The sequence below is a fragment of the Melopsittacus undulatus genome, chromosome 1, assembly GCF_012275295.1.
Source record: "Melopsittacus undulatus isolate bMelUnd1 chromosome 1, bMelUnd1.mat.Z, whole genome shotgun sequence".
In the NCBI taxonomy this organism is placed as follows: Eukaryota; Metazoa; Chordata; class Aves; order Psittaciformes; family Psittaculidae; genus Melopsittacus; species Melopsittacus undulatus.
In genome coordinates, this window is record NC_047527.1 from 136,519,235 (window position 1) to 136,663,413 (window position 144,179).

The following is a 144,179-nucleotide window of genomic DNA, read 5'->3' on the forward strand; positions in this document are numbered from 1 at the left end:
GGCCCCACCTCCTTCCTTTGCCTTTTTGACATCCTGCTCCCCAAATCTGAGTGACAACAAAGGTTAGTGCCGTAGCTCTTGGGCTGCCTAGGACACCCACAGGCAGCCTGTCAGGTCCTGCATGGATGCCAGGGCTCGGCTGGGAGCAGATCCTCCACAGCATAAACAGCTCTGGAGACTCAAAAACACTCACTTTCACTTCCAGCCACCGGCAGCATCACCCTGGGTTACCTGAATTACTTCGGGGTTCAAAGCTTCCTTCTTACTGTGCCATCCTTCTCTTGCACGACATATTCCCTATGGGTACTGGCCAGACCTCACCTGTCAGAGGGGTAGGAAGGAGGGAAAAATGAAACAGACGTTAAGAAGGCTCACACAAAGCAGAAAGATAATGACTGCTCTAGCCAGTGCTGGCAATTGCTGGACAAACTTCCCCACACAGCACTGCCAATGGAGCTCACTCCTGACTGTGGCACACCTGCTTACTGAGAGCTCTGCTTCTCCGTGCCAGGGCTGCCCACTGCACTGACTGCCTGTGACTGTACTGTGCCACGCTCCGAAACAATGCATGAGGCAGAGGGGAATTGAACAACCCCGTTCACTCCACTTCCACGTGCAAAGAGTCAGATTTAGACCTACAGCTCTCAGTCCTAGTGCAGTAACCCACCCTTCATGTCCTTACCGCATATACATGTGCTATGCACCAAAGCAGGAAGTCACGCTTTCCTATCTGTAGAATCCTCTCCGTGATTTGCAGAACATCAGTGAGCTCATTTTAGGAGAATTCATTGCTGGAAAATGATTTTCAGTGCATGTTTTATTAATCAACACATGCCAAATCATGTCGGCAGGGGAAAAAAAAATAAAAATACTGAAAGAAACCCAAACAAAAAAAAAATAGAACAATTATCACTTGAAGATTCTGATTGTCTATAAATTAGAACTCTATTCAGCTCCATGACAATTTGTGTTTTCATTTATGGAACCATTCTTGTTATTAACTTTCAGTCTTGTTTACTGGGGGAAGTAGGAATACACCAAACAGGCAAATAATTTTAAACCATGTCTTGAAACCCTAGGGTTATGGCACACAGGATATGTTTATTACCACTGCTTTAGAGCACATGATAAGTTTACAATGGGGCCTTATTTCAAAACGGAGGGGTTGGTTAGGACAGGTCAACTTACCATGACTGCAGTTTCTAATGTAAAAGTGTCAGTGTGCTCAGTATATTCATAATGTGTTTATTCTCATTACAGTTTTCAATTTGTCAGTGTTTTACTGGCAAGCAACCACAGAGCATAGACTGCTATTGCTGGTTAACCATGTTATTGCAGACAAATTACAAGTCCTGACAAGAGTTTGATAACTGTGCCTACTTATTTTAAGCCATATATGAGGAAAGGGTAGGAGGTTCAAAGTAAGTTATGCTTTCCTGTGTGAGTCCCCATATGATCACTCAAAGTTACAGTAAATATAAAAGCAGAATTGCTGGATTGCTATTTTGTCACTATGACACTAGACAAGAAGGTAACCAAAAACCAGAATCAAACATAAGGCTAAAGGTACAAAAGCCTCAGTTCTCTAAAGCAAATATATGGATTTAGTCACCTGTACAGGCGATTGCAGGATGGAGGAGTCATTCACTTGCATATAGTCTTTCCTGGAATCTGTGTCCCAGGAGAAACAACGATGAAACAGGTAAAGAGTGGAAAAAAAATACTCTTTTCTTTTCCTCCTCCTCCTCTTCCTCCTGACATGTTTACTGCCTATTCGTCTGCCTTAGCCCCTTGTTCCATCCTGTTGTAGACTTTGATTATAAACTTGCTAGGTAAGAATAATCCTTTTCCTACTAATTTAACAAGAACAAAACAGCTCGCAGAATAACATCATTCAGCCCTAATCTTTGACTTAGTCCAAGTATCACTACTAGAATGTAAATACAATCTTACTATTTGACCAAATACTCCACAGCAGCTAAGTAATAACAATACAATGATGGATAAAAAAAAATAAAATAGAAGTTTAGGCAGTTCCTGGATGCAATTTCACAGACCATGGTAAATCAGATAACACTTTTATAGCTTCCCAAAAAACAGACACCTAAATAAAATCATTTTGATATTCGGAGGCATTGGCCATGTGCTGCTCTTCAAAAGTGAGGATCATGGATGTGCAACCCTACAGTTAAGGGTATCATTTCCTGTTTACATTTTGTCACCTGAATTAGTAAATTAGAAAGCCACCAAAGACTTCCCCCCTCAAAAAAATAAAGAAAGAAAATAATTAGAAAAGGAAAAGCCATTTATCTTTAACAAGCATCTGCCAGTGGCCATTTGCACATCAATTCCAATTGTTGTCCTGCTGTGAAGTTGTGCTGCCCTGTGTACACCTTTGGTTTGAGCAGAACTTGCCTATCATTAAGGTCCATTAGAGTTCATTAGTGTCCTACAACATAGCAGCTGACATATGGGAGGCAGAGCAGAGAGGTAAGATTCTGTTCCCAAACAGCATCTGACATAGCTTGGAAATCCTGTTTCTTCAGTCTAGGAGCACACTGCCCTGAAAAAGACAGTATCTCACACATTGCTTTATATCAATAGAGATCCATTTTACCAGAAAGCAAAAAAACCCCAGCAGCTCAACTCAGCTGAAGAGCTGCTGTAAAATTAAGAAAATGCTTTTCTCATTCATCTTTTAATGTTCCCTCAAATTAGATGGAGAAGAAAGATAGTTGCTGGCTTCACCCTCACCTTCTCCACCCTGTCATTTAACCACAGAAAAGACTGATTTATAACAACAGTAACTTCTGTACTATCAGACATCTACAAGTTTTTCAGTCTGCAATTTTACCTCACATGAATAGATACTGCAGACTTAACATGCTTCAAAAAGTTAGAACCATTTTAATGAACTACTTCTAATGTGACTACACTTCTGAGAACACAGCTCTTTCAAATGCATTTCCAAGTGAAATAAAGCTTCTGAGATTTATTAGAACACATATATTTTTTTCCTGAAAACACAGGGGAATTATGCTTTAATTATTCTTAAGTATTTGAAAGCTGGTTATTTTCCTCTTTGAAATCTTTGACCCAAGCTTGGTTTAAAAAAATAAAAAAAACCCAAAACTTCAACGCAAAATTATCCATTTGTGCATTTTTTGTTTGCAGCTATGTGTATGTCCTGCATTAGGATACTACACCTCAGAGTAGAAATTTCTTACATCATTTCACAAAACTTCAAGATGGAGCACCTATTCTTCTGCTAAAATGTTTGCTTAGAAAAACCTCCTCTTTTAAGTGCAAGCTCCCTGGTGCCAATTTTGCCACCTTGGTAAATATTTACAGATGAGTCACTATCCTCTGAACAAAAGCTTCAGACTGAGAGCCTGACTGAAGCATTGATAGTAATACACACAGAATCACAGAATGGTTTGTGTTTGGAGGGACCTTAAAGATCATCCAGTTCCAACCCCTGCCATGGCAGGGACACCTTCCACTAGATCAGATTGCTCCAAGCCCTGTCCAGCCTGGCCTTGAGCACTGCCAAGGATGGGGCAGCCACAGCTTCTCTGGGCAACCTGTGCCAGTGTTTCATCACCCTCACAAGAAACAATTTCTTCCTATTATCTCATCTAAATCTCCCTCTGTCCATTTATAGTCATTCCCACTTGTTCTGTCATTACAGGCCCTTGTCAAAAGCCCCTCTCCAGCTTTCTTGTAGCCTCTTTTTAGGCACTGGAAGCTGCTCTAAGATCTATTCATGTTTCACTTGCTGACCTTGTATCTGCTACTTTTATGTAAAAATCAAATGCTTTTCACTATTACATTAAATTTCTGTCCTATATTTCAAGCCATGTCTAAATTCAGTAGAGACTCATGCTGATGTGTAAACAGAATGTTTCTTTATGAATCATACAGAGATGTCAGCACTATGGGTCTTGGGTAAAGTTCACACACTTGATCAACCTGAATCTTAAGGGACTTTTTGTTGGGTCTGTGCGAGCGAAATGGCACATCTAAGTTGATTCTGTTTATAGAAAATGCACACAAAAGACATGTTTTTATCCTCTGATACAACTCAGAATCAGGAGGTGAAACATCAAGTGTAATAAGGAATAAAGGGGGTTGTGGACATTTTACCAAAACATACATACTTTATTGTACACAAGATGGCATGCCAGGATCAATTCCATTTTTAGTTCCATCTCTGACAATCCATAGGGACTGTAGCATCTCCACACAGCTATGCTACATAAGTGGCCTGTACAGCTCTCATTGGTCCCTTGGATTTACATTCCAACACATTGTTTTGGTGAAACATTGGAGTTTAATGAAGGTTGATTGGAGGGGGTTTCTAAGTGAAGTGACAAGGAGAACTCAAGAACTCACATGAATAGTGTGAGGCCCACCACCATGAGATTCCAGGCCACCTGTTTCACTCCAGTCATTCCCCACTTTGAAAATGCAGGCTAAATTTTCATCACCTGTTTCATCTCAACATCAAAACAATATTCAGACCAACAAGGTATCCTTATGTTGCTCTTCAGGAGGCCAAGATCATTCCATATACACTAAACTCAATCCCTTTGATTGCACTGGAGAGCCAGAGATGTCAAGCTGATTGCTTTGCACATCTCTGCAAATGAATGCTGGGGACATAAATCCCAACAGAAGTTGCATTCACAAAATGAGCCACCTACAGAAACGCAGGAAATATGCTGGATGGAAAAGACCTTTCTCTCAGTCATGCAAGGTGCAACTATAACAAGTATTGTCTTGCAGATCTGTGCACTACCTGGACTTTTCAGGTGTCAGAATGATTTACTTCCCTTACCTATAGCAGAACAAAAAACAACAAGCTTTAAAAGAAAGAAAAGCATTTATTGTTTTCTTTTTCCCCAGGTTTTACAGTTTGAAAGACGTGGCAGAGAAACCATAAAGTTAAGGGAAAACAAGACAAGAGAAATCATGGCCAAATAGTTAGCATTCTTACTATTACAGTTACAATGGTTGACGGACCAAAAGCAGGCTCCATGTAATATGGTGAGGTATATAGGACATGACAAAGAGGGTTTGACTGGACAGTAATACAAGTGTTACAGAGTAGAAAGATAAGTTGTACTCCCATGAGCATGCAACCTGCTGACATGGTTTCAAACAGCACTACTCTTACTTGAAATGTGTTAAAACATGGTAATTAGCCTGGATTGTAGCGTAGCTCATTTTCTTAGTGTTAACAACCAGGACTGCTGGAAGAAAAGGTACAAAAAAACATTAACTAAGTGCAAGCCAGTATGAGAATACCTCTGCAGTTTGTGGACAGACTGCCCCACTTATTGCAAAGGCATACACAGTGACATCCTCTCATGGTGTTTGGAAGGGTAACAAGATTACCCTTAGCAGTATCACAGTTAAGAAAGTGTGCAAGAGCAGGCTGATTATCAGAATCAGCACAATTATTTTCCTGACTGAAAACAGTTGAAAGCAACACAAACTAGTATCTGGTGCCAAAAAAAGACAGGAATAATATCACTCCAGCATGGGATTCATCAGCCAGCTCTCAAATTCGAGCCCAAACATTACTGACAATCCTTTTAAAACGAAAGTTCAGTAACATGTTTTTTGAAATTTGAATGCTTCTGCAATTACTGTTTGCATTCAGATCACAAAGAAGTATTAGAACGTGAAGGGAAAGGTCTGGCAGTCCTGCTGAGCAAGATGAAAACACAAGAGCTAGAAGACACAAACAACCCCTCCCAACCCTGTTTTTTTGGGGGGGCGGTGGGTGGTTTTTTTCCACATTTTCCTAGACAAGAAAATAGAAAGAATGTTCACATATTGAGGAAATTGTCCCTACAGGCTTTGAGAGCTTCTTCTCAGTAATTAGAATATTGTTCATTCCTGCTTGCTGGGGGTGTCCTCTCAAATTGGCTGAAATCAAAGGCACATGAGGGCAAACTTCCCTCCTGTTTTCTGGGGCAGCTGTTAGAGCTTGTGGTGGTAGGAGACAAGCCATCTCTTTCTGGTACCTGCACCCACTGTGTGGCTGCGGAGGCAAGCAAGGGTCCCAGGAGGTGCCTTCACCATCTTGATACAGGGACCATGGGGATCCACATCCTGACTGTGTGTGTTGCTGAGCCTTGGGCTATCTGGGGTGCACAGGCAGCATCTCCTCACTGCTGTCTGCAGAGAGGAGAGACAAGAGGGATTGTGCCTGTGATGTTCCCAGGGCGAGATCTGAGAGAGAAGCCTGGTCTGGGGCTCTGGAGGCAGGCAAAAGCACAGGTGTCCACAGCCGGAGTGCCGGAGGGAGGGTCACCTCGCCAGCGTGGGCCCAGATGGCACCGCACATGGCTCTCCCCTTGCCGAAGCCGTGCCCACTGAGGCAGCACCTAAGGTCACAGCAAGGCTTGGCAGAGACCTTACAGAGCTTCCTCTCCCCCTGCAGTTGCTGGGATTTGAAAGGCTGGTGGGTTTGCAAATGACAAGCTGCTCTCCCCCAGTCTGAGGAAGGATACCTGGTGACCTTCCAGAAGACAGTGCCCACCAGGCTTTGCTCTGGGGTGGGTGACCTACCTGCTCCAGGCATAAAAGGAAAAAGCAAAACAAGACACAGTGGTGTTCCTCTGCCTATCCCAAGAATTACATGTGGAGGGTTGGTTGTTCCTTGCCTGGGAGGCCACCCCAGCATTGTCTGGCTTGTGATACATACCCGCAGCAGCCGAGAAACATCAAACCTGGGCTTGGAGGTGGCAGCTCTCACCAGCCAGGTGCTGCACACCCAGCACAGAGTTAACACTGGTGTTCACCAGGGGGCCTTGGGCAGTAAATATGGCAGCTGGCTGGCCTGTTTAGATGCTCTCAACAGAGCTAGCACTTTCTACATCATGCTTGAACATTGTGTTTCTCTTCCCCACCTTCTCCATCCACACAAATGGCCACATACCGCAACACGTGTGCATACTGGAGGCACCCATGTATGGAACCAAGTGTCAGAAGGGCTTTGGCAGGGATACCACAGTGACTGTGGGAGTGGCAAGAAGTATTATGGCATGTCACACAGTATGCCCCAGGAATGAGACTAGGAAACTCCAGGGATACTGTAAGGGTACCTCTCTCACCAGGATATGCCAGGAGTCAGAAATTATGACCCTGTCTGGATCACCCATAGTTAAGGAAGGTTTGAGAGTGACATAGAGTGGCAGGATAGTCAAACTCCTGCCCAGCACCACGAACTCCAGGAGTCTTTTGACTTAGTTCTCGTGCTTTCTTTTGACAAGTTTTGAGAGCTGGAAAATATGACCTAAATATAATAAATACAGTTATTTCACTCTGCCAGAAGCAAGAGAGAGGGTGGACTGCAGTATGCATCTCAGTAAAGTATTACTATATAGTAGGAGGTTTACCAGCTCAGCTACTAAAAGCATTCTTCATTCTTGCCCTTGAATTTAATTTGTTGTTGAGACACACTCCAAAGGTTGAGCATTTCAGCTCATTTAAGGAGTTATGACCCAGCACCGTACTGGGGTTCCCATATTCCTAAAGACTGAACATTCCTGTTAATCACGGCTTCCCAGCAGATCCAGAGAAGGAATACTATGAAATTGGTTACTAAACAGTGCATCTGCATTGAATACAGATAAAAGCTCAATCTGAAATATTGGGAAGTAACGTTTAAATGAAAAGGCATTAATTCTTACTACACATTTCCACAAAAGCCTTTTCTGCTCCTATTATGGTGTACCTTCCTGGGATAAACGTGTAGTTTACAGCATCTGCATTACGATGTATAACTTTTAGCACTCACACTTTATGCTGTAACACATGCGCAGACACTTTTTTTTCCCTCCACGATCTTTTCTTGGATGTGATTTCTTAAGGCTTGTCTACACGGGGGAAGTTCAGCAGCACAGCAATTCTGGGATAACTACTCCGTGATAGCTCCCTGTGGACACTTCATTGCAATAAAAAAAAGACTTTATTTGGGAATAATTACTCTGCATTGTGAGTGGAATAATTATTCTAGAATAAAACCCAGCCTAATTCCAAGATAAAGTGTATGCACCCATGCAGGGGGTTTTGTCTGTTTGTTTGGGGTTTTCACCCCAGGATATGAATACTGTACGAGAATAGCTGGAACTGTTTTCCCCTAGAATAGGTATGTTAGGCCATTTTTCCTTATAGGTAAAGTTATTGTATCAAGTTAAATAAAATGTCTTTCAGCTGGATTCTTGTTAGTTTGAAGTGCAGATTTTCATAGTCCAAAATATTTGTGTTGGCAGCCAGTAACAGGCTGATGGGCCTTTCCTTGACATGTTTATTGCCATTCCTTGATAAGAGGAGACTCTTCCTCCTCAGCATATTCTTCAAATATGAAATTTCTAGCTGGAAGCTGAAGTGTCACAGATTTTATTCTGTGGGATCATGATGGGAAGTATCTTCTTTTTTTTGAACATCTCTAGCAAAAAAAGAGCAATATTCTCTGCCCCATAATTCCAGAAGAGTCAAATTGTGACTGGCAAATTCTTATCTAATAGTGTTTTGTCTCTCCTTTCTCCCTAAATGCAGCTGGCTAGTTATTTTAAACACTTAGGTAATAGACAACCATCAGAAAAGGCCATGATGGTTTGCCTGTTTAAGCAAAGCTGAAATAGCTTTCCACCTGGACAAGATGCAGGCCAACCACAGGCATCTCTCTGGTCTTTTATCACTGATCTTTCTCCAAGTTCACTCAACCATCCCTTACCTCCTGTATTTATGACCTGTCCTGCTTTTGTATTCTAACTGGCTCTGCTCTCAGGCTGTGGGTGGAGTGAAATGTGTAAAACCACCTGCCCATGATGCTGTGTTTCCATTCACCTTCAGGAAAAAAAGGTTTATTCAGTAATTAAAAACTCTTTCTTGCCTTTAGATGTGTCTAAGCATTTCTAGCAGAAACATAAGTCATGCAAACAAATCTATTCCTCATTCATCTTGCTGGCCTGCCTTTCCCTTTTCAAGACACGTAATTCTGCTTGAAGATGGTCTACAGGGTTCTTAGTCCTGTCATACTATGGCCTTTCATTTTCCTCCTTGCCCTTTAGTATTTTTAAGGATATCTGGCAGCCAAGGCTGTTTCAGGTACAGAATGTGTTCATGATACTAACAGCATTTAATGCACAGTGCAGTGATGATATTTAAAGCATCACAAGAACCATAAGGAGTTAAATACAACTGCTTCAATATGAATCAGCTTTATGTGCAGATAAATTGCCAGGCAAAGAGCAAACTGCAAATGTTGCTCCTGATTCTGTGTACACCAGCATTTTTGGTAATTTTTGAACATTCCATATTATCTTTTAAACAACAGATGGTGTTAATAAAATTATAAACCACACCCCATAAAATGCCAAACAGCAATAGCATTTTTCACGGAAATAATACAAGGTATAATATTTCCGCATTAATGAAAAGCTGAGCGTGAAAAACATTCACATTGCAAAAGATAAGACCCAAAATACTCCTTTTCGTTTCTTGTTAATGCAGCTTCAGCATTTTAATTAGTATCAATTACTGCGAATAGTGTTCTGGATATGTTTTAACTTGTTCAAAAGTTTCAAAAAAGAAAGTTTTTATTTGTTTTGTATTAGTCTCACTGCAAGTTCAGATGTGCAATATGGGGGAAAAAAAAGATCTTCTTTAAGACATAGTTTGCTTTGAATCAGTTAAAATGAAAGAGATGAATGACATGTTAAGTTTTCTGTGAGCTCTAAGTATTAAATTACTTAATAAAGAAAAGTTAAATTTGGCAACGCTTGGTGAGTAATCAGAAAATAATGAAAACACTCTTAAATAGGTGACAAGTCAAGGCTCTATCAAGGGCCAATTCTTATTCCAGGAAAACTCACATTAACTTTGATCAAAGTGAAAGCTTGTGGTGCTTCCACAAATGGAAAAGAACACGGACTAGTTAATGTAGAGACCTTCATTCTACTGATGTTTTTCAAGAGTTTATAAACTAGACGGAAACAGATTGGCTTCCTCCTTCAGACTAAACTTGCAGCCTGAATATCTCTCCAGAAGAACACTACAGTAGTTTCTCAGCTATAGTATGGAGACACAGGGACAAACAGGGACAAAGTGTCTTATATACACACAGGAGAATGCCACCAAGCCTGTCATCACTTGGGCCATTCACCACTTCCTAAGCCTGCTGCCTTATCACATTATGCTGAAGGAAGAATCTGTTTCTTCTCTCCTCCATCTCTTTTTGATACTCAAAAGGCAGTCTTCTTCCCCCCCAGGAAGGCCAACAGTCATGGCAGCTCAGCTACTTATCTTAAAGAAATGAAAGCAAAGTGTGTGTGAGAGCTGGACAAGAAGCCTGGTATTAGGGATCTGAGCATAGCTAGATTACGTTCAGCATAGTGAAGTGTGAACCCCTTCAGACTCTGCACTTAATTATGGAAAGTAATGATTATGCAGGATGAAAGTCCCATCTCAGCCAACTACTGCCAGGTCTACCTGTCTTAAGGTATTCCAGCAAGGTGTGTGGCTAAATCTTCCTAGCTCCACCCTCCTTTCACAGTCTCCTGTGGCATGTGTGTTTCTTCATTTTATAGTCTTCAGGGCTGGTCCTCTGAGTGCAGTTTATATGAGTCAAGACACTCACACTGGAGTTACCAAGATCAGAATCTGGCCATTTGTATGTCTGAGCACATACTTTCCTTGAAACAAGTCTGTGGTAGTATATTCAGGAATGTTTCGCACGCAGGTTCAGATCTGGTTCCAGCTGGAGTTCCCTTGTAATGTTCCAAATCTCATTAAGTTAATGAGAGCTTTTTTTTTCCCAGCAATTTCAACGGGATTCCCTGTTTCTGTGCCCACATCCTCGGCTCAGCTTTGCACACAGGAAGCCAGGGCGAGTGTCAGGAACAGGAGGTCATACTCCATCCCAGCCACTCCCTTTGCAGCAGGACAGCAGGAACTGAATACGGGTGTCAGGGCAGACATGCCAGAGGGACCTGGTAGCCACTCTCCCCTGCCTCCCTCATGCCTTGCCTCTTCCTTTTCCCCAGTTTTCTCTGTTTGCTCACATGGGCAGGGATTTGGAATTAGGAATTTGAGGTTAGGAAAGCTGCACAAGCAAAAAGAGGAAAATTAAACTGGAATTGTGTGTTACCAAGCTTGAGGGAGTGCGCACTGATATTACAGCGATGGGCAACGGTGTGACCCCCACCTACAGGTCAAATCCAATCAAACACACTTTTTTTCTTTCCTTTTTATTATCAAATTGACCTGTCACATCTGACTGCCTTGCTGACCATCCCAGAAAAAGAGACTGCAAACAGAAGAGACTGCCCTCAGATGAACTGAGGGGTGGCTGGAAACCTTGTACAGCTGGTGACAAAGCTGACTTATTTTCATGGAAAGAAGTCTGCAGCAATCAGGACAGTCAAACCAGTACCTTTAATGAGAACTAGATTCACCCACACAAACAAGTTGTATGGACTCAGAGATACCTATCTTCTCATATCCAAATCATATACTTCCTATTAGCACTACAATTATTATACAGACTCACTAAGAGAAGACAATCTTCCTAAATATTTATTTAGTGTTGATAGAATTGCTTACAAACCCTCTCTCTCATTCTGAGAACCTCTTACAAGACTCCCTTGTTCCCAAGTTCATTATAGCTACTTATATTATTACTGTAAATCTTTCTAATGCCTCAAATGTTTGGCTCTGAAGAACATTTTTATAATGAGGGTGGGGCAATGCAAAACTTTTCCTCTCCTAATTCATTGCTAAATTGTATTTGCAAGTTCAAATGCCAGAGTGATGAAATCACAATATTATTCATTGGATTTTGTTTGATTATTTGCTAGTGTTGTAGGGAACGTATCTATAAAACAACATGAAAAGCAAAGCAACAGAGCTTTAGGGGTTTTCCGGAACTTCTCTTCCGCACACATCAATTTTACTGTATGACTGTCCTGAAAGATTTATGCTTTGTGTTTTGAGGGCCAGGTTTTAAATGGCTTCACAGAATAAAAATATTAAAATTTAAATGCAACTTTAAAAATGTGTGTTGGACCTTTGGGCCTTCTGGAGAGGTCAAGTTCAAGACACTTATAAAAAGACCATTCCCAGAGAGACTGCATGGGAAAGACTATTAACATTACTGCTTTCCCTTTATTTCCCCTTTGATCATAAAATAAGGTTATGGGTGGCAAAAGCTGTAATGGTGGGAAGATCCCAAATAGGATAATATGATTTAATCTACTGAATATATAAAAAAAAACCCAAAACAAATCACCAACAACAATATGGTGGGGTATCAAGCAAGAGAATGACTGCAAAGTGCCTTGCTAAGAAGAAACAAAAACAACAGCAAAAAAAAAAGATATGAAAAAAAAGCCCTGTACAAGTGCACAATAGGAATTACTTTGATTTTTATTTAAAAAAAGGGAAAGAAAAAGCATTTTCATTCTACTTCTCCTTCTTTAATTAAATCTCATTTTGTCTATATGACAAAAAACATAACTATTGTTTAAAGAGTTCCTAAATCATTAGTAAAAATAGCCTGCATCTGACTTAAGAAATAACAAAGGACAATTATCCATTTATGCTAGTGACATGACTCAAAATCTCCATATTCCATAGCGAGAATATCGAAGCCCTCATTTTCCTACTTCTGCAGTAGTAATAATAGTGGCAGTGACTGATTTAAGGGAAGAGAGGGAGAATATACTAGCTCATTTTCATCCAAGCAAACTGGCTTTTGACTCGTTATATATATTTTATTCTAAAAGCTGGAGACATTTTCTGAGTTTTACTTAATATGAGGTAAAATTTAGAAAACATACTATAGGAACTGTCTTCCATTCTCACTCAGGCCATTTTTTGCTATGTGGGTATCAAAAGGTCCCTAGCATGAAATAGACTTAAGCTCATTGATTTTAAATAGTCCCATATAAATAAAAGCAAAAATTGGCTCTGAACACCTCTAGCAAAAACCTCTTATTGTCATGAATATCTTAAGTGTAATCATTTTTCTTTTAATTAACATTCTAAAGAGAAAAGGAAGTTGGAAATCCAGATAAATCTGTTATGAGTCAATTAAGAAGCCAGGATTAGCATATGCAATCAAGATGGGTGCAGCAAGATTTCATGGAAGAGTTCATGAGGAAGCAACCGGGATGTATCATTTGCATGGGCAGCCTCCTTGGTTTGTGTTCTTCTCAACCTCAGTATTGTTGATTTGACTCACTGCATAAATATTACCAAGCAGTAGCAAACCACGATTTCATTTTCCTGCTTGTACGGGTACAACTTACCTCAACACACGGGTTTGAAAAAAACAAATCGTATGAACTATGACAGACAGTAGTGGTCCTTTTCTTCTTCTTGCAGATACTCTTTTTAATAAAATCTTTCTAAATCACAGTTGTATAAACATCATCAGTAGATGCTGCACACACTGTCCTAATCTTCCTTGATCAAATAGATTATATTGAATACCCCTCAGGGACCTAAAGTGGGATACTTCACACATAGGTCATGTGAGCAATGGAAGCCTTTATCAGGAGTAACTGATTAGTGGAATATATAAAAGGAGTTGATGAACTCACACCAGTTACTATCAGATAAGCATTTATATTGTAAACCCAGTGTCAAATTTACAAGATAATGCAGCTTTTTCCCCCCTTTCTTTTCAGTAGTAAAAAAAACAAAAACAGATGAGCTTTATGGGTACAAAGCCTGAAACATTTAATATGTTTTAGCTGATTATTCTAAAGCTGGGTCATCACAGAGAATCTTACAAGTCCACTTACAAATAAACTGAATCTCACAAATAAACTGAAGGTGTGAGTCTCCTGGGATGAACAGCTAATGTTTTCTTCACATTTCACAGAAAGAAGAATTTAAGGGTTTTAAAATATGATGCTCAATGGAAATTACAATAATTTAAGATATATCTGTGATCAAAATTGTCCTGAAAAAAGTTGTCCATGGCACTGCAGAACAATGCAAATTTAGCACAGCTGCTGAAGGACAGTCACTACTGAACTCATTTCCAACATATGGCATGATTTTTCTTAGATCTACAGATTGAAGGAAATCTCAAGCCTCAGTTACCATGGTTCATGAGAAGCTATATACCTAATGCCAGTTAAGAAGACCATTTGTTTGTTTGACTGAAAAAGAGAAAACAGAACAGGAGGAAATAAGAAAAACTGTATGTTGGCCACCAAAAATAGTTCTGTGTTGTGAGAAGCTTATGTCTGCTTTTGCTGAAATTCATATTCAATAGTTACTGTAGGATTTGTATACCACCACTTTTCCTCATATTGACCAAGATTTATATCGATATTAGTCTAACACAAGATGAGATTCCTTTAAATTCAGCAAAGAAAATTGTATTACTTCACAAATGTACTTTCCTAATTTGAATTTTCCTGAAACAAAACATTTTCTAAAAAAACAGTATTTCAATGAATGTGAAAGATGGCCTGGCCCTGACATTGCAGTAAAGACTGACCACTGTAGTGATGGCAATGATAAGCCCTTAAAGACAGGAACTTGAAAGTATAAAAAGAAACACATCTACTGGACCTTTTTTCCTCTTACTGAATCTTGCTCCATTATCTTTTTCTACATCACAGTCAGTCTAAAAGGAACAAAAAAAGAAAAAGATTAAGGAACCCTGCACATCAGAAATGCTCTACATGGGCTACAATTTTAGAGGGTGTAAATACATTAGAATATATCAATGCATATGAACAAATTAGGGTAGAAGGGTGTGTTTCAGAAGCTTTTCAATGTGTGCACACTATTAAAATCTGTCTGAGATCTGTTTGGAGAAAGCAACAATTATATATCTTATTAAAGAATATGCAATTACAGCCTCTTTGCACTTCCTGCTTCCTTCAACAATGAAGACCTGTCTGCACTGAAGATTATAAAGTCCTGCACTGTTTCACTAGGTCACCAGACTAAACAGGCCAATCCACTTTCACAGCAATTTATTCTAGAAATTCTCTTCTGGGACAACTTCCTTTATAATAAAAGTGGGCCTAGCTGAAGATTTACAGCATTGTCACTGGAGGAGAGTTAGCTCCTATAAAATTAAATAGAATACAGTTTAAACTTAAACACCAAAACCTTTTGTGAGGCCCCTAATACACTATTCTCATGTCTATCACCTTTAAAATCTTCATCAGACACTGAAAAAGATGACATTCAGAATTCCCAGTTTTCCACAAAAGTCACCACAACCATACCTGGTACAAATACTTAATGTACTAAACCATTATTTTACTTCCTTTTTGTTTATGGCATTTGTCTGTCATCAGAAAAACCAGAAAGTCTACAGTTCAGATTTCTCAGGATCATAAATGGTTTGATTAAACTACAGATGTTAATTAAGACCCAAATCTGTATCTTCATGCATAGCCAGAATAACCAGCTTGCTAGCTAGGGAAAGCCCATGATATTTAGAATATTCCATATTGTAGGATGCAGATCACAAGTGGAAGGCTTCCAGGGCAGCTTTGTATCCTCGTCTTCAGTTCTATCAAGCAAGTTCGGGAAAGGAAACATGCATGGGACAGACTGATTGTGCCTGTACATCCTATCTGTGGCAAAAGCAGTCAGCTACCTTGTGAGGGGAAATCTGTGCACTAAACACCCATCACGATATTATCTTTTTTGGAGGAATATATTGTCCCCTGATTTTAGAAGTCCACGACTAATAAAATGAAATTATTTTTAAGGGAGAAATAAACATCTTTGAACATCATTACACTTTTCCTAAAAAAGGTCAAAGTTTTAGTGTGTATTTAGTATGTATTTTCATTTTAATTTAGTTACACGCTATAGAGATATCATTCTAACCTCGCATCCCACAGGACTCAAACCAATATGAGTGTCTAGCCACGCTAGCCATTACAGCTTCTAATGGGAAACACTTACAGTGAGAATTTTCATTACAAGTAATATGCAATCCAAAAGTTTCCTGTGCTGTCCTTTGTGATAGAAAAATACAAATGGACCAGAAACTCATATTGAAAAAACAATCACCAGCAGATATTGATTGATGTTAATATGAAACCAACTGTTATGAATAAACTGATTTATATGGTTTATGGGCTAATCCTATAAAGGCTTCTAGAGCTCCAAAACCTTTGGTGCTCCAACAACAAAATTTTCAGCTCATGGTCCCCTACCAGGTATCCAGGATCATGTTTCAAGAGCATGAATTTCCTCTAGTGTAAATGGAGAGACATTTGGGCAGCTTGGAGAACAGCCAGGACAGTGTGTCTTGACCTCAACATAAGCTGACTGGAATTAACCAGGGAAAAAATGAGTTTGTCCCAAATCTAAAATCCTGCTTTTCTCTAAAGCCAGGGCTCTACCTGAGGGTTACCTCTAAAGACAGGGCTCTGCCCAAGGCTGTCTGAGATGCCTCCATCCACTCAGTATCTACACCCTGATTCTTTTTATGAAAATAGGTTCCTGTGATCTTTCCTTCAAAACTTATGTTTTATTAAAACATAGCTGGAGGAGAAGCTGGCTTCCCATCTCCCTCTATATAACAACTCTGTGATTAGAGCACTCATGCAATCATGGGATTCATCTTTCCTGCCATGAAAGGCCCCAATTCACAACTCTTCTCACCCCAGGGAGGACTCTGACCATCAGGCTGATGGTTATTTTAGAAAAGGCAGTCTTGACCCTTCTGCTGAAACAGTGCCCTTGAGCACAAACAACTTCAAGATTCCTTAGATCATAATCTAATGTTTAGGTTATTCCCAGGGTTGAGGCACACACTGACTTTTCTCGGGATTATTTCTGTCCTTGCTATGCTAAATTGTTGCGGAATATACACAACATCCCCCTAAAAGAAATAAAAATAAAAGAAGTCCCATGACTAAGTACCAGCATTACTACTGTGACCCTGCTGTGTTTTGTCAAGAAGACAGTCGTGTCAGCGAGTCTGGGGAATAATCCCTGAGTGGCCAGGTCACACCAACCAGGACACTTGGATGGAGGAATGTCATGGTCCTGGTGTCCAGGGAACTTGGGCATGTGCGCTCCTGAAAGGCCACTCCAGAGTCCCAGATGGAAAAGTAACTAACTCCATAGCATGAATCATGAGAGGCAAATATGAGTGCTTTGAGATTTAGGCAACTGCTTAGCAGAGGTTTTCTGAATCACACTTGTTTGTTCACACAGTTAAATTCCACCTGAGTCCCACATTTCACACCACCCAGACCCTCTTATTGACGCAACGTAAGTATCAACAGAGACATCTTTGTGCTCACCAAAATATCCTTTTATTTATGAGAAAACCAGCAGCAGTTGTTGAGGACAGTTAACACTGAAAGCATTGAGTTGTTACCGTCACAGCATAATCCTTGCCATAGATCAGCTGACTGATTATTCAAAGTATGGTTCACCTATGTTTAGGAATCATTGCAAGGCTTAGGGCTTTACACTAAAACTGCCTTGTCTGTTGATGAACCCCAAAGGAAGAATTGTGCTAATTCCTATTTTCTAACTAGTTTCCAACTAACTAGATGCAGTAAACTTCAGACCAAAGACACATTGCTTTAAAACTTCCTTATTCTGGGCACATTTTGTTTAGACTTTTCCAAAATCTCTGCATTTCTAATACCCATTTATATTTGTGCCTCTAAACAGTTCTGTGGTAAAGTGTTTACATACATTATCACCTATAGCAGGAAAAACCTTTCCACTGGACTTACCAGGAATACAACAAATAAAAGATGTTTTTTGCCTTATTTATTCTGTTTTCATAAACCTATTTACTAAGATTTAGTGGCACACCTTGTAACTCCTAGTTAGGTATTAAGAATAGCAGCATGACTACAAGTTAAATCTAATTTGTGAAATATATGCCATATTTGATAAAAAATGCATGTAGTCATAATCATATGATGATGTAATTTGCATAGATGTAAAACCTGAATTTATTATACACAACCTGTATTTGTAAAAGTAGAGTCACCTGGTTTCTCTTCACTGGTTTAATCTGGCAGTCCCTCACTAGAGGCAACAGAATTTTTAAAAGCAGCCAAGACAAGCCAGACACCAAAGGGAAGGAGAAAAGCAGAGACAATGTGCAGGAAAAGTGGTTCACACAAATATTAATACAACCCCTTCAATCCTTTCAAAATGGTAATTCTAGAGTGACAGAAGATAGAGAGGGCAGTCAGGCAAAACAGAAGTGAGTCTGATATCACTGATACACCTGCAACAAATTAATCTCCTGTTCCATAAAGCCCAAGTTTTAAGAGGACATTGCAGGATACAGTTTACTTTTTTAGGTAATCAAAAGATCTCCTGTAACAGAGATGTGAAGCACAAAGTAGTTACCATTTTGGAGAGAAGCCCAATGGACTGAGGTACTGTGTAGCATCAGGGCCTGGAAACATGAACCTTCAGTGAATGACTGGAGGAAACATAAGCTGGTCTGGAGATGGACAGATGAATTTGTTATTATTGACATGATACACAGTTCAGTGGACAAACTTTCTGGAGAGACATTCAGGTAGTGAGATGGCATAGGCCTAAGCTCAGAAGACTGGTGTTTGACCAACAAAGAGTAGAACAATCGACTGCAGAAATACACTGAGAGCAGCTGCCACATTCAGAAAATCATCTGAGTGTCTACCACTGAGCCACCAGCAAGATGAAATATCAGACAAGGTTATGATACAGCTAATGATGGCCACTTGTATTTAACATATGCACAGGAGGCCACTCCAGAATGTCTGTATTCGTTCACTGCCCTTTTCATCTATGACAGATAATGCTAATACAGGTTGGAACATAGTTACTCAAACTAAGTCATCAAGCTGCTGAGACAGCTACATGTAGACCATGCTACTAAGCAGGTTTTATCGCTGTGCTTCACAAGTACTAACATATAGATTACAAAACTTAGGCTTCTGGGTTTGTAAGTTAAGAGGTAAAAAAGACTTAAACATTATTTCTAAATTCTGACATGCTTAGATAAAAACAAACCATGCAAAAAGCAAGCAATCATAAGAAGAGCTAGATGGCATTTAGTGTTTTTCACTGCTATAGTACTACAGGCTGAAAAAACCCCATATTTGATAAGGCACATATTACTTAGAAATGACCTAAGTATCTGAGTATTATTGAGTTCTGTTGATGATTTATAATTTGAGGCAGAAGATGGCCTTCTCTATCAACACTGGGTCAACATAACTCTCAAGTATGCATGTGTTCATGTAGTGTGTCTTCTCAGTAATGAACCTTTCAATTCAAGCCCCAGTTAACATCAGACACAGAAAAGAAAAAACCCAACCCACATATATTTATTCGGTTCCTGGATCTATGTGGATGCTTTTAACCCCACTCTACTCCTCGCTTCACTTCCCACCCTTCTTTACTCATGTCTAAACATCAAGATATTTACATGTCTGAAAGGAACTGGGAAGCATCCGTGATATTTCCCAGAGGATCCAGTATCTCTTCTCACACAAAAGCATATTTCCACATCAGTATATCACAGTAGCACTTCAATAAGGACACCTCAGGAAGGGCCTCTGACATAGTTTCAACTAGCAGATTCACCACTTTCACTACCTCATTTGAAAGAGAAACACTGGAACAGAAATGGTTTCAGTTAATATTGTCCTTCACTTGAGTCAGTTATGCCTGTAGTCTCTATGGGACGGGTCATCAGTAAGATGGTCTTCGAATAAATGTACTTCTACATATTGTTCAAAGTCCCTTAAAGTCGTGGGGCTTTGAAATCATGTGAATTTCTGGTGTTCCTTGACAGGCTCTAAATCGACAAATTCATGAGTGGCTTACTGTGATTCATATGCCACTTTCATTTTTGGCAGGTAATGCTAATGGTATTGGAGAATGATTATTTGAGTGAGATTGCACCCACTTCCCTCAAACCAGGACTCTAAACAAGCTCAGAATGTAGCTGTCAGAATAAATACATAAAAATACATGTGAATATTTATTCTGTATAGGGTTTTGACTGTACAATCCCAGCCATTAGTGATGAGCAGGATGAGCAGGACTTTCTGTAGTTCCTGTAGAAGGTTGAGCAAGCAAACATCTGGGGGTGGACATTCAGGAAGAGGAAATATCTGTGTGTCAGTAATAATAAAGTTATATTGTACACCTGCTTTTTAGGCATGCCATTGTGCTCAGTCATACCATAATACAGCTTTGATGACATGCCACACTAAAGGGCAGGCAGTATACATCTTTCCTCATTGACATGAATGACACAACTTGGTAAAAACTCACTGCTTAATGCTATAAACTGTAACTCTCAAACACAGTATATGGTTGCCCTGTATGTTTTCAATGTTTAAACACGTTAAGTATTTTGATACTGAGAGTCCTGAAGGAGCATTGTGGCAAAAACGGATGCACACTAGGTAAGCAACAGCACCTTATTCATGCTAATGCCAGACTTCTCACTATATCTTGTCGACACCATAACACGCAGCAAACACTGTTAACCGTAACCTAAGAACAAGCAATTCAGTTCCCATTACTGCTCACAATCTCATATTAAATATTTCTTGTTTCCACAGTATTCTGCACTATGTCATTGAAAAGTATCACCACACCTTTTTAAAAACCTGAATAAACCTTATCTTTAGAAAAGGTAATGTGATATGAAAAAAGGTGGGTGCATTTTGACTAATATACAAATTTAATGAAAAATAAAGTTTATATTAAATTTCATTTTCTATAGTGCATTTTAGGATCTTTAAGAGAGAGCTCAGTCTAAATTCAGTTCCAGTCCTGGATCTACTCTTAAATCCATGCATGGCCTCGGGCAAATGTGTTAATTTTCCTGTTTCAGTTTCCCTGCCTTTAAAGTGGGGATAATGCGACTAACCCAAATAGCTTAGCTGCAATTTATGAGTAACTTGATTATTAGATTTCTGAGACATGAAACACGATTATTATTAGGACTTACTGACTGGTCAGTCAGAAGAGTCTGATACAGACAAAGAAGATAGGTCTTTGACAGCAGAAGGGTAGTGGTTAGTCAAGAGTAGCTGTGGAAGGAGGCTGCTCTAGGAAGCCAAGAGTTGGACCTACAAAACTGAGAATGCCCCCTTTGTACTTACTTTCTATTCATTACCCTGTGGTACCTGAAAACCATAAAAAGCTAAATCCTCTCTGAGAAATTAATAGGTCCGAAGCACTACAACAAATCAGCTGCAGGCAAATAAATTTTTATCTGTGTAAGAGAGCTCTAAGTTATTTTCTAGTGCAAATGTCAGAACTGATTAAAGACACAGCATTTCTGTTTAAAATGAGTAGTGGATTATACATTTAAAAGGAAGAAAAAGTCAGAGGCCTGATATCAAGGAGATAATGAGGAAAATTAATTTCTGGTGTTGCTGCAGAATTTGGTTCTCAGCATATTGGGTCCAAATTTACACCAGTGTATACTGAATAAATCCATGTGCCTTTTAATAACTGTGACAAAAATACACTCCCTACTGGCAAGGTCAACATTATTAATTGTTACTCCTATTACTAACCTTTGGGCTTGTGTATCCTCCATAGATTAATGATTATTCAATAACTGTACTACAAGGTTGCACTTTCTAATAGCAATTAATAGAAGGGCGTACCACTGGTTAACTAGGAAAAGCACTGACATATCAACTTCGTGGTCTTTGTCCTGTTTCTGAGACATGCAAAGGTGCCTGGAAGAATTGTACCTGTCAGTTTCCAGAGCTGAAAGAGGAAATCTGCCTCAAAGTCAAGACAAATAAAAAACGGAGAATGAACTGACATCCAGGGTCCCCTCTCTTCTCAGTCTCCTAGTAAATAAGAAGCAGTCTCAGCTTTCACGGAAACATGCACTCATTGCCAGGATCACTCTCCAGGAACTCCACTTCCAAATCCTGCAGCAGCGAAGATGGGAAAGGTCTTAAAAACAAAAGCAGAGAGAACAAGTCCCTCCCCAAGGAGAAGTTACACGGATAAAGGCAATTCTCAAACTACGTTACTGAGGAGCACGTGGTGCCAGGTGAAGCACGAGGCGAGACAATCACGGGAGGATGCGCGGCGGGACCGGGCAGCCGTGCGGCGACAGGAGGGCGGGCAGTCACCCCCGGGGGATGCCTGTCCTCACCCTGGCCGCTCTGTCCCGCGGAGGCCGCCAGCGCGGCTGCGGAGCTTTTGCCTCAGCTGCCTTAAAAGGCCGGTGGCCGTGGGGCGCTGCCTGCCTCGGAGCAGCGGCGGGGGTCGGGGGGGGCGTGGGGGCAGGTGTGGGAATAAAGGAGCGAGGAAACGACGAAGGGAAGAGTCAACGCGGGGGAGCGGGAAGGGACCGTGGGGCGCGGTACGCAGGGAACACAGTGAGGGCCGTAGGGGAGCTCTGCTCCCTCTCGCAGGGCGGCGGGGGGGGCAAAGATGGATGCACCCCGCCACCCGACTCGGCACTTCCACCTCGTCAGCCCCACCGCCACACAGAGCCACACACACACACACAGCCTCCCCTCGGTTTCCCACCCCCACCCCCCCCGTAGACCCCCGCTGCCGCGCAGGCAGGAGGCAGCAAGCACGGAGCTGGCGGCGATGCAGGGCGCGGATTCCCCCCCCACCCCCCCCGCCGCCACCGCAGCCGGTCCCTCGCCACCGCCGCCGCGCTGCCCCGACGGCCCCGCCGGGCCCTCCCCAGGGGCAGCGCGCACCTCCCCGCCCGAGGGGCCGAACGAGGCGGGGAGGAGGGGGGGGGGGCAGATACACCACAGACACACAGAGGCACAGCCGCGCACACTGACACACAGAGGCAGGGCTGCCCCACGCCGGTACCTTGCTGCCCGAGTGTTTTCCGTCCGGGCTCCTCCTTGCTGAGGCAGCTCGGGAGCGGAGCCGAGCGGGCGGGTGTGTGTGTCTGTGTGTGTGCGTGTGTGTGTGCGCGCGTGCATGCGTGTGTGTGTGCGCGCGCGCGCGCGTGTGTATGTGCGTGTGTGTGTGCGTGTGTGTGTGTGAGTGCGAGAGCGAGCGAGAGCGACTCTCCCCCTTCCCCCTCCCCCTCCTCCTCCTCGCTCTCCTTCCTTTAAACGCCCACTCCTGATGGGTGAAAAGACAACTTGAACTTCAGTGCAATTAACTTCGCCGGCGCCTCGGAAGCCGGAGGTGTCGCCGGCCTCGCCCGCCGCGCTCCCATGAGTGAGTCGGTCCCGCTCCTTCGGCGTCGCTCCTCGGGGACGGGGTGGGGGGACACGGGGGCCGTGCCGGGGCCACCCGCCGCGGTGATTTATTGAGGCCGGCGGTGCTGACCTCCGGGCGGCCGGAGGCGCGGAGCTCCGCCGGGCGCTGCCGCTGCCGGAGCTTCCCGGCCAGCGCGGGCTCACACCTGCCGCCGCGCTGCTGCCGGCCGCCGGCCCCGCTCCGCTCCCTTGCCCGCCGCCGCCACCTCGCCCGATACCGGTGCGGGTGGGAGAGGCGGGTGGACCCGGGCAGAGGGAAAAGAAGGGAAAACTAAAGTTTGGCAAAGTTTGGCCAGCCCGGCAGCGGCGGGCCCGGGGCGGCGGCACCCTGACAGCGGGGGGCGCGGGGCGAGGCTGCGGGCCGGAGCGGCGAACGGGGGAGGGCGCTGGGAGGAGGGCGGTGCGGTGGCGCTTCCGCGGGGCGCGGGGGTTGCGCGGGGGGCGGCGGCGGGGGCTCTCCTGCGGCGGCGGGTGGCACGTCCCCCCCGCTCCGCGGCAGGGGCGCGACCCGGCGGTGCCGCTACCGCGGGGAGCGGTGCCAGGAGCGCGCCTGTGTGCTCCAGGATTTTATGGGGTTTTGTTTTTTCCGCTCCGTCTCCAAAAGCGGCAGCCGAGGTTTTGTTCAAACCGCCGTCCTTTTGTCGCCGTCGCCGCTGGCTGCCCCAGGGAGCGCTCCTGACAGGCACCTGCCCGGTTCAGAGTTTTCCTCTGCCTGTCTCCAGGCTTCCCTGACTGCGGGAGAAACTTCGCTAAAATAGAAGTTTGATGAAATAGTTTGTACAGGGTCCTAAGCTGCGATGAGTTCGAACTGACGAAAGCTCTCCGCTGGTTTTCGTCGGTCCAAGTGAGCGCAGCGCTTCTGTGAAAATAATTCGCAAACTCAGATGCAGAGGAGCCGGGATGTATGATCTGGTAGTGCCCTTTCATTCTGGTCCATGTTGCTTGGGTGGGAGCGAGCAGCAGCCCCTGATTTCTGCTTTATATTATTTTGGTACCGTGCATTCGTATATTTGTCTGCTGTAGTCTGCTGGCAAACATTAGCATTCAAGCTTACATTTTTGACAAATGTGCAGACAGGAATAGCATGAATAGGCATCTTAAATATTAACAACCTAAGCATCTGTTGTGAAACAAATTTAATATATTTACTCTGTTTTTCTCACATTGTTAGGAAAGGTTACAATAAGTGTAAAATTTCAGCTGTAGTTAGCACAAGGAATGCTTGGATATTTCACTATCTCTTAAAGCATTTAACACAATCACCAGATAGAAATGTGTCAAATCAGGCGCACTATTCAAAAACAACTCGAAGCAGTAAGTGTAGAGTGTAAAGACATGAATGTAGGATGTTCTCTGCAATTTCTATCTCCTAATTACTCGGCAGCACTATTTGTAGGATTTGAGACTGCTCTTTTCAGTCCCGTATTCCTATATGCTCTTTAGTGCATTTATACATACGCTCATTTTCTAATTCATTTTCTATTTGAGGTTGTCGCTTGGTATTACCTTGCTTTTCAAGTTGAAGTGATGGTTTGCACAGAAATGTGTAATAACGTGGAGTAGGTAACAAAACAGGCAGAAAATGCAACGTGTTCACATATAAGCATGCATCTGAACAGATAGCACACGCACATAATAAGGCAATAGAAGAGAAATTAAAACACTGTCTAGTATGCTATGTATGCCCACTCTTGAATACAAACAGCTAGTGGAAAAGAAACAACTGACTCCAAGGAATTCCTCTGTCCCTGGAATAAAACTGTTCTGACTAGAACAAGAGCACAGAAGAGTAAAGTCTCCAAAAAGACTGTAGAGTTATTTCAGGAATCAGTGCATTCCTTTCCTTTTTCCCACAAGTTCAAATATGTAATAAATAAGTCTTTTGTATGCAAAAGAGTTTACTGGAACAAAAAATATTTAAATTGAATGCTTTTTGTGGGTACACTTTGAAAAACTGGCCGTTTCCTTTTTATATTCTTTGTTCTTAACACTTTAAATAGGAAAGTAACTCTTGCAGTCAGTCCTCTCCTGTTATTTCAAACACACGCATGAATCCTAACCTGCTGCTGTGCACCTCTGAGAAGGCACAATAAAGCAGACAGAGATGATCTGTAACTTGCTAATGGGACATAGTGCTGTGGCAGAATGAGAAGCTGAGAGGGTCTGCCACAGTAGCCCAAGCTTGCAGTGTAGGCCCAGCAGGTCATCCGAGGAGCACCTGCCCTCTGGTTGCTGTGCTTCCCAAGGCAGTACAGTGCAGGCAGCGCCAGCCCTGCCTGCAGCCTTGCCAGCATCCCATGGACACCACTGCCACACTCAGCTCTGCCGGGAACGCAAGCACGTCCACCCTGTCAGCACAGAAACCTTTTCAGAGTAGGAAAGTCCTGAATAAGCACTAACATCCCACATTTCATGAGATGGAGCAGGGTTTAAACTGCTGTTTAGAAGATCACTGGCCCAAGTCTGGTGGTCTTGGGGAAAAAACCCCAACAAATCTTTTAATTGCATTTACTACTCAATTTTTGGAAGTATTGTCACCTTTTAATTGTCACCTATTTTTTAATCTAAGCATTGTCAGATAAGTGTGAAGTTCTTCTTAAGGTTTTCAGCTGAATTTGGGAAAATTTTTTATTAGTAAAGTAGTTTACAATTTATATATATAAATGTATATTAAAAGTAGATTTCCGAATTAAAACTGGAGAAAACATGGCTTCTGAAATGTTTTAGTCATATTTCTAGGAACTATGCTATTTTAATATAGATACTACTGAAGCATTTTATTGCCTTCTTCTATATAACTGCCATTGCTCTCTCTCTAGATATATTTAATATATATCCAGTGAAGCCACAAACTTTCCTTCTATAACAGTTTAAACACATCTGGAGCATTTACTTTCTTATAATTTATGTTAATAGATGTAGAGTGTATATACAATCTTCTCAGAAATCATTGCTTTTTCCAAAGGGGACTTTTTTACTTTCAGTGAGGGAATATATTTATAAGAACAAAATAACTCAAAGTATAGGCAATTCTATATATCATTTTATTTTCTGTTATATTAGGTTGATTATATAAAGCATTCATTTAGAGCAATGGGATGATGAAATTACAGAGGAGTGATTGGCTTTTGTTTTTTAGAACGGTTCAAGTTGAGGGCTGCAAAAATGAATGTTTTTGGTAAAGTTCTTTGAGTACATAATATTTTTCATAGAATTCTGACAAATTAATTTAATAGAAAAGCCACAATTCTCTTAGCACGGGAGGCTATATTTTCAGGTAAAATGGAAGTCCTGCTTTTGCCATTATAAGCATCAGGCTTCAGTAATCTGCTCCTCTTGTGGAATGAACACTTTCTACTTAAAGCTATCATGCACCTACTGTTTATTTACGCTGCATTAAACTGACAGCACGGCAATCAGAGGAAAAATATTACTTACTTTCCTGAAGTAAACACCCGTTTATAGGTTAGTGCATGTATTTATATTCCTGTTGCCACTAAATAATGGCTGTCTCCTTTTTAATATCTACCTGTGGTGTTACCCAGGGCAGCTGGCTCTTCCTTGTTTATAATGAGGGAAAAAAAGGAAAGGGGAATGAGGAAGAAAGGAAAGTTGTGTTATCATTCCACTCCAAGAGGAACTTAATAGAAAAGTGACTCGGTATTCCTTTCTGTGGCATGCAGGAGCCAGTTTTAAAGACATAGTATTCAGTTTTACTGGGTGTATTTGAATTGCATCTCAAACAGGGAAAACAGAATTCCTTAACAGTATTTGTCTATCCAAGTCACTGAAATTGTATATTCAGGCAATGGCAGATTAAGGGCAGAAGCATTTTATTAATAACTGAAAGCACATATGTGTGTGTGATGAAAAATGTTCTGCAAATCTGTCACTATGCAATCAAGTGCATTTTTTAAACTTTAGTTGTCACAAAGTTGCTACTGATTCTAAAAAAAAAATAAAAATAAAACAGTTTGACGGTTAAAGAGTAACTTACAGTTCTTATTGCTTGTTATACTGAAATTTTGCAACTTTATAAAGTCCATGTCAGAAAACCCTGTTGATGTTACTTTTAATCTTGGACTGTTGCGTCCAAGTAGCTGGCATTTGAACTGAAGACCACCACAATCAGAATAACCCACAGTCTGCAGAAAGCTTCCCTAAATTCTTCATCAGAGGATTCCATTAATAACCCCTACCTGAGAGGTCCATTTTTGCCTTAGCTTCTGAAATTATCATATTTAACATTAAGCTAGCTTGTGTGTCAGTTCCCATGTCAGCGGTACCCTGAACTCTCAACAGCCCCAACCACAACTTGTAACTGTTACTTCAGAAAGGATATACTATAATGTGCCCTTCAAAACTGTAGGTGTTTGTGAACACTTGCCATCCTGCGGTGTCTAAGCTTACCACAGTGATCTCCAACACTTGGCTACTTAATTGATATCCATTTTGTTGCTTTTCAAATGTTGACTTTCAGATGGTCTCTGCACTGCATTGCTCTCAGTAGGTATAAATCTTAGAGATTAATTTTAAAGAGACTTGCTAGTACTGCACTTATTCATCTGTTATGATCTGGACCTCAAGCCCTGTATCAGCTGTAATCTACTCTTAACCTGTGTAAATCTGGTGCAGTGTAGTAGGAATGTCATAGTAATAATAGAGTGCAGTAGCAGAGTGTAGTAACATACCTCAGGCACCGTCTGAATTGTAAATATCTTCTGAACTTGTTGGGCTTGACTTTCCTCACATTCACGCTGGTGTATCACTGCAGAGGTTGGTAGACCTCCATTTTTACAGTTCGTATAGGGGATCAGTGTTAGGTGTTCAGACACACTGGGGGATACACCAGCACTTGGTATTTATGCTGAGGTCACCTTTTAGCTATTTATTTGGAATACCAATATGCAGTGATCTCTTTGGAGATTGATGGGTTCAAACTTAAACAGGGGAAGTTTAGATTGGATATAAGGAAGAAATTCTTTACTGTCAAGGGTGGTGAAGCACTGGAATGGGTTGCCCAGGCAAGTTGTGAATGTTCCATCCCTGGTTGTGAGGTGTCCCTACCCATGGCAGGGGGTTGGAACTAGATGATCTTAAGGTCCTTTCCAACCCTAAGTGTTCTATGATTCTATGATTTTCCCATGAGACTGTGTGCATTTGTGTATGCTGGGATTAGAATAGGTTTTAAGAAGGCTTCCTTTCACCAGCTGTTCTTTCACTCTCTGAGCAGTTGTAAAGCATCTTTGGAAAGACATCTTCACAGACAAGAATTAGCTCTTTCCACCTCATGCTTCTCTGTTGTGAATGGAGGGGTTAGACAGGCAGAGGAGTCTGCTGGCCTGCAGCTGGATCTCAGTCACCCAGCTATACCAGGGTGCAGACATCAGGATGGGCCATGTGTTGGCTACATTGGCCTTGCATAATTCCTAGTGACTTACCCGCTCTATCTCTTTCCTTTGGCACATAATGACATGATATGACCTGAGGAGATAAGGGAGGTGCTTTAAACCTCGAGTGCATCTCATCTTCCCAGGATCCTGCTCTGACAGGATTTATTTGGCCAGCAGCAATCATTTGTGTGTTGTTTCACTTGCTGCTCACTAGAAGTGGTGATGCACTTGCATTGCATACACCTGTGATCTCTTTTTGTGTCTGGACTCCTGATTCTGGTTTCAGCCCTGACAAAAATGTGATCTCGGGTAAATAACTGACCGTGCTGTGTTTGCAGTCATTAATGTCAATTTTGAAAATGTGCAGCACTCACAACTTTATATGAAAAAAAGTAAAGATGCAGCACATAATCCCTCTATAAATGAGGCCTTAATATGCCCCCAGTTTATTTACTCAGCTATGAAATTAGTAATAGATATGTTTCACAGAACATTGAAGGATGAAGTAATTCTTTATATTTGTAAATCACTCCTACAGTGAAAAACGTTGTACAGCACAAGTGCAAAGAATTTCTGCTCTGAACTCGTACCCACATGCAAAGGTGTGACAAAGGTGGTAGCTTTTCAGTAGCTGCAATTAGAATATATCTGTTTGTAACAGCCAGGTAATTAAAAACATTTTCAATGACCAGGAGGAAAATCCTAAATATAACACATGCCTCGTATTCCCAATTGTAACATGTTAAATAAAAGACAGAAAGAGAGGAGGGGAGAGAGAGTGGGAGAGGGAGTACTTGCACGCAAACTCACAGAAAGACCAAAGGCAAAAAAAGAAGTGGAGAGAAATTGCAGAGTGAGTTTTAAAATGTTTATAATCAAAGTCTAAATTAATATTTTTGTGGAGAGCTGTATTAGAAAGATTTTAAATCATTAACGCTTTTCATCATAGGTGGCCTTCCTTGATAAGTGCAAGAAGTCTCAAGAATAATTAAAGGCATCTTAAAACTTAAAAAAAAGACAGTTTCAGCTTCTAAGGATTCATTGTAATATAATAATACTGTATGCTTTTTAGTGTTACTTCGGCACTAGACATTTAATTACAGTCTTTGTGAGACATGTTATCTGTATAGTAACCAGTGCATAAAAAGAATGATATATACTTTTACATACAAGCTCTTGCTTGCCAGCTTTCTTTTCAAGATTATAGATTAAGATCTCCAATCCAGAATGTTAATGTCTTCAATGAAAACAACTTAATTTTACACAATTTTCAGGAGGAATGGGGCATTTACTGTAATAGTATTTCTTCTGTAGTTAAACTTCTTGAAGTGCTGTTCAGCTTTTTTTTTTTCAGCATTTCTTTGCTTGTTCAAGGGATAGATTTTAGAATACCAAATGAAAAAGCATGTTTAAGTTGTATATTGAGAAATAAGATTAAAAGTAAATACCTAAGAGTAGTTTGGTGGGGTTTTCAGATGTACAGTTTAATGTTTAGAGAAAATCTGGAGCTCGCCTTTCCTATCTTCAGATATTGAATATTGCATGAAATACGTTCTGGATAATGCAGATTTACAGCATCCGTAACCTGGTCCACACATCACTGTGGAAAAGTGAGTACATTTGCAAAAAAAAATTATGGACATAAAATTAGAGTTTTTCTCTTGATACATTTGCAGTTCCTGTAATTGTGAAGCTTGTGAGAAGTGCTGCTCTTCCATGTACTGAACTTCCCACAGTTCTCCATGTTCTGAACTGTGGTCATTGCAGGTTGAAGCATAACGGGAACTGCATCCAGCTTTTTAGAGCAGAGCTTTGCAACTGATCACATGTATTTCCTCTTTTGGGTTTTGTTTTTCACTTCTTACCTAGCAGCACTGTGCAGAAAGGATACAATACTGGTGCAGAGCCCCTAGTTTCAGTATGCTTTGTAAGAAAAACAGTAAAGTCAATCAATCAAAACCAGTCTTTTTCCCCTTGACTGTATTTTGACTTTCTTTATTTTTTTCTTCACTTGACTTGCTGAATACCGTAATCTTTTTGGCCATTCCTGAAGAACTTTGTTACAATCTTAAAGGATGTAATAATTTTGCGATACCATTTTTATATTTGAGGCTTGTGATTCCTATACTTTCTTTATTTGGACTGCATGTCCTACAAGAAACGAACTACTGCATTGCCACTTAAAATGATAATTAGTATACTCATAGGTGTAGTTACTATTTTGTAAGCATTCCAGAAGAATTTTATACACACCATGCAAGAAAATTGAACCAGCACAATTTTTTATGTGTGTCATGATGACAGATATGCCTTAAGAAGCATTATACTCTCTGATAAATTGCATTTCCAAGCAATATTTCACATAGGTTCTGTCTCTTTAAAAATGCAGTCTCCTCTATTTGCCCTATTAATTGTTGATATGTTGCCATCCACGAGACAAAAATTAGAGCTGTAATTAAATAATCATGTGATGCTCCTTAGTGCCAGTGAGAGCAAACTCATTTTTCCAGGCCCTGATGGTCACTGATTATTGTATTACTACTGGCTTGCTTTATTTTTTTTTAATGGCTCTATATTGCTGGGTTACCTAACCACTGCCCTTCTTTTCAAAATTAAAGGAATTGAAGAACATTAAGTCACTTAATTGGCCCATGGTCTACGGGGACACAAAGTAGTCATACCTTCTCTGCTTTTTGGTCACTCAATTGGTTCTACTGGGAGAACTACATCACTGGTGTGGTTGCGTGCCATTTAATTTACACTGGTGTTTTGGCTGGGATGGATGCATATAGGGAATGCCAGGAGAATTACAAAAGGAGCAGGGTATTAAAATTCAGAAATGATTAAAATTGAAATAAAAGGATGCTGCTTCTTTGCCAGTACTCTGGCAGTCATAATGACACATAGAGATTAGTTTCCACCTTCATCTTTTCCTTCTTTCTCATTTCCTCTTGTTTATTGTTGACACATTTTCCTTATGTCTCTGCTTCTCAGCGCTTTTTTTCACTGTTAGATATTCCTACTTTTTCTCTTTCCTTAAGCATGGAGAAGCTTACTTAACCTTATTATAACAATAACAGAATAGGTTATTAATATTTAATATGCACATGATTAAAATTTCTCTCTTAAACATAGGTCAGCTCTATTATTAACTGACATGTTATTTTTCATTAAAAAATTTTTATTCTGCCCTTACGGTTTCTCAAACACCCTTTACTTTGGTGGTGATTTATCACATAATGTTTAGAAAACTGTGTTAGGCTAGTGAAAAAAAAGAACTTACCAGTCATGGATAATCAATTATGCATGAATTCAGATATAACAGATGGAAACTGGTGAGTTAAAGTTTCTCTTTAGCTTCATGATTTTTTTGTTTTGTTTTTGTGACACCTGTCTCTTATGTATAGATAAACATCTAACATAGCATACTGCTTTTCATGCATCTTTGTGTTTTTTTGCTACTTGGGTTTGGGTTTTTTTGTTTCTTTTTGGTTTTGTCGGTGTGGCATAAACTCATTTTCCCCTGTTTATAGCTTACTATTTTTAATTTGTTTGTCTGTGAGCATTCTATACTGCTTCCCTCTTCTAGGGCTAAATTGTCCTGTGATGAAGCCAGCATTTAATCTTCTAATGAATTACACAATGTCATTTAACCTTAAAATTGTGTCACCAGGATATTTTAAATTCTATGAGTTCTCCTCTGCCTTCAGTTGCTCCTGGCCTATAGTGTTATAATATTAAAGCAACAGGGTAGACTGTGGCTGTGCATATGTATTCATATATGCATATATGCACATTCTTGTGATTGTGATACTTATATAGGCGTTCCCTCCAAAGGCATTAATTAAATTTCTTTCAATCATTTGACAATGAAGCAGATTGCTTTACTGCTTTTTATTAAAAAGTTCAGTATGGACTGGGCATAATATTTCATTTGGACATGGAAAGATTTTCACAGACCTAAATTAAGCAAAAAGAATTATAACCCTTTGTGATATGCCCACAGCAACAACCAGTTGGTATTAAGTGAAAAAAGAGAGAAATATGTTTTCTTTCTCTTTTCACACAAAAATATGTAAAAGTGCTTTAAGCACGGGCTTAGATGTGAGATGACAGGGTCTTTGTCTAGTTTGTTCATGGCAGTGGGCTGAGGGACTCCTGTATTTGAAGGTCTCCCATGTTTCAGAAACAGGGCTAAGTTGATTTGGACATTACTCTTCTATGGCTGCAATAATTTTGAGCACTTCTTCACCTGGCTCCACCTGCCTTTGAAGCGGCACATTTTCAGATGTGGTGCAGAGTTATTTTCCATCTGTATATCTATAAAAGCAGAATTACTTGAGAGAATGCACCACAGGTTTTTCATGAGCAGAATACTTCAGAATTTCTCGTGAGCATCTTACCAACGTTTGTGAAACAAAAAAATCTAACACAGGAAAGAGTTTGTAGTACAACCTGGCAGAAGCAAATTATATAGAAGAGATCCTAAGGAAATTAACATGGATAATGTGAAAATAATTAGTTTCAAATGTTATTTCTTCTATCGCAGTTGAAGCTCAGCTGTGAAACTTCATGTACATGCCTCAGTTTCTTCTTACCCGGCTTTTCTTACCTCAACATAAAATACAAAGTTTTTACCCAATTTTTTTTTTATTATTTAATGCGGAAAGTAATTTTTACACACTTATTCAGGCAGTTCTTTCCAGTGTTTGCATGAGTATAAATGAACTGTCATAAATATTAACCTAAATTTGACCTAAAAATACTATATCCTGGTGGGTTCCCAACTGCTGCTCTGTTTCTGTTGTAGCCACTTAGCAGGAAATCTATAAATGTAGTTGTTTTACTTGGAGTAACATTTTGAAGTGGCTTGGTTTTGCCTTATGTTGTTTGCATTTAAACTAAGTGCACTCCAACACATGTAAAAGTGACCTTTATCTCAGTGACACTGCATATTCTAAACCTTTTTCTGTTAGAGCCTGAATATTAACAGGTACCTTGTTTCTTAAAAGAACAGTGAATATTAGCACCTAATTGCTGCTGAAAAGAACTGTGAAAGACTCATTCATTTTGTCTTTGTTATTGTGGAATCATTTCGGTTTAAGACTGGAAGGAGCCCTACAAGAAAAAGAGAATTCGGCCAAACCCACCAACTTTCAATTTGTTTTACACCAAAACCACACATTTTGCATGTATTTTGTGTACAATGAATATTGACTCCTGACACGCTTGGCCATAATTAGAGGCACAGTTTTACTTAAAAGGTTTTGAACCTTAGAAAATGTGTAGCAGAACCTGGGCAGAGTTCTGAGTTAACAATGAAACTGGAAACAGGACATTTCATGTGGTTTTGGGTTTCATAATGAAAGTTTGACATAGTTCAAGTCATCAGTCAGTTCTAACCATTTTCGTAGACCTAAACTCTTCCATGTTTTCAATTTTTGTCAGTAGATTTTGTTCATATTATCAGGTGAAAGAAAAAGATAATTGTCCTGTTGATCACGTATTCCTGTGTAAAAAGTCGCTGTGGTTTGAGCTTGACGGCATAAGCATCTAAGCTCTAGCTAATAATGTTGGAATAATCCTCCGTAGTGCTAAGCACAATGGTTCACACTGTTTTCTACCATAATGTGCAGCTTTGCTAGGGCTGTGTGAAATTCATCCTCACCTAGAACTGTTGGATCAAACTAGGGAAAAAATGCAGTGGGTGGACTGATGGAGTCAGGAAAGGGAAGAGAAGCAGAATCAGTCAACAACATTACAAACCACCTTGGAGATAACGTGGTGTATCTTTGTTTTAACAAGCAAAAATAACTGCAACTACAGATTTTTATGTCTAGGGATCATGGTTTACACACTATTAAATTGATAGAGCTTCTACTTGCACACATCCTTAAAATAACCCGTTTACCAACTGACTCCTCTTTTAGGTAACAGCTATTTGCCTGTCTCATGCCTAGGAGTTATCTAGTGCTATGATGATCAGGGTTTTAACAGGAACCGCTCTTTTTTCATCTCCCCATGTCCCACATTAAACATCTTCATATGATAGGCCTAAAAATTATACCTCTGGAGAGAAAGCTGTGAAATTAGTGACCTGCTGAACATATACTTAAGACACAGGTAACTTGGCTGGTCCTAAGATGCCAGCTTTCTTCCTTTCTTCCAGCTACCTAATTGCAATAAATACTATTATATAAAGTTCTATTGCTTTTTTTTATTTGTTCATTTTTGTGGCACAAAAAAGAACTGTAGCTGTCACATGGAAATTACGAGCATGACTTATCAAGGATCTAGTCTACTGTTAGGGATGAAAGAGGATATGGTCCACATCTACAAAATACTTTTTTTTAAAGTTTAAACTTTCTATTCAAAGTAGTTTTGAAATCCACAGTCATAAAAAATCTTGTCATATTCAATAATGTATGGATAGCGTCTGTGGTAGTTGCAATGCCAGTATGTTTAGGAAGTGAACCCCACTTGTCCACATAGCAGGTAGAGACTGTGCAACCACAGATTAAGATTTATGTGATTAATCTATTAATATTCATTGCTGTGATCTTTTATGGGGAAGTGGACACCCATCTATTAGACTTTCAACCAGCTAGGATTTCTTGTGGCAACCAGAGGTGAAAGACTTTCTGTTCTCATTAGCGGTCATGTTCTCCCTTCAGTTCATCATACCAAACAGTTTTGTTGGGTTTTACTCCATAGTTTTCCTTCTGTGACTCATTTGGCACCAAGGGACAAGCTAAAATGACTGCTGGGGCCACATCAGCAAATGTATGTATTTACTTCAGTTATACAAGCATCTTAGTCAAAATAGACATACAGCTATGAAAGGGACTTATGCAAAATGATGCAGTAGTTTGACTAAAAGTAACTTGTTTTATCCAGAACCACATTTTGCATATTCTTATTCAACTCCTTTCAAAAAAAGATTACGTGATTGAAATACACTGCGGAAGATGTTTGCAGGAGTAAACGAGCCTCGTCACAGAGGCAATCAATAGGGAGATGTCTGTTTGTATATGATTTCACATATCTGCAAGCTAGCTGACACATCCAGCTACAAAATGCTGCACCATGGGACACTGTGTAGATATCTGATACTTTCCAAGGGATTTGGGGTCCATAAACTAATGAATGCACTACATGTAGCCATATATGTAGGTTTTTCACCTCTGACGAATATGGTAAGGGTAATTTACTTCACTTAATAAGCAATTAAGTGCAGTTCAATACAGCTGACTATCGCAAGTTAAATATTCATTTTACGTAACTGTTTGAGGACATCGTGTGTGAGAGAACACAAACGAGCAGAAATTGCTCATGCAAAATGTGAGAGGGGACGACAGCTTGTGTGTGATGCCTTTCAGTGCTATGAATTTCATTTCATAGCACTTTTGCTTTTTGACAGGCATCCTATCCAGGCTGGGGCAGGTTGCAGTCAGAAAAAAAAATCTAGGTTGGTATGTAACTTTTGAGTTCAGCGTGGGGGATGTCACAGAACGCTGTGATTCACATCGGTGTGCATCGGTTTCTTGGGTCGTATGTAAATTGAGATTGCCGCAGTCAGGTTGGTTAATGTGTTTGAACAGTGTCGGACAGCTATTGTTGTTCAGAGAAAAACAGAGGGGAAGTCAGTCTGAGAAGACAATAAAATTACTTTATCAGAGGTGCAAAACTTATACGGCCGTGGGACTGGGTTCGCACGGTGGTCGTGACTGTGCACAGATAGACAGCTGTGGGAAAGGACAGCGGGGCGCATCCTTCCCCTTAACCCTCACTTCTGTCTAACCCAGGTGGCAATTAGGCACAAGCCCACTGGGAAGACATCCACCTTTTGGCCATAGATGTTTACCTTCAGACAGATTGGTGTTTTTATTGCTTTGCTGTCTAGCAGTTACTGTCAGCCCTATATGTGCACACATCACCCCTTGCAGTGGGGAATATTCATATTCCCACAAAAGTGAGTTTCCTGGCAGTCCCACTGCTGCTGCACAGCTCTGCATTACCTCCAGCATGGGCTGGGGCTCATAAGTTACCCAAATGGCAGAAGTATGTATGTATAAAACCCAATCAGCCTGATCTCCCCAAAGAAATCTGATAAAAGAGAATACACAGACATGCTGGTTTTGCTCTGCTGCCAGGTCACTTCTGTTTATGTTGCACAAGAGCCAAGCCTCAAGATTTGGGCCCATATTTCCTAATTTATTTTGAACAAGAAAAGATTGGAATAGAGACCTGAGAAGGTACTGAGGCAGCATGCTACACTGGAGAATTTGTTTTGTTTTGTAGCTATTGAGACTGATGCTCGAGAGTTAATTCACTGTGGGCTTAAAAAACGCAGTCCAACTTTTAAAGTATTTGTCTCATTTCAACACAACCTGCTGCAAAATACATTTATATATCATAAACACAGTGCAGCAACTTTATTAAGGATTAATAAGCTTTATTAAGCATGTATTTGTCTGCTGAATGTTGACTAGAAGCTATGAAAAATGTGATGTTACCATTGCCGCATGTTTAAATGATTGCCTGCATATGTATCCATGACAATATCTATTCATCTTCTGTTCTTTATATATGTTTTTATTATAAATATCTTTATTCTAGTGTAACATTTTAATATCAAAGTTGACACAGTGAAGTGCAAATTGGAATAGGTCAAATGAAAATCAGATATCTGTATCTTGAATTTATTCCAAGTAGCTTGGTATTGATAAGAGATATCTGATTGTTGTCTATACATCAAGACATAGCAGCCTTCAGTAACTCGTGCTTCTTAGTCAAAGCAAGTCTTCCACGCTCAACCTTTCAAGCCTGTAGTAAATACTTTATCAAGCATAAGTGGTGTAGGGGAATTAGATTAATCCATCTTGTAGGGATTTTATAAGGTTTAGCACATATATGCAGTTTCAAGAAGAGAGTTGTTTTCCATAATCATGTAGCTCAAGCATAGGAAGCATATGCATGATTATATAATTAACAGAATATTTGTTTGTCAGTGTTTGGTTAGTGTGCGTAATAATATCATTATTAGGCCTTCTGTGCTCCTGTATTATCAGATTGTTATCTCCCTGCTCCTTTAATTCACTGTCTCTGCTTTTTAGATTAATCACTTTTTTTTAATCTGAACATTTTAAGGGTTGGGACTTTTTTTGACCATGAAGAGAATGGTTTGTGAACACTAAAGCAAAGGTTATTTTAGAGCAAATTTAAATGTTGCTGTTTCATTTCGGGTTTATTTGTTTTCTGGTTCCTTCCTTTTTTTTTTTTTTTTTTTTTGTTATAGTCATATCTCTAAATCATTTTTATAAGGTGGTGTTTTAGTCCCAAACCTTGTTCCAAATCATATTTGTAAATATCTGCTCTATTCTAATCAGCTCCACATCTCTCAAAAATTATCTTCAATGCCCTCTCCTTTCATCAGGCTGCAGGCAACATAGTGCCAGCTGAAACTCTCATCCTTCATGATTTTCCTCTTTAATGGTCAGTCCTGCGCACTGCTGAAGTTTACTGTGTATCACGCTCTCCTGAAGAGGATGAAAAATTATACAATGTGGACATTTTACTTGTGCTTGCAAAGTTTGAATTCAACTAGTTAACACCGGTTTTCCTCCAAATACTCAAACATACTGGGAAATAAACATTCTTTTTTTTTTTAATGTATTTTTTGTCAGAGGGACTGAATAATGCTCTATCTATCTTATTGGAAAAATACTGGTTTCTAAATAAGTAACCTGCTAAGCAGTTATCCCTTGATCATATGGTTTAGAAGATGTCATCTACATTTTCCCTTGTTTTTCTTTGTGAAATATATTTCTTGAGGTTTTTTTCCCCCCTCCTTTTCACCATTCTCGGTAACAGTCTTACTAACCTTTCTCAGGACACGCGACATAGTTACAACTTTTTGTGTTTCCTATGTAGGTGCCATCACCACTCGCTCTGCTTTGAGTAACACTATTATGTAACAGCGGGTTCATTTTCCAGTGTTGCATTTCTTTGCTTCTGAGATTATAATCTATTTTGTGCATTGCAGAATGCAATACATATTGCATGTATTTCACCCTATTACCATTTTCTTTTTTCCTGCATGCCCTCTATGCTTATTTTGGTAAACGTAAGCTTGTTTCTTTACCCAGTCCCACCGCATTCCTCTTCTTTTATAGTTAGCGATGTATGTGTACTGATAATTTTGTTCTTCATAGATTTATTGATTCACCTTTTCTTTGTTCAGAGGCTGTGCTATTTTGTATGTTACAGAACTGGTGTTCACCTCCCTATCTGCCTACTTCTGCTGCTGCTTTGAGTGTGTATGTGCAGTTTGTTGTGGGTATTTTTGCTGCTTTTTTGTTGTTTGCTTGTTTTAAAATAACTACCCTAAACACTTTGGCTATATGTCTGCCTGTGCAATAACTCACATCTCCTGCAGCTGATGATGCAGCTTTCCTTTCAGACATGGCATATTCAAACGCTACACATTTTATCAATAAAGAAAGTTTTAATTTTTCTCTTATCTTGTAGCTTGTACAAACTTGTTGCGTTCAAGTTGGTCTCGTTGGGTTACTTTTTTCCAGGTGCATGATGGGAAAAAAGTTATGTCTGTCTCGCAGTCGTTTGGTTTGTCAATAATTACCACCTCCTGCTCGCACCTCTTACGGGCGGTTTCACTCCCGCACTGCCGACACGCCGCGGCGACACTTTTGTGACATCCCAAGTCTGGAGTGATGGGGCTCTCACCCTTGCGGACGCGGGGTGCTGCATTACTGTCCCCTCGAGAATGCTGTCTGACGAGCAGCGGCGCCCACCGCCTCACCCCTGCGGGGAGCTGCCCTCTGATGAACGGGGGCAGTTTCCCCCGACCTTCGCCGCCTTCCCAAAGCGCGCCCGGTGCTTTCCTTCCACCACTGCTGGCACCGAAGGGAGTGGGACAGGAAAAGCTGCCCCCTCCCCGCGTGGCCTGCGGGCTTCCCGGTGGCCACCACGACCTGAGGGTCCCCTCGGAACCCCGCTCCGCTCCTCCCGGCGCCGACACCCGCTCCGCAGCGCTGTCGCCGTGCACCTGCCTGCTTCGGCCCGGCCCGCGCAGGCTCCGCGCGGAAGGGCGGAGGCTGCGCTGTCGCGGCGGGCGCGCTCGGCGGCGCCGGCAGGATATTGTTCAGCCTTCACCACTGCCGCCCCTCCTCCTCCTCCTCTTCTCCCCCCCGTTCCCTCCACACCACGCTCCCGCCGGCTCGCCCCCCTCCGCCGCAGGCCCCCATCTGCCATGTGCGTGCGTGCGCGCAGGGGGCGCGCTGCCTGCGCGCCGGGCATTGTGAGCGGCGCAGGCAGGGCCGCCTCACCCGCACCCAGCTGGCTGCAAATTCGTGCGCGCCCGGAAGCCGCACGCCCTCTTCCCCCGGCCTCCCCCCCCTCCCGATCACCTACCGCCGCCGGCGGACGATGCCCCCCCGTCTCCGGCCGGGTCCGGCGCCCCCATCCCACTGCGGTTCCCCTCTGCCACCTCGCTTCTGCCGACCACCCCTCCCCTTCGTCCCCACCGGCCTCCCTTCCCCCACGCCTGTCTCCTTCACCACCTCCTCCTCCTCCTCTGCCACTTTCTCTCTCTCCCAGGACGCGTCGGATGATCCGGGGCCGCCGGGAAGGGCTCCGGGCAGCAGCAGGGAGGCTGCGTCCTCCTCCCGTCTAGGGCTGTGGAAAAAAAAAAAAAAAAGGCAAAAAAAAAAAAAGCCGGTGGCCTCGGTGTTATTTTGTATTAAAATGAGGAGGAGGAAGAAGAAGCAGCGGCAGCAGCGGCAGCGAGCGGTAGCGGAGAGGAGGAGAGGAGGCTCTGAGCAGGGGACGGCGGCGGCGGCAGCAGCAGGAGGAGGAGTAGTGATGAGTCAACTAATAATTTAATGGGGACAGAAACAGAGAGAGAGGGAGAGGAGGAGGAGGGGGGGGGGAAGAGAGCAGAGCAAGGCAGCTCCGTCCGGGGACACACATACACACAGATATATCCATGTAACATCCAGCAACAACCACCAAACCGGCCTAAATAACAACCATAGTAGCCAGCCAGGGGAAGCGAGAATTAGAGGGGGGAGGGAAAAAAAAAAAAGAGACAAAAAAACAAAGCCTACCATTATTATTCTTTTTCAGTTATTATTTTTTTTTTCCTGCTGGCTTGGTTTTTGTTGTTGTTGGCTTTTTGCAACCTTTCTATTTTATATTTTTTATCCCTTCTGGCGAGTAACTCTTCTCGGAGTTCCCAGATTTTTTTTTTTCTTTTGCAGAAACAGAACCAATTTTTTGGACTTTTTTTTTTTTAATTTCTTCTTTTTTTTTTTTCTTTTTAATAGAGAGGGTTGGGGTTTTTAAATTCTAATTCCTCCCGGTTTTGGACTCGGAGGGAGTGAAACCTCGTCACTTTTTGTAGTGGTGGTGGTGTGCCTTGTGTGTGTTTCCTTCCTCCCCTCTGTTCTTTTTCTCCCCCCCTCCCAGTGTGCTCCCTCCCCCTCGCACACCAGCCCCCGGTAAATGAGAGGAGACAGGTCCTCTCTGCCTTTTTTTTTTTTCTTCTTTTTTTTCCCTCCCCGGACCGCAAAGGCGAGATTCAAAGTGGCATCTCCGTACCTTTCCCTGCAATTTTCTCTACACTTTTTTTCCTGTTGTTGTTGTTTTTGTAATCTCCAGTAGCGATCTCTGGGGCTGAGGTTTCCGCAGAAAGTTTGGGGGCTGTTACGGTGTGTATTTTTGCGGAGGGGGAGGGGAGCGGGCTCCTTCTGTGTGTGCTGCTCCTCTGGGTGCCTATTGGAGAATAATAGTGTAAGTGACAACCTAGAAGTAGACTTTCTGCTTTTCACACTGGATAGAAAAGCTGCCTTTTTTTTTCCCCTTTGCCTTTTTTTTTAATACCCCCCCTTTCTCACTTGCTCCTGTACGCATTGGTTTGATTTTTGAAAGGATAGCTAGACTTAAGTCACCCTCCACCTCAATTTTAACCTGCTACTTTATCTTTTTTGATTATGATGATGAATTCCTCGTTTTGAGCGTTACACTTGTCTGAGTAATTTGATCTTCAGCTCCTTCCTCCGTTGCTAAACCTCGAAAACTGGCTCTCTCGTAAAAGATATTTAATCTCTGTTTTTTGTCCATTGCCATTTTTGCTCATGGCTACTCTGTTTCTCGCTATCTCTTTTTGCCCCTCCCCGCCTAGAGGAAAATAGCAACAAGGGAAAAAAAAAAAAAGGAAAAATAAGAGAATATTAGGGGAAGTAGTCCTCAGGTCTGCTGCCCCCCTCTCTCCCTTCCCCAAAGGGGGGGGGGGACCTAGAAAACATCAGTCTTGAACTTCTTCCTCTTCAAGAGCTCGGGCTGCAAAGGAAACCTCCTTTGTTTTTGTTATTTATATGCTGTCAAGTTTTGAAGTGGTGAGTTTCGGGTCGGTTTTGCTAATTTCACTCAGAAAACTGCAGTGTTTCTGTTTCTAGATAAGTACTTTGCTTCTTTGTCTCTTTAAAAGGTCACAGGGAAAGCTTGGCCTGGATTGTGAGAGCCATATGGAACGGATAAGTGCGGAGCCTCTCTCAGATGTGATTATGGGGTTTTATGGGGGAGGGAGGGAAGAGGAGGGGAAAGGCATGGGGAGGGGGCTGATTCAGGAGGAGAGAAAGTAATAATATAATACTGGCGGCGTTACATCGCGACAAAAGGAGATACCGCACCGACTCTCATTCAGAAATTGCGCGGTGTGCCCGTACGTGTACGCTGTCTCTGGGAAACTGTGCCTTGAAATTGTGCTCGTCTCTCAGTGCCTTGCGATGAAAACTTGTAGTTATGAAAGATGCCTAAATGTGAAACCCAGGAAAACTCTTGGCCTGGAACTGACAGAGATGATAGTTCTTCTTTCCCTGCAACCCTCTTCCTGGGCAGGCCACGCTGGTTGTTGCTCATCACTATTCCAAACTGAGGTTTCAGTGAACTTTAGCCTTGGGCATGGAGTTTAAATGAGTAAATTAGGTGTTTTATGTGCATGTAATTTTGCTTTGTAACATAAAGCTTTTTACAAGATGACTAAGCGGGGAAAGGATGCCGATGGGTGGGTATTCTCAGGCCAAGTGAAAATGACCCATTTGGTGTTTTGGTTGTAGTCAGTCTATTAACTAAGCTGTGATCTATCACTTTTATTCACTGTACATGATGTAGTGCAATTCTGACTCATGATGACTAGATACTTTTTGTAGCAAAGAACCTCGGTGCCTTAGAGTACTTCTGAAGTTGCCAAAAGTGACAAGGATTTTCTTGTTCAGGGCTTTTTTTGGTTTGATTTTGCCCTTCCCTTCTTCCCCCCCCCCCCTTTTTTTTTTTTCTTGTTAATCCTCTTATTCTTGTGAGAGACCAGTCTCAGAAAAGCAGCCCTATAGTATATTAGCATCGGCAGAAACATCGGAAGGTGTTAACGGTTTGAGCCTGTAATTCTTTGCTTAGGCTGTAGTTAACAGAGTAAAAAAGAAAAAAGATTCTCTTGGAAAAGTGGCTAAAATAGGCACGTTTACTGATAATGAGGCGCACAAGCTAAGCCACATGGGATCAGGATGAATGGTAAACCTTAGCCTGTCACCTTATTGCATAAGGCAAAATAACAGTTTTCTGAACTTCAGCTATTCAGTGGCATTTTTGAGGTTGCTTGTAAATGTTCAGATTCGTATATTACCTCTTTCTTCACCCTATCAGGAAAAGCAGCATGATATTCAAAGAAGAAAAAAATAGTTTACAGAATTGTCACTGGCATGTATATCGATGGCATAGAAGTGTGTACAAAAATCCCAAGATGTTTAGGCTTTAATAGCTTTACTATGAAATGTGCAGAAAATATATTGAATTACTAGGCAACTGAAAGAAAGTAGCAATTATCAGATTCACACCAGGCTTTCTAAATAAGACTTCCCCAGTATTAGTATTTGTACTTGCTAATGTAAATACTAGCTCATAAATTAATGTCTAGTCACCTGTCCTTAGTGATTATTTTATATACATAACATAATTGTCAGTGTAGTCACACCTTTCTCAGTCAGGGAAAGGTAGGGTAAAATACCTAACAGTCACAACGGTATTGATGAATGAAATCAGAACCAGAAAGATGTCTCTGTTCTCAGCTACTATTTTTTTAATTTATGTATTTAAATATATATATATATATGTATTTGGTAAAATGGATTCTGATGAATGTCAAAGATTCTCAAAACTTGCTCTGTTATGTTCTAGGCTTGGGAGAGTTTTAGGGATTTAAATGGAATTGCTACTCATGGATGGAGGTTTCAAAAGTTTATAAAAATGGAAATAAAAGCATGCAACATATACCTTTTCTTAATTTGATACAGAAATTACTTCTGCATTTTGGTTTCAAATAGCTGTGCCAGCAGATAGCATAGCATCACCCAGGGCTTTTTTTTTTATTATTTAAGGGCTTCAAAAGTACTGTAGAAATTGTGTTTGGGTTGTTTGGTTTATTTTTTTCCCCAGCATCATGTTTTGCGAGATGCTACCTTCTCTTCTCAGTTATTTTTCGTAATTCAATAAGCTACTTCATTTAACACTTAAAACTGAACATCTGAAAAATATTCGTATGCATATTTTGAACTTTGCAAAAAGTTCATAAACTCTTTGTGTAATATTGGCTAGGAAACCCAAAACCAACCATCTCCCGCCACTGCTTTCCAGAGTGAAATGTTAAATTCTCTTTTAATTTTTATTTTTTAAGGGGGGAGGAATTGTAAGTGAACAGTATTCTACATCTTTAATAAATCTGTTGCTCCCTCAATTAAAGTTTTAACAATCTCTCTACTGTTGTGCATCCATGTTTTTAATCAAGTAGATTGAGGAATGTTTCACTAGAATCCTTTTCTTTCTCTGTCTCTCGCAGCATAATAAAAACCCCCAGGATTAATAACAAACCTTTCTGTGAGATGTGTAACAATAGCTGTGTTGGAGCATGTACCTAGACAATCATCATCATTTATATGAGTTCCAGTCTGTCTCTGATTTAGTAGAATATCTCTGAAGAGATATATTTTTTAAAGTAATACTCTAGTTAGCATTTAGAAAATAATTCCACCAGATTATGATGCGATTTCTCAGTAAACTGCGGTATGAGGTCATTTTTGGAGAATAAGTTTGTTTCTTTTAAAAAAGGCATCTTCTTTCCAGTTGAAATAGTTATTTATTCTTCTTTATGAGTTTATGGTACATCTCTCTCTCTCTCTCTGTACATGTGCAGGCTGTGTACGTATACATATGCGCACACGTGTACAACATATATATTTTTTTTTGAATCATGGCAGGTGATCTTTAGAGGCGGGACTGAGTATGGATCATTTGAACGAGGCAACTCAGGGGAAAGAACATTCAGAAATGTCTAACAATGTAAGCGATCCGAAGGGTCCACCAGCCAAAATTGCGCGCTTGGAACAGAATGGGAGTCCATTAGGAAGAGGAAGACTTGGAAGTACAGGAACTAAAATGCAAGGAGTGCCTTTAAAACACTCTGGACACCTGATGAAAACTAATATTAGAAAAGGTAAGACTTTTGATAATTCTTCATTAGAGAAATATGATTTATAATTATTTTTTTGGGGGAAAGAATACTTTTGCAGACTCTACTTAATTTATATTTCAGGATTAAATCTCCATTTTAAAATACTATATATTCCCAACTCTGATATAAATCACATTTGGGAAATGAAAGCTTCATGCTTGGGTGGAGCATCCTCCTTTACAGGGTGGAGTCTGATATTTGTTAAGGTAAAGGCTAGCTGCTCTTATTGAAGGAAATTCCTACATTGAAATAGAAGTAATATAATGCATTAATTCTTTGAGTAAGTGTTGGGGTAAGAAACGCAAAAATATCTAAGAGAAAATACCAAACCCCCAAAACAAATTCTTGCCTTTCCTCTTAATGATGGTCCAAGCTTGGAAGGACAGCATTATTTCCATAACAGTTGCAAGTTGGTTTAAAGGAGAGAGTGTAAATCTTTAGGTATCATGTTGGAAAAGTCATTTATGATGTCAATCTTTGCAGTTTATTTTCTTAAGTACAATTCATTATTGAACAATGAACAACTTGGGTGTCATATTTTTCAGTGGCTGGTTTGCTGTAATTAGACATTTGCACAAGGAAAAGGCACGTTTAGAATCATTGATGTTTGTATATGGATGGCTTTTGTTTGCACTGAAAATACTTTTAATGGACAATAATCTATAAATTTTGCTTATTGAAATGTGTAAGCCTTTTTGACCATGTCCTGCAGGCTTGCTAATTTAAATCAAAATATGCTGCATGTAATTTGGCATTTGTTTTAAAACAGCCTCTACTTTTCTTGGTATAATCGGTTATGTTTATAATCCAGGTTTTTCTTGCATTTGCGAAGCAAAGTGCAAAATGCAACTGAGAATATTAAATGCACAAAGTTAGAAGGCAGAGGAATTTCATTGTGTCTGATGCATAACATTTATCGTACAATCATTTATTTTTTCCTCGGTTTGGCGAAAACAAAGAATATATTGATCCTGAAATGAACAGACACAGCAGTCCGTATTGTTAGATCTTTATCTATTAAAAATGGAAAACCAGCACTTCAGCAAATTCTTTGGCCTCTGCTCATGATTACCCTATTTATTGATTGTTTGCCAAGAATGTATGCATCTTAAGAAAGCCAGGGTAAGAGCATTAAAAATATAATTTATTACGGCTTTTCAAGCAGAGTGCATTAACATTGTACAGTGAAGCAGTGGGGCTATATAAAAAGGACTTTCTGACGCCTGCAAACATATAAGTTCCATAAATTCCTAAATAGGAGATTTCAGCTGTCTCTGGTATTATGTGATATTTGCACAGCAAACTTTAATGCCAGGACAGTTTTAGACAAGGATTCTACAGACTTCACTGCTCCTTAAGGCAGACGTGCTGTTTACACAGACTTGTAAACCTGCAGCAAAAGCTCTAACACTGCCTTCAGGTTTAAATCATGCTGTATTTTTAGCAGTGAGCAGTGACCAATGCTCTCCCCTTTAATACTAGAAGGTTATGAAGTTGCTGCACTTGGAGGTCTTGCCAAGTACTAGCGGGAGTGATCAGCCAGCTGAGATTGTGCTCTCCTGTATAACATTTTTCACATTAACAGAAGGACACTAGTGACAGTTTGCTAAAAGATTTAGTGACTTGATTTGTAGTCAGATGATACCTGTGCAGCACTACCAGCATCCACCTCTGATAACCTATGCTTTACATCAAAATTTGGCCAGAAGGTCCTCCTGTGTTGTTTAAAGTACCATGTTTTCCAGAATGCTGCAACTCGGGAGACTCTGTACCTGGCAAAAAGTGTGCTGATATGCAGCTAAGTACCAGTGCATTGCTAGTTTTGTGTCTGATCACAGCTTAATTTGTAGGAACTGATAAGGGGAAAAACAAATAGGGTTTGGCTGCTTTGCAGTATGTCTGCACTGTTTGTTAAAATGAAGCTTTGTTTACATTTTATCTTCAGGTATTAATGGTGAAACTACTTAAGAATTTTGAGCCCTTACGCTGAGTCAGGCGGTAGTAGGTCAAACATCAGTTGTGAGAGCCTGGAAGGGAGGAAAAAGAAAACCCACCACCTTTTTGCAGATGAATCATGTGTGTGTTTTAGAAAGCTTTCCACAGCTTAATTAAAACCAGCGAAGAAATCACCAGTGTGCATGTACTGCTTTTGCTTTGGTCTTCTCTCCTTTTCTGACCAAGTCTCACTTAAAGAAACAAGCAGACCAACAACAACAACAAAAAAAAAGATAAATGAAAACACCCCAAAAAAAGCCCAAAAGAAAAAAAGGAAAAAAGAAAAAGGTCCTTCCTGCACTACATAAATATTGGCAAGCTTTTAGTCTTGTCTTTCATGCTGAGCCTATTGGGCAAACTGAAGTGAGTTTGTGAGCTTTTCCAAGCAAGCCTGAAGGGGTTTGTTTGCCAGAGATTGACTCTCTGGTGAGCAGATGTAGTTTAAATATACGTGCTTAAGAGGTATCTTTTTTATTGTGATTTCTTGCTATACATTAGAGCACAAATCAACAGACGTGGTCTTAAAATGTTTATGTATTGTCAAGAATAAATCTTCTTTTTGTACTACGGCGTGCTTGATGCACCTCAGCAGGTTAGGTTTCTGTAAGTCTAGAGGGCAGTGGTTGTAGAGGCATTAACATTGTAGGACTAATTGGAGTTCCTGGGTGCCCTGTTAAAATAACCCTTGTCATCATTTATGCTAAAGATGATACCCCTCTGGCAAGCTGCCATATGACAGTTCTGTACATCTGCTTTTAACCCTTTTGCTTTCTGTCATTAAGAGATCTTAACCTGTGCTGCTGGAAACAGCAGGACAGGACTGGGGCCTGAAACTGTGGGTCTGAGGTCATCGTGTCATCTGTGTCTGTCTGGGAGGCCAGGAGGGATTTTCACAGAGTCTAGGAATCTGATTACCAGCAGAGACTTTGTCCCTAAACCAGCTTGGATCATTTGTTACTTCTCTCTCTGTTGTCAAAAGGGAAAAAAATAAAAAAAGCAAAAGGAAAAGGTTATTTGCCTAATATTCTGTGCAGGGTAGGGAAGGGTTTGTTGTATAATGTTACAAAACTGGAAATTAGTAATTGCTTTTAGGCTTCCCAAAATAGCAATGAATACCAGAAATGTGGAATGTAAAGGGCATGAGGCAACAACAACCGCAAAAAAACCCCAAACCAAACCCTGAACTGTGGGTACACTTCTTAAAACAGCATTGAAATCTTGATTTGTTTCTTAAAGATGCGAGGGAAAGTACTGCTCAAGTGCACTCAGTGAATGAAGCACGAATTAGTGTTAACTTTTGCCTTGTTTCCTTGTGTACTGTTTTCAGAGGGAATGTATAACACACAAGGTGATTTGTTGTTGATGTTGAAAGCAATTAAATATTTTTGGCAGGACTAAGAAGTTTTACGAATGTTAACGAACAAAATTATGTAGCTGGTACTAAAATGGCTTACAGTGAAGACATCTGCAGTATGTATTTAGGTTCTCATGCTGCCTGCTACTCACAACAAATCAGGCAGGACAGAGAGAATCAACTTCTCTTCAGTCAACCTTGTTATTTCTATAGAAGGTAATTCTTTAAATCTGTAACCGATCAAGCGAGAGAGATAAATTTGCATTTCTGCTTTTCAGAGAGATGTAGGTTTTGTAGAACTTTCTCCTTTTTGGGTGGAGGGTGAGGGGAAAGGACTCGGGGAATATGTTTATCAAATATTTGTGATGATTCTTGATGCCTCCTCTGCCTGTTCGCACAGGTTTTATTTACATAACGCTGTATAGACCCACCTACTGTACTATAACTCAAGTTTAATATGTTAAATATATATATTTTTTCAATAGGAAGTATGCTTCCAGTTTTCTGTGTAGTAGAACATTATGAAAATGCCATTGAGTACGATTCTAAGGAGGAGCATGCAGAATTTGTGTTGGTGAGGAAGGATATGCTTTTCAACCAACTGATTGAAATGGCATTGCTATCACTTGGATATTCTCACAGCTCTGCTGCCCAAGCAAAAGGTAAATACGATTACAAAATTGTACGATGAATTCTGTTTGTTTGTGGGGTCTTGGGGGAGGGGCAGGATTTGTTTCAGGAGTGCGATGCAGGTTTTGCTTCTTAAACTTCTTGCAGATTCTGTCTCTGTGTGTCTCTTTTGCATTCACATATTTTTGTTTAGTTACTGCATGTTTTGTTCGTGGGGAATGTGGAGGTAAATTCTTTTTTTTTTGTTTAAAGAAAAAAAGACTTCAACTGAATCATTAGTATGCTTATTGACCTTAATAATCTGCTCCACTGAGGATCCACAAGGAAGTGTAAAGCATATTTGAGCAGATGGACTGTTGAGAGTCAACTTGCGTTTATGACTGAATATCCAGCTCTGTTTCTTTTATTTTGTTCCTGATGGTTTTATAGACTGCAAAGTGTTTGTTTTGGGGTTGTTTTTTTTTTTTCTGTACTCAGTCCTTGCATTGCAAAATCCTTCCTAATTTAGCAAGAGGAATGGTATTATATCATATCCTATTTGAATTCATGGGAACTTAGGAAAATACACTTCTATATGTATTAAAAAATCACTACTATAATGCGTTTGTGTAATTTCATAATATAGATAAAGCCTATGCTTGATGATGTGTGGGTGGGAGGTTTTTTTTGGAGGGGGTGTTCTTTTGTTTTGCCAGATTTAAGAGGCTAGAAACAAAGGTGGTGATCTTGTTAAAATCAGATACTTCTTTTGCCCCTAGGAATTAACAGGTAAATTACTTTTTTCCCCCCCCAATTTTTCCTGCCCTTCTTCACAACTTCCCTTCCCCTCAAAAAATAAAAATCCCACAGGGCTTATCCAGGTTGGGAAGTGGAATCCAGTTCCACTCTCTTATGTGACAGATGCCCCTGATGCTACAGTAGCAGACATGCTGCAAGATGTGTATCATGTGGTCACACTGAAAATCCAGTTACACAGGTAAGTTGCATACCAGTTCTGGGATGTGAACTGTTACTTGTCTACTCTTACTGTTCATATGGCTCGTATTTAATTCCCACTGTGCCCTGTGCTCAAAGTACAAAGGCTTATCTAAATTCCTTTTTAGTTACTCTAATTCTTCTTTAACTTACAGTATACTATTGCTGAAAACTTTTATAGCTCTGATACATAGATTTTCTTTGGATATCTCATTAAAACTATATTGCATTTTAGTCAATTAAATGATGCATTACAAGAAGGCATTTTACATAAAGTTTACTTAAGAGAAAAATATTTTTGCATATCATGAACAGTACCATCTGTGTGCATTTTGTAGAAGAATGACTTGCTCACACTTATTGTTGCTGTCTAGGTTCTTAAATTCACAGTAACAAAAAAGAAAAAAACAGTTAATGTATTAATGCTTTTCATGATCAGTTGTGAGAAAGCATTACACCTTAAATTGTTTTACCAAGCGCATCAGAGCAGGAAGGTAGAAGTAACATGAAAAAATAGTCGCCACATGCAGCTGATGTATAATTCATGCATCAATACAGCAGATGTGTTGTATAAAGTAATTAACTAATCGGAACAATCAGGAGACCGAGAGCAATCTCCAGATGCATCTGCTTGATGCGCAAAATGAAATCTGTCTGTCTTAAAGGAATGTTCTGCAGCAGGATGCAATCTTGTAATAATCCCTTTTCTAATCTGTGTTTCAAATAGTTGCCCTAAACTAGAAGACTTGCCTCCTGAACAATGGTCTCACACAACAGTAAGAAATGCTCTGAAGGACTTACTGAAGGATATGAACCAGAGTTCATTGGCCAAGGAATGTCCCCTTTCACAGGTACTTAGCATAACATGTAATAAATAATAAAGCACTATAGACAACGCTGATGTGAGATTTGAGATTTCTACAGACTGTAGCAAGTAGTACCCGTGGAGTGAATCTGCCAAAAATGCAAATTCATTTGACCACTTCATGATCTTTATAAATATGCCTGATTCATTTTGAACATAGTCTTACAACGTTTCCCATGGGGAGCCGTGAAAGGTTGTTTATACCACACTAAAATTGTCTCACAGCAAACTGGATTTTAACTGGTTTTTGTCTTTAGTCTTTGAACTGCTTTGATGCAACTACTTTTTTCAAGCACATGTGTTCAAGATGTTAAAAGGCTCTTTACTTACTGCTGTCAAAAGTACTACTGAATCTGAATGCTTGTTAGATAACCTACAGTAGTTTTAAATGCTAATTCATAAAATGAGACAGTTTTTGGCATGCTATATGAGAAGGAAATAAAGAATAAAGCTCCTTGGATGATGTGTTGTTGTTGAAAACAACCAAAGGAAAAGCAGTCATTTATTAGTTCTAATCAAAATATACCTAAACAAAAATGAAACCTCAATTTATGCATTGCTAAATATTGAATTGATGCTTTCCTCAAGCCTTAGCAGTATTGTTCTTTTCTGCCATTCTTTTTGTAATTGTTTTATCCAGTTACTGTAAAGGCACAACTTGCTTTTTTGTGCACTGCAATGTCCAATGATGCTGTGGTGGGAACATCATATTTCTTTCCACCTTTTAAATTAAAAAAAAAAATATGTATTGTTGTGCAGCAGCAGAGGCAAATTCAGTATACAAATAAATGATGCTGGTTGTGGTATGGAATGGAGAAAGGAAATTAAGGAAGTCAAGGTATTTTTATGGGGATTTTATTTCTCTTGCTGAGAATATTGGAGTCTTTGCCTCTGAAAGATTTCAGTTAATCTATAAAGGACTACTCTCTGTCTGTCTTTCCAGCGGATATATTAGTAGGCTGTTTTCCCATTGCTTTTTTCCCCTATGGTTAGATTGTTTTCAGTGGCTCCAGTATAGGAAGTTGTGAAGTGGAAATAATCAAAATTATTTTCACTGGTTGCAAACCATCCCAGTAGTGTGTCTGCAAAGTTATCTCGTATGTGCCTACTATAAAAGCATGTGAGCTTTTGCACTGCTGGCTTATGGAAGCTGCAGATAATTTGGGATTTTTCTCCATTTTAATAGTGCTGGCTTGTACTTGATGCTGATGGAAAGCAAGTAAATTCTATTGAGATGGAATATTTCATTTTTATTTGGACATCAGGTTTCCCATAGCAGTTTCTGTATATATGTAGATGATGCAATGATAAAGCAGAAAAAAAGGTTTTCAAATTAATATTTCACTAGAGACAGTATCATGGTACTGGAGAAATTTCAGTCATTGTGCTTTTAAAAAGCTGGGTTTTAAACTGTGGTGGATTTTTATATAATAATTTAATGAACAAAACTCATGTTGTCTAATAACAGCTCTTGACATTAGCAGTTGAGATAACCAAAATCCCAGAATACAAAACTGATTTTGGGCCGTTTGTTTACTGTTTTGCACGAAAAGAATATACTTGAAGCCATCAGCTTGTTTCTGTTGTTTAAAGCATGCTTATTTTTTCATCTCTATCTTCACTAGCACTGTGGTAGTTGGGTTGCAAGAATTTGAATAGCTCTGCTTTTCTTCTTTCTTCAAAGACCAAATCACATTAAGCTTAAAATACATTTGTTTATTCCTAACTTTTGGAAAAAACAGCTGTTACAGTGGTTGATCAGGAACCCATCAGTCAGTTTAGATATTCCCATTTCCATCCGGGAGCTTGAGGGAGGACGTGTTGATCTGACGGTGTCCTTTTTCAGGGCTAAATTAAGCTGAATGCTTCCCATATTTGCTTAATTAATAACTTACTGTATATCTCTTATATGGAAGGGATGATTTAAGAGTGTCTTCATTTTATTAAACATACTAGTTTGTGAAGTGCCATGCAGTGGTGTGCTGCTGCAACAGAGGTGAGATGTAAGGCACGACAGAGGTCGGGAGGCAATGTTTCCTTAGGGGGTCCATCAAAATGCCATCATGGGAGATTCTTCTAAGGGCAGAGGAGTGGTCTCTCCCGTTATGTACTTCCATGGGCATAGGTAGTGCTATAAGAAGTGCTTCATCACAAATGCAAACTAATGCAGTGACACTGTACCATAACTTATTCACACTGTTATATAATTTATTAACGACAGAAAAATGACTGAAAGTGGAAATGAGAGTAGTTATCGTTTTCTGTCACTGTCATTAGCAGTGCTCTATTTTGTGTAGGTACAGAAGGATTTGTTGTAAAGTATTTAAGTTGCTGTGCTCAATGCATGGGATCTCTGAAGCCCCATCTAAGCATGAAAAATTGAGAGTCGTCATTGTCACTTAGAATTTACTGTATTTTCTTAATTAAGCTTGCATTTTCTGTATTAAAAAATGTTCATATTTATTCAGAATACTGATATTCTCTGTACTGCAAAGAAACCCAAGTAGACTATTTTTATACTGCAGATATATTTAATAGCTTGAAAATATGTGAGCAAACAAACTTGGAGATCCAGTTTGTCTTAATTATAGAGTCTTGAAAACCTAACAGCATCATCTACTTAGGTGGGTTTTCTTTCCTTTTTCTCTTCCCTGTTTCTTTTCTTGTCCAACTAAAACCATAGGGCATAGAGGAATGAAGTCTTCATGCCTTCCTTGGTAAAATATCACTGTGACTCTTGCTCTCATTAGGAGAGCTAAATATATGGTCTCTTTTGAACCTACTGAAATTGTCTTGCTTTATGGATTCTGTGACCACACCTGAAGTCCAGGTTTGTCACTCAGTGTGTGAGCCTATACCACAGGGTATCACCATTGACTTAACTTGAAGTACTCGTGAGGGACCAGAGCAAATGCATAGCTCTGAATTGCTGTGGAATTGCAAGCATCTATACAGAGGTTTTAGTTCTCAAATTTTTGGTATCAAGTAGGAAAGGTAAAAGCATGCTGCAATTTTGTATGGAAAGCCAAGCTTGTTCTGAATTGTATGCTGCAGTATGTATTTTCATGCTTTACCTCGGGTTTGCAGATTTTATTGCTGGAGAGGAGCAGCATACACACATGCCAGGTGAAAGACTTTTCGCGTTTGATATGCACGGCTCACTTAATTTCTGCTTCCTTTCCAGACCTCTTTTGTTGGGGAAGGCAACTTGGAATTTAATCTAGCACTCAATTTTGGGCCACCTTGTGCATTCCATTAAATTGGTGTATCTCATGAGTGGCCTAGATTTCATTTCCCTCTTGTTTTGGCTCTCCCGTCTCCAAAGGGCTGTAAAGAAATTGTTCTACCATCAATTCTTATTTCCAACCTCTTGCACAGAAGCTCTAGTCTACCTTGGTCTGTTGGGAGCTGCTCTAAAGTGATCAGGCAGGCATTCCTATTGCATTTATTTATTTAATGTTAGTCCTTCCATCTCTTTACTCAGCCTTAGTGCTAGAATTTTCATACTTCACCGTTTTGCTCTGGTTTGGTTTTTAGTGCAGAAGTCTCTCATTACTTCCACAGTTAAAATAACTGAAATACTACAGACTGTATTTGCACCAATGTTAATAAGGGTTTTTTTTGTTGTTTTGTCCCTATTGAATTATTGTCTCTCATTCTCTCTCTCTCTCTCTGTGTGAATATATATATATACATTCACACACATATAGTTAGGTAACTTTTTATGAGGGAGAGGAGAACATGGGCTATCAGCCTAAGAAAAGGCTAGAAATTCTTTTAATAATTCTGGAACAAACTCATCGTATGCTTTTGAACATTTAGATGTACTTCTTATCTTGAGTTCCTGTAACCTTTTCTAAGAAAATAAGATAACAAGTCACCTACCAAATGAAGAGATTGTTGAGATGAATTAGTATCTGGGCACCCCTTTAAAAATATGTGATCAAATGACATTGTCTTTCCCACTGGTATTATTTTGCTTTTTTTTGTTTTTTGCTACAAAAAGATTTTTTTAAATGCCTGTTGTTAGTATTCACAAACAGGCATTTTATCAAACCCATTGCAAAAGCACTTCTGAAGCAAGGGATTTTTTTCTTTTCCCTCGTAGTATCCTGAAATGTGAAGGTGGGCGATTTTTTGTTTTTTACCTTTGCTCATCTTTTGAAGCTGCTTGTGTATATACAACCAATAGTCTGTGCACTATGGATGAGAAATTCCAGGCCTGATGTGTAGTAGAATCTCAAATCTTGTGTTTTATTTATTTATTAAATATTTTGTAGGGGACATGCTACATTTGCATGCGCTATATCTAGAGGCTGGGATACTTACGGACATAGTCATTTACAGACATTCCATGTTTAATTTATTTTTTAAGATATTTGTGTGTGCCTACACACCCGCACCCCTCTGCCATGCCTGTAATATGCTTTACATAAGTTTGCTCCTGATGAAGAGGGAATGGCATTTTGTCAGATAGAGGGATACACACTTGCATTCCGTGAAATGTATGCGCACACAGAACAAGTGCTGGTATGATACCCAAGTCTGAATAGTTTTGCACTTGTGATAAATATAGCTATCCTGATTGCATTTTGATCAAACTTCTGTGCTGTTGTGCATGGTTGTCTGCATCTGACATGGGCACCATATAGATGATATGATTTCCTTTCTGTTCAGATGTCCTGCCTGGAATTTGCATGCTGTTTTATGCAGACATTGTGCCGACTTCATATGATCTGGCAGAGATGCCAGACAGAAAGCTTGCTCAGAACATCAGTGTTTCTCAGTTCACCTGATCTGAAGGCACCTGGCACCATAGCAAATAAGCAGCACAATAGAAATCCTCTCATTTTCTCACTGCTGTTCTGACCATCCCACCTCCAAAATCCTACCCAAGAAAAAAAAAGCTGCATTTGCTAAAACTGAAATTTCCAGACCTATAAATAACCAAGGTATGAGCTATTAAGGATTGCCAAAATACATACTTTTCATGAGCAATTTTTAATTCATACTTTACAAAACTGAAAGATGGTTGGTTTTCTTTTTTACCTTACCCTTTCAATTTTACCTGCCTAGACCTGAGATCAAGTCTTTAGATTTCTTTGTGGCTTCTGATTCTCTTCTATCCTTCTATCTTCTTCCTCCCCTCCCCCAGTAATTAATAACCTGAGTAAAGAATGTAACTCCTTTTTCTGTAACTTAGAAGTTACTATACTTTAGATTTTAAAGATGTCATTAATTATTTCAGGGAAGTAAATCCTTGAGGGCCTGGATTCAGGTTTTGGCAGGCAGAGCCTATCAACCTACCCCTCCGTTGCTTAAGAGCATTCGCTCTGATGTCTCTTCACGCTGATGTGGTATCTAGATTTTTAAAACATTTTCACTTAACTATTAAAATTTGTTCCCATGATTTTTAGTCATCCAGATAGGACAGGCAGTACAGAGCCTATTGCTGATGGGATGGGAAGGATGGAATGCACATGTTGGTAGAGCTGTGTGAGGACATTCACAGGCCACTCAACCTTTTGATCACTTATTTATGTTCTTTAGATGCATCTAAGCACTCTCAGTGTTAAATCTATATCATTCTATCTGCAACTGTTTTATCTGAGCAGCGCCCTGTGAAAAGAGAAATTATATAGCTATTTTTTAATACCTCTTCATTAGGTTTAATATTAAAATCAGGATGTCAAGAATCCCTTTCCAAAACAGTTACAGGGCCTGGACTTAATTTGGGGAGAAGGGCAGTGTAACTTGTTTCTGAAAGAAATGTAGTCTCTTATTTTAGAGGACTCTATAAGGTGTCATCAGCATGTCCCTTAATATGTGTGCTGTTATGAGGTCTTGCATTTCTGCTTCTGAAATAGTGGAGGAGAGTCCAATTCATTTCTTATTTTTTTCATATACTCCTAAATTCAGCTGTATGGAGATCTAAGCAGCTGTCTTCCCAGGCTCTCCGGTGAAAAAAAATTCATGTGTTTTAAGGGAATAACAATTTTGGGACTGTGCTCTACACTTTGTGTGTTAACCACATGGGATTGTATCTCAGCAATTTTGAGAACTGTGTCATGTGAATGGTTATCTGCATTATATGAACTTTAAGCTTTAGGGAAGTGACAGAATGAAAAAGGAACACAGTACATTTTCTTCTGATACATTTCCCTCCTAAAACATGCACTTGTTGTAGAACTGAGCCCTACCTGACTTCTGGTGGTCCTGAAATGTTATATAGACTAACTCACATTTTAAATACTTGTGATGATGTTCTTTTATTTATATATATAAACATGCTTCCCCCCCCTTTTTACATTAGAGGCAATCAAGTAATGCACTGCTACAAAATTCTGTATTCATTCTTGTTTCTTGTATGCTTCTTAACGCAGTCATGGCCAAGTGCGAACCTTGATTTATATATTTTTTTCCCCATAACTTTATTAGAGGGTTAACAAGCAACTCCTCCAATGTTCCTTAAAGCAAGATTACAAATAAGTCTTTCTTTCTCATCTTATTGGCAAATTGTTGGCTGTAGAGTACTGCACAAGTATAAACAACATGAGAAATCCTTTAACATAACATGAGAGAGCCTTTAGTCGCTTTGCTCCCTAGCTTTGGAACTCATTGCCAATTGAAGTAAGGAAAGCTCTGGCTGTTGGGACTTTTAAATCTAGACTTAAAAGTTATTTGTTCTGTTTAGCATTTTTAAAATTATTCTATTAGGAATTGTATGTGCTTCAGTTTTAATTTTAACTCATAATGATTGTAAAGCACCCTGGGATGCTTGCATGAAGGGCGCTACAGAAACCCAAGATTGTATTGTACTGTGTTGTAATGTATTGTATTATTACATGGTGCTGAAGTTGGACCACGGACAATTCATATAGAAAGCATTTGAATACTTAGCTAAAGATAAGGAGTGTTGGAGGGGTACTCTCTCTTCTTGCTTCTTTCCCCCCTTTTCTGTCAGTTATTTTATTAAACTAAATTAACATGGCAGTTATTCCCTAAGAAATGCCAGCATAATTTACTGCTGCAAAGGGGCTCAAAATGTAAACCAGATGATAAACTAAAAATAAAAAAGTCCACATTAAGATTTAATTGCACTTCCCTTTCTATATTACGTTCTTATGTAAAATACATTACAAAACAGTACTTTCTTTATCACTTCCTTCACTTTTAACTGAATTTCATTAACAATAAAGAAATACATTGTCTCTGTTTCAGTAATGTCACTTGACAGTTAATCCGTTAACTTGATGTACATGTCTTTAAGATTTTTTTATTATTTTTATTTATTTATTTTTTTTTTTACAAAGAACATGATAGCACTGACTGGAGCCAAGTATTGCACAATCATGTGATTTGCAAGTTTCCCAGCTCGCAGCTTTGCCAGTGCAGGTCAATTCACACCTGCCACACTTATGCCATTCTGGTCCTCATGTTGCTTTTCCTCAGTGATTGTCAGAGGTAGAGAGAGTTGTGCATGCAGCTCCTTCCTTCCCCCTCCCTCCCCGCTCCGAATGTGTGGTAAACCCTGTGCATTGGAAGTGTCTGCTCAGGAATTAAATGGAGTTTAATTTCTGTCCATTAGGAAGCTGCTTTCCACATCACCAATTAAGCCTTCTATTTAAAGGGAGAGGAGATACGTATGTCTACATCTTAATCACTGCTGCGACTGGTTTGCAGAGACCTTCCCTGACTGGTTCAGTTATTACTAGCAGTGGTGGGAGGCACAGAGATCAGTGAGATTATAAAACCTACCCAAAAGCTGAGCAAATTCTGTAGGTGCTGTAGCGTCACTGTCAGCAGATTTAAAGCTGAGGTATGCTTGTGTTAAGGGGACGCAGGGGTGTAGGCAAAAAGATGCACTGGGAGAAAATGACTTGAATTTGTAATAATTTTTTACCTGACAGTAAGGAAAGCAAAGCAGGACCCACTTGCTGAGAGGCGGTGCTAAGACATGAGCAACTCTCACCTTGTCAGACCAGACTCATTGCATGTCTTTGCTCTAATCATAACCTAGGAAGGAAAGAGATGCATTTCTCAAACAGACTCTGAGCAAAATTCTCAAAGCTTGCTGCCTCCCCTACACTTTCTAAATTTTTTTAATTAATAATTATGTTCTTCCTTTTTATTTCCAAGAAAAATGGTAGGAAAACCTCGGGCGGGGGTGAGCTTTGTGTCTCTTTCCTTGGACACTTCTTTATGAACAGCACAAAAAGTATCAGATTCCTCCAGTGCCTTGCAGCAGTGATCAGAAGACAGGTTTTTCAGGACAGCAGCAACCTCAGACCTGCCTGACTCCAAGCCATGGGATAAACTACTCAAAAGGGAAGAGTTCCATTCCCCAGGGGTGGGAACAGATGAAAGGTTCTACTCATATACACCTGTCTCTATTATTTTTATTTTATTTGCTGAGGCCTAAGATTTCCTATGCTGAGAATTGCTTCTGTAAGCTTGCACTGTGCTGAACCATAATCTGTGCCTGGCTGTGCCACCTTTCCAAAGGATTTGTTACTTCTTAGTAAACTGTCACGGAGAAGGATGGGTATTGTGATGATGAAAAACTGAGGCACACGAGAAAGACATTAATGTCAATGGCCTTCCTAGAAATGAAGAGGAGATTTCAGCTCCCTAAGTTTGCCTAGTGGTATTTTTTATTTGAGTCAGTACATATAGACTCTCAGAATTTTGGGTGGTAATCTGTGTGTAGATATGTATGTATGACAATGAAATTCCACCAAAATATACTTGCCAGCTAGTATGTCCCCAAGCTCCTAAAACTGCATTCCTTATTCTGCACCTTTTCTTTAAGGATGAGCTTTTTGTACTAAGCCTAACCTAGCTATGTTTTTTCTAATTTATTTATTTTAATATGAGGGGTAACTAAGAAAAAACCTGCTAATAAGTAGACCCTCAATGTGCATGTGCAGAAAACTATCTGGCGTGTTTCTTTTTTTGATTTACCTTCACTGAATGTGGCATATTTTATGATTTTTCAGAGCATCTATAGTTTTCATAAGCTCTTCTCAGTGCAAGGCAGCAACACACAGGCAAAACTTGGTGTCTTGGCTAACATAGCTTCTTAAAATGTCACCTTCATATGACTTTGCTTAGCAGAAGTAAAGAATCCATAGCAAAATTCATAGTATAACTGATTTTTCTCCTGACAAATTTTTACATTTTTCTCAGGCCAGAAAATAGTCTATTATTTATAGGCCTTTAACAGCATAAATATCCTCATAGAATTTGTATCTATATGATTAAGAATAGTCAGATGTACAGGTGGCTCATAAAGTGGCACATGGCCTGAAACAATAAATCTGGCACTTAAACATTTAAACAAAGGAGAGAGGTAAAGGATGTTACATTTGGCATAGAGGGCTATTTAAGCAAGCAAAGGCATGAGAGAGCCACTGACTAGGAGTGGAAATCGATGAAGTTCAAACTAAAAGCTAGTTGTACATTTAAAAGAAAAAAAAGGTACATAGCTACTAAGAGAGATTACCATGGGATGTGGTGAAAGATCCAGCACAAGAAGTCTTCAGATCAATATCAGATGTTTGCTCTAGCTCAACCACAGGTAACTTGGATGAATTTAGAAATTGCTAGATGAACTTCTAGGGTCTCTTTTGATGTAATGTCCAAATAGATGCTTAAAATGGTCCCTTTTGGCTTGAAAAGCCTTCAACAAATGTGTAGGAAAAGGGATCAAAGAAAAGGCTTATCCTAAACACCAAAAGAAATTCAGCAAGACAACTGTTAGTGTTACTGAGTCTGATGACTTCTTGTCTGGACATTGTGCCTTAGGGCTCAACTTCATGCCAGACATCTGATGCTTTGCCTAGCAGAACAGTGGAATCCGAGAAGAGACTTGCTGAAAATCATGTCCTATTTCCCAGCAAGGAAATCTTCCTTAACGTGATGGATAACACTAGGCAATTTTGGAGAACCTTTTACAAAAACTGTAGTGAAAACAACCACTGGGGCTCGTTGAAGATAGAGCTATTGTCAACATCTCTATCAAGAGAGTGTACATTGTTTTGTGGAAAAGGTTTATGTGCCCAAAACTGAGTTTAATGCATTAATAGATCTAAAATGACCCTTATCATACAAAGCATTTGCATTAGGATAGCATTTGGAAGCATATGGGTTAGGATTAGCATTTCCAGATAGGAAACAAGTTGGAAGCACTCTGACCTAGGACAGAGGAATTGGAAATAAGAGCAATCCACCTGAGAGGAAGGCTGAAGGTGTCTCTTACTGTGGATTTTCACCAGATCAGCCTTTGAGGCCTCCAAGGCCTCACCCCAGATTTTTTTCTGTACAAGAAATATTGATTTGCCCTATTCATATCCATTGTGCGTGATCTGGATTGTCCTACTAGGCTTCAGCTTCCTCTGGTCTCGTTCCTTGCATCCCAAGGAGAAGAGTATAGGCATGCAGGCTTCTCTTAGTGAATTGCCTCGTGTAGGAGCAGCATCAGCCTGGAAAAAGGGCTGAGGACCCTGTCTCCACATTATGGGACATACCTTGGAGTAGTTTTGCCCTGGTTCCAGCCGTGGTTGGAGCATAGCTTTTGGGTTAGGTTTTCATCCAGCAGAAATTCTGCCTGTATGCCCCAAAATAGCTTTGTGATGGGCAGTGAAGTAGGAGCAATGGAGGGAGCCTTTAAAAACGTGCATTCCCAATTCAAGCTAAAAGAGCAATCTAGTTACTTCATAACAGCTTTAAGCAGATTCCTGTCTAAAATGGATAGTGCTTTCCTTACCCTGTGGAGCTCTCAGTTTTCAGAGCTTTTCTGGCAAAGGCACTTGCAGAATCAAAATCTTAGGGTCTAATAATTCACCCCTCAAAATATAGGACCATTTTCATTCCATGAAATAAATGAGAATTAACTTATTAAATACTGATTATGTTGCATTTTATATTTTATCCAGGTTGATTTTAGGAAAGCTTTAGCCAGCGCTTTTAATATTAAGTACTCACCATTTACAATATTTCTGTGTGCAATAAAAATCAGGATTCTTAAAAAGATTCATGTTGGACATCTGTCAATGAATACAAAAATGTGTTATGTCTCCTTATCTTTTACAGGTTGAGGCTGTGACTCCTTTTTCTTTCCTTTTTTTAAGTCTAAGGCACTATGCCATAAAGCTTGTGAAGCAGTTATGAAGTTCTTCAAATCTGAATTAACATTTCCCACCTACCTATCTTTCTCTCTTTTAAGCTTTTAACCTTTGTAGATATAAGACTAGTATCTTGGGAAGCAGCTTTTTATTTGAGCTTTATTTATATCCGTCAGTGGGAGATGCTTGGAAAACATTGGGAGAATGCTGCTCTGTCATGCAGCAACTGGGAATTTACATTACAAAATGGTAAAAATAGTGCGAGGATCAGTTCCTTCAGATGCTGAATCCTCATTTCTGATTTTCAAAATCTTCTTGTGTGTGGGTATATTCCTATATATGCATAAACCTGTGCATATATGATTTGGCTTCTTTTTGTTTTATAAGTTTCCTCATTACATTCAATGTTTTATGTTTACATTAATATGTACATTTATAATATTTAAAGAGAGCAAAAGGCTGAAAAGAAGCAGGGGATAATTTAGGCTTTACAAGGATAGGAGAAAAGAGGAAAGACATGGTTACATATTGGTAGAAAAGCCTGTGTTGTCATTTTAAGTCTGCCTTTAGGCAGTTTTAACTTATATGACCAGTGTTTGCTGTGCAGATCCTTACTTCTCCTGACCCTGGCAACAGTATGGAGGTCAGATAGCTATCCAAGTGCAATGCCAAAGGCACAAACAAAAGTTTTTTTCTTCTCTGTCCATCTGTGGGTTTTTCACTTATCCTACATGTTTATAGGGCGCATGCAAATTCCATTGCATTACTTGCTATAGTTCAAGGTAATGGACCAAGGAATTTAACATAATTCTTCATACGCAATTAAACTGTCCATTTCATGATTCCTTGTCCAAAAAACAGCTAGTGGCTGGATATATTTAGGCTGCTTTTATTCAGAGTGGCAGATGCTAATTCTCTGCCATACCAGAACACTAGGAACAACATTTTGCCCTGGTTGAGTTTTTGCAGTACGTGGGCTGGCGTAGGCTCAGGCAGGCTAAAATCTTTTGATTTGGGGATAATCTTGTGTTATCCGGTTGGGGCTTGAATGTTCCCTTCTCATTTGAAAAATGTTAATGTAAAGCCTCCTCGGAAATAAGCACTCCTAAGAGTATGGCTTGTATTAAAACTGATGCTTGCAATTTCCACACAAACAAAAGGCACTGATAGTGGCTAGGATTGGGGGAAACAAAATTCCTCTGTCCTTTATGAAAAGATTCCCCCCATCCTTCCCCTCCCAGTCTTTAAGTTCTGTTCTGTTCTGCAACTTTATCACTATTCAAACTAGGCCTAGGGACAAAGACTTGTAAGGGTTGTAGCAGTGGAACATGCTACCCTGCTGATGTCTAGGGATGTAAAGTGGAGGATTCATGGAAGAGAAAATAGAATAGAGCTTTAAAAGTTTGGCTTTAAAAAATGGAGCCAGTAGTTTGACAGATTGTTCAGTAAATGTTCATTTTATTGAGAATTATAAAAAAGGTGCTTAACGCCTCTGTGTCATTAATATAATACATTAAAAGGTTACTGTCAAGATTAGTGTCTCAGCTCTGAAAATTGACTGTAGGGTTTATGGGCAGCACTGTTCATACTTTGCTTGGAAGATGAGGTATCTTCTTACCGCTTGACAAAACCATTATGTTGTTACAAGTCTTTATACTGAAAAACTTGATAAATAGTAAAACATAAATAAAATCTCATTTGAAAAGCAGGAGAATAGTTGCTGTCTGTCTTACAGCCAGATTTAGCAGATGCGGGTTTGAATGTAAAACAGTTGTGAAAATAGCCAATGTCAAACTAGTGCAAAATTAAACTTGTGGGGTGTTCTGTTTTCAGTGTCTGTTATTGTTGAAGTACTCCATTTCAAAAGCATGCATTCCTTCCTACAGAAAAAAAAATCAGATTCCTTAGTTGAAATTAATTAGCATTCAGAAACCAGATAGCATGTTTTTGGGTATTCATGAGATCTCTGTTTGAAAAAATGTTTTTAACTTGTAGAAATGTGTTGCAACACACAGATGGGAAGAAAAAGAAAAAAAAATGTCTTTAGCAAGCACTGTGTGTAAAAGGAATATTACATTTTGCACGCTCCTGATTACCCTGTGTAAACAGTTTTTGACATCTGTCTTTATAGTTTTCGAGGAGAGGAAGACTTTGTTAAAAGAACCATTTTTATACAGCAGTCACCATTTCAGTCTTGCTTTACCTGTATTATGAAAGCAGATGGTCTGCATGTCTTTTGAATATTTATAACTATCAAAAACAATCTCTTGCTATTCACCCTTAGGCTTATGAGATGTCAGGACTGTTCTGGTTGAAAAAAATCATCTTGGGTGTTTACAGAAAGAGGATTACATTAAGCTGAAATGACTATACATTTTCCAGTTTAATATTTGTCCATCAGCTGTTTAATCGTATTTAGATAATTGTGTAAATAAGTTGTTGCAGCCCTTGCCCCTTCCACCAAGCAGGCTTGAAGCCTTAAACACCAGTGAATGAGTTGCAAAAAAGCTTGGATTTTTCTTCCTAGTTAAACAACCTGGAAGGCCTATGTAAGTTTTGGTTACAATGCTTCTTTTGAGGGAAATGTTTCATTTGCAAAGGAATCCCCAATATCTAATTCAGCTGAGTTGTTTTAGGAAGCTGCTGTGTCTGTTACTCTGTGCTAAGTCTGTTCGCATGTATTTGTTCTGTGTAAATACTGCAGCCCAACTACCCCTTCATGAGGCATGAAAACAACCTCATTCTGCCCATATAAAAATAATTTTAAGGTTATTTAGGGGAAGTTTTGGGACTGTGGGGGTTAAAAGCTTTTTTTGACTGGAAGCTGAGCAATCACTGATAACAGATTTTGCTGTGGTTGGTTGATTTGGCAGAAAAGCATGAACAGTTTTGGTTTAGATGATTGAATTAACCTGATTAACATTGTTTTTGTTGTTTTGCAAAAAGGACAACAGTATACTTTTATTGATGGTCGGACAATACTTCACCTGGTTGGAGAGTGGTGTTAGAGACAATGACTCAAAAATGCCTCCCCTGTAGCACCTGCAGTGGTGGCTGCACCGAGCAGCCAGTGCAAAAGGCTTGGGTCCTTCCCGTGTCTTGCAGGATGCACCTTGCATTAGAATCTGGCACAATACGAGAGGTGTCTGATTCTACCTTTTTATCAGGTTTTATTTGATGGGCGTATGAAAAGAGTTCTGGTTGAGATTGAAGATATTTCCCCAGGGAGTTCCCTAACTTCTTTGAAAAATGATGGTGTCTGGTTTTCAAATCTCCGGTATTTAATCTTCCTGAGAGAATGGGATTTGGTTCAAACTGCGCTGGGTGAACCTCATCTGAACTTCAGAACGAATTCTACCCCTACCTCCACACAGTTGTTGGATGCCTAATTATAATTAACTTATTTGGCTAAAAAAAGAGCACTTGGGCTGCAGCAGATGGTATAATTCCAGAATAGTGGGATTTCTGTGAAGGTGGCACCATTTCAGATGCAATCTCCTGATTCTCAGAACAGGACTGCTAGTGACATGGTTGGGGTGGGGGAGGGATGGAGAGAGAGAAAGACAGAAGTTTGGGATCTTGAAGTCTCGCAACTTACTTTCAAGGATAAACTTCTGGGAAATAACATTAAGAGTACAAATCCTGTGGCCAGGTTTTGTGTTCTATCAAATTTTTTTTGTGACGTGTGAAAAAAAAAACAGATTATGAATGATGAATGTGATGCATTTGAAGATTTGTATGATATGTTTGTATTTGTCATCCCTCTACACGGAAAGCATCTTCCTCTGTGCCTTACAGATAAGGGATGCCTATGTACAGTTGTACCTGAAAATGTTGTGCTTCAAATACCATTTTAATTTTGATTATTGATAAGTGTAAGCCAAGACATGAAGAGCTCCTCTTGTGTAATGACCCAGGAAATAAGAAAAATTCCACTATTTCTCCAGTCTAGATCATGGATCTCTGAAGACCCCTAAGTTATATGGTTAATCTTCAGGTTTAGGCCCTAGCCATAAGGGGCATTCGTATATGTAGGTTGCCATTAAAACAGATAGGAATTCTACAGCAATAGGAATTATACAGGAATTTCTGTAGCAAAGTGTGTCTCTCTGCTCTGATGTGACTGCAAGCTTGATGACAATAAATAAAGCATAGAAACAATGAAATTCAATGTTGTCAAGTTATTTTCTGAGTTAACAAGGTAGTAATATTTTATCTGGCTTGTAAAATTTTTCCTTCACTGAATTAGTAAATAAATCATTGATTCCTCCTGATGAGGATTCTTAGCGTAGGTAATATCACTTGAATGTTTGCATGAAGTGTTCTCAAAGAAAATGCAGGATAATTTTCATTTTAAAATGTGTTGAGAATGTCTGGGATTTTTTCTTTTTTTTTTTAAAATCTACTTTGAAGAGCTGGAGTAAAATGCCAGTATTAGCCATCAGGGTCTGAAATTCACATTGTGTCAAAGAAGGGGAAATTCCTAGTGCTCTTATTTAAGGTGGCCAGCTTAAATTTGGTTGTAAAATAAAGTAACTGCATTAATTTTATTCCTGAAGAAGCAGAGGATGTCACAAACTGCCATGTCATTGCCATGTGTTCTTTGTAAAATGACATGGAAAGGAGGAGTAGGAAATCCTAGACAGAGATCTTCATCAATAATGGGTAATTTACTAAAATTATTATTGATATATGTGTTTTCATACTCACTGAAGTTATTTGGGCAGGAGAAGACATCTGAAAGGGGTAAAGTAAAATGAGAGAAAATCACCTTGAAGCCTAAGTGGCATCCTCAAAATATGCACAGACTAGTATGGGATGGTGGCCCATTACAAGTGCAGCTCCTCATTTTGTACATGCAGATCTGCAGGTTTTGCATGTAGAGTAACTGTGCATTCATATAATTCACCAGTTCAGATCCACAGGATTTATATATCACGTGCCCATGTTTAAAATGGTTTAATCTGTAAAAGAGCTTAAACAATAATTTTGTAAGTATTAGACATTAATGATACTGCTATTATACTGGAAATTGAAATTGGGTTCAGCTGAGCTTGGTTCAGGTCATTCAGGCTGGAGCTGCTGTAGTCTATTAAGATTTCATTCTCCTTTCCTACCACTGACAAAAGGCTTCTAGCTAATTTCAGAAATGCCAGATTAATATCAAGGAATGGTAAGAATTTTGGTGATTCAGAGAAACATTAAAATAGCTGCCTGGAGAGTAGACGGTATCCACATTTGGCATAAATAATACTGCCTCACTCTAGCAGTTCTAAGCCTCCACAAATAGCTTGTTACTGAGTAATACGTTAGAAAATGGCTATAATGAACTTTACTAAGATCAATAATCAAGATACTTTTACTCAGAAGCAGAACTAGCCTTATAAAAGAAGACTTACAGTAATATTTATTGCATTTTTACTCCAAACTCTTTCTTCCAGGAGTTATGCAGTTTGTGTGACAAAAGGTTGATGCTATACATTGATTTTATGACAGCACAAATATAGCTAAATGTTACATGCTGAGTAGTGAAGAAACATAATAATCAGAGCTTTGTCTTCTTGATTCTCACTGTTTCCTCAACATGCTGGACAATTCCTGTAGTTAAGCTAAAAGTAACTACTTTCCACATAGAAATCTAAAGTGTGGCCAAGTTCAGTCTATTGAAAATACATTTGCTAATTTTGTTTTTCATACATGATATACTGAATATAATTTTCAAGTTGGAGCATTATATCATTTTGCAAGCCTTAGTCTTACTTGCTTTTGTACAAGAATGTACTGGAACTGAAAGTCTTATGCATTGTAAATTCCACTATTTTAAAATTGGTCAAAACTGAGCAGAAGGTAAATTTCTCACTGTAGCTATCTGATATCTCGAGAACCTTTGAGAAAAAAATCATTTCTATCATCCTTTGGTATATTTTACAGCTAATATTCAGTTACAGAATTAGCTTAAACCACGACAACATGACAATAAGAGCTTTTCATAAGCCTGTTTCTGCAAATCACTTAAAATACCCTGTTTGAGAAAAACAAGTCTGGATTCATTATGAATTGTTGCATACATGTTTTAGTCTATTACAGACCCCCCATATTTTATCCCACCAATAGGTGATTCAGATAACTTTTTATCCAATGGCTTTCTGGGCTCTGGCATGTGATAAGTATCACAAAGGGAATAGGTATGGGCTACTTGAGGCATTGCTTGCATTTTTGGAGTCAGTGTGGGATTTGTATGCCTGTAAACTTCTGTGGGTACATGAAGGGTCAATCAAACTTAAAAGCAGAAATAGTACAGACAAAATGCACTTTCAAGATTAGCCTCTTCCATCCAGTGCCCATCCCATTGCTTGATGTTTCTTGGTCAATAACTTTGTTTTTCCCTTAGTACATCTGTTTTGGGTTTTTTACCTCCCATTTACTATGTACCTTGGTTTGGTTTTATGCTTAATTAATGAGTTTTTTGAAAACCTTTGGATGATAGGATTAAAAATGCAATATGGTTCTCAAACTAAAAATATAATGGTTTCAACAATTGAAATAAGTTGTGCTTTGACTTGTACTGCTCTGTATTACAGATATTTTTTTTTTTGCTTCTCCCCTTTTCACACAGAGTATGATTTCTTCCATTGTGAACAGCACTTACTATGCAAATGTCTCAGCAGCAAAATGTCAGGAATTTGGAAGGTGGTATAAACATTTCAAGAAGGCAAAAGATATGATGGGTAAGCAAAAAAAATCATTTTTGCCGCAATAGTGGATATGTACCATTATGTGTCGCATCGAGGTCCGTCACAGTCATGTAAGAATCCAGGTCCCTTCACGATACATTTAGGATGCTTTTGATGAGTAGGTGTAGAATGTATATATATAGTGAAAGAATTCTTTTAGGTAAATATTTGCTATTGAAACAGCCAAACTTGACTTGGGTTGCCAGAGATGTGAAGCTGTCATTCTGTAAATCTAGACATCTTCTACCACCCAGAATAATAGTTTAAAAACCTGTTCCTGGAACTGTGACGGACTGATTTTCTTAATATATGTTTTTTTTTTTCTTGCTCCGGCTAATGTATATTTAAGGATACAGACTTCTATAACTATTACTGCCTCCCAACAAGAATGCTATAATTTTATAAATTCACATCTTTCTCTCACTTTGGGACCCTGATTTCAGTTCATTTTAAACAAATAGTTGTGACAATTGTTTGCTTTTTGTAGTAAGCACAGGTAAATTACTGGAGAGAAAAAATCCATCAGTAGGACATATTAATTCTGTAATACCTTTTATCTTTCTGTATTTTCCCATTTTTAGAACTATTTCTTAGACCTGTTAACATGATTTTGAGCACTTTGTGTCAGAAAATTTCTCCATAGTTTTCAACAAAATGAAGAACTGGGACCTCAATTTGGATTGAATTTTGAGCTTGACTTGGCTTTCAGTATTTGAAGCAAAATCATTCATCTACCAAAACGGGTTCCTTGTCTTTTATAGCTTAAGGTTGTAATGAAGACAATGCATCACTTCCGTGATAATTTCTTGAATTACTATTCCAAGTGAATGGCCCACTTGGGTTGATCTCCACTTTCCACTAGTGAAAAAAAGGCAGCTTCTTTCTGTTATCTACTTTGTTCCCTCTGTGTAACATCGAACCCTTGTTCCGAGACCACCAGAGTCGGTAGTAAGATTTCATTTGGTTTCCTGTGGTCTGTGTGTGAAGCAGCTGAGCACCTGCATGGGAGGATGACCTTTCCACAGCAGGCTCTCCCACCTCCATGGTGGCAATGCTCCTGCATTGCGCAACTCTTTGAAGTTTTCCTCACCTGCCCTGCCAGGACTGGTTGATCACCCATTCCTTGGGGGACAGTGAAGTCAGTGCATAGGAAACACATATGTTTTCCTCCGTAACCTAATGCTGGGGCAAGAGGCAGCAGTGCCCCCAAAGCCATATGGATGAGGAGCAGCTGATGCTCTACTGAGGGACTGATCCACACTATGGACACCAAACCTCTCTGCAGAACAACTGGCTTGATTTTCATTTGTTAACTTCTACCCATGATAGGCCAGAGGGGGAACCAAGGCTGCGGGTGGGAATCCAGGTGCTGATTTCTTCTGCTGGCTCTCATCCCTGCGGACGAAAGGGTGGTCTTGCACTGAATGACTTTTAGTGAAGATCATAATTACTGCTGAAAAGCTCAGACATTGCCTTTATTTTTTAAAAAATAAGTTTTACTATAAGAAAAAGATCACTCTAACACTTTTGTGAAGATACTGGCATTTTGGTTTGTAAATACAGCACGCTTTCTTAAGGCTATTTGCAGACCAGCATTGCCAAGGCTCTAGAACTGAGATTGTTTAAAATTATAGAGTGCCATACACTGATGAAAAGGCAAGTCCTTTACATCAGCCTGGACTCATTTATATTGTCTTATCAAGCACAAGAGGGATTCTGTAAGAACTCTTGTAGTTTAAAAATCCGTGTTGTTAATTAAAAAGGAGGGTGTGTCAAGGCAGATGAGTTAATACAAGAAAAAAATTCAACCATGTTGCAAGTCACTGAAAAAACCCATGCATACATGGTTGCAAGATAAAGCAGCCCATCTGTGTAATTTACATAAATTATACTAGTTCCTAGCAGTCCCATACAATTGATGCAGCATCTAGAAATTAGCAGAGCATGGGGAGATCCACACCCCCACCCTGCTTGTTACAGATTTCCAGTGGCTGGGAACTGCAGATGTCGTGGTGGGGGACACCACAGGAAGAACAAAACCAGTCAACCAAGGGCTTCTTTTCCTCTTTAGTCTGGATGTGCTTTCCTGTAACAGTCCCCCTACTCTTTGAGCAGATGCACTGACCATTTCACCTGCATCTTCTGCAGCACACGGAGTGGTTTCCTATGTCTGATCTTTGCCCCTCTTTAGTTGCCTATTGCCATGTCCAAAGTCCCTTGCATCCGTCACTGTGGGGATGTGCTCTGCTGCCACACACTTGTGGTTTAGTTGCATTGTGCCTTTGCAAAACTCTCAGGAAGTTACTCCTTTGCCTTGTGTGGCTTCCAGCACATAAAACAAAGGAGTGGTTTTGCCTCTGATGGTTCTTCCAAGGTCTCAGTGATGATGATGACCAGTTTGTTGTGTTTTTTGTTTGGTTAGTTGCTTTGTTTTTTGGTTTGGGTTTTTTTTTTTTTTTAATATTCACTATACCACTATTTGTAGATGAATTTTGAAGGGAAATAGCTGTAACAGTGATGTTACGTGCCTGCTAATCTATGCTGGAGAGTATGGGAAGCATGAACCTGAGTGTGCCATTTTATATTTGTTTATTTTTATTAGCAGGAAGAGCATGAAGTTTGTGATTTTCAGTCTTATGTTGGCTTTTTCAATGTTTTTCTTCCACCGTAGTTGAGATGGATAGCCTTTCTGAACTATCCCAGCAAGGTGCCAATCATGTCAACTTCGGTCAGCAGCCGGTCCCAGGGAACACAGCCGAACAGCCTCCATCCCCTGTTCAGCTTTCTCATGGTAGTCAACCATCAGTTCGGACCCCGCTTCCAAACCTGCACCCTGGACTTGTATCTACTCCCATTAGCCCTCAGCTAGTAAATCAGCAGCTGGTAATGGCCCAGTTGCTGAACCAGCAGTATGCAGTGAACAGACTTCTAGCCCAGCAGTCCTTAAACCAACAGTACTTGAACCACCCTCCTCCTGTCAGTAGATCCATGAACAAGCCGTTGGAGCAGCAGGTCTCAACAAATACAGAGGTGTCTTCCGAAATCTACCAGTGGGTCCGTGATGAACTGAAACGAGCAGGAATCTCACAGGCAGTATTTGCACGTGTGGCTTTTAACCGAACTCAGGTCAGTTGTCTTTTTTCTCTTTTTTTTCCTCAATCTGAGAGTCCCTTCTTTCTCTCTTTGTATAGTAATTATCATCATTTAAGTCTCCTCATTTCTGCTTTGTCACTTAGCTCCTGTGAAGGTCCTTGCAGGACCAGTGCCCATGTTGGTACAGTACAGAAATCTTCAGTGACTAGTTGTGGAAATATGTGCTGTTATTATAGACACCTTGGTTCCTCTCCAGTTGTGATGGTTTATGAATAGCTGAATCTTCCCTGGAAAGGAAGTGAACAGCTCTATTTAGAGCCATTCACAAAGTCACCCAACAGGTTGCCTTTTGTGTTGCAAAGGTATACTGACCACATTCATGCACTGAACAATCTGTCTTCTTTTACAGGTATACTGCAGGTGGTCTTTTATTCTTGTTTTCATTTATTTTTATTTTAGTGAAAGTCCTAATAACATCATTTTGGACTTCTGAAAAGATTAAAAATTAAAAGCTTTATTTTTAGATCATCTACTCTACATGTATTTTTGTAGTTTGTTGCAAAAAACAGTAGTTGCTGAGATTGCTGATGTCCACGTCAGAACATATACTTCAGCTCTTCAATGCAGAAAAAGCTAGCTAGCCCTAGCAAAGCTGATAAGTAACACTAAAATGTGTTATTTTTTACACCTGTTTTAGAAGCTAACCCTGTTATAATTTATTCTGCTCTATGAATTTAACTTAATGCCATGTTGCATGGAATTTAATCAAGCGGAAATTATGGAAGAAATGTCAGTATATCCAATACAAATAATAAGATCTCAAAATTTATAAGTCTGTTATAACAGAAAATAAAATACAATATTTTCTGTACAGAAAATATTTTTAAAAAAAGATGTGGGTAAATTTGCTTTGAATTCCACATTTTTAAACCTAAGGAACAAGTATTTGTCCATTATAGAATACAGTAAAAAAAAATCATAATCTGGGCTTCTCTTGAAATGTTGATGTGTCTTCCTGCATAGCTTAGATAATAAAAATTCCATTTCAAATGCACTGGTACCAGGTTTGAATCAGTATGTCGTTTGTAAGTGTTTTGAATTATTATTGCCTTAAAAATTTTTACATCCTCCTTTAGCTAAGAGAAAGTAGAGTCATTGTGTGAATTCTCTGTAGAGCTATGTGTGTGTATGCCTCTCCTTTTAGCAGTAGAGGAGGTTTTCAAGATCTGTGTCTCTTATACAGAATTTCATGGGATACATGAACTCATGCAAAGATTACTTGTGTAAGTTAGGTCCAGGCAATTTTAGTTATTATTTTTACAAAAATAAAATTACATAGAATTTTGTTTAAATAGAGTGTTTAATATTTTAGCTATTGACAATACAAAGTATTGAATTAGTAATAGTAGCTTCAAGTCACAGTGTTTTGCAGCTGCCATCTTACTTGGACAAAAAGTCAAGCAAATAATACAGAAAATAAATAGTTTATTAAATATTTAGTTGTTTCTCAGACTTGCCTAAAAGCATCTTGTTTTCCCTCAACTTTCTTCCCCCTCCAAAGTACAATTTGTTCTTTCTTTGTCAGCTAGCTTTTCATACAGCTTTTAATCTATCATTTGTGCATGAGCGCAGTATTTGTTACCTGAATAAAAGGGTGATTGGTTCTGACTGGACATTGAATTTATATGGCACTGTATGAGCAGATGCTCTTGAGTTGTGATGAATGCAAATGTAGGACCAGATTTCTAATGCAAATACTGATTCCTGATTACTTTTTAAAATTTATTTATTTTATTTCTTTTCACTATTAAATATTGTTGAAGCCTTTCACAGAATAACAGGCTGGTTAGCCAGCTTGGTAAAATGTGTTCAAAGTGACCCAAAACTGTGAGGAAGTCCCAAAATGAGTGTTGAAGACAAAGCCCGTGAGGAGATATGGAATAGATATGTAACATATTTGGCCAATTTTCAATCAAATCTACTCAACAAAATACAGAGTAGTATCTCTATGTCCTACAAATTGTGTTAAATAATCAAATTAATATTTGCAGATAGCTATGTAAGTTTATATTATGTATTGTGGCAAATGTAGGGAACAGGAAAAATACTAAGAGCCTAAAAAATATTAGCCTCATTGTTGCCAAGAAATATCTCAGTATACTTTTCATATGAAGTAAAGCCCCACTGAAATCCAGAGTAGTTTGTTGCAGGCACGCTTCACCTTTGCAAAACTGAAAATTGTTCATTTTACCAACAGGAACAGCTAATGTCCAAGCATAAAAACAAATAGAGATACCTGTGATTCTTACCTGAAAATATGTACATTTGTTCTGCTTGCTGTACTCATGAATTCACTAGAGCTTATTCAAGGATACATCACATTTAACTAAAATTAGGGAAGCACTTTGATAACTGATGCTATTTAGACATTATTTTCTAATATTGATGTAATATCCTTTGTCTTTTTTCTTTTTTCTTTTTCCTTTTTGGCTAGAGCAGGTGAAAGTGCTTGTTTAAGTTCATCTACTGTTTTCTGAGATAAAAAGCTAACTCAGGCTTACCACTGACATTTTTGAAACTATCATAAGCATATTTGAGCTGCATCCAGGGACCATATTGTGCCATCAGTTTCTAAAGGTAGAAGATCTCACTGAAATTGGTTAGGAGTTCTGCACAAAAAACCCCGGATGTTGAGATATGGTCTCAGACGAGGGGGGAGATCTGCTTTCAGTGTAAAAGTTAAGGAAGGAAGTGAGTGATAGAGTAGTTTAGCTTAACGTAAAAATGGACTTTGGTGGAATCGACTGACCATGTTGACACCTCTTGTTTTAAGACTTGTGCTCTACACTATGAATACAGAATTTGGTGGTGGTTTTAGATGGGAAGGGTGAGTTCTACAAGTTTAGTGTGGAAGTTCAACACTTGGCCGTGATTTTCAAGAATTTTTGGTTTGGGAGCAAAAATTGACTAGAAATATTTGTACCTCTTTCCAGCTCAAATGAAAGAATTTGGTAAAATTACTTCTGAAAAATAGGATGTCTTTTTTGGGGATTTATTTTTTCAGGGGGGTTGTTTTTTGTTTTGTGGCTTGTTTTTTTTCTTTAATTATCATCTACTTATAAGGCAGTAAAAACCCTCAAACACACCTTGTAAAATTGAAAGGGTGTCCTTAATATCTTCTTGGATAACATCCTTCCTTCCCTTAATTTCAGAATTGTAGTTTCAAAACTGTGTAGTTCTCAGGGAGTGCCTTACAAAGTGTAATCAAAGAAGTCCAGATAGCTATGACTTGAATGAAAACTAACATCTACACAGGCACAATAGAACTGTTGTAGAAGCAGAAGCAGATTTGGATGATGGAGCACCTCTCCCCATAAGAAATTTTACAGTGGTCCTAAGAAGGCTTCAGAGTGCAGACAGGTCTGAAGTTTTGTCCTTCAGCAGTTATGATTCCAGCTTGCTGGCTTCAAAGAAACTGATTGAATCCTCTTATCCCTCTTTGTAGTGCACCATGGAAAAGTTTGTTGAGTCAGGATTTGTGCTGACAGATCTGAGTTTCATCTTAAGTGTGGCTACCAGTTGTGGCTCACCAAATATGTTTATTGGTCTCTGTTAGCTAGGGTAATTTTGGTAAATTGATCCTATTGTGTTTCAGTTGCTGTTTGACTAAACATGCAATATTTTTTCCAGCTGATGTCAGCGCAGACACCTCTGCTCTTTTGAAAGAGTGTTTTCCTGCACTTTGCTGGCCAGAAAATGGCATTTGTAATCCACTCACTGGGTCAGGTGGCACCAAGTAGCCACAGGGGTGATGGTGCTGATACATCAAGGCAGCCCCCCAACACACGGTGCCCCACACCAGCCTCTGCCACAGCCTCCCATCAGCAGAGAGGCTCAGCCTGCCCCTGCAGATTTGTAGTCAAACTGGAAGGTTCTCTACTCTGTTCTTTTTGTGAGAGCTGGAGTGGAGAATAGGCTGAACCACCTTTGGAGCCCTAAACAAATAAACAAACTTCTTTACAATTCTGCTGTGTGTTTGTAAATGTGAACATGAGTCAGGAAATTGAAAGCTTGGGCTCCCACAAGCAAGGCTGATGTTTGACTTGGAGGTGTAGCTTATCCTTGGTGCATGGCAGGCTGACATGTATGTACTGTACAAGCAAGGAATTGTGTTAGTCATGGTTGTGGTTGGAACTGTAACTCGGGGCTGCCCATGTCTGTGTACACTTTCAACCATAACACTTGCTGCATGAACCCCAGGCACTGCTGTACAGAGGTGACCTCTCTGCTCCATGTTTGCGAAAGGAGAGGGAGTGCTTTTTGCTGCTTGTGCCACACCTGACTATTGTAAATTTCCTTCTTCCGGCCAGTGACAGTTTTTAATCTCAAGGGTTTTGGGTACTTCTCTCTTTCTGCCATATACCTTTTCTCTCACCCTCTTTTCTGCTTCACCCCCATGCTTGTTTAAAATATTGGCTGCTGGGATATGATGTCTTTTCTCGGATGTGAAAACTTCTGTGTATTTAGGACTGTGCTAATACTAATTCTGGGCAATTGCTATTTCGAGGGAGAACGCTTGGATGCAATAAATGGCTCCGTGTAATTTTAAAACAAAATCCAAGTTTACCCAAACCACCTTCTCAGGCACTTTTTTTTTTCCCTTCCACTTTGTCTTTGGCACACTTTATTTTCCAGTAAAATGAAAAATGAAGATGGATTATTCAAAATTGATAACAGTAATGGACCATCATGTAATGTTTTATTGAATTTGAGTTCTGTAAATTATGTGGTAGAGAGAAATTTGCCTGCTTAAGTATAACAGAAATTGCCACTGTATTCATATAATTCTTCGTAGTGTAATTTAAGAAAAAGCACACTATCCATATCACTATTGAATAAAAGGTAAAAAGGTGCTATTACACTATCATGACAGCTCTCCTCTTGCTACTAAGCAACATAGATAAATGTGTCTGCTTATAACTTACTTGGCAGGGATCCAGGCTGGTGGGTGGAGCTTGTGAATAATCTTCCACCTGGACATGGGATGGGAGCACCCTGCAAAGGAGAGGAATAACATTCAGGGATGTTCTGCATGTTTTGGGCAAATGTCTTCTGGGAGCTTTGAAGTTCTATCAGGCTGATAAAATCTATTTGAATCACTGATTACATTCAGAGAGGGGAGAAAACAGGGGCCAGACAGGCAGTGTTTTTGTACATACTGGCAGACACTTTCATTTATCTCAATTTTTAAAGAATTCATAATTAGCTTTTGAAAGCCCTGATAATTTTTATTGAACATTTTTGTGCAATTAGTTATGAATTGTACTTGTGGTGACACGTAAACTTTCTTTTTTTTTTTTTTCAATGGGATCTGATAATCTTTTAAGAAAATGAATTTCCAGTGAGGAAATAATATATTGGAGGAACAGTGAGGACCCTGAGCTTAGCAGTGTGGATAATCTCTCTGCAAAACAGCATTTAGCTTTTATTCAACCTGAGGTGCAATATCAGGAGATCACACCAAGAGTTGTAGTTTGGCAAACCAGTTCAAGCCTGGTAAAATGAACAGTAAATCTCTGCATGTCGACATGGGACAGGATGTGAGAGACGATGTTTTCTCTCTAGGGTTTTCCTATTTTACATCTTGTCCAACAATCTTTAGCTGAAGTTTTGTTCTCAGAAAATTGAAGCAGTAGCAAGGAAGCAATATTTGAAGCAGGCAAATTGTATTTTAAGTCTTTGCCTGTGACTGGTACTACACCTTATGTTTCATATTATTTCCTCACATATTCTGACCTTTAGGTTCAAAGCTCCTAGAAGCAAACACCTTCTCCTTGTCTTCCCCCTGCTCTCTTATCTCCCCTCCTCTCTCTGCATCTGTGTTGTTTTCTCTGCTCCCAGCTCATGGTAGTGATGGGGGAAGGAGAGGGGGATGAATGCTTAATGGCATTTCTAATCACCAAGAGGTGTCCTGCAGCAACAGTTATACTGACAAATACAGGAAAAATACAAAAACCTTTTTTCTTTGTTTACTTATTTCACTGAGGGGGAAAAAGTTATACAAGAAAAACAGCCTTTTCTACTCTTTTTTTTTAGCTGCCCACTATGTGAGAAGGACTTACACAAGCAAGTATTTTCTATTATGGGCTGAAATATTTTCAAGGATGTTTGCTGTGGCTGCCACTGGGCTGGCTGCTGTTAGTAAAGAGCCTCCTTTCCTGCTAGTCCACTTGAGTTTAGTTTCTCTTTCTTCTTTTTAGTCCTGGTTGTTTTCAACACAGTAGCAGTCAGAAATCACATGTATTTACAACTACCTGAAAGGAGGTTGTAGCAAGGTGGGTGCTAGTCTCCTCCCAAGGTACTGTTTCAATAGAAGAGGAAATGGCCTCAAGTTGCACCAGGGAAGGTTTAGATTGGCTATTAGGACAAAATTCTTCCTGGAAAGGGCTGTCAAGCGTTGGAACTCTCTGCCCAGGAAGTGGTTGAGCCGCCATCAACTTGAGGTATTTAAAAGATGTGTAAATGTGGCACTGAGAGACACACAGTCTCTCAGTGGTAGACTTAGCAGTTCTTCGTTAATGGTTGGACTTTATGATAAGATCTTTATGATAAGGTCTTTTCCAATCTAAACTATTCTGTATATGCTATGCTCCACAGCCAGCTTTGCCTCTCTTGGAGTATGTCATGTACCCCTACGACTGACAAACAGCAGTAACTGTGTATTTGAGTACTTAGAAGTAGCAAAAAAAAATGTCAGACAAGAATTTAATTTCCATATTTGCTAGTAAGTAAGTTCATTATTAGACTAATTATTAATAAAAATTTTAGATCTTATCCTCCACCCGAATGCCACTTTTGTCTGTAATTCATTTATTTGCCTTCTAAGTCTTTTTCTGGACACCAGAAAAGAAGAGGGAGGGAGAATAGTCCCCGATGGCCAAGCCTGCTCCATTGCTGAGACCCAAGACAAAATGGTTGTGTAGGAAACCTGATGTGGTCTGTACAAGCCACTGGTGGCATGCTGTTGCCTGCAGCCTGCCCATCACTGACATTGCTATACAGATGCCTTGCATGCTGCTTTTGTTCTCATTCCCCAGTGCTTGCTTTTATCTGTCCTTGCTGGACTTTGAAAGTGGTCAAAGGAGAAAAGTTGATTCAGGAAATTAGGAATAGAATTAGGAAAAGGGACCTGCATGGCAGGTGTTCAGATAAAGAGCCCAGGCAATGGGGTGGGTAGGAATTAGGGTTGTTCTGGGGAAAAGAGGAGGTGAGAGGAGGAGGAGAGTGAAAGAGGAGGGTGAAGGATGAGGGAGCATTCAACAGCGAGTTTCCTAACTTGTTAAACTCCAGTATACAACTCTCAGAACAAATATTGACTTGTAAAAGCACATGGACCTGAGTCAGTTAAGCAGTACTTTAGAAATGCTGCAAGTTTATCATCTCAGATTAGTTGTGAAATATCACTTCCTTTCAAAGAGCTGTTTAAGTTCCTAGAAATGTGAAAAGCCATCTTTTTTTAGGTTGGCTATATATTTTGTCTGGGAAGCCTGAGAACACCCCAGTGTCATGCCTCTGGACTATCTATATTTCACTTATTCTTAATGTCTTGTGATTGTCTGTCGACTGTGAAAGATTTCATGGCAAGTTAAGCCAGTAAAAAGAAGGAGACCTATTAGGCAGATTCAATTTATGTTGTATGTAAAACAGATGCTTAATAAAATTAAGGGTACAATTGAGGCTCTCTTCTCGCTACCTAAAATGCCATTAATGTATTCCTCTGTGGAGTGAATAGTGTATTTGCTGCTCTCATTCTCAGCCCAGTGGAAAGAAGAAAGACGATGGATAAGCAGTGGCTTTGGAGAGGACAGCTCACCTAGGCTAACTCTCTAGTGTTTTTTTTCTTCCCTCCTGCAGGGCTTGCTCTCAGAAATCCTCCGAAAGGAAGAGGATCCCAAGACTGCCTCGCAGTCCTTGCTGGTAAACCTTCGGGCTATGCAGAACTTCTTGCAGCTGCCAGAAGCTGAACGAGATCGAATTTACCAGGACGAAAGGGAAAGGAGCTTGAACGCAGCCTCCGCAATGGGCCCTGCGCCTCTCATAAGCACACCACCTAGCCGGCCTCCACAAGTAAACCACTCTCTCTGTCCCTGAGATTTGCTCTTTGTGTTTTTCTGCTCTCCTGCTGGGTGATACCTTCCTTACAAAGAAAGTCTTTCCTGTTGGCATGTTTTTAATGCTTATAGAATCATTATTTGCAGTCCATATCACAAATTAAATTTAAGATGTATAATGGATGATAGTAGCAGTTTATTACTAGCTGTTTTCTAGTTTTAAGATAAATTCTATCCATCACAGCCCCTACAGAGTTTTTGTTCATTTTATTTAATTATTTAAGATTCTGGCTTTTAGCTGTCTTTTTTTTTTTATCTGTAATTCTCAGGTGTTGTTTTTAATGTTAGAGGTTCAAATAGCGATGTTGAAGGATTTGGACCACTAAATTGAATGGGAATGAAAGCAGAAGTATGAGTACATCATATTGTCTTAAAAATTATCTTCCAGAAACTGAACAGGTAAAACTAAGGGGATGGAGAAAGAAGACTCCATCCCAAAATGCTGGACACACTTATACCAGGTTGAGCTACTGACAGCTGGGTAACATAACAGACTTGCTATATCCATCACTCTTGAAAGATATGGATATGTTTTTTAAAGCTTCATTTAGTACTTGTTCAAATGAAACTCCTATTGATTTCTGTAAAATGTAGTGGGGCTATTGGTTTAATTCTCTCACAGTGATAAAGTTTGGCCTAGTGGTATCCAGAAATTCAGTGGTGTAGTCCTTGTGTCTATCAAGGAAACTCTAATGGTGATTTTAGGGTACATGAACAGGTGTGAGCTGTAGAAATGCACAGGATTTCTACAAAGAAAAAACATGGTTGTGAGTGAACACTCCAAAAACCTGTCTTTTCTGAAATACTCTGCATTGATGTGGCTCAAGATTGTACCTGTGCAAGGAGAAAACAGACTGATCTGCATATGTTTGGGAATTATGGTGTATATGCAGTCTGGATTTGCTATACAGAGTAAGGCTTTGGGGTTGTAGTTTTGTGATGTTTGAGTACATAAACACTGCAGTTTTTTACTAACCAGGCTTAGGCTTGTGCTTATGACTCTCTGCAATACTTGTTCTCAATGCTATAAATTCCTCAAGATTATTTTTCTAATTTTCCTGCAGCTAATGGGTACTAAGGACCATACTAAAGTAATGAGTAACAGAATAGTAAGAAAATGAGGACAGATCACTTTGACCTGCTGCAGTGCTTTTCACAAGAAGAGAAAAAATTCTTAGCAGAAAGAACATACTGTCTAAAATTAATGGTCCAGTTTTGTTATCATCAACTAAGTTTAGTCTGTGAAATACACTATAGATAGTCTTCAAGATAAAGGATGAGAATCTATTTACATAGTAATGCTTTAGTGGGAAATAGTTAAATATAGATAACTGTGTTTAAAATAACATTGGAGTTTGTTTTAATATCTGTACCTGCTCCCCCAGCCCAGGTAATTCAGAGCAAAGGCTAACCCTCCTTCCTAACTTATCTCTTTCTGCCAAGGTAATGTCTCACTCTGTCTCAAGTGGTCTTGGGCAATTTCACAGCTAAAGAACAGAGTTAATTACAGGACCTTCCAGAAGGATGTCAAGTCAGAGGTAGTCCTTGTATTGGTTTTAATTCACACTTTAAACTGTATAAATCCCTGGCAGTCAGAAAGAAAGTGAGACTTCGGGGTTTTCTTAACTGACAAAACATACTGTAAGCCCAAATTTAGAGGTTGGAGGGGGGGGATCTGTCTGTCTCTGCTGTGCTCTTGTTCATAATTACATTTCACTTTTTTAGTAGCAGTCAGGAGTATAGTTAACCTAATTGTGACAGTTCAAAGTGGAAACAGCATACAGTTTTGATCCCTTTCAAAAGAAAAGCAGGGAAACCTTATAGACTAGTACTTGATGTCTACAGAACAAAACAGTCATCTTTCTGGTTGTTATATTGTTCTCAGTCATTCAGCAAAATGTGCTTACCTTACCTAGTGGATGGATGGAGGATGTAGAAAAACTCTGAGTTGCGATTTTGTGCTACTGTTTTACGTGTTGCCAGAATTATTCGCTTATAAACATGTGAAGTGCTTGCCACCTGCTACTGAATGTTTAGAGCTCCGAATTTGAAAATTGAAATATCTGTCAGTAATATAAGTACACTTAATGCTAGAAACAATAGTTAAATTGTTCAGGTTTTTGCACTGACAAGTATAACTACAGATCGTAGCAGAAATAAATTATAGTTAGGATACTGCAAAATTATTAATGCAAAATACTGCCCTAATATATCCCCCCCCCAAAGTCCACAGTTTATTTAATATTTGATACTAAGGAAATAAAACTACTAGCATCCTTACTATTAAATTTATTAGAAGCAGTTATTTAAAGTTCACTATACAGGAATGCAGTATAAAATTTTTCTAGCTTAGCTGTCAGCTTCTTGGATGACTATTGAAAGACAAAATAGACCGTTTATCTTGACAACACTATTTACTCAAGAGCCAACATATTTAATATTAAATCTTTAGACCAGTGTAACATTTGAGACAATTAAACTATGAAACCATGAAAAATGGGAGCTAATATGCCACACATGAAGGTTTATTTTGCAATTGCAAGTTATCAGTTTCGGAAGGATGTGAAAATAAACATCCTGAAAAGGATCTATTTTGCATTTTTGTGTTGCCAACTGGTGGCCAGACAGTAGAGCAGACTTAACCATTTAGCAGCTGGGCTTGTTCTGTGTGAATTTTGTATACTGTTGCATGCAGAAACAGAAAGTGACCTTGGAGGTCTGGTAGGATAGTAGGAACTCACCAAGTATAAACCCTGGTGCCTGAGTTAGAAGGAACTGTGTTGAATTTATCTAATTTTTACAGCATTCTTACTAGTTGCTGCTTGAGCTAATGTATCTGGATTGTTTCCAATTCTTTTTTGAAGTCCTTTAAGAAGCTCTTTGTCCCCCTCACTTCTCGCTTTCTCTCTGACTTAAGCAAAAACCCAAACTCTTACTTTTTTTTTTTTAATTGAAATCATTAGCCTCTAATGCATGAGCTTTTGGGATACGTGTGTAGCTCCCTAAGCTGGACAAGTTGTAAAGTCTGCCACTGTCTTCCATGCTGGTTGACTGAGCGCAAGGAGTCAGCATACACAAGGATTTTTTCCCTTGGACATTGTTCATCTTGCTACCTCCTGGGGCAGAAGCCTGTCTGTCAGGCTCTTGGGCTCTGAAGTTTATAAATATTAGCACCTCTATCAGGTAGGTACTGCGTCACTGAGACACTTTAACGTCTCCAACCTAGAAGAAATTAAAAAAGCCAATATTCCCCAAAGGAAATTTATGCTGACTTTTGGGGGTCATTATCACCCTCTGTAAATAGAGTTCATGTAATGTCAAGAGCAGAATATCATTTTAACAAGGTGATGTTTTAAGAAGTATCAACAAATATTGCATGGGTTATGTTTCTGGTTACTCAATTAACAAAAAATTTCATTTCTGGCCTTCCTCTGACTACAGATAAATTGCAGTTCCTTCATGCTAAGGCATTTTATGTTTGGGTCCCAGAGACAGGTTGTCACTCTTGAAAGACTGGTCTAGAGGAGGACCCTGCTTTTCTGGTGTTTGAGGACCAGTGAACCTCCACTGCAAGGAACTCTGTAAAACACAAGCTCCTGTGAATCGTAATGGTAGAGCCTGGAGTTCAGATACATGCACACACCATGCATCATCACCAGTAATATTTTTATTCGAGAATTTGGTTGATATCTATGTGCCAAGTTGCATATTAATGGAAGTAAAAATGCACAAAATAATAAATGCAACCCTCTCACCACCACCCCTCGAAAACCACCATGGAGGAGAGTTAATGGAAACCCTGACACTTAACTATAACTGCACTTCCAGGCGCCACTGTAATAATGGAGTAGTAAACCTTGTCCTGATGAAAGCTGTTCTGAAAGCAATAGCATTTATTGTACCTCCTGTGCTATTTGCAGAGCAGAACTGAAAAGTAGTTTGTTTTGCCTGGAATGAACTACTTTATGAATTTTAATGTAGGATGTAATATTAAAAGCTAAACCAGGATTAAAGAAGATTTTTGTTCCCAAGCTAAAACAGTACTTATGAGAATGCGTTATAAGAGATTTTTTTGTTTCACTTTCGATAGGGAAGAAGCGAGCTTCCGTATTTGTGAAAAACTCTTCAGATTGGTTATCCCTTCCATAAAAAACTGTCCTTTGTTTAGGAAAATTTAATTAATCCAGAACTTCTTGCTGCTGTAATCAGTCTTATTTGATGAGTAGACGTATCTGGGCAGGCCAGGAGGGGATGGATGTGTTTGGGTTGGGTTTTTTTCCCAAGTATTTTTAGAAGACTAAATTAATTGGTGACAGGAAGATGGCCAAATAATTTTCTGATCTTGGTGTGTTACATTTGTAAAATATAGTTCCCTTGTTCAGTTAGTGTTTGCAAATTCTAGTTAAAAAAAATTAGCTGATCTATGGTTTCTTTCCTAAACAGAAAATGTGGCTATAAGTGTGGGTGGTATGCTTAAGTGTGGATAAGATGAGAGATTATGTTTTGTTTTGTTTTTCTCTCCAAAATGAATACTTTTTCCACCTCCTCTCCCAAGTCCTGAAGTTGCATCATTGAGGACTTTTTTGTTTTCTGTTCAGGTTTTTTGAGGAGGAGGGTGTTTTTTCAACCCAGCTTCAAACGGCCTCTGTCTTGAATTCAATTCTAAATTCAACACAACAGCCTAGATGCTTGCTATGTATAAATTATGAAACAATTTTATGTATGGATATTCTCCAAGAGGTTAATTAGCATTATTGCATCGAATTCATCAGACCAGAGCAAACCAATGGTCCATCTAGTCCAGCCAGAGTCTATACCTGATCTTTGAAGAGAAATTACTAAGAGGCAGGGGAAGAATTTTTATACTTGGGCAATGATGTAAACTGGGGAGGGTGAGCGGATGGCTGTGAACAACAACTCTTAATAATTCCCGAACAGATCATCTTATAACTTCTAAGACTTCTATTCTCTTCAAGCTTCTGGGTCTAATATGGCTTTTTGATGCAGGTGCCCTAGCCCTGGAAGTGTTCAAGGCCAGCTTGAATGGAGCTTTGAGCAGCCCAGTATAGTGAAAGGTGTCCCTGCCCATGGCAGGTGGGAGTTGGAACTAGATGATCTTTAAAAACTCTCTTCCAGCCCAAACCATTCTATGATTCTGTATTAGTGGTTTCTGTTCTCTTCCTAATGCAATGCCAGTCAAAGGCACCAGTTTAACTTCAGTGCTAGCTACATTAGATGCTGTTGAGTTTGTTGTACCTGTATAAAAACAGATGTGATTTACCAACCAGAATGAGGATTTTATTAATTCCCCTGGGTTAAATGCATATATGTAGTAAATTGGGTATTGAAAAGTGTAGACCAAGATACACAGTTTAAATTATGTCTCCAACGTCGTGTGCAAGTCTTGGTTTTGATTACCTGGGTGTTTGCAACTCAGTTAAGTGGTCTGTGAAGTACTCCTACAACGTGAAACTTGTCTTTTGAAGCTGAGTAGCAACCAAAAAGGCAATGTGCTAACAGAAGAGACATTTTGATCAGGATCACAAGAGCAAAGTGTTTCCTTCCCAAAAGATACCATCGACTTGTGTGTGCTACCTGAATACCATCATCTTCTCATCTTTCCCTTAGGACCCTGAAAGATTAGTTACAAGTCAGAAATATTTCTTTGGGAATAAGTGAAATAACTTTGCCAAAATTTAAACCTGAGGTCGAAGAAGGTGTGTTGACAAAACCATCTCATTTTCATTTTGTAGTTTATCTTAGCCTGATTTTTACAAGCAAGCAGAGAAGGCTGTCTCCAGTTGTATATTTAACATCACCAATACTTGTCAGTTACCTTTAAAGGTTATAAAATTGCCACTGATTTTGGAATTCCCAAATGATTTCACTGCATGGAATTCAGGAGCTGCACCTGCTCTTGTGGCCACATGCTGATTTGCCCAGTGTGAGGCAAGTGTTTTCCTGCTCAGCAGCAGGAAGAAAGGAGGTTCATTTGCTGCTTCTCACACTGCCCACTGCCAGGTGCCTCGAATGTTTCTGAGCAGACGTTGGAACAGGCTTGGCCATCCTTTACTGTAGCATTAACTGAAAATACGACACTGCAGAAAAGGAAACACCTCTCTCTCCAGGTCATGTCTGCAAAGTACCAGTTATTTTCAGGTGAAAGCAAATCATGACGTAAACTTTATGCCACATTCTGGCATTTCTCTTCATTTTCCTTTTTATTTAGGACTCACGTTTTCAGATACCAGAAAGTTGCTAATGCCTTCCAGAAGGCGGCAGGTGGAGGTGTGTGTCGATGCCTTGTTCTTGCTGGGGTTCTGCCTCTTGCAGCTAATGGGAGTGTGTTAGCACAGCTCCTTTTGAAAAGCCTCATAGACAAATCAGGCTCAACAAAAGTGGCGTGCACTCCCTGTTCCTGGGCTAGTTTATTTTATCTTGAAAGCACTATGGAGGATAGTTAACACAAATTGAGTGCGACATTTCTAGGAAAAAATGGGCTGATGATTTGCCTAAGTACGTTTCTCACCTTTGACACTCATATTGTGAGACCTGTGACATACGAAAGCTCATAGAGAGTTAGATTAGAAGATAAATTATCATGTTGTCATGATTTCCCTTTGAACCTCAAGGGACTTTAAAGCACATGAAGATGCTGACTTGCACTGGATTAAACTGATAGTGAAAGTGTGGGTTTAGACACCTACTTAGACACCTACTTAGGAGTAGACTGAATCACCCTCTGGAAGTGCCAAGCTCTGTCCATTAGATTTCAAGGTAGCCTGAATGACTAACTTAGGCTAGACGTATAACTTCTGCATGGTTACACTAATACAGCTCTCAAGAGCTTCAGTATGAACCAGTAGATTTGAATTGAAATCTAAAGGTTTGATTTTGCATCAAGTCCTTGGCAGAAATCCAGTCTTTCCTTTTCTCTGGTCTGCTTTAGGATTAGTGGTCCATTAGGTCCACGAATCTTGGGCAAGAATTGCAAGAGTAGCAAAAGAAAGATGTTATCCTTAACTATTTAGAATATTGTAATCTGAGTACCTGGTGATTTTTTTTGTACCTCTCAACTGATATTGCAGAAACTGCTCTGTAGCCCTGGTGGGATGATTCTTGATGTCAAAACATCTCTTCAGTCATTTCCAGAGGCTGAAGGAAAGGATTTTCTTCTGCACATCATGTCACTACTGATGTATGTTTTGTTATTTTCCTTAATGCTGCAGATGCAGCACAGATGTGGTAGTGTCATCATTCTGTCTTGTTTTCTTGCTTTTTTTTTTAACCTGGACTGCAAGAAGAATAAATATTTGATGTATATAAGTGAAATACAACTGCAATTAAGGTTTAAAAAAGCCCTACCTTAATTTCATGAATGAATGGCTAAAATATTCATTATTCTAAATTACTGCTTTCTTAAAAACAGCATTAGGAATTCAACGGGTAAGGTAATATTTTTTTAAAGTTAAATCTAAAGCCACAACTTTTCTGCATAATCATGCATTTGAGTGTACTGGACATAAGGCATGAATCAAGACGTATCTGTCAGGGGTTTATTTCATTAGAGGTTCTTTTATGCTGCACTTACAATTTTCACTTAACTTGCATGGAGTAAAGAAATCATGTGAGGATTCACCAGTCCTTACAAGACTGTTTGACAGGTTTGCATCTAATTTGTTTTATGCTGTTGAAAGTCAAAGTGGTCAGTTAATGATAACTCATATTTCAGATGCACTCACCTGTTAACAATATGCTGGATTTTCTTGTTTCCCAGTTGCCTGAACCATGAATAACTTATAATGTTAGATCTCTGAAAAGCTGAAAGAACATCAGAGCAAGATTGAATAAAAGGAATAAAATGGAAAGGGGAGCTACTTGGGGAAGGAAAGAGAGGAAAATAACTTCTTCATAATGAAAAATATCTCATAAAATTTATTTTCTAGGTCAAAACTGCTACTATTGCCACAGAGAGGAATGGAAAGACAGAAAATAATTCCATGAACATTAATGCTTCCATTTATGATGAGATTCAGCAGGAAATGAAGAGAGCTAAGGTATCTCAAGCACTGTTTGCAAAGGTTGCGGCAACCAAAAGCCAGGTAAAGTTTGCTCCCAGGGTGCAATGGCCTCCCTGTCTGTGTGATTATTTCCCTCATCCCGGTTTTGTTCTGTTCCTGTATGAGTTATAACAAATAGCTGGGTTAGCACACCAGCCTGGTACCACAACTTGGAGCTCCTTGTGAGTCCAGAGGTAACCTCTGGTTACCCTTGGCCAGGCAGGTTGAGAAGCGTCTTTCTGAGATGCATCCCTACCTCTTCCCCACCTGCGAGATGCTTTCTCTGCATGCCCATAAGTCTTGCATGTCTCAGAAAGCACCTGGTTCATCAGTTCTTAGCTAGCGTGAACATGGCAGAAGCTGTGGGCAAGTTTTGTGTAGTGCTACCAAATTCATCTTGAGGCTTTGGTGTTTTGCAGTTACATGGCGCTGTTGAACTCTGAGGTTCTGTTTTTTTTGTGGAAATACTTGGACTGGCTGGTGAGGCTATGCATGGGATGTAGAGCAGCGGAGTCCATGTCAAAAAACAAACAAAAAAACCCAACAAATTACAGTTATACGTGTTACATCTGAGAAAAGATGAATGATCTGTATGGAATAAGATGGCTGCTTGTTTACCTGCATGTGTGCCTATATTGCATATTCAGTTTTAAGCCTTTGTTGTTTGGTTTCATGTTCTGTTTTCTTCAGGTGAAGAATTTCTGTCAAATTTAGTGGCAAGAGAGGGAAATCAGCAAGCACTTGTTGGGTGTAATTATCATAAATGACATGTCTTCTGAGATAGAGCACCAGAGTAGGCAAAAGCATTGATTTAAGTGAGAATGTGCTCAAGAAGTAAGTGAAAACATACAGAAAAATGAGAAAGACTAGAACCATGTTCATACCAACATTTGAAAGAAATGGTATAGGTACCAATGCTTGCAATGTACATTTTTCATGTTAGACTATTCCTTTGCTAAAATTGTTTCATAGCAAAATACAGCATCTTCCAGGGAAAGCTGTTAATGAAGTTTGACTAATGTTTCTTGGGCCATCAGCATTTTCGTTCTGGTTTTCTTTTCGACAGTTTTAAACTTTTGACTTCTGTGTTGTTCACATCTTGGAGTTCACTTCATCGTACAGAAAGGATGTTGTCTCCTAAGTTATATGCTGTAAGGAACATTTAAAGGGGTATTTCGGAAATGTTATATCAAAATGATTAAACTCAAGCTGTGGACTGTAAAAATTATAGCTTTATAGGCCACATGCCTGCCTACCCTTCAATCACTGTCAAAGTGATAATTTCTACAATAATATGTTTCTTTTATTGTGGGATTCTAAACACCAAGTGCTGTTTAAACATTAAACTGAATTGTTTGTTAGTGCTGTACTCAGTGTGTCATACATCAGGCCACTATAATCTCCTATGGAATGTAAAAATTCTGTCATGAATCATGGCTTGTATATCAGAAATTACTGTAATTTTGATTGGAAATTACAGGGCTCTTGAAATGTTTCTAATTATGATAGAATGTTACAGCAGCTTCCAACCTGTGTGCTCCTCAGATGTCTTTATTTGCATGTCAAGACCTGAGGATAGAGAACTGTCCATTTTCTACACCTTCCCCTTTCCAATGCAGTTCTCCACAAAACTAAGGTATGAAGCAAGTCTATTGGTCCACATAATTTTGATCTGATCTGATTTGTGTGATAGTATATTTATTTAAGTGCATAGTCTTATGCTAGGTGGGACTTTAAAACAGACATGTAATCAAAGAGAAGCACAAAAGCTTCCAGAGATGTGGTGCAGGATTTTTAGATCATTGGTATAAAATTTGGTTTCTTGTACAAACTTTATTACCAAGTATAGAAAACAAGCAACACTAAACACATAGTTCTTTTCCCTTTTATTGTCGAGAATATGCTTGTATTCTCAGAGGCTGTCTTTCTCCCCAGTTTGAGCAATGCATGTGAAGCAAGTGTCCAGGTCTGTAGTTAGCGATGCCATTTGTAGTAGAAAGCTGCTTCACAGAAGTAACCTCTTAGGTAAACTGGATGTGTTGGGCCTTCTCTAACCAGCTGCCTACTAGTCAGCCAATTAATAAACTTAAAATATGCAACCCAGCCACATATATTTAACGAGTTATCTGTATCATAAAAAAATCTGCATTGGGGCTTATCAGTGGTACAGAGAAAAATTTCTAGGGATAAAGGAGTCTCCCTTGCACAAAAAAGAGGCTTAATCAAGCATATTATTAAAACCTCACTTGAGAGATATCCATTGTTATTTTGTTGTTGGTTTGGGGTTGTTGTTGGGTTTTGGGGTTTTTTTTGTTTTGTTTTTAATTTGGAGGTATTACTGCTTTCCTGCTTAGAACTGGAAATCCTAGAGTAATCACTTCCAGTTAGTGAAAAGTCTGGAGGACGCATATTAGAGAATGATGCATTGGTTAATAGTTTTGGTTTTAATATCACTAAAATTGAACATTGCTGCTCTTATCACATTTTGAATATAAAAACTTGATTAACTCCTGAGTGTAGTCTGGAGTTGTGGTATAAAACAGCGTGTGACCTAAAACAGCTCTGCCAGTGGGCAAAGATAGTTGTTTGCTGGAGGGCCTTTTTATTGATTTTGGTTTTTAAGAAACTGATTTGGGTCAACATTAGATTGGGTGTTTAAGCAGCTGGCATCTGCAAGGTGGCTGGGCTTGCCTGAGCCAGGAGACTGCAGATAATGTTCTGCTGACAAGAGCACTTTGTACAGAAGAGTTATTAAATGATGCGCTACAGAAGTTTCTATTTAGCTAGTGCCGAGGTAAAAAACAAGCATCTTCCCTTGTGCTGTGTTAGTGTATTTGGCAAGAGTTACGTGGTTGACAGAGGACCACATGTAGACCTGATGCCCAACAAACCAGCTGGCTACGGGGGCTTGGTCTGGCAGAGGTCATAGCACAGGGCAATGGTGGGCTGGAGGGAACAAGAAGAGATTGCAGTGATGTTAGTGAGGTTGAGCTCTGACTTAGGTGAGTGATGATTTGCGTACTTACAGTTTCATGGCACTCTTTGCCATTGGCTTTCCCAAAGAAAAGGGATGTCTTTGGAACAAGACTGGGGACTCAGCTAGAATATTCCTTCAGATGTTGAATTCTTTTCCCATATAAGGATGTATGCATTCTGTATATTTTTAAAGTTTCTATGTTTTTAAGGATCAATATATTATCTGCAGCATAAATTAAAATTATTTTAAATTCAAAATATATACTTTAAAAGTTACTATGGTTCTACTGAGGAGCTAAGGAAGATATTGTCATTCAGATTGCTTGAATACATTGTATCTTTGGGGAGTTTTAGAACTATAATTGACAAAAAACTAATGTCAGTATTTAAAACCTTACGTTTTTATTGCAAGTTGACTGCCTAATAGGTCTGCATATTTTTTTCTTAGATTATGTTGAAAAGAGAGCTTTAGAAAAATGCGTGCAAAAAAAGAAGGGTTTACCAAATGCTTTGTGTCTGCTCCCAGGTTGTAGATTTTTTGTGGCAGAATGGCAAAACTAACAGCATTGTTTACTAAAACTGAATCAGCACACCTGAGTAAGTCAAAATGAAAAGAATCCACACATAGATTTGTGTGGTACACATTACTTGTACAGTTTAATCATATTGGGGGTTTATTAAATTTATAACCTGACAGCCTGATTCAAGTAATTATAAAAGCACATTCTTAATTTTGTTATTTCAAACAAAAAAAGTTGATTTGTGTAATGATCATTAAGGCATCATGGTTCAGTAACTGTGCATTGGTTACAATGTTTTCATGTGGGAGCCAGGAATTAGCGTTTTTTCTTGATGGTGACAGATGCTGAGATCCAATTTTATTCCATAAAAACAGACAAACAAACAAACAAACAAAAAACCCTCAAACCTAAAAGCCCAGAGAGATGAAGCAAGTAGAGACTTCTAGTGTTTCTGTACGTTTGCTGTGTTTTGATAAGTTACATTTATGTTAACGGCTTATCCTGAAAAGCTGGGGCCTACGCATGCTAGTATGAAGCTGGGAAGAAAGCAAAACTTTTCTGAAAATCATAGAGTCATAGAATATGTTGCTCAAGCTTTCTTAAATTTAGAAAATTACAGTTTGCAAAAACTGAAGTAATATAAACTTTGATATTCCAAGAGTCCCGTATGTTACAGTATAAGGACATTAGCCTGCATTCTTATACCTAAATGAGTTTATAGTAGAATAAATAGGTAAAGTCAGTGCTTTTTTGCAGCATCAATCCTGTTACTTGCTGAGTGTGGCTGGCTACATGAAAAAATGCCCTCCCTTCTCACTGAATAAAAATGCCTGTATGTTGAAGGTGAGACACTTACCTCTCACAAAACTGTGCTCCAGTTTTAGTTTTAGAATAAACCTAGTGGAGTACTACACATACATCCAGAAACTTCATCCTATTACGGAGAGTTCTGACCCATTACTTTGAGCTGTTGTGTTGTGTTGCCCAATTTCCTGTCCTTCTACCCGCATCTTTCACTTTGGTTAGGCAGTTAGCCCCTTGGAAATGAGTTGTTTTGCATGCAAGACATAGAGGTAAAATCATTGGTTCAGTCCATGCCAGGGACTCCATCCTAAGCCATCAGGCAAGTATTTTGTACAGTGGTATTTTATTAGAAGTATTTGACTTTTCGCCTTAGTGTGCACATGGAGTGTCCTCCTCCAAAGGCTGTGTGCAGAGGCGCACCAGGTAGGCGTTAAGCAGAGCATCTAACATTCTGTGTAGAAGGGAAGGAGTTAAATGGGAAGGGAATGCTAAATATTGGCACTAAATTGCTTTTGGCATGCAAATACCATGCTTTTCCTGACATAAATATTTTCAGAATAGGCCATTAGAGTTCAGGTATATAAAACCCTGCTTTTACTGGAAATTTTAATGTTGTAGTAAACCCAGAGATTTATAGTGAAAAATTGATGTCTGTTATCTCACTTTTTATCTTTTTAACCAGCAGTTTTATAAATGCTATATCTTTGATCTGGCTTTTTCCATCTAGAGACTAAGCTATATACTCTAATAGGAAAGTCATTTTTAAACAGCTTCCCACACTGAACAAGCACGGTATTGTGGATCTGGCACGAAGATGTAACATGCCATTACCGCAGATATAGAACAATCTATTCAACTATTTTCCAGCTGGGGGAAAAGAAACCTTTTTATCACCAAGAGTAACCCTCTGGTAACAATGTGGCTTTAAGAGGGAGATCTTGAAATTTATTTCCAAAGCTGTTTCCTCGGGGCACTGGACCTCAGGCTGCCCCAGCAGGGTCCAGCCTAGGGAGCAGAAGTGTGCTCAGTCCTTTCCCATCACCCTGTGTCTCTGTCGGGTCCTCTCCTGCCTTTGTCTCCCTCAGAGCAGCTGAGTCACTTCCTGGGTTTAAATCTTGGCTTAAAAACCTTCTTCCCCCACCCCTCCCCCCTCCCCCCCCCCCCCCCCCCCCCCCCCCCCCCCCCGCCTTGGCATACAGTGAATTCTCTGTAGAGCAGGGAGGAATACTGCACAGGGAGACGCGAGGTGGAAACAAATCCTGCTCTGATGTCTGCCTTTTTTTCACTGGTCCACCTGGAAATAAATCCCTTTTCCTCATGGGAAGGTGAGATACAGTGGTTAGAAAGCACTTGCTGCAGAAGTGCACCAAACAACAGCTTCCATTTATTCTATTTTACTATTTTGTTCTGTTTTCCTCCCTGCTCTGCTACCCTTGGGTGATTGCTCTGGCAGCTGAAGAGGTGCCGTGAGCAACAGGAATCGGGATGGGATCGGGTGTCAGCAGGGATTGGAGAGGAGGAGTGTGAACTGAGAAAGCAAGATGGGCTTCTGCGCGCGATCAAGAATTGCCCCATAAAGCGACATGTCATTCAGTGAAACTGTGAAACTTGGCAGATAGAGCTGATTTGTTTCTTCCACAGAATACCATGTTGCAGAGTCATAGTATGTTCTGTCTTACCCAGGTCAGAGGGAAGGAGGTTTTCGGGTTTCTGTTGTGGGAACAAAATGAATGCTTAAAGAGGTGCTTCTTCTGCCCCATGTCCTCATCTTTTTTTACAACATCTCAGTAGTAAAGGTTAAAACCTCAGAAAGTTTCCTCAGGATTTTCTTTTTTTAATCAGTTCTCAGAGAAAGGGTATAAAAAAATTGAGTTCAGTTAACTCACTCATCACTCAGCCTGGCTAGACCTGGAGAAGGGCCAGCACTGATTCTGGCCGTATCTCACATTATTGGCATGACCTTGGTGGAGAGGGTTGACTTCAGTGAGTCTTGGGTTCCCACTAGTAAAAAGTAAACAAAGATGCATTGAAGAGGAACCTCCTTAAAATCTCCAAGGTGATTCATATAAATGTGCAATTGCCCATGGAAATCTGCATGGGGGGGGGGAGGGGAAGCATTAAAACTTGAAATGGTTCAAGCCAAAGGAAAAGGTACAGAATCAAAATTACTTATCTGGTAAGAGGATTACGTTGACCTCTTCAGACAGCTCCTTGGGGCCATGCAGCCCTTTCAACACATAAGGCAAAGGCTGGATTTGTTGACACACTGATGAAAAAGTGTGTTTCCGGAGCCTGCTTTCCATGTGGGGTCCAGCTAGAGGTCCCCAGGCTGGCAGGTGGCAGTGTGAGCTGTTCGGAAGCTGCTTACAATCCCCATTGAGGCCGTTTAAAGAACGGGTAGCAGCCTTAAGAAATACTGTATATTTGAGCCCTAAGGAGAGCTTCCCTGGAGGGATGTGGTGCACACCTGCCCTGCGTTGGTCAGGAGTTAATGCTTAATGCTGCCACAGCTTCAGCCTGCAGCACCTCCCTGGGAGGCACTGGGGCTGGCATCGCTGAGCACCTGGCAGGATGTGGCCCTGCAGGTGGCCAGAAACAGCAAAAGGGGGCTCTTGGCTGATTTTTATCTGGTGGAAGGAGCACGGATGTGTGGGAGAAGCTAGAAGTACAAGTTGAAGTCATTAAATGTACAAATGAAAAAAGAGAGCCAAGTAGAGGAAGCTCTTTACAAAATATGAAATTCTGTTAAAGCAGCAAGACGGCACAACATAAGGAATGTTTGGTACATGTTATTGAAACTGAAAAATCAGAGTATGGAATGAATTGTAATTTAGCATAATCCATAATTTCACAGTTTTCATTTTGAATTATTTATCTTATATGATTTGATTAAAGATAAAACTGGCTGACAAGATCTTGAACATCTCTGCATGTCTTAATGACAAATGAAAGAAGTCCTCATTATAACTTCACTGTTTTGAAAATTTTATTTGTATTGTTTCTATATAGCTCCCTTTTATTTTTAAAGCATATTTCAGATACGCATTGTGTACACGCGATTCCATAACCCATCAGGCTTCAGTGTTGCCTCAGTACCTCTGATTCAGTAAATCAGATCATAGGCAGCATGCTGTCATATAATAAGGTGTCTGATCCTTATTACCAGTTTGTTGATGCACAGACTCCTTCAAATTGACCATTGCAACACATGGTTTCCCCTGAAACTAGCTGTGATAATTAGCGTGGCTCTAATGAGACAGAATGTCACTGATCTTGTGCTGAACTGTCGAGTATCGACGCTACGGATGGGAACTGTCAAAGCTTGCCATCTGTGACAGAGCTTGGCATATTCCATTTGCAAGGTAGAGCATGCTCAATAGACTGTTTTTAAACAAATGGTCCATTTCTTGATTAGGGCTCTGTGTTCTGTTACTGTGGAAGACTTTATATCATAGTTAAACTTTTTCTTTTTTCTCTCTCTTTTTTTTCTGGGGTAAGCTTGTTAAGAAAAGAAACCAGTACTAATTCTCAAACTGGTGCCTTCAATCTTCTGCTAGCTTTTGGGGGATAGGCAGGGGGGATCTGAGCATGTATTTATTCTTCTTCCTTCCCCCAGTTATCTTAATGTAGTTCTTTGGAGGCTAGCAGCTCCACAAGGCTTTTATCTGATTTTTGTAAGCAGTGAGGGTGTAGTTCTGAAGGCTAGGGGAACAAATCTAAAAAGTCTTAGATGCCATGCCACAGGAGCACGTGTGCCCAGGATGAAAGATGTGACTGGTCAGGAGACTTGGGCACCCCAGCTCCTGAGACCGGCTCTGCAAAATGCCGTGCAAAAAGTCCAGCACTGCTTATCATTCCAAAATATGCTTTGTTGCTTTTTATTTCCTCCTTCTCTGGCAGACCACACAGGGCTTGTTCTGAAGAACATTTTCACTAATCTGATCAGGCAGCCAAATACGCCGGGAAAACTGCTTTAATGATCCCACTAATTACCTCAAGTCAATATGAACTGTATTATTAGACTGAGGGAAAATATTCCATTAGGTCTCCCCCTTGGGAGTTTCTCCGCTTTGTGATGTCACCGAAGCCTTCGCCCTCTCGCTTGTAATTAATTTTATTTACACACGCAGGCACGCACAAGGTCACACCTGCACAACCGGAGCTGGCCAGGGAGCTAGTGGCACTCAGGCTTAATCAGATCTGTCATAATTACCATTCTGCATGTTTCTGACACACGCTGTGAAATATTTCAATTTAACTGCCGCTACCAGCACAACCAGATGTAGTGTGAGTGTGGCTGCATTGGAAATATTATTCCTCAGGATAAACTCTCTCCTCCTCCTTTTTCCTCCCACCCCCTCTCCCTTTTACAGCTAATGTGGCACAGAAGCTGATGTATCCTGTAAATCTTGAATGCAGCGCTAGATTGATAACAGCAGATTAGACAGTTTAACCACAAACAGCTTGTTCATTTTTCACAAATGAAAACCACATGTGGTGTAACTAAAATTTCAGGCTCCTTTTTTTTTTTCCCCCTCCTCTTTGGTTGTTGTTTCCTTTTGTGTGTGTGTCTGTGTGTGTGTGTGTGTGTGTCTGTGTGTGTGTGTTAAGGTCTGCTTTCACTGTAAAGGAGTGAAATAAAAGAGTAAACATATAGGGGGAAGAGACTGCCGTCTTCGGAGATTATTTCTCCATGACCTTTATTAAAACCCTTCCTTGCTTTGGCAAAGAAATCAGATACCACGCAGGGGGTTTTGTGTTTCGCTCTGAGACTTTCTAATCTCTGGGTTTTATGCCCACTTATTAAAGAAGTCATCCTACTGTGCTGGCTTTTTAAAATAACGTGCCAGCAAACACCTTGCTGTAAGAAGAGCTTCTAACCAAAAAATGTAGCCTTCACTGCTGCCTAAATTTAGTAGAAACAAAATTTTCTGCCAAGTTTTTCGCCAGGATTTTTTTTTCTCTGATAAAATTTTCCCCCCCCATTCATTTTCCTTTGGGAAAAGATTCATTTTAAAAAAGAATCCTCAAAGTGTCTAGAATTTTGGCAAAAATTCTGTGTCTTTTTTTATTGAAACATTCCAGTATTTCTTATATGAACAGATTCAGATTAGCTCTTAGGAAACTAAATGAAGTCTCTAAATTGTTTTGGTTTTTTATAATTTTTTTTTTTTTTCGGTTAAATTGTTCACCTTCCCCTAACTAACCAGCCTTCAATATTAAGTTGTTTTGGGGGTTTTTTAAACTGTCTTTTAGTAGATCACTGTTGGCTACTTTTCCTACACAGAGACAAAATTAATGCAATTTTGATACAAAGTTTTGATTATAAGATTCTAAAACAATTCTTGCAGCAAGGACAAAAAAAACATGTAAGTGTGCAGAATGGAACTGATCAGATTCCCCAGAAGCTGTTGCAGGTATTGTCAGGCAAGAGGAGTGGTCCAGTGCATCTGATAGAAATTCATCGAATCTAATCTGTAATAAGGCTTTCAGGAGAGGCTTTAAAAAAAATGTAGCTTTACTAAGAGTGCTCATTGCCAGTGATTTGTGATGCAGTGGCAATTTTGAAAGTGGAGGAGACTGGAGCTAAGACTCTGTTTAAAGTCAGTCAGAAGAGGGTGAGCAGGATAGTTTCTGAAAGCCATTGAAGGCACTGCCTGTAGCAGACAATTTGGCTACATTGGTGTCCCTCAAGACTGCTGCAGAGTGGATTAAAGACCCATGCTTGTACCACTTGGCCAGCAGTTTCAGGCTGCATTACGAGTCCTCCAGAGCTGAGCTGGAGTAGGTCAGCGTTAGGTGTGCAGTCAGCATCCCTTGCTTCCCAGCAGTGCCACCTCCATTACTGAGGCCCCTGGGTCTGTGCAGACCCCAAGCACAGGGGAAATCTCATGCTGGAGGTGCTATGGCTGCAGATGTCTTGAAAATGAGTCTTGAGTAGGGCAAAGAGGAGGGCAGGAAGGGCTTGCATTGGAAGAGATAATGCTGAAATGAACGGTCACAATTCTTGTGAGGGTCCAGAAATCCAGCTCTCATTTCTTCACAAAACTATACAAGAAAGGTGTAGTTAGGAAGCACTAGATTGCTGAAAGGAAAAAAGCATGGTACCCTCTCCCACCTCCTTTGAGTCTTTTATTTTTAGTTTCTCATTCTTAGGTAGAGGTATTTCAGTTCCTACGCTCCAGATGCGTGAATCAGCTCTTCCCTAAGCAGCACCTGCTGTCTGCATGACAAGAGGTGCTGTTTCTGGCAGGATGGATTTTCTTAATCTCTCTTCCTGCTTTCTTGTATGCTCACCTTCTGTTTTGTTTTCCTCTCACCATCCTCAGTAATTCCTCTCATTACAGCTCTCCTCTTAGCTCTCCTCTGACTTCTACCACCCTGTTCCTCTGCCATATACACCCTCACCATTCACTCTCACTCCATCTGCCTCTTTCTCGTGCCCTACTGCTGGCTCTGCGTGCAAGAGTCATATCACAGGTACATCATCCCCTCACACAGTCACTTTGTACAAGTATCCTCTTGTGCTTGGGGCACAGAATGGGCACCCCAGGCTCCTGGGTTTGCTGGGGGGGTGAGGAGCTGAGGGCTGGTTGCCAGTGCTACCGCTTCATGGGTGAAACATCGTTCCTTTCCCCACATGGTGACACAGATTTAGCTAGGCGAAGAGCTGTGTTGTTGATTTCTCAGGATGCTCGTGCCTGCTGTGGGAAGATCACTGATTCAGGCAGGGGGCTTTTGAAGATGCAGCCTATCAGTATTTTAACATAAAGAAACTAAAGCACTTAAAAAAAAGAAAAAGGAGGAGGTGAAGTTTGAGTGAGCTGTACGAGAGTTAATGATGTATGGAAATGAAAACAAAGCTGTAGTGGCAGAGCTGAGGAGGAGGCTGAGGAGTTAGCGAGCAGCCCGTGGTTCCCGGCAGTGGGGGAAGCAGGGTACCAAGTAAACAGCGCAGAAAACAAAAGCGAGCTCAACCCGTAACTAAACAGGAAATGACAGGGTAAAACTCATCCAGAAAAAAACACAAGCTGCTAAACACGATGCTGCAAAGGATAAAGGCATCTTATGTAAACACAAATACACAGTAATGGTCCAAGAAGAGGTTTGTTAAAGGAATGATCGATTACAGTTCAGGTGAAGGGTTGTTGGCCAAAGGAAAGAGTGAGCAATAATAGATGTGTGTTTTCTCCCTTCATGTTAAACTGGTAATTCAAAACACACTACACCTGAAAGAATGTTACAAGATCTCTAGGTGCAAGTGATGAAGGAGACAATGTTTTGTTCTAGGTAATTTTTAAATTTCACTGTTCCCAGAAAATTTCACTGTTCCCAAATAATTTCTCACTGTCTCTCATTTTTTTATTTTCTTCCAATTTCACCCCTAAGTCAAACTTTCGATTTTTGGTTAGGAATTACCCCAAGCTGTTGGCATATATGATCAGGCTAGGGCAAGCATACAGCTAGCTAAGTGGGGAAAATTCCAACTTGCAAATATTTATCTAATTCCAAATCTGCCAAATTTTATCTGAAAACACATTGTTATTCAGTGTTCATCTCAGTTTTATTCCTGTGCAGTGTCATGTTCTCTTACTTCAGGATGGCATTTGAGAAGCATACGAAAACAGTTTTCAGGATCTTTGTGAACTAAATATGTTGAATGGTCCTTTGCAAATTCATTGAAGTTTTGGACCCCAACTGAGCAAGATTTGCAAATGTATGACTTAAGTCTGTGGGTTTACTTAGGTGACTAGGTATTTTGCTGAGCCTCAGTGTTTAGCATCTCTAGTATATGTAACACACAAGCCAAAGCTCTACAGGTTCCAGAACTTTACAATGTTTATATAAAACCAGTTATTTTATTCATTTAAGCTATGAAGGGCTTAAGTGAGATTCTCTTTATTTTTGATTTGGGCAGCCGGTTTGCTTCACCTCTGATAAATCATGTTCTGTTAGTAATTAAGACTCTCTCATTATTAAATAAAGAGGCTGATCCTTTTCACTGGGAGAAGGGGACAGAGGGATCAGGACAGGAAAATATGTGCCTGCTCCATGCAGTGCTTGATTTAAGGGCAGAAGCTTTGGCTTGAAAATACAGCTGGATCTCGGCTTGGCTGGCACTTTCCTTGGCCGGTGAGGGAAAGTCTAAGGCTAAGAGCTGCTCTACCTAGGAGCTTTTCCCTCATAGCTGCTCTTGTCCTCATCCTGATGTCAGACTACTTGGGAAAACCCTTGTGTTGGTTCCTACCCAGGAGGGGGAAATTTGATCTCTCCAGCTTCCCTTTTGATCCAGCTATCCTATTCTTTTAAGTCTATGCCCCAAGCAAGCATGCTTCAAGTAAGGCTATTCTAGCTTTCTGAGGACTTCACTTCCATTATCTTTCCATGGGTGAGATATAAGCTTGTGGCTGCTTCCTTCTCATTTGCTGGGAGGTGTCTGTCTTTCACAGATGTGGATTTTAAAGATTTTTTTTTTCACTGCGTGGAGGTAATGGGTGTTATTAATTTTTCTGACTGTTTCTGTGATTAACAAGATCTGGAGGAAAGTCAGGGAAAAGTTTCTTTTCAGTTTCCTTAAGACTCCACTCACCCTTGGCATTATCAGAGCATTAAGCATTCTTCACTACAAAACTGAGAGCCAGAGAAGCCAGCTGAACTGCAAGAGACAAGTTAAAAGAAATTTTGCTCAGAATATTTAAATGTCTAATTCAAATTTACATGAAAACGTTTAGTTAGGCCATAAAAATGTGAAAGGATGTCTAAGAGTAGATTTGAGCTGTGTATGCTTTCAAATGATGTCGCTTATTGGAACATCTTGTCAGCTGAACTGAATTTACGATGAAGTCCAAATATCTGTGAGCCTGTGATTCCTCAGTGTGTGGTAGATCTTCCCCCGATCCAAAACGAATCCTGGAAAGAAAAAACATGTGACAAGAAGCCATGGATTTAAATTACTCCTTCTGGAAAATTATAATCTTAAGAAAATCCAACAATGTGATATACAGATGTATAAGGAATTATGGAAGTGACACTTCAGCCTATGGCCTTTTTACTGGAGGTCTTTCCCCAAGGGAAATGTTAAATCTCTGTAAGCAACGTAATAATAAACATTTGCCGTTCACTTGTAAATTGATAGTAGTAAAAAAGATTTTTAAAATTGCCAGGCTCTTTCTATTAAAGACTCTTAACTAAACTGCAGATATAGCTGCCATACAAAAATTGATTGCATGTTTAAGAATAAATAAATATGGGCTATTAAGGGTCGTGGTTAGATTTAGGGTTGTATTTACTTTCAAGGGAAGCATCAGTATTGCAGTGAAATCAGTACTTCTCTCTACTTAAACAGAAGATAAAGGGCTATATATTACTGGTCACCCTCTGTGAAACCCACTGACCCATTTTATATGCCTGTACTATAAAAAGTAATGTACCAGACTAAGACTGACTTACGTAATAATTAGCAGTTGGATTTTTTTGTTTAGATTATTTTTTATTGGTAAGTCCATTTTTGTCACACATTGTCTTATGGTTACAATGCCAATTGAATTGTGTGTGAAAGAGGAAGGATCTGGAGTAGAGGAAGGCAGAATAAAGCTTCACCCACTGATTTTTGCATCTGTTAACTTTTTTTCCCTTCATTTTACATATGAATGCAGTTGCATTTTATGTAAGATTTCAAAGGCATGCATGTTATGTTTCTGATTAGGGCTTGTGCCTATCTATCATCGCTAGGCAATTGAAGGCAATACTGTAAAAAAATACATTTGAACAAGGAAAAGGAAAGGTGGAGGAGGCTGAGAGCAGAGAAACCAAGCTTGGGAGAAGCCCTTCATTCAGATTACTCAGCTCCCTCTCTACTTAACTTAAAAAAGCAATGATACTTACGTTTTCAGTCAGTTTTAGAGTTATATTTTAGGGTTTTTTCTTTCTATGAGCTGGCGGTATGTCTCAGGTGCTCACACGCAAGCAACATACACACCAGGTTTGATACAGTCTCAGACCTTAATCTGACAAGATTTTGGTATCACTGGCTCTTGGCTGCTCACTGTGGCTCCGGCTAGAAGGAGGGGTCCAGTATGATAGACAAGACTGTGGAAGCAGGGCCACAGCTCTCCAGGTCATTTTGTTTCTGTACTTGTTTGCTTGTTGAATCTTAGAGGTTGTTTTAGCAAGTTTCCTTTTCCTGTTCGGATATTTACAAGACTAGAAATATATATTTAATGTTTAAGTGCTGCAGCTAGGGAGGAGGAAAGACAGAGGGAAAAAGAGATGTTAGGAATCCTTTTCCCCCCAGATAGCACCAAAATGTTGTGGTGAAATGCAGTCAGTATTACTGCTAGCTGTTTGGTCATTGCACTTTCATAAAGAAGAGGTGGAGGTAACAACCAGACAGATGGTGTAACTAAATAATAGGTTGGATAAGACATTTAAGGAAATGGCATAATCTGCTTCAGTATTCTTCAAAGGAATTTTTTCCTGCTATTGAAGTTTACCTTTCTTCTGAAAAGCCCTATGAGGTTGTGGGGTTTTCAGTTTGTTTGTTTTGCTAAATCTCATCTATTATGATGGCAGATACAGATTTATTTAAAATTCACATCTGGCTTCCCCTTTCAATGTTTTAGTAATGAAAGCCAGTAAAATAGATAAACCAGAAATATCTGAAGATAAAGGACAGCTTCAGGTTTCAAACTTTCTCTGATTTAGGGAAATGCTCAAAGGCAAAGTCTGAATCTTAAGGCTGATTAGTGTAAATAAAATACTAAAGCAACTGTCTTTTGGGGGACATTTATTATCACTTAAGGCCGCATCTCAAGAAGAGGCATTCATATTCTATTATTTCTACTGGTCTCCTGGAACAGGCTGAAAATGAGCTTTTGCTTCTTGAATTAAAGGAACACAGTTTTATGAGAAAAATCCAAGTATTGAGCATTCACAGCATTTTTTTAAATGGCTCAAAAGAATGTGCCTCACAGAAGTTGGTGTTTGAAATTATTTCAAAATACCATCTAAACTGAAAGGATTTTCAGTAACAAATGTGTTTATCAGTATCAAAACCTACTAAGTCTAGATTAGTAGAGTATTACTTTTTGTAAAACATTAGAAAAGTATTCAGTAGCCTTTCTTTTAACAGGCTTCAGTTCTTCCATGTAGCATTTAGGACTGTTCAGTTCTGCACAGGAGATAACCGGGACAATTTCTGCATTTTAGAAAAGAGAAACCGGCAGTCAGAATAAATTTTGTTGCAGTCAGGGAATTCAAGAACTTGAAGGCTAAAAGGGACCACTGTTGTCATCTAGGCTTGTTTTTGTGTCTGAACCCACAGGTATTGCACCCAGAAAGAAGTCAGCTTTAAGTAATCTCAGCCAGAAAATAAATTTTGAATGAAATGCTCTGTTCTTATCCTGTGTGTTCTTTCCTGCTGTACTTTTCCAGATAGTACAATGTAACACAAACAGCATTTTTCCATATAAATTAAAGCAATGTCCATCATTACTTATTTGTCACATTTGTTTGTGCTGAAGTGACGTTTGATTATTTTGCTTCTTAATGCCGTATGCTTACTGATTCAGAGCTCCCTGAATTTTCGATCCTGTTGAACACTGTGAGAAACCTCAGTTGAAGGGTTTAATGCGTTTTCCAATCAATGTGCAGGGGAAATTTGGCCTTATCAATTTAAATGCTGGAGATCCTTTCATTGCATTATGGAAGAATCTTCTCTAAGCAGAGATTATTCTTAAGAACTTCATAACATTTAAAGGTTAATATGTTAGGTAAAGAACAATATCTTAAGACAAACATTTTTATTACAGGACATGAAGGGATAGTTCTGATTAAATTACACAATTATTTGAATGGGAAAGAAGACAAAGTGCATCATTTCTTGCCCTCAACTTTAATGCCTTTAATCAAATAATGACCTTCTGGAAATAGTTAATTTTAAGCATTTGGAAAGATCAATACCACTTTGCCACCAAAAAATGGCCCAGATGATGAAATTTGATGTATTTAAAGTACCATTTCACCCTTTTAACCTAGTAAATAATTTAAAATGCTTTCAGTACTCCTTTGCTACCATTATGTATCTCATTCAAAGTATTATGACTTTTCCAAAAGCAACCTTTCTGTGCAATGAGCAGCTTGCAAGTTTAATACTAAAGACTAAGACTATACACATATACAGTAGGGGTGATGTCAGTCTTTTTTCTTCTTTTCTATACATGGATTCTATTTTGAAAAGAAATGGAAATATCTATGATGAATGCAAGCATTTGGAATAATAATGACATTTGTAAAGCAAGTTGGATGGCTTTTGAAGGGAAAAAAATCAATATTTAAAGTTTAGCCAATATTTAAAGTTTAGTCCACGAGTTCTTTTCCTTTGTTTTGTCTATAAGCTTTTGTGCTAAAGGTGAAGGATTTGGGTTGCTCAGACAATTAAGAGCCCATTTTACCAAGTGTAATTTCATATCTGTATTCTATAAACTGGAGTGCCTTCAGCATTGTAAATAAAAAAAATTGCCCTCTACTAGCATGTTTGTGGGCAGATTAAAAACAGTCTTCATTAGCATAAGTAACACTTACAGATTCTTTTAAAAGTAGAAAATTATTTGCTGAATGATAAATTGCTAGCTTTATAGTTAGTTGCTGAAAATGTGCTCATTCAAAATGCCTACTTTAGTTTAGTCTACAATGCTCAATTTTTTTTGAGCTAGAAGTACTGTTTAATGGATTATGTACTTACTCTTTGTTCGCAGTAGATGCTCAAATGCATTCACACTTTCTGCTAAAATGTTTGTATCAAATATCGCCCTATTTAGACTGCTTTCTTTTAACACCATATATTTTTATTATGCTATATGCCCAAGAGAATGATACAAAATAATCTTAGATATACTATACCGAGGAAAAACTGTTCATGTCTTAGCAGCTATACTCTAAAATGTTTTGCCTTTTTAGGCAAATTGCAGCTCTTCTAAAAAATGAGGAGTCTTTGTTAGTTATTCTGGAAGAAATATTAATGAGTTAGCAAATTTTTATCACTATAATGAATTCATCAAATTAAAAGAGTTTAGATGCTCTACCTTGAAGCCCTTTCTTCACAGACTATATGTGTTTGTTGCTGATTCAGAAAGCTTTGCCCAGAAAATATTTTTCATTATTGTAATGCTACTCTTTTTGATCTACTTAGGGTATTTACACCTTAAGTGCAGATTTAAAATCTTTTTCTTTTTTTCTTTTAATAAGAAAGATAGCAGAATGCAGGAATAATTTGTTAGAAACTCTATGTGAAAGAGCAGAAGATTTTATTTAAACACAGCACAGGTCAGGCTGAATAAAATAGCATTTGGGTGCACAGATAAAAATCATAGATGCTTTCTTTAAAATAAGCATGCTCATGGGCCTTGCAGAGTCTAATGTTTGGCAGTTATCCTCTTTGCGCTTTTCCAGCAATAGCTTGGCAGTTCGGCTTTCACAGGTTTTTTTCTCCTACTGTCTTATGTTTCTTTACTAAATCCCTATCAGAAAACCAGACAGAAGACTCTTATTTATTTTAAATATCTTAGGTTTAGCATCTTTTTTTTTTTCACCATTTACTTGCTTACTGTAGCAAGACCTTTGCAGATGGTACTTGGTTACTTGAAAGTGCATAACAGTATTTTCTTTGTAGCAGATGGATTTAAGACTTTTAGTTCCCAATAAATGTAGGTTTACAATACATAACTTTACAGGATTTGTGTTGTATATAACAGGTTTGAACATATTATCTCAGAATTCATCTGCATGGCATTTTCAGCTTATCCAGGGCCTATGCCAGTATTTTAAGTAATAGGGAGAGCATAGTGATTGATAGCAGCTAAAGGCGTGATTTTGAATAGAAACAAAGGTTTTAGAACAGAAGGTGTCAAATTAAACTTTGTCAGTTTGAAAAGTAGTAACATCCTGAAAGTTCTCCAAACATATTTACATGTGGCTAATGTTTATATTTTGCTTTGTACTCTCTTTATATTCAGTGTAATGTTGCCTGGCAAATTTACTCTGTTTTAAAATCAAGGTTGTTCCCAATGTCATTGCAGAGTTTTGGGGGGTTTGCCTTACTGCACAGATATATCTGCTTAATTATTTTAAGGCTTTTTTTTTTTTTTGGTGGTGCACTATATGTGCTGTATAAACAGGTTGTGATTTAATCTGAGTTACAAAGGTTTCCTTATTATTTTGTGGTGGTCCTTTCCACTTCCTCTCTAAGACTGTCAAGAAAACAAACAAACCGAAACCCCAAGCCCTCCTTCAAAATAAATTATTTGAACTAGACAAATTGCCTTAGCCTTAAATGAGTATCGGAAGAGAAAAATCAGCCCCCGTTACATTCACTTGTCAATTGAACTGCGTGAACTACAGCAGTTTAGACTTCATTGGGTCAAATGGAAACAAAACAAAACTTAAAAATTTTACAGAACTTAAAATTCACCATTAGAAAAATCTGTGTGATTACATTTCTTAAAATTTATAAAAGCATTTCATGCATTCTCATTTAGCTGACTTCGACAAAAGAGCTTTATGTCAGAATTCTGAACCTGAAACTAAACGAAATACTTATGGGGGTTTGGGATTAATTTGAGCCAAAACAAAGCATATTGGTACAAAGCTTTTAGTCTTAACAAAGTAAAGCCCTGCAGCCTGTTACTGCCCATTCGCTGTCTGTTCTGAGAATATTTGTGAGATCAACTTTCATAAGCATTTTCAGAAATACCATGAAGACAAAAGAACTGTTTATATCTTTGTAATTTTAGAAGAATCCAGTTGGTTGTTTCCATGTGGCCCATCATGTGTTTCATAAGAGTATGTCTACTTCTTTAAAAATGTGATGAACCCTCTGGAAAAGACATTTTGGTACAATATCAGCTTATTCTGTGTACCGTGTCAGAGGCATCTGATTTCACTATCTCAAAATCACTGCTTCCATGAAAGGCTAGCAGAGATAGCTTCAGGTTACAATTCGTCAAATCATTTTTACGCAAGGAATTAGAAGTATTATTTCAGGGTAAAAGTTGATAGAAAAATACTGGAAATAGAATGTTAGCTATCAGTAATTAATAAAAATAAGGTCTGATCTAGTAAATGTAGCAACAGAAAAGACAGAGAAGGAATTTCTTAGTTAACAAAATTATTGTGAAATATGTTTAATCAACACAAAATGTGATTGCTTAAGAACTGTTTCTGTGACTGGGCATTTACAAACAGTTTCAATCATCTTTTCTTCCCAAAAAAATATCTGTGGTTCACATGAACAGCAGGCAAAATATGTGCACCTTCTAAATGCATTGTGCAGTTTCTTTTCCAGTGTGTGTCTGAATAGGTGCCGTGGAAGGGGACGTGATGTCTTTTTTTTTACTTTCACCAGACTCTCACTATAGTCAGCTCTGCCCCCTTTTTCACCATCAGTAGAAAGAAAGCCGACAGTTCCAATGTGAAACAGTGCAAACTCCAGACAACTAAAGGGCAATTTTTATGCTTCAGGATGAGCTGATTATTTCAGTGCCTGTGTTGTTGGGTTTTGTTTTGTTTTTTTGGGGGGAAGGTGTGTTTTTTGTTTGTTTGCTTGTTTGGTTTTGGGGAGTTGTTTGGGTTTTTTCTGGGGGGGAGGTGTGGGGTTTTTTTGTTCTTGTTTTGTTTGAGGGTTTTGTTTGCTTTTAACTAAAATAAGACCTGCATTTCAATTAAAATATCTAGATTTGTTTCCCTACATCATCTTCTCTCTTCTGGCCCCAACAAAATACCCATGTTATCTGACTGCATCAATTTTAACTCACTGCAGAAAACTAATACTGCTGTTGAGCATAACGCAGCACGTATACCCATGGAGGCAAGGTAGGCAGAGAACTGTGAGCAACAAGTTGATTTTGTTAGGGTCACAGGGAGTTGTGCATTAACTTGTTAGCAGGGTGCCTTACAGTGGGGAGAGAGAATCCCCAGACCTTCGCTTCTGTTTTAAAAACATGCCACTCGGTTCCAGCTGGGACAGGCTATATATTAGGTGCTCTATTTGAAGGCATTTGGCCACATTTCCCAGTCAGCTTGCTAAACCCTGGGGTAGTACCCAGCATCCACTCTTACCATGTGGTCCAGGAATGGGGTGCAGAGGAACCCTTCTGCTGCCACTACTCTCACACACCTGGTGAGCACCTGATAGATTTTGGTCCCATTTAAATTTTTGCTTTCTCTGCTCTGTTGCCACCATCTCTCTAATATTTGTCATTTTGATTATTTCTGTTTCTCGGGGGCATTTTCTCCTATGTCATTTGTTCAGTTTTCCACTTATATCCAAGAGTATACTTCAAATTTTTATACACACCTCAGTAAATATTTTTATATACAATATGATTGCATTAGATTGCTTGTTTACTTTCACCTCTTTCTATTGTGGCAATATTTTTACACTGCATTTATAACTGTTAGCTAAATATATGAATGTCTTCAAGAAAATACACATCTGTATTGTATCTATGTCTCTATTGTACGTATTAGTAAACTAGCCTGGATAAACCATCTTCCAACTACCAGTATATATAAAAAGGATCTAAAAGCTTCTGTACATTTATATTATTTGTTGATTCAATAAAATGTCACATTATCTTTCCCACAGCATTAAGAAATAAAATTGCATGGACCTAGTTTTGAAAACAGATCCTTTCTTGAAGCTAAAAGAAAGGAACTATGCGTGTTTTACATATGTAATATTTTGTTTTTAAATTTTATTATACCAAAAAATTGCTGTGGCAGCTGGAGTGTCTGCACTCCTCTCTTAAAGCTACCAGTACACAGTTGAGAAAAAAAATCCTCAAATTGTAAGAAGACATAAGAAAACAGTTGTTAAATTTTCAAGATGAACTTGTATGTCTCTTTTAGAAGCAAATTAGCAACCACTGCAATTCTTGTACAAGATACTGTAGCTGACTTTGTAGTATGTATCCCAAAACCACATCTGAATTAGAGGGTAGCTTGCTTTATGGAAATGGTATAAAGGGTATATCAGAAGCTTGAGTATATCTTGCTCCCCCCACCCCCCAACCTTATGGTTTATGTACATAAACTTGAGAGAGTAGTTTTTTTCCTGGGTCTGTAAGAAAAATCGTGAAGTAGATAATCATCTGTCACTTGCAATAAGTTCACCTGCAGAGGCACCTTTACTTGTAGCAGATACAGGAATATATTACTTGTCTATTGAAAGGATTTCTGTCTTTTCAGGGGATGTTAGGGAGCTCCTCTACTGCTATGATTTGAATTAGGCAGCCCTACAGTCAAGGCAGGTATTTGAAGTACTTCCTTGTCTTTAGTAGTACCAGGATTTTAAAAATTGCTCAGCGGACAGTCAGCCAGCTCCCAAAACACAGGTCAGTGCTCTCGGGCAGCTGTATCCTTGCATAAAAGAAAATAGCACAGAGAATGACTGACAACAGTGAAACCTCTGTCCTGCAGTGGGAAGCATGTAAGGGATTCTGCCTCCAGCAACTGTTTGTTTCAAAGCAAGCAAACAGCAACACTGTGGTGCTGGACCAAAGGGAAGGTGCTTTCTGAAACACTTACAGTTGGCAAGGATCTGTGAGATAGAGCAGCAGCCTCTCGGTGTATCAGTGTTTGCTTTAAGCCCAGCCTGTACAGTGAAAGCCCCTTCCTACTGGGGAGAGTGTGAAAGAATGCAGCACCTCTAAAGTACGTGTTTCACCCTCATTTTGCCCCTCCTGAAGTGAGGAAAAAAACTAATGTTTTGCTGGTGTTATCTTCAAGGGGTGGCTTTGTGAGCTGTTACGTTGGAAAGAAGATCCCTCACCAGAGAACAGGACCCTCTGGGAGAATCTCTCCATGATCCGAAGGTTCCTCAGTCTTCCTCAGCCTGAACGTGATGCCATTTATGAACAAGAAAGCAATGCAGTTCATCACCATGGTGACAGGCCTTCCCACATTATCCATGTGCCAGCAGAACAGATTCAGGTTAGTTTACCTTGGCCAATCCCACAGAGCGTTAAGTAAATAAAGCTTTAAACGAAGCAAAGGAAATTAGTGTTTCTTTCCTCCCAGCCAGCCTAAATGCAGGTCTCCCGGTACAAGATAAGAGCACGCTGCTGTCCACCACCAGAGTTCAAAAGAGAGTGTGTGACCACCCATGGTTTTTGTTTGGGTTAGGTGGATGCGGTGGTGCAGAGGCAGCTGTGTGTGGGGCAGGGTGAGCCTCCATGCAGGCTGTCCCTGGCAGGACAGGCGGCAGGACCAACAGGCAGGGGTGTTTGGCACTGGTTGTCAAACTCCTTACCAGCAAAGCAGGAGGACCTTGTTGTCCTGCTGCTCAAAAGCTCAACTCGAACCAGGTAGGAATGAAGGGAAGAGGATTCCTCATCCCACTTTATCCCCAGTTGAGGCTGGGGTGAGTCAATGTTTGTTTGTTTTTCCTTCAGAGCCCCTCTCCCACCATCCTTGGGAAAGGAGAGCATAGAGGCGCTTTCTTACCAGGCCTGCTGACCGCTGGACCTTGGCTGGGTGCTGCTCCGCAGGTGAGCTGGCACAAGGGCACTGTGTCAGGGAGATAGAAGAGGGATGTAGGACCCATGCCACTGGGCTTGGAAACAGCTATGCTCTGCTCTGGGGCGTTGCTGGTGGTGCCCCCTCCTTTGGAGGGGAGCACACCCTGTGCTCACACTGGCAGTGCAAACTGGAAGCCTCACTGGCTGTTCTGCCAAGTACCATAGCCCAGGTTGGCTGTGCCAGACTGCTGCCTCTCCGAGCTGGGGACTTTTTAATCCCTTCTCACGAAAGACCTGAGGTCAGCCCTTTAACTGCTCCCTCTTAAAGGGCAGATATTACCCCATGCTTTCCCAGCCTCAGCTGAGACCCAGTGTATCATTTGTATTACCTATGCAGAAAAATATTTACAAAGCTAGGAAGGATAGAGTTATCTCACAGCCAGAAACAACATGAGTATATATTAAAGATAAAGCAAACTGAATAAGACAATCCCTAAGGATATCAAGCACTAAAATAATTGTGGAAGCCTGGAAACTTGCTGTTTGATTTAGCCAAAGGAGAAAGATCTATATTGAGTAATAAAGCAGCACTTGTTTGAAAATGTACATTGTTTTTAATAAAAACGCTTCTTAAAGGGATAAAAGGCGAAGCTTATGCAGAGTATAAACATTCAACCACTCTGCCACTTACTTAGATTTTCTTGCCTTGTTGATGAAGGTTGTGTGTTTGATCTCGCAAATATTATTCACACAAGCAGTTGCATTGTAATCTCTTAATATGACTTGTAAGAGTGAGGATTGGGAGATTGGGCCTGAGTTTTGTCTCTGCTCTTCTACATGGCAGTTGTTGTAGATGCATAAATACGTAGCTAAGACACAAGTTTTCAAACTGTATATACAAAGCCTTCAGTCTTATAAGAATATAATGTGCTGGGAGTAGCCTTGAATCTCTTTGGGATTGAAGCTTTGAATGGGACCGCTCAGAGACCATAAAACATGAAAGGATGTGAATAGGGATGAGGCAAGAGCCCTAATTCCACTGGTATTTGTGTCAGATCTTACAATAAGATCATCACTTAAAGCAGTGGCTTCTAAACCGGGTGTTGAAACCTATGCGAAGTGCATGCAACCACAAGTGCACTGCAAAGTGAGCAGAATTATAATTCCTCCAATACTTATAATACTATTTGTACAGTATTTTTGTGCTTCTTAGGATCTCCAAATGAGCTGCAACTGCAAGGTTGGAAACCCCTCAAATCACAAAAAAAATGTTGAGGGGAGACTCACAAAGGGAAATTAAATGTAGTGATAGCAACTGCTTGTTTTGCTGCTGTTGTTTTTTAATAATAACTGGTGGTTTGTACCATATGACAAGAGATTTGCTGATCCAAAATATCTTGCTAACCAGTGCTTCCTGTGCTGTGAAGCAAAGAATTGTCAACAAAAACAGTAGCTGATAAATTTACTTTTGATTTCAAACATGATCTTGTAGTGTGCTGTGTTCTGGTGGTAGACGAGAAAAGCATTTCTTTCCCTAGGGCTCAATGCTTCACCTTTTAAGAATGTTTCTGAATCCATGCTTGCAAAACTTCATTTTAAGCTCTTGTTAATTATTTACATCATGATTTGCTTTATCTTATTCTTCTGGTGTGCATACTGGCTCATTTTTATTGCCTGAGTTTTTGGAATGCAGCATGTTCCCTTCTAATAATAATAGTGCAACTTATTTAGAACTTTGCATCTTAGTGCTTTATAAATATTAACTAAATAATCCACAGCACAAACACAGAAGCAGGTAATGTATTTGTTCTCTGTATATACGTTGGGATACTTGAACACAGGCAAGACAGACCCTCTTTGAAACCACAGGCAAGAGAAGTCAGAGCCTCAAGGGGAAATACAAATATCCCACCTTCAGATCCCTTTGTCCTTCCTGAGGCTGGGCTTGACAGTGTGACATTAGGCACTTCCAGCTAACATGTTCTGTTGTAATGTTTGCAAGTTTGACAAGACTTCAGTTCACACCAAGGTCAGATCACCAGTGAGATATTTCCGCTCTTAGCTAAAATGCTCTCCTTCTCCCTTATCCCCCAGTCCCTTAGTCTAGCTATTGCTAGAGATTTGCAACCCTTGTTTTTGGGCAGCAGCTGCTGCTGGCAGAGCTCCTGTTCGTTTGCCCTCATCTGGCGCTTTTCTCACTTTGCGCTCACTACAGTTCTGGCTAAGCTGGTCAAGTTAATCCTACACTATGTCACCTACTTAGCATTTTGCCTTCTCTGCACTTGACTCATGGAGCACGTTCATTAAAATCTGTCAGCTATCCACATCAATGTCACATATAGGCGTTTTCAGTCAGACAAAGCCAGAGTGTTCCTTCCACCTCTCTGTCCCACTGACCCTTTATCCCCGCCTCTGCTCACACGCAGACAGACACTTGTGAGGTATGCAGAGTTACTAATTCATATTTTAATTCAGGTTCAGCAATAATGGATCTTTTTTGTTTGTTTGTTTTGGGTTTTGTTCTTTAAACTTACTAAGCCTTTGTTTACAGCTTTGCAATACCCCACACATACACCTCGAATTTTCTTGGTAGCATAACATGTAAGCAAGAGTACATGTACAAAAAAATCACTGTGCTTTGTCTTGCAGCAGCAGCAGCAGCAACAGCAACAACAACAGCAGCAACAGCAGCAGCAACCAGGTCCCAGACTACCCCCAAGGCAACCGACAGTAGCATCACCAGCTGAATCTGAGGATGAAAATCGTCAGAAACCCCGACCGCGAACAAAGATTTCTGTTGAAGCCCTAGGGATCCTACAGAGTTTCATACAAGATGTAGGCCTGTATCCAGATGAAGAAGCAATCCAGACTCTCTCCGCTCAGCTTGACCTGCCCAAGTACACCATTATCAAGTTCTTTCAGAACCAGCGATATTATCTCAAGCACCATGGGAAGCTGAAGGACAATTCTGGTTTGGAGGTGGATGTTGCAGAGTACAAGGAAGAAGAGTTGCTCAAGGATTTGGAAGACAGCATCCAAGACAAAAATGCAAACACGCTTTTTTCAGTTAAACTAGAAGAAGAGTTATCGGTAGAAGGGAACACAGAGATTAATGCTGAATTGAAAGACTGATCTAAAAGTATTATTTTCTTTCAACAGTGCCACTGGTATTTACTAACGAAATGAAAATTCCATCTTGCGTTCTGTCAAAAAACCTTTATTATTCATTGTTTGGCCAATGAATCTTCCAAAACTTGCACAAAAGTTGAAAAAAGGATAATGCAGACTGCACTAGATGTTTTACTCTGTTTTACAAACTGCTTCGCAGCAACAGATGAAGCGTTGAGGATTGTTTGATATTAATTTGTGTTCACTGGATACACTGTGAGTGTACCCAATAAGCATGATACCAGTGATTTTGATTCTGGAGCCTTCAGACAAGCATTACAACTTTTGTGATTTACTGTTTTTCGTTTCTGTTCTGTTCTTTTTTTTTAATTATTACTGTAGCACTCCACACTTGATCTTTGGAAACTCACATTTATTTAAAAAAATGAAATAAAAAGAGTTTGTTACTCTTGTACTATTGTATGTTACAAAAGAACTATAGACTGTGGAATGCAGTTTAAAGATAACATATGCCAACAAATGCCTTGTATTATATGGCACTGCCGTAATTCAGATTTGTTTTCTTTTGGAAATAAAGGTCACTGTATTTTTTTTTTCCATTCTTATTGTTACATGGTTTTAAAGCAAATGAAAAAGAAAATGTGAAACACAATTTAGTCCTCATTATTTATTTGTAGATCCTGCAGCATCATGTTGTAATTAATTTTTTTGGAAGTTTCCGTTAAATGTAATATTGCTTCTCTTGTTATCATACTGATTTTTTTTTCTATTTATAAATGTATTTTGATGGGCAGTAAAACAAAGTGTCTTAAAAGTTTTAAATAGAGAAAATGTGCTTTACACAGTTGCCTATAAAAAGTGCTCTATGTTATCCAAGCAATTCATACTATAAGCTTCACTCTTATTGTTGTATGCAATTTTTACTATCATGCAAATAAGCTTAGGTAAATAAAACTAATAGATCACCTTAGAAACTTATGCAATTAATGTGAAAATAATTGATGTTTGCAATGTGTCTTCCTTTGGTTTACAATCAATTTTAAAGCTACAGCTGTATAAATTTTCTGTATAAAGGTGTATTTCTTTTTTATGAGTTTATTGCTATGAAAACACCAGTTATTTTGTTACAGCTGGCTGTTTTTATAAGTGTATCACAATTTTCTTTATGCAGAAATGTTCTGACTAGGAGTGGTTATTGACTGTAACTACACAATTAAAATTGTTTGTATGGTATGATATGGCAGGGTTTGTCTGTGTATGTGTGTATCTGGGAGGAATAACTTGTTCTTAGTGCACATTGTACCTTCTTGCCACCACTTTGAAGATGACATTTCAATTGTTCTCCTTTAAAATCACAGGCAGATTTTCTTTAATGACCTCCTTAAAATTTGAATTTAGATAACGCACTTCAAAAGGAAACCCAGTTTGGTTATGAAAATCATAACCTGTCTTTTCTTGGTTTAAAAACTTGCCTGCCCAACAGAGATAGCAGGACATTATTGAGTCAAAAGGCTATCAGGCATAAACATATTTACAGTTCCTGGCAGTAATGCACTTATAATGGATACAGCTGATTTTATTTTACACTAGAATTATGCTAACACTATTCCTTGCACTAATGTATAAGCATTAAAAAAAACATTAATAGTCACAAAGTAAATAGGAAAGATGGACTTCGCAGACAGTGGTCCCCTTCTAAGAAAGATTATTTTTCATGATTGTTAATAAGGTTGTTGATAAAGCCATAACAGTTGGTGAGCTCTGAATTTATGCAGGGCTCATGTCTAGGCTAAAGAAAAGTCTGCAGCTAGAAGTTGTGGAGCACACACTGTTGTTCTACTTTTCCTAGGAGGGAAATAGCTTGCACCCCGTGCAATTCAGGATTCAGATTCAGCTCAGTTCTTCTAAAATGACTGAAAGTTTGCAAAACTCGAGTTTCAAAGGCACAAATGATTCTTAGGTTGCAGCAAAATTCTCACTTAGTTTTATTAGCCTCTTTAGGAAGACACATATTAGGCAGCAAAGCAGGTTTTCATTCCACACATTTAAAACTGCCGCAGGTTGCCCAGGTGCTCTGTCTCAGTGCCCTTGGGGTTCATTGAGCAGCTCCCAGCTGCAACACCTCTTAGCTGCTTCCAGGACTCTGTTGGGGCTGCATCATTATTTGGGCTTGGGAACTAGTCCAGTTAAAAGAGATGAAATTTAATACAGCTCTAGGATGGAAACAAGCCTTAGGAAGGACAGGGATGTGTTACTTGGCATTCCATTTCAAAGGAAAGACAATCAATGCCCTTGTTTATGGAGGTCTTGTAGTAGTGAGAAAGCTATTGATAGCCCAAATCAATGCTGGTTGCAAAAGGGCAAAACCTAAGCCTAGTCCAGGGAAGCCACTGTGATCATCCTTGGATTTCTTAACTCACTTCAAATGGGGTCATTGTTTCCTAAAGCCAGGCAGCCAGGCAGAGCCAGGACAGATTCCTTTTCACAGCCATGAGACAGTATGAAATGTAGCCCAGGCACTGCAAGCTGATTTGACATGCAGGATGATACCACTGGCACCCTTGGACTGGCTGAAGTGCCAAGTGACCATTACAATAGGGCTGCTCAAGACAAAAAACTAAAAGGATACACTTTAAATCTAATATGTGTGCCTATGCAGGGTAGGAGGGAAGGTGAAGGACTTTGCTGGAATATACTCCTCTTCATGCAAAAAGCTAATACATGCAGCACTCCTAATACCAGAAACAGGGCAACATGTACAACCCGCTACAAAAACATAAGAAGAAATGTTTATAAAATTGTCTTTCCTATTTTGAAAGCGATTTCCTTTTATTCTTTTAAGTTTTATGATTGCTGAAGTGGAAGCCGTGTGTGGTTGCAGATGGTTATTATAGCTGTTTCTTTTCCATTATCTTGTTCTTTCTCCTAGCATAGCTGAGGTTATCTTCCAAATAGTTCAGCCTCTAGTCACATACTGCCTGCACAGAGGTTTGAATCATTGCCTTTTGGTGTCCCAATGAGTGGGCTGCAAGTCTATTTTTCTAACTTGATCTAAGTGACCAAAACCATAGTAGCATTTTCGAAGGTGATACGGGTATGAAGGATCCCAACTTTATGCAGATGTGAGATTTATGCTGTTCAGAGTTAAGCCACTGCAAGCATGTGCACCTTGACCCATGGACCACTCAGAGTACCTACAAAATTAGCTTATGTCCTTTTCTGTTCCTTTTTCCATTTCTGCAAAGATTAAGAAATCAAACTGGACTTCTGTAATAAAGAACACAAATTTAGACAACAGAGCACTATTAGTTGGGAAGTTGTTACTAAAACTCAGTGAGTAGGACTTCACTGCCAATGTATGAAATTATTTTGTATATACTTAAGAAAGTATGGAGAAAGAGTATTGCTTACTAGAAATAGAATTTAAGCTGAAAAGAAGTCCAAATACCTAAAAAAGAGGAAACTGGGTGGGGATTGCAGGACTTGCTTTCTGTTATAAGTTTTTGCCATGTTTTATGGTATTTGCTATTAAAAGTGGAGTATTTTTACTCCCTGCGGATTCCCATTAATCTATATTTAACTGACAAGATATATGTGTATATATAAGAGTGCCAGTGTGAGCTTTTCAAGCCTGAAAGAAAACCAAGGAGGCCCAATATTCTAAGCCTATGGCTTGTGGACAGTTTCAAACCCCAGTCATACATACAAAGGTTGCTTATTGTTATAAAGACTCCCTACCCTACAATGCAGGATTTTGGACTGGTGTCTTGTATAGATACTTTCAATTGGTCAGATCAGATGGTGCAGAAGAAAAGCCCACATTTTAAAGTAAATCATTCCACTTAATTTTTTCTTTAAGTTGGGAAGGTGCAGCAAATGGAGGAAGAAGGCAAGGTTCCCCCCAAACTGGTGGGTTTGTTTCAGTGGTTTACTAAGTCAGTACTTTGGTTGTGTGCTGGGAAGTATCAAACATTGCTGAGTTCACTTGCCAAAGCAAATACCCCATATGTTAAGAGCAGTATAAATTAGATACTACAGAAGTTCTACTTGAATATCAAGTATTAGCAATTCTGCTTAACTTATTGTACTTGTGCTTTGATGTTGGGCACATTGCAGAGACCAAAGGTATTTTGATTTTTACATAATGATTTATATTGTGCTTTGAATAAGAGTCCCATGGCAAAGGAGGGATATAAATACACTCCCAGGCCTTTTTTTGCACACAGAGGTAATTTTAGTTTGGCCTCCTCACAGTGCCTTGTGTCCACACAGTTCTTTTACTACAACAAATGAGCTAATAATTCAAACTGCAATAAGTGATCCTCCTTGGAGCAAGAGTAGAGCTACTTGGCAGCGAGTTTGTTTGCTTTCAGGTTCATACGGGAGCCTTCCCTCCTGCTCTGCTGCTGGCATTCTTCCCCCTGTCCTACTCTGCATTGTTTCACATTGGCCTGGCCCTTGCTGCCTTCCTGCTCTGGGTCATGTTGCCCAAATTTCATCTCTCCCAGTTACATGCTAGCACTCACGTATATGTGCCACATTTTAGCATGAAGCAGCAAGTCCTGTATGTATCTGATATCACCTACCCTTTACCATCTACACTGTGACCCCTGAGGACTTGCTAGAAGAGGCCATTTGCATGGGAAAGAAAGCAACAACTGGAGCAAACCCACTGGCAGATAAGTAGTTTCTGAGATGATGGAGTAGAGGGGGCAAGGGGACATGCATCCCAGAGGGAAGCAGGAAAAGGAAAGAGGAAGGTGCCAAACAAAGATGGGAGCATTGGTAAAGTCACAATAGCTACCCTTGCATGGACAAACAGGCTCTTTTTGCAAGCTGTGCTAAAGCAATACCCAGAAATACTTCAAGGTACTGCCAAGACTCCATGGAAAATATTTCTGTCCTGAAATGGTACAATGGTCTCCAATCATGGGATTTGCCTTGGCAGGCAATATTTAGGATAACACAAAAGCCTCCTCAGCTGTCCTCAGCTGGCAAAAGAGGTCCCCTAACTGTCCTCTGGTACTGTCCCTGTGTGTAGGACATGCAGGATTCTTTTCGTCAGCTGCAGACTAACAGCAACCATGGCAGATGCTGTTAAGACTCTCTTTCCAGATTACTTGCTTACCCACATAATGTGCTAAAGCAACATCCAGGCTGTAAAACAGGATCACATCCAACCACAGGCAGTATGTTTTCAGCCTTGAGCTTACTTTTCTGAACTGTTTCCTACAGCTCCACTCCTCCTCAGACCAGATGTGCAGGGGAGTTAAAAAAATTAAAATGTATTGTATGGCCCAGATGTTTATCACAGTTCAAGAGAATAGAAAAAAAAAAAAAAACATGACCTCTGTGGGTGCACAGATTTATAAAAGCTCACACACAATTCTGAGGTTTTGGAGCAAGTAAGTTGCCCCAGAAAGCTTCAGAGAGAGAATTCATACTGCTATAGCTATCTTAAAGAATCAGTTGCAATGATTTGAAATTGTTGGGGCCAGAGAAATTCATGCAATGTCCTACAAACTTAGCAGTAGTCCTTCTCCAAGAATAGAATTTAAAGAAGAGAGCACTGAAGTTCTTATTGCCATTATAAAATAAAGAGTCTTTGCAGGACCAGCCTTAAAGATGTTGTTCTTCCACATTCCTATTACAGCAGGAGACCATCCTCATCACTAGCAGCACTACCTACAGATGTGTGTCCCTTCTTGCCCCATCTTGAGGGGGCTCCCCTGCATGTATCATGCCTTAAAATGGCTTAACTCTTCTTTAGTCTCCCATTAGCAACCTAAACACAGCCTTTCATCTGCAATCAATGTTTTTACCCAGGGAAATGAGGATGTCCTTTCACAAGTGTAGGAAAATGATTCTTTATCATTATCAGCATGACAGCTTGGACTCTGAAATAAGTACAGGTGTTGTTGTTGGCTTGCTTTAGCAGGCAAAATGCTATATCCCCAGCCTAATAACGATTTAATATCAGCTGAGAGGCTAAAGGAGATAGAAGAGGAAAGGTGAGAAGAAATACCTAGATAAAAACTTACTGGGGGCAGTCATGCCTAGAGATGACTGAAGAATTGCAAGACTAGTTTAAATTGAAGGGGATCTGAGTTAGCCACCAGGGAAAACTAAGTGAGGAGCACTTTGTGGTTCACATACTGGATATCCTGCCAAAATGTGGAAAGCGTGAATGAAGTTGTTTCAGAGGAAAGATTAACTAGAGAAGGCTTAGAAAAAGGTAATGGCAGCTTGCTGCTCTAGCAAATACCTGCAAAATCATGTGGTGCATGGAAGGTGAATACCCAAACAAAATTCACATTTCTTGCAACACAACTAGCAGTGATGCTAAAATTATCACCTATCAGGATTAGAAAACAGCAAAAGGGAGCAGCTGTAACTGCTGCACTCACTGCTATACATGCCCCTTCATACTAAAAGCACAAACGGCTTAAATTCTCAAAGAATTTGTGAAAGATAAGGGTTAATCTGACCTTCTTTTAAAGAGCCCACAGACTGCTTTCCCCTCCATAGTGCAGGACAATATGTGAAGATTACACTGAACTGTTGTATTTCTGTGACCCACTGATGGCATTCATGTGGGCAGTGTCTGGCATCCAGCCAGGGACAGGGTTGCTTTGAGTCCTCCATAGTCACAAGGGAAATGAATTTGAATGGGCTGAAACGCACACTGTGTTCTTGGTCAGGTTTGCTACATACGTTAGTGTGCTTTATTTCCTATCTTGTTCATAACCGGATTTTAAAACAACTGATCTGAATAATTTCATTGAGGAGTAAGTCACCTCATATTTACAAAACATTCCCTCCCACACACTCAGCATAAAAATTTATACCCAAATCATTTTGGCCATTGCTATGGTATCAGTGCAGCCACTGTTCACAACTATACTCTTAACTGCAGCAAGAGTAAAGTAAGGTTCCTTTGACCCCATTCACCTACAAAACTGGGACATTCTTTATTATGTGGTAACACCTTTCTTTCAACCTTCTCTGTGCACATCTCACTTCATTCAGGTTTAGCTGACCTGTTTCTTTCTTTTCTTCAAAAGCCCACTGGAAAGGTTCACATCAGGGAAAGGTGAGGGAGTCAGGGATGATTAAAAAAAAAAACAAAAAGATGTATGTATTTACATAATCTGCTCATGAAACATTACTCCCAGTCTTCTTAGGTTGCATTACAGGATGGCTGGGAGAAGAATGGCAGGAATGTACTGGTTTGATCCCAGATCCCAGGTCTCCTCCAGTTATCACTGGGCTTTCTGCAGCACACTCTGGGGAGCAATGAGCAGAGTGATGGTCACTGCAGCTCGGTGCACCTCCCCGGGGCACCACATGAGCCTGAAACCACTTGCAAGCACACTGTTGGACAAAAAAAGCACCGTGGGAAAGCAGATCAAAGCAATGTGATTGCATTTCACGTTTGATACAGCTCATTCCTGAAGCCAGGGTGAGTAGCCTAATCCAATGTATCATTCCTGTGCAGGCAGACCCTCGGGCTGTCATCGTGTCCCATGGAGCATTGCTCCAGCGTGTGGCATCTGCCACTGTCTGCTCTAGGGCTTGGCTTCAGATTGCCCTCCTCCTTTCCATCTCCTTTTGGGAGATGCTTTGCACAAACTTTGAAGGCCAAAACTCAGGCTGTTTCAGGCCCTTCAGGGCATTTATTCCCCTGCCACTTCCTGCACTACTTGATCTTTGTTCCACACTCCTGACCTTTAAAGATGCAAAGGGGCAGATTTCCAGTGATTTAGCTTCAATTTTGCTTGCTCTATATTTTTGCAATTATAAGTCTATCTGCTTACCCATTGTCTCCCCTGTTTAATCAATACATCAGCTGTTGATCACAAACACTGCCAGACAGCTAGTAGATGGGACATTTATTCTCACAAGGACTTTTAAGTCCAGACTTTCAGCCCACCAGGTCCAGCATGGAGCAGCTGCAAGGGCTCTGAGTAGCAGCTGTCCCTTTTCTACCACAGCTGCTGAGCCACTCTTCTGATGGTCTCTGGCTACTTTGCTAGGGCAAGGGAAAAAGCTGCTTTCTTTTATAGACATCATAATAAAAACCTTAAGCTTCTGCTGCTGTAAGAAAGGATGTGAAATGCCACATCCAGTTCCCACCCAGTGTGGTCACAATGTAAACTGGGGCAGCTTTACCTTTCACACAGCCAGCAAATGACTAAGAGGCTCAAGACCTGACAGGAAAGTTTTCTGTCAGTTTTAACAACTCAGCTTGTTACTTAGGCACAGGGGCAGATGTTCCTACAACCTAAAGATATCTGGAGCAGTCTCAGACTTGGGATCTTACAGCCGCTGGCTTCCAACTTATTTGCTGAACAAGAATCTACAGCAGGCATTTTCAAACTTGCCTCCTGAACTTCACCTTGCTTCAGCAAACCCACTGGAATAATGTCAAGAGTTAAAACAAAGAGGGAAACGTGCCACAAGTCATAAATACTTATTCTGAGGGGAAGATCAAGCAGTTTGATGCCAACCTTTACACTTTTGGCTACTAAACCTCTTCATCTCACTTCCCAAGGATAAGACTGTGCCTGGGAAAAAAAAAGTGTGTGGGCAAAACATTCATCCACTTGAGCTCTCAGTTCTGCTGTGGTCCCACAGAGGTCAAGGGCAACCAAGCACAACATGAAACAGCTCTTGTGCTGTTCTGACTTATGGTAGAAACTGGCCTTATATTCACCTTACACCGAGACTCAGGCTACAATTGTGATTTAAGGCCATACTACCCCACACCTCTTTAGTTTTGCTGCAGGCGCTGCTCATTGGTATCAAAGTGTCTGTACAACCAAAATTAGGGCTGTGAAGTTACAGCTGCTAAGTGTTACTGCTGCTAGTGAGAAACTGTATGCAAGATGCAAGATGAGCAGATGTAACTGCAGATTTCTGTCTGGATGTGTGCTTGGTCTTCTATCCACTTCTTCAACACTGGCAGGTCGGATGGAGGGCATTTCTGACATCAAGGGCATTCCCTCTTTTTTGCTGATTTCTCCTTCCTGGGCTCTGTCAGAGCCCAGCCCTTGTGATCCATTAAGGGAAAGCAAGGCACAAAATGAATTCATAACTGCATCTGCAGTCCTTTCACAATACCTGAATGTGAGTTATAGGGCTGCCTATAGGGTCAGAAATTGTTTAGGGGAATTTATGCTGACTTCTCTCAAATGTTCACATCCACATGTGCAATCAACTGTTATATCAAGGCATGTTGTTGCCCCACAGAGGGATTCCTTCCAGCAGGTATGTGAAAGGGTCCTTCAGCACAGCACAATGATACAAGCCACTGGGGCTGTGTAACTGTGTTAATCGCCCAGCACTGATACTGTGCTGGAGAACAGCAACAGAGACAAGCGAAGAACACCATCAGAGACAAGCGAGGAAGAGCACGGTGGAGAAAACATTTGAATGGGGAGGATTGCCTTGATACTGAAAAAATGGAAGAAACAATAGAGGAGGGAAAAAGGAAATTAAAGGCAGATGACTGAAATATATGCTAATGGCAGGAAAATGTCCCACCCCTCATCTATACTCATTTTATTCCAGTATTTCCTCCCTGTCTCACAAAGATTTGCCTGTGTTTCACTTAGCTGGTAGGAACCAAATAGAAGCTATTTCCTCCCCAGTGAAGGGAGTGTTTTAAACTTTGATGGACTTGGATTCTTCTAAGTTCTTTTTATTATTATTTTCTTTTGGGCTCATAGGCATAATGTTTATCTCATCCATACATGGGAAGAGGGGGAGGAATGGGTAAGCTTGACTTGTGCTAACTGTTGGGAACAGTTGTTTAATTTTTTGCAACGTGCACCCAAGTATCATGAGACTGAGCAAAACATAAATAAATATGCTCTTTGGAAACCCCATACATCTTTATGGCTTACAATACCTTCAAATCATGGGAAAACACATGTTTGTTTGTTTGTTTTTGTGAAAGAGATTTTGGTGGCAATGCTCCCTCCCATTGCTGTAAACAAGGTCAGGAGGCCAAAATTAGTCTGTCCTATTTCGCACAAAATAGTCAACAACTTAAGATGTTTTTGCAATAATCAGAAAATTATTGACCGGTGTCAACACCCCCTTTCTGATAAACTGTTGAAATGTTAATATTCTTGGCAAAATTGTTTTTGCTCTAATTACTGTATCCATCTGCTCTATAAGATTGATTATACTGTGAGACTGTTTGTTCTCTTGTCTCCTGCAATGATGGGCCTCTCCTTGGCGCAGAAATAGTCCTGCCTCATCTTTACACAGAGACGAATGTGCAACAGAAATCAAACCAACACTCAGCCCCAGTGAAGCTGAATAAAAATTCCTTGAAGGAGTTAATGCAATAGATACTAACTGGCTCTTTGATGAACCATCCATTGGAAAACTATTGCCTTGGCCTGGATAAAAACAGCTGGCCTTTGTCCATCACAGGATATCTATGACCAGGAAGGCCATAAATTTTGGCATACCAGCAGTGTTACTGATTCAGCTGAAGAGTTTGGCTATTTGGCGACGCCAGGACCCCCCTGCTCCTTGGCAATGAGCAGCAGAGTTGTCCGAGGAGCAGAGCATTTCCTGTCCTACCTTTCACCAGCACCTGCAAAGGCTAATGTTACCTGGATTGGACTGCTTCTTTTTGGAGCCAGCATATAATATGTGTGCTATCTGCGGCATGTGCCAATAAAGACTTGGTAAAAACCGATGTCTGATATTAATCATTATTAAAGCTGATTAAAATACAGTACAACAAAACCCGCATACATTTTCTTGTGAAAAAAAAAATCAGGGGAAAAATAATTGTTTTATTAGAAAAATGTTGTTTTCCCATGGCAAGTCTGGAAGAAATTCAAAATTGCATTTCATTTTGAGCTGGTATTTCAAAATACATGCACAAAAAAAGCCATGCTAACTAACAAAAACCAAATACATTTCTTTGAGTATTCTTGCACAGAAGCTGAACTTTTTCACCGAAAAATGATGCTTTTCACACACACACAAAATCAAATTCAGCAAAAGCATTTATTTCAGAAATACAATTTTCTGCAAAAAAGAAAAAAGGCAGCTATTCTTTTCCAGATACTGAACTGTGTAGTAGTGTCTAAAGCATTCAAAAGCCACTGAGACTCAGGCTGAGATTGCTTTCAGTTTTTTCATTTTGAAAAAGATTTAGGGTCTTTGTAAAGATCTTCCAAGTTCTTGACTCTGTAGGGTGCACTCAATGCATACGCTTATCCTTGCGGAAAGAAGCTTTAAGGCTACAAACTTCCAAAAAGGAAGAAGGACTTTCTAGATGTTGAAAGAATGGCTTTTTCACAGTTTTAAATTCATAACATATAAGTGCATACAACTTTTCCTGAACTGAAATGCAGCCTAACGGGCATCTGCGGGATACTCATTTGCACCTTCATGTCAAGTTTCATTTGTGCCAGTTAAGACAGGTCACTTCCAGTGCCTCAGCTAATGTACTATAGAGGAACACCTTCAGAAGAGTTTAAGAGGGAAGAGAAGAAGAATAACAAAAATATTGTAACTGGATCTATTGGAGATGGAGTGGGAGAATGAGGGTTTTAAAATAAAAGGATTTTGTATCCCTGCTTGCTCAGTGTGCTATTGCATTACTTAGTGATTATTTTTTCTTTTAACACCTGAGAAAAGTTTCAATAGGGAAAGGATGGCTGCAGTACAGCCTCAATATTACACCACTCTCTTGTCTTCTTCTGGTCTTACTTTCTCTTGCAGCAGTTCCCAAACTTAGTAAGAGCCAGTACAATGCCATCTCACTGTTACCATTGCCTAGAGCAGGAAAAATGCAGGAGGATTTACTATAGGAAAAATGTAGTAGAGGTTTCTTCAGACTTCTTGCTTTAAATGGAGTTTCTCAGGCCTGGGCATCAAGCACCAAGTCATCCATTCTGCCATACCTCCCACGAGGTCTTTGTGTCTTGTGACCACCATTCAAAGGACTTTCCACCTGGAAAAGACAGGGTTTGGTTATTATCAAAGCCAGGGAGTGACAAGATCCCTTTCAAAATGAGCAGAGTTCTAGTTAGGTATGTGGGAGACATAAGCCTGGGCTAACTTCCACTGAACTCAGTAGGGATTTCCAATCAGATTTTGAGCTGACATCTGCTTTTAAATTATTTTTCAAAATCTTTTTCAAGCTGTTTTTCATCATACAGTTGTTTACTCACACAAGCCCAAAAAGGCTAGATAGGATTCTAGCAAACATCATGGGAAATATATCACAGAAAGAAAGTGTCAGCATAAAGATCTCTAAATCTTAGAAAGGAATAGGATTGAAAGTTACAGTCTTTACCTAGGACAAATACTTCAGAAAAAGACTCTGGCAAACAGTGAAGACCCCGTGCTCCACACAGAGCCACTGGGAAATCCAGAAGTCCAAAGAGAAATTATGATTTTTATAAACATTAACTGCTACGGCTATTCTTTATGCAGGGACCTGAGCACTCTCTCACTGTCCCCTGCAAAAATACATAGATTGCAGTGACTGAATTAGGCTTGATAATTTCCTGTCTGCCTGCAGACTCTGACATCCTGACGCTGTCCTACACTAGAGGACCATTTTAAAAGCTGCCTTTACAGGCACATTGAATTTAATGCAGTTTTATTTTTAAATGAAATCTTTGATTATGGAGAGCAAACCCATGGCTAGGGATGCATGCTACAGAACCACAGAGTCTGTAGGGGACCATGCTTATCGCAGCAAAATCGCCTTCTCAACTGTTCAGCATTGCTGCCGTGTCATGTTACAGTAATAACTGCAGATGAAGAGCTTTTAATTCATTGATAAAAGCAGAAGGCTGGAGTAGCTGGCTAGCTGTAATGAAGCTTATTATTCTGCAGCTAATTTGCCGATTATATTAGAGTTTTATTTCTGAGCACTTGTACCAGAAGACAGCATTATCAACACAACATCTAAACATAGAAGGTCCTGGGAAGAATGTTAATCAGCTATCACCTACCTCTGCAAAGGTCCCTGTTATTAATAGTGAGTATAGATCAAAAACTCTCCCTGAAGAGTGTGCAACCTGTGTAAAATATGATTACTCATTTGGAACATAACCAGAAAGTAATGGCTAAGTCATGTCTTATTTAAAAGATTGTGGTTTCATTAACAATGGTAAGTGGAAGAGGGCTCAGATGAAACACCCTGGTCCAACAGTGGGATTCCCACACAACTCCACAGGCTGGAGTCTGATCCTGGAAGAAAACCTGTTCATTAAGGGGCATGCTCTTGCTCCCTAACTTCTGCCTTCATTAACTATCCCACTTTCTTTTGTCACTGTCTGGAGGTCAGAAGCCCTTGAGCACTACCGAAACATGGAATCTGCTCCTTTCTCCTATCCCTACCACTGAGTTCTCCCAGAAGCCTGAAAAAACATGCTAGCACATCTCTTTCTGTGTCAGGGAATAAAAGCAATGTCATGATAGGTGCACGGGAATCAAACATATGACATTTGGCTACCCAGTCATTAAGATCCAAGCAAACCTTCAGTCAATCACATCTTCCTGGAATCATAATCATCTTCCTGGAAATACTGAGTCTGGGGTTTATTTTCCTAAAATTCCTACCAAATTTCACTGGGAAAGGAATTCTTCATGTCTTCTTGCTTTGCTCTCCCTGGTCTCCCACCATCCTCAGACACAGGTGCAGTTCTTTCTGAGTGCTCATGAGAATATAACACCATGCTAAGCTTATGAGAAAGTCATACATTGAGTTAGTCTTTGACAAGTTGAAACTAGACCAAAGCACAGCAGAGATTGCTGTAGGATATGCTTTGGTTTTGTGTGTAACAACACTGTAGTTCAGAGAGGTTATTTATCCTAATCTCCAGAAGCCCATAATTGCTTTGCAAGCTCACTGCCTGTTGGAGAGAATTACAAGCCTGAGAGTTTCTCCTCTGCTGTCTTGTGTCCAGCCTGAAAAATGGATCTTCTACTACTAAGAAAAAAAAAAAAAGGAGAAAATGTAACAAAACTACAAAACTCCTGTTTTCTTTAAAACACGATGCAAAGTACTCAGCAACAGGTACTATCTGTTTCTCTTGACTATGCATTAAAATATTGCTGTTGAAAAGCTTGCTTTCATTTACTAGTGGCAGTGTGCTCTGGTTGTTAAAATCAGTTTGAAACTGCGGTTCATGACTGATTTGTCAAAGCACTAATTGCTGGAGATATTAATGTCAAACTGATGTAACTGACATCAGATAAATGCCTGCTGTCCCAGAGACCAAGCTGTGCAGGCATGGTTTATCCTACGGGCTTGCCAGCCCACTGGCTAGACCAGAGAGGCTGTGGACAGGGGTGGTGGGGCCATAGGGGCTGGCTGCCAGGGGGTCCAAAGATGTCTTTGCCCTTCTTTTTGGGCAGTCTCCCAGCTGGCCTTTGCTGTGCTAGAGGCCACCTGGAGCCAGGATCAAGACTAAAGAAAGCTTCCAGCCTAGCCACCACCATCATGAGATTTGCTTTAATCTGACCCTTGCTTTCTTTCCAGAAAGGGACATTTGAGGGTCAGTTCCACTGTAAATGGTGCTGTCTGTGCTCCAGCACATGCTGATTAGCCATGAAACACCAGGCTGCCAAGCACAGCAGGCACACTGCATGCCAAGCAGCTCTCTGGGGTGGTGTCTGAGTTGCATCAGCCCCAATCCCATGTCGGGTGCAGAGTTCCTGTATCCCAGGACAGGACAATGCCCACAGACAACCAGAGGGGAGAGGCTTATCTCAGCATGTGGTAGGAGGCTAACATGGGAGATCCCCAGCCTTTTCAGAAGGGACAGAAATGTCCTGCAAAACAGCTGAGAAGATGGACAGTGATGGCAAAGTAAATGTCAGTGCACCAGCATGACCTCCTCTGTATATAGGATATCATGTCTATTAGAGACCAACCCACGTAGCCACAGGCAATCTAGACTCCTTAGGGAAACAGAAGGTTGCCTACTTAGACTTATTAGGATGGTAAATAGCTGAGCAGCTGGATGAACAGGCAAAAATAAACTACCTGATATTCTTCCAAGTGCTATACAGGAACCATCCCCATTTCTCTTCAGTACTCTTGGCTTTGCAAGGCCAAAGGGATTTAGATGCTTAACATTCAGGACTTAGAAATCCAAATCATCAAAATGTAAACAGCTTTGAAAGACTTCAGAGTGGCAGTCTCATTGATTTTCCATTAAAGTTTCAAAACCAGAGGTGCTAGGGTCTGGCAAGGTGAAATGGAATTATTAAGACATTGTGAAGACATTATTAAGACATTGTGACATTCACAATGACTTAACATGTAAACAACAATGGAGAATATAGGACTCACCCCCCAAACCTGGAAAGATTCAGGCAGATTACAAAGCCATTCTTAACAAGATCTAATTCAGGTAGGAAAGAACTGTATTGCTCACATCACAGAAATCAGGACAGCGCATTAGATATTAAACTACAGTTGACAGAAGAATCACCATTGTGCCATTCACCAAACTGACAAAATTTTAAGGACTTATACATATAGGACTAGCTCACATTACTGTATAGCTTATTTTTCTTTGGTTGGGTTTTTTTTTTCCATCAAAACAATGTTTCTACAAGCCAGTTTTTCTGATATTGATGGCTTTATGTAGAGCTTTTCTCTAGAGCAGTTACAAATGTTTTGGAACAGAGCATTATGTATGAATAGTTGAAACAGTTTATCCTTGTAATTGTGTATTACCTTAAACCCATGTCCCACAAATTCCTTCTATACTGTGGAATCTCACTATTAATTTCCTTTTCTATGATTTCAGTGCTTCTTATTCTATTTTCCCCTTAAAAGAAATTCTACCCAGCAGTATACACTGTAGTTTCTTTATACTGGTAGGAGGCTGAGAAAGACCCTATTTGATTGTCAATCCATCTCTGAAGTCTCTTATTCTGTGGTTCTTGATCATAGAAGCCAACATTTTCCAAGTCTGAGTAATGTTAGGCATTTGAATCCATATCTATACACGTAAATAAAGTTAGCCCTGCTTTTCAGAGGACTCTCAGATCCCATCAGTGGGAGTTTTTATGGACAGAAGACTGAATAAGCATTGCAGGATTTAATTAGTACTATTACCCAAAGGAGTGCTTTAAAGATGGCTATATCAGAGGACGCTGATACAGTTCAGCAGATAACTGTTCTTTTTTCTGCGTATAGGCTTTCAGTGATGCTTAAGGAGAATATTCTGCCTTAAAAATTAAGTTCAGTTATGCACTGCTTGAAGTCATATTTATTTGATTAACATGTTGTGCATTACAGATGTCACTATTCAAAAAAAAAAGAAGCATGGAAGACGAGTCAGAGTAAGAAAAGTGTGTCTCTTCAGATCTATGCTTACTTGCCAACTTAGTAGAACAATCAAGGACAGTTAAAAACACCTTTAGGAGTTACATGTGGCACAAACCTACACAGCTTCTCAAAAGGAATAGCACAATGCACTTTTCCACCTTTTACAGGAGAGATCTCATAACATACATCCTTGAAAAAGGAGGAAGTCTGAAGTCAAAAACCACCACAAAATTTACAACCTGCTTCAGCTGGTGCCTCAGCTGGTGTAAATCAGTGTAGCTCTGCTTGTTTGGATGAAATGACACTGATTTAGATAGGCTGTGTTGGACTGCTGTGCAAATGTGCTTCTTAAATACCTAAAGAAAAACAATGTGAAAAATAAGGACAGGGGAAAATTTCTAGATCTATAGCAGAAAATGAGCCAGAAAATCTGTACCTATGTTTCCTATAGGAACATGTTGGTATTTTATTGCTTAACAGACCCCAAATAAAAGACTGACATTTCAATTTAGAAAGTGCTGCAATGACATTCTAAAATATCCGTGTAACAGAATTAAATTGCATGCATCTATATTCCTGTGATGGTTAGTGGTGTCTGCCTTCACACAACTAATGAGTCCAGCTGCATATTATGAACTCTGCTTACACTTTTGATCTTGTTACACTCTTAGTTTTTACTGTATTATATGTTTACTTACAGTGAGACTATGTAGCCTGATGCCTGGATGGTTTTGAGAGATGGACTAGACTGCAGTGTCTCAGACAAGTGTGGATGGCAATGAGATTCTGGTTAAGAATGAGGAAACCAATGGGAAGTTTTTTGACAAAGATCTTCCCGACTCAGGCATAAACACAGTGGTGGGGAAAACTATGGAAGCAAAGCCAGTAAGTATTGCAGCCATAACTAGTGACAGCAGCGTGTGTGTGTATTCATAAGGGACAGATGAAAGATTTAGTACATAGATAGATGGCAAAACAGGTGACACGACTTCTGATTCTGACTTATGGAAATTGATACCTCTGCTGAAGTACAACCTGTTCTCCAAATCCTGACATTAAGACGAATAGCAGCCAAACGGCAACCCCTAGCATTTGATGTTTGTGAGAGCTCAAATATTGATTGCACTACTTATTAATGAGTTTCATTCATAATAAATACATGGTATGTTTGCACAGAGGAGGTGTTTTCTAGGGGAGGCATTACATGCTGTATTAAACAATGAATAATTTCTTAATCTTAAATGTGAGTAAACAGCAGGACAGTAAGTGTCATGGTTATAGGCAATTTCAAGAAGGTGCAAGTGTAGCAAGTGCTCCAGCACACCTGATGAGGCATTGCCCACTCCAACAAAGATTTCCTCAATAACAATTGCTTTGTGAGGTGTTATGAGCTAGAAATTACTGTCAGAATTTATAACAGGTAAAGGGTTTGCCTTTTCAAATACTAAATTCCACGTTTTCTTGAAACTTCATGTCTGTATCTATGGTAACTTTCTGTGCTGCCCTTTTAGAGCTCCTCCTATTTGAAGTATGGCTACTTCTACAACATCTGGTCTTGGCTAAAACCCCCCTTTTTTTCCTTCTCTATTTGAATCTATTTCAGAGAAAGTGTTTTCTTCATGACACAGCTGACATTTGAAATTCAGAGAAAATAATGTATCATAAAAACTGCACAGAATGTACTTTTTAAAAATGGATGTTTAACATTGCATTTCATAATGGCTGTATTCTCCAGATTGCAGGTCAAGTTGCCATTTACTTTAATGAAACTTAAGATGAAGTCTTGTATTTAGGAAGTGAAACTTCAGAGCCCTTGGCACTCACCCTTTTATCCTCCCATGGTCTGTTTTTTTTTACTGCAGTTGCTAGGTGTTCAATTCCTATGATCAGCTTTTGATACAACAAGCAGAACATCCAAACAACACCAAAAATGGTCACTGCTTTATTTGGAATATGCAATTTTTCTTGCACAAATGTTCTCTCAGAATACAGATCATTACAACTGGGCTACTTGAAAAATTTAGTGTGAAACTACTGTAGAATATTATATTTTCTTCACCGCTGATACATAATGGAATAAATTGGTAAAACTCTTTCAATGTTTGGTTGGTGGTAAGATTCACAGAACAAACAGTAGACTGTAGAATGCTTCTAATAATGTTGTAACTTTTACTGTTACCATAAGCACCCTATTTCCCTACCAAATTTCCCATCAAATACTAGCAAGCAAGATTGTTCTTAGGAGGAACAGACAGTAACTCACACTTGTGACTGGGCACTGCTCTCTAGATCTTGGGTACTCAAAAATTAGTCTGTATCTGTAAAGTGGCGTCTTCAAAGTTACATTGTTGGCTCCAGTGCAGATCCACTGAGACCCCAGACTCTTTTATTAGCTTCTTGACAGTGGTGTCAGCCTCTTGGATAGGAGCAGCATCACATATTTTTGAGAAACAGCATATGGTACTTAGAATCCAGTGGTTGCCAGCTTGTGATGTAATTAGCCATGATCTCTGAACATCTGCACTCATCAGTTAGCCTTTAAGTTGGTGATCTATTGTTCTGCATCAGAACTGAGATTACTCTTTCTTTGGGCATGCTTCCTTCAAGAATGCTTAATATCTTTAGTTAAAGTTATTAGCTTCAAAACCCTGTGAGTACTCTGTAGGCAGAAATCCTATTATAGATTATCACCTTGTCACACTTGAAAAGTTCTCCTGAGATAGAAAAAAGCGACTGCTTAAAAGGCTCTGTAGGACCACAATACATGATGGTACTGTCAAGACAGAAATACCCTCCTCAGAATAACCATGTTTACTAAATCATATTGGTAGTCTGATATTGTCAGACTTACTGTCATGCATATGTATTAGGTAAAGCCAGTAGATTTATAATTGGGAAAATGGACTTCAAAAAAACTAGTCAGAAGAGCTGAGAAGCTGAAAATAAGTCAAAATTTTGCTAGAGGTTTTCACTAGAATTTTGAATTGTCCGGGAGTGCTAGCCTTAGAAAGGGAGCAAAGAAGAACCAGGCATTCCGTGATTACTTTTTCCTTTTCGAACTGCAAAAACAAATTAACAAAGTATTTGTGACCAATTATAACCTTGGATTACCAGATGGATTGAAAGAGACAGTAAGACAAGAGAGAGAAACCATTAGTTAAACAAGTAATCTCATGGAAGCCATATGGGCTGTTTAAGCAATTAGGATTATTCATAGAAGAAGGGACTTAAAGAGTCTTTCAGAAAGTCCATTATCTTTGATAGCAAGGTTACACTGGGCAATGTGAATTATCTGGAAGAGAAATGATGCTGGAAGAAAAATTGAAAAGAAAGAAAAAAATCCCAGGAATAATAATTACATCTAGAATAGCAAAATCAAACTGTAAATGAACTGATAAATAGTTTCCCTGGCTATAGAGGTCCAGAAAATAGTATTAATTAATTCTGGAGCAGCAGAAAGAGAGAGGAAAAAGTTAATGTCATGAATACTGAGCATTCGGCAAGAATCATTCATTTTTGTTAGTTCTATATTTCTAGTACTCATGCACATAACTATAGGTCATCTAACACAGGTCAAGGAGACTGTTAATACTTGAGATTGTCAAGCTTAGTGGAAATAATAGTCCAGCTCCTCACTAAATAAAAGAAGGCTACCATGTTGTCTATATAATATTTTCTTAATGCAACCTGAAGGCATCCTGTCATGCTACACTCCCTGACAGAGTTTATCACCTTATCTGCAGCTCCCGCAAAGCAACCAGAGTACATTATTTTGCAATGAAGCTTTATTCCCAGGCTAAACATACTACTGAAGTGTCACCTGAAAATTACACACTGGATAATGTACCTGAAAGGTTAAAAGGCACACTTGGAACAATCCAAAGGCTTGTACGTACTGAGCTTGCTGAGCTAACAGCACAGTCTTCCTGATTTGCTCACCAGCCATTAGATCTTTTTAGGAAGCTCCAAGCAGGATTATGTTTCATCGACACATTACACCACTCCTAAAAGGTTTAAAGTCCCATACTAGTCATGATGGAAGCTTGTCATGAAGCATGAATCCTGCACATTGCCTAGTATCAACATTAAAATCCTTCCAGATACGAGGGATGAAAACTTCTTCCTCTCCAGGAAGCTTTTCAGGAGGAGGCAAGTTCCTTCAGGTGAAGAAATAGTTGGGGTCTGTAATGAGGCTCTGCAAAGTGATATTAAGCTGGAATCAGGTAAAGATAACTTCAAATGACACGCAACAAGAGAAGGTTTATTTCCCTGATTTGCAGTGGCTTTGCTATATTTGGCTGTGATACAAAGAATTGAGCTCTGATGAGCATTGCAAGAGGAGGATTGTTTTACCAGCTTGAAAGAGAGAAGAATATGGGGAATTCATTCTTATTTATATTATTATGAAGATCTTTTGGGTTTTGGCCTGAGAGTAGAAAGACCAAAGGACATTTAGAGCCTGCACTTTTTCCTGCAGCATTTTCATCAGCTGACACAAAGCTGGCCAATTTATTGCTCTGACTGACAGCAGCTCATCAAGTGTTCCCACAGCCACTATCACAGTGTGAAACATTGGGTTCAAAATGGTGATGGGTTCATTTGCTGTAATTCTAAATGGGACAGAGCCCAAAACCAGGATCCCAGCACCCTTGAACTCGAGCTGTTCAAAATTCAGATCTGTATCAGAATCTTACTGCTCAGACCCATCACTACTTAATTTACCAAGGCTGTTACTGGCACAGCACTTCATTCTGGCTGTCTTCACTAGCCCTCATGTGGCAGACACAATAAATTATGCAGCTGGGAATGCAATAGCATCTGAAGTGATTGACCCGTGCAAGGATAGTGATATCGTTCACATTGTTGTGATGCAGCCCCATGCCGGGCAGAGCAGTGCTGCCCTCCACCAAAGGGACCAGAGGTTGGTCCCCTACTCCCCCATAGGAAATATAAATATGGCCTATTTGGCAAATGCTTCCTTGCTGCCACTGACTATGTTAAGATTTCCCTTAAACATGTCTGTTTCCATGTTTCTTAAGAAACCCTGTTAGCAATACTACAGCTTATGGAAAGGCTTCTCGTGTAGGAACTTAAGTCCTTTTCTTGAAGCCTTCACTTTAGCCAGCCTGTATATTTGTTGGAGAATTGGCTGCAGATTCAATAGTTAATGTCATCAGTATTCCTATCTCTGAAGGAGATAGTACAGTAAAATGTGGCTGTGACCACCTGAATCTAAAGCCCAGAGGATGGCTGATTTGGCTGAGACTCAGGAGATCCATTACAAATATGGCAAAAGTGGGTTAGAAATGGGAGCCAAAGAAGGGTGCATCATGACTGTTAGACAGGCAGTAGTGAAGGCATGTCCCTAAGCTCTGATCAGCCCCCAGCAATTTTTTTTATCCCAGTTTTTATGAGAGCAGACCCTATTGCAACGATCCAGATGTCATACTGTGCTGCATACTCTGCAGCATAAGCTCTTCAGGAGCTGGAGCCAGCGTGGGTTCTCCCTGTCCTGAGACTAACCTGAGCTTCCTTCCATGGGGGGCAATGGATGGCTTCAGCAACTGCAGTCACACACAGTTACCAGTGATGTTTCCAGCCAAAAAAGGTCTCCACAGCTGGGGACTCATCTAACCTCTTCATCATGGCTCTGCAGTTAAGTGTTCTCAAGCCAATATCTTTCCTTGAGCATAAAATCTTTCCAAAGGAGCAGAGAGGGACAAACTACAAACTCCTGGCTTAGCTCCAGAGCCTATACAATGCTGCTGGCTTAGAGATAACCAAATGACCTTCTGTTTGCAAAGGGGGTATCAGAGCAGCTGTGTTACCTATGGGATTGAGAGCATTCCCTCCTTCAGGCAGAAGTTCTTTACACCCTGCCCTCAGAGCAGGTTATCTCCATGAAAAGCTTCCCAAGGGACTGACACTGAACAGTGTGGCCTATGCTAATGCTCATAACTAGTTTGCACCTCACTTTCTGTCTGAAGCATCAAGTATTCATCATGAGTGCTGAACTACATATGGTGCAAGGTATACATTATTCCACTGGCAGCCGTTATATGACACTGTAAGTAAAATAAAGTAACAGGTAGATATATTTTTCTTGTTAATCACAAACCTAATATTCTATTAAAATGTATGAGATGACAAAATCTCAACAAACTCTTTAAAGCTATTACTAGAGGATAAAGTATTCCACCAAAGTATTAATATTAACATCATTAAAAGAGTTTTATCAAGTGTGCCTTTATCTCCAGATTGCAAACAATAGCAGCCTGAAGGAGAGATATGCCCTTGAGTATTGTGGTATGAAAACCAACAGCAGTTTTAGAGCCACATAAAGTCTTGTGGCTTCAAAATTAGGGAAAAAAAATCTTGGAGCCACAATTATAAGAAGTAATAGAGTAAATGAATCTATTTTTCATCACCTTGGGCTCTGAAAAGAAAACATTTGAGAATTATATTGATAAGAGAAAGAGCTCAGATATTCAAATGCAGTTAATGTTGTTTTAATTGATTAAACTAGATCAGGAACATTTGAAAATGCATAAAGGAGCTGTTTCTGCATAAATATTCAAAATATATCTGGTTCAGAAGATAGGTGCTACTTTGTACGTGTAAGTGATACAAGATATCTTCCATAAGTCCAATAATATTTCTTCAGAGTCTTTGATTTTTAGGGTGCATTTTTTGACCAGTCATTTGTTAACATTGGAGAACTGCCTCTCCCTCCTTTGGAGAGGGAGTGCTTCTGGCAGCCCAGCACTTTAGAAAAGGGATCTGAGCAAAGGGAGGGCAATGAAAGATTTTGGTTCTACTGTGGCAACCTATGGCAGGTTTGTCCAAAAGTCTGGTGACACTGGTGAGTTACAAATTGTCGTGGTTTAAACCCAGTCAGCCATAAATCATGCAGTCACTCTCTCACTCCCCCCCTTTTCTTCCCCCAGCTCCTGGAGGGATGGGGAGGAGAATCGAAAGAATGTAACTTCCACAGGTTGAGATAAGAACAGTCCAGTAACTCAGGTAAAATACAAATCACTATTGCTACCACCAATAATAATAATGATAAAGGAAATAACAAAGGACAAGAATAAAACTGCTCACTACATGCCGACAGATAACTCACCCCACCCTGCCCCACCGAGCACATACCGATACCAAGTCCAACCCCCGCAGTGTACTAGCCCTTCTGGGTAACTCTCAGTTACATCCTGGGCATGATGTGCTGTGGTATGGAATATTTATTTGGTCAGTTTAGGTCAGGTGTCCTGTCTCTGTTTCCTCCCGGTTTCCCCTCCTCCCTGGCAGAGCATGAGACTCACAAAGTCCTTGGTCAGAGTAAACACTTGAGCAGTAACTGAAAACATCAGTGTTATCAGTGCTGTTCCCAGGCCAAAAGTCAAAAACACAGCACTGCACCAGCTACTAAGAAGGAGAAAAAATTACTGGTACTGCTCAACCCAGGACACAAATCCATGCATGTAAAGCCTGGAAAAATCCCCCAGCCTCTATTTGGGAAAAATATATCTTCTTCCTTGTACATGACTTTCAAGAGCAATCAACACCATTTCACCTCTGATGATCAGGTCTTTTGAAAACTCTAATCCATTGGCTTACTGATGTCAAGAGCACACTGTTTGGTATGCCTAGCCCTCAGATCCCACAACATGTCTGTAGAATAGGTGATGCCCACTGCTCCTTCCCAGCCCTGGCTGTCCTCTGCCCAGAAACAATTCTTCACCCTTTTGCTGCTCTCAGTTGTTTTATGAATCCCGACAGTAGGTTATTTCAACAGATTTACAGAAGGGGTCTTGTGGGGAGGAGAGGATGGTCTGGAGGAGAGGACAGAGGTAACCAAAAGCCAGTTTATTGGAAGGCCTGTACCAGTGTCAGAATTCCCAATCTTGACAAGGTCCCTTTAAAATGTTTCTTTGTTTCATGATCATAAACTCAAAATAGTCCCCTTTGCCACATCAGTGTAACACTGCTCTGAGATGAGGAAAATACAAGAATATTGTACTGTAGATGTCTGTCTCCCAGCTGCATTGAGTGATGAGGCTCTCTCTTCCCTGTATGTTCATAAGAGGTAATTTCTTCTAGAGTCTCTCTATAAAAAACTCCTTACAGGGAGCCCACCATTAATCTTGAGCACAGTAAGTATTAGCCAACATGGTAAAAAGAACATTAAAAAAAATCTTGTCCCTAAGCTGCGGAAGCCTAAATAATGACAGTAATAGCATAATCTCACGCTCACACACAAAGTTGTTAACTGACAAAAATAGAGTTCATGCAAAGCAGAGTACACAATCAGAGCAGAAAAGCACAACTTTCTTCACTAATTCCCAAGTAAATAACACTGAATATATTGCTTTTAAGTGTTTCATTTATTTTAAAGAAATACTCCTGAAAGAAGTGTTCCAATGACAAACCATGAAAAGCACTTTATAAAAGGAGAGTAATGATATCCTGAAAGTTACAAGTGTCACTGAATAAGAGGCCTGCTGTATAAAATACCAATATACCATCCTGCTCAGCCACCCCTTCAGGCTAGGCCTGATCCTGAATTTCCAGATGAGAACTGGAATTATTTAGCAATTATTCAGCCAAGCATAAATATTTTGAGACAGTTTCTGCTAACAAATCTTGCCTCTAGGAGCCAGGCCCATAACAATATTCTTGGCACTAGTTTTCCACATATAAATCAACCCCCTAACTTCACACCTTCCTTATTTCATTTTTACAATTTTGAAGAATACCCAGTCTGGTTTATTTATGTGGTGCTGCATCTAGGATTATCTATACTATGGCTATGTTGCCACCATTAAAAGCAGTCCTACAATATTAAAAGAAGTGACATGGGAAATAGGATTCATAGTACCACTGGAAAAAGAATAGCGCTCTTCTAGCTGAGGAAAGCCCAGACAAACAAAATATCCTCCTTTTGCCCTGAGTTCTGTCACAAATCTCTGCATTGCTTCCCTCTTATACTGTATACATATATAAAACTAGTCAACTGATTCTCCTTTCAGGACCTGCAAAGTGTAGAGGGAGCTAAATCTGGTTATTTAGGTGTATCAAGCATGTGGACAGAGAAGGCCTGGCTCTGGCTGGAGCAAGCAGAAAGCTGGGGCACAGTAACTACCCCTGCCCTCTGAGATTTGCCTTTTCTAAAAGAAAAAACAATAAAAACAGCTCAACATTTGAGCTCCATATGAATCACGTTGTAAGAAAACTAGTAACCAAAGAAGTCTCTTAAGCCAGGACAAAGATTTACTGCCTGAAGTGGCCCAGGGGGATCTGCTGGAGGTGAGGGTGATGTGGTCTGCAACAGACCTGCAACCACCCTCCTTCCCTCCACTGCTGAGATGGGTTTACTGGAGTAAAATTATAGTAATTCAACTAAGATGTGACATGAAAATATTCCCCACTACTAAACCTCACTTTCAATACATCATTGCTGGCACAACTCTCTTTCTATTAAGCTATACAGAACAAAAATTCAGAGCATCCTGCAAGTTATTCTTTGCATCTGCTGTAACATGGACATTCTCTTCCCCTGTGGAAAAGCCGCTTTTTGACACAGCGCTCCAAAGAAAATCAGCTATTTGCCTTGCTTTGCTTGTTTTGCGCTTTTTAGACACAAACACACCATGTCACAAGTTCATTACTGCAGTTTTTTAGAGTGGAGTCATTTCCTTACAAGAGGAAATGACCTTTGAGGATAACCTGTTTAACTGCAAGTGGGGAGTGTTGAAGATGCAGCAGGAGCAGTGTCCCCAAGAAACAGCCCTTGGATGCAGGAGATCTGCCTGTTCCTGTTATGGAGACAGCTCTACCTTCCTTACCACAGAAGCAAGTCATGTCTAAAACAAGACTCTTCAGGCCTTCCCAAGGTTGCACAATGTATTGGAGAGAAAAAAAGCCAGAAAGAGCCCAAGCCAGCCTCTTCTGCATGTGCTTTGTTGAAATGACTGTTTCACACTGCCATAGCTTGAACCTTGCATTTCCAGCACACTTTAATTCAATGGAAATGTGCCCCAAAAAAGAGCTTACCAGTTTTCAACTCTAAATACAGAGAGAAAAGTAGCAATAGCAGCAGCACCACAGCTGAGTTCTCTATAGATGGTAAATAAATCATGGGAACAACAATCCCCAATTTTACATTAATTGTTTGGAAATCTCTGCAACATCAAACATTTTGTTAAAAATCGAGAAAAAAATCAGCATGGCTCTTTTGTTGTTTTTGTTGCTGTTTTGCTTTAAAATTATTTGTTCTAAATACAGCTTAACATGCAGATGACTGGTTTGAGACCAGTGTATTTCTTCAAGAGAGAAGAAAACTTGCAGCAATGGGTTGTACGGGAATGTCAGCAGATAGGCAATTTAATAAAAGAGGTATCTGGAAAAAAACTCAGCACTTGCACATGGATGGGAAGAGTCAGGCCTTGGGGTAGTCCAACAAATTTACCTCTATTGGACTCAATTTGAGCAAGAGCATTTTTCAAATTAGAGTGGAATAATCCCCCACTGATTGTAAAGCATTGGAGAATAAAAGATAAAACAATTCTGAAGTTCCTCACAAAAGACTCAAAGAAGTTAATGACTTGCTAATATTTTTTGCCTTTGCTAGTTTGACATTCAGAAGAGTCAATGCAAGTTTTGTAAGAACCACTGTTTCTGCTCATGTTACACTTTGACATATACTGCCTGATATTACACTTGTCCTCTTTTTTTGTTTCTCTTTTTTTTTTTTTCTGTTTGGCTGATTTATTTGCAATTCAAACCTCTATCTAATTACTGCCCAGTAACAACATTTCCTTTTTTACAGAGCAATTGCTTTCCATATTTTTGCTTTCCATTGAATTTCAATGTTCTGGATCACTTGCCTCTATTGTTCTATCTGAGCTACTGTTTTTCCCCACACTGAATCCTTTTATGTTGTTTTTGCCAATGCTTCTAGCCTCTCTATAGCCTATTGTAATTTTTCTATCTTCACTCAGATTTGCAACTTCTTTTGACTCTGTATCATCTGACCATGAATTACATTAGCATACTGTTTCTTTCGTCTTCCAAATTTGATGCCTCACACCAGCTCCTTTGTGTTAAAAACAAAGAAGTAGTTAAAATATGACTCTTTAACACATTGATAAAAGCCATCACAGGATTTTCCTCATTTATTCTTAGCACCTACCTGGCCCATATTAATAAATTCACCTAAAAGGTAGGCTTTTATAGTCCAATCTTTCCCCAGTGCTTTGCAAAAGAAAAAAAAAAAAAAACCAAAACAGAAAATAAGCAAACAACAACAAACAACAAAAATCCCCAAACCATCAGTTTTCTTTACAGTTCTGGCTTTTGCCCTGACTCTTGCCATGTTCCTCATTTTAACCTTTCTGTCTAAATTCTTAATGGTAAAGTGGAAATAAAAAGAAACCAAATTGCACTATAGTCTGTAGTGCTGAGTCACTGCTCTCCTCCCACTCCTTTCAGCTGTGCCTGTTCCAGATAGATGGCTTCAAAATCAGGCTCTGGGGGTTGGTAATTATGGGAGATGGGGACAGGAGTGGTAGTAAAGTTTTTTTTTGGGGGGGGGGGGTGATGGTGGTTTTCTGTAGTTATCAAAGATTCTAAAATAAACTGAATATTCATTTCAGGTGAAGAGTTCTGGCCAAACTTTCTTGCAATATGTAGCATTTTAGGTATCTAATAAGATGAGAAGGGATTGTGGGTTACTTAAATCTCAGAAGAAAAATGCTGAGAACAAAGTCACTACATCTGAGAAATACTTTTTTCAGGGAAATTGAGCATAAACCAAATGATATACTGGAGAACCTTAGCTTAAGTTGCTTTTAGTGAAGCAGCCATATTGTATTAAGGGAGTTTTTGGTATGACTGTAAGATGTGAGTGTATAACTGTGCTGAAATTGAACTGCATTTTAAATCTTTATGAGATAGTATTAAAGATTCACTGATATCAGAATATCTACCATCTGGGCTGTTCTCTAGTAGTTGGGAAATATCTATTTCTTGGAGCCTCCAGGTCTATTTTAACCTGCCATCGGCTGTAACACCTGTTCCCCAGACCATTTTGTGGGCACTAATGTCCTTTCCTACTCTCATGGTGTCGCACAGGCAGAAATAAATGAAATCCAGACGTTGTGTGCTCATGGAGGTTAACATGCTCCTCAAAGCTCCTTGTTTCTACTCTAGCAGCAAATCCCGAAAATAATGCAGCCAACACTTGCTTCAGAATGTATCCCGCATGTAACAAAGGTGCTTAGAAAAAATACCTCTGATTAATAAAAATTTCTCCTTCACTTCTAGTCTGCCTGCAAACCAGTTGGTGACATGAGCCAACTGTGTCTTGGCTGCCCGTTGCATCCAATAATGTATGGCCCCAGTGTGTGTAGGGGACTGTAATTCACTTGCAGGACTCTGCCGATGTCAGACAGCGCCTGAGCAGTTTATGAACAGCAGCAGAGCCTTGAGAGTGAATTATGGCCCTGCATTCACTCCTAGGACATCTGTTGTTGTTCAATATAGAGTATACTTTCTGTAAATTAAAAAAAAAGAAAAATTATAAACAACCGCACTACTTCTTCGCCCAGTCTTCAGTTTCCAAAAAATCTTTTTCTTTTTTTTTTTTTCCCCTTTATTTGAAACCAAGTGGATCCACAAGAAGCCTGAGGTTCGTCATGGTATTTTCTTGCCAAAGTCGCCATTACCATTTTAATCTTATTCGGAGTCATCTTTTCATGGTTATGGTAGCCTTGTTACACAGGTGAAAGGATGGTTTCTCTTTCATGCTCATGTATTCATAACCATTGACTCTACAAAGCCAAATTCTAAGTAAATCAGTTTTAAATCGTTGTTGTTTGAGAACTGTTAATTTTTATTGGGTTCCTTGTCTTCTGCCTAATCTGAAAGTAAAAGTCCTTTGTGATGCCTCTTTAATTCTATTTTCATAGCAAGTTCAGTTGCACTGGGGCAAATCTGAAGTAATCTGGTGCAGTTAGTTTCCTCGCCAATACAAGTGACTCAAATCCTTGGAGTTATTCCAGTTTTTCAGAATTTGGCCCAGAGAAGAGAGTTAAACGTGGTATCAAAGAGGCTTTTGTGAAAAACTTTGTTAAATGTTCTATTTGTGAATATTTCTGACCATGTGTCATGTTTTCTGGAGGTTTCCCCCCTCTTCCTATTTTATTACTAGGGACATTTGCCTGAAAATAGACTATTTGTTACTTAGCAAGTTCATTTGCTCCTGCTGCTTATTCCTCACTTGAAGTCACTCCTGTGATAGTGGCATCATAATTAGTTGCTCTGGAGATGATTATGATGTCACAGAGGACTGTGTGTTATATGGCTGCAAGTGATGAATAAGCAGCAGGAGCAGATGATCTCTCAAGCAATAAAGACCATGTCTTTATGAAAATATCCCTGGAAACAGAAAGGCTGAAATTCTATATTAAAGCAGTGGAATAGTTTCTAGTGTGTCAACACTTTTCACTAAATAGCAGTGATATTTTGGTGGCTTTTTTGGGTGGGGGTGTAGAGGGGTTAAGGTGAGAGCCACTTTGTCAGCTACGTGCATCACTTTAAAACTACTTTTGAAATACTTGGCCTTCGCTTGTCCTTAGTGAATTACAAGTCATATCTATCAATGAA

The 144,179-nt window shown here is 39.6% G+C and overlaps 1 protein-coding gene across 4 annotated transcripts; it reads left to right on the forward strand.

The window, feature by feature from the left end:
- Positions 1-23,073: 23,073 nt before the first annotated feature.
- Positions 23,074-115,417, forward strand: SATB1 (SATB homeobox 1). Of its 4 annotated transcripts, none has more exons than XM_034064013.1 (12): positions 23,074-23,217; positions 44,980-45,215; positions 49,068-49,244; positions 50,062-50,188; positions 50,915-51,038; positions 68,795-68,906; positions 71,584-72,038; positions 79,920-80,132; positions 88,123-88,278; positions 110,322-110,525; positions 110,987-111,082; positions 113,702-115,417. In XM_034064013.1, exons 2-12 carry the CDS (start codon positions 45,005-45,007, stop codon positions 114,182-114,184), a joined length of 2,358 nt encoding a protein of 785 aa, XP_033919904.1. In that variant the 5' UTR covers positions 23,074-23,217; positions 44,980-45,004; the 3' UTR covers positions 114,185-115,417. The 4 variants fall into 4 exon arrangements, with proteins under 4 accessions (XP_033919904.1, XP_033920009.1, XP_033919968.1 ...); XM_005144450.4 differs by lacking the exon at positions 23,074-23,217 and adding an exon at positions 41,537-42,069; XM_034064118.1 differs by lacking the exon at positions 110,987-111,082 and having other exon boundaries at positions 113,705-115,417.
- Positions 115,418-144,179: the final 28,762 nt, after the last annotated feature.

What these genes read in the sequence shown, in the direction of transcription:
- SATB1 (XM_034064013.1), top strand. Translation starts at nt 45,005, where the DNA reads ATGGATCATTTGAACGAGGCAACTCAGGGGAAAGAACATTCAGAAATG. An exon ending in TGGCTTTTAACCGAACTCAG is followed by an intron (nt 72,039 to 79,919) that starts GTCAGTTGTCTT and finishes TCCCTCCTGCAG; the next exon opens with GGCTTGCTCTCAGAAATCCT. An exon ending in CACCTAGCCGGCCTCCACAA is followed by an intron (nt 80,133 to 88,122) that starts GTAAACCACTCT and finishes TTTATTTTCTAG; the next exon opens with GTCAAAACTGCTACTATTGC.